Source organism: Salminus brasiliensis, chromosome 20 (genome assembly GCF_030463535.1).
Source record: "Salminus brasiliensis chromosome 20, fSalBra1.hap2, whole genome shotgun sequence".
Lineage (NCBI taxonomy): Eukaryota > Metazoa > Chordata > Actinopteri > Characiformes > Bryconidae > Salminus > Salminus brasiliensis.
In genome coordinates, this window is record NC_132897.1 from 30316657 (window position 1) to 30460835 (window position 144179).

Genomic DNA, 144179 nt, shown 5'->3' on the forward strand with positions numbered 1-144179 from the left:
TATTGCTTTATTAATGTTGGTATAAGCAAGTTTATAATACCTAGTCTGATAGGCTTTAGTCATCTTTGGAGTCTAAGTTTACTGTTGTGCAATAAATAAAATAGGCTAACAAGAAGCATTCCTTAGGATGCAGGGGTGAATTGGTCAATAACTACTGTCCACAGAAGACTTCATAAACCGAATAGAAACAGAGGCTATGATCCAAGATGCAAACCACTAGTTAGCCACAAAAACAGGAAGACCAAGTCATAAGAAGTCTTAAAAGAGCAACGTTTTGGAAAAGGTCCTGTAAACATATGAGAGTAAGACTCAGATGGAATCTGTAAAACATGATGGTGGGTGTTATAGCCTGACAGTAGCAAAATGTATTCTAAAGTTTAGAGAAACATACTTTCAGCTGAAGTATATGTGCAGTATTTGTTTTACATGCATGGTGATATATAAAAGAGTTACATTTAAGAACTAACAAATATTGAAGAGTTGTCAAAATGAGTCTCCCTATGGACTATGTCTGTATTCTATCTATATTTTCTGTTTCTGAAGGGCAAGCTGGCCACCCAGTAATTGAGATAAGGAGGAATGTAAGTGATCCAAAAAAAAAAAAAAACGTTTTGTAGCTTGCAATTACATCCTACTTGTGAGTTAGTACACCAACTAAAATAAAGTCCCAAACACTGTTTACATCTATTTAAAAACACTATCAACCCATTTCTGAGTGTTGTCTGTAATTACATATGCAGGACATATATGATCAAATAAATCCATTAATTAATAGGGATGCGGATGTTTTCTCTCATGCATTAATTACATCCTCATTAGCATATCAATTAGATGAATCAGAGATCATGTAATTAAAGCCCAAGAAGGAGCACCTGCTGCCTCTGTTGATGTGTGTGTGTGAGTTTGTGAGGATTTATATGTGCTAGCATGGTGGAGGCTCATCAATCTAACACTCCTTCACTCTGTTTATCTCTGCTGGAATTCACCATTTTCACATCCAGGGCCAAGATCTTTGATTATTGGCTGAGAGTTTTGTGAGTTAATTTTGGAGGTGGGGTGGATCTGAGCTTCAATGGTTCACTTCTTTATGAGATTCGTTGACACTATGACATTATGTTGCATTTTTAAAGTTTTTCTTTCTAAATCATGTTTTGAACAGGTGAAAAGGAAATGTTGAGTGTTTAATGCCCCCAGCTGTACAGACATGACATAGTCCAAAATATTTTTACTGAATCTGTGGATGGGTACATGTTCAATATTTTGTAAGCATCTCACTCGATGCTTTTTCCTAAATTGAAGTTAGTAAGGTAAAGAGTCTCCACTAAGACACAAGAGCGTCAGTGATGTTAGGTACTGATGTTAGATAATTAGTTTGTATTACAAAAGCCACTGGAATCATCTTAAAGGTATTCAGTGATGCTCTATCACATCAGAGAACGTGATTTCGATGCTGGGGGCTTTATCCAACTGTATTTGATGCTTGCCATTGGACAAGGAGGCATGTGGCTCATGTGTTACTGCTCCAGAGCATCCTGTTCTACTGAAAATGTTTTTAGTAGTTGAAATCACTAATATATCACTAACTATAGGGTCTACTTTTGGTGTAACAAGCAAAGCATAACTATTCATTAAACAAAAATTCAACATGTCCAGTGGCTATTACTGTCTGTCCCCAGAGTGATGTGCATCACTAGGAAAGTGAGGATACAGACACCAGTTCACTTCCACAATTTTCCTGAACAGACATTTAAATTACAGGCTGCATGGTAGACACCACAAGCTGGAAATTATTGGCTGCCTTCTAATTACCTTCGCCTGCCTTGTGGGCATTGATTACTTTTATCTATTTTAAAAGTGAAGCTTGGACATTTGATTCACCTGGCTTTTCCAGGCATAATATAAAATAAATAGCTTAAATGTCTAGCTAGTTTTCTAATGTTGTGCTCTCTTAATAGTCTGTATAGTCAGTGGGAAGTATTTTATGTGTTATCTTGCTGAACTAAGCCATGCCGTGAATGCTGCTTGTTTACTGCTGAAAGGAATCCATCTACTGGCCAAAAGACAAAATTACACGTTTTTTCAGTCTTTATTCATTAAATGTATTAGATTATAAGTTTGAGGTCTGAGGACGTTAAAACATTTAGCAGCTGAGATGGGAGAGATTCTGCATATGACAGATGCTGTATGAGTTCTTCACAAGTCAAAGCTTTATGGAAGAGCAGCAAAGAGCCATGTGGGAGACTCCAAGGTCAACTGAAAATAATGCTTTTTTGTCTGAAGAAACCAAAATGCTGATTTTTGTATGTTGGTAAGTTTGGCAGAAACCAAACTCTGCACATCACCACAAACACAACATCCTCACCATGAAGTATAGTGGTGGCAGCATCATTTTAACTCCTTCCGAACAGTCACCAAAGTCCTTCCAACCTTGGTGGCTTCCCCCACTTGTTCTCCTTGTTGCACAGTTATTTATTTTTCTTAGGAAGGAGTGCTCTACACAGATTTGTACATGTGCCATATTCCTTCCATTTCTTAATGGGGCATTTTTATGCAGTCACTTAGTATACTTTATAGATTGTTCATTTACTTGACATAACTGGACAAATCAGTTTTCCCTTTGATATTAGTGAGAAGAAATTTTCTTTTAAATTCTTATTTATAAAAGCAATAAAAGGGGAAAACAAAAGGAGATTAAAAGGGATTCTTTTCATAGGCACTGGATAAACAATAGACAATAATGTTACTTCAACAATGCTTTCCTTGTATACAATTTGTTTTGATATTTTGTGTTGATTGGCTCACGCACCAAGGTAGTTAGAATCATTGCCTCTTTTAATGACAGATCCTTTCAGGATAGTAATATTCAAATTGCAAACATTTAAAGAAACAGCATGATTTTTGTTTTTTATTTTAGTCGAAATGTCAAGGAACAGCAGATGGCGCTAACAGCATGTGCTATTTTAGATTTAGACCAACTACTGAAGAATTGTGATTTAAGTGCCTTCCTTCACTACCAAGTAAGCTCATAATTATTCTATGGCTGCCTCAAGCAAACTGTGATATCGTGTGATTAATGTCTATATATATATATATATATATATATATATATATATATATATATGTTGAGATCATTAGCATGTTTAGCTACAACAGTTCAGCAATAACTGAAACAAAAGCCATGTAAGGACTAATAAGATTGTTTTTGTAATATTTTCAATATATAAAACATATTCTCAGCCTTGACACCTTCTCAGCTACAGGCCATACTGTAGGATATCTGAAACGCTTAAATTACCACATATACATATACAAAAATGCACACACCCTGCTTAGTCAGTACTTATTATTAACGCATTATGCAGCCACCTAGGAGTCTTTCTATTCTTATTTTAGGACTTAATGCTTGCAGTTGTGCAATATTTCTGGACTAAACAGAACCCAGCCTTTATTCAGCTTCACATTTGAGACTGAGTGTCTCAAATATGCCCCTAAAATTCACTGAATCTATTTTTTTTTCATCTACACATACATTTCACTTCCATTGGCTGCCACACACTATGAACGCATGGCTGATTCTCTTCCATGCTTAACAGTTGGCAAGGTGTTCTTCTAATCAAATGCTGCTCCTTCTTATTCCAAACATACCTTTGTTGACTGTGGACAAAGGATTACCTTGATAATTTATCAGTCTACAGCACTTTCCAGAATACCTCTGGGTCATAGGCTGACTTTCCTGATGCAGATCATGTTTTTGCAAGCAAGGCTGTACAGTAGACTGATGCACCACTGCTCATTTGTAAACCTTCCTACAGGTCATATGTGGGTTTACTTTGCCTTTTTGAGCAGCATACCAAATTCAAAGCCGCACAATGTTTCTTATTGAGATTTAAACATTTCAGTAAAAATATTGAGAACTGTAAATGGGGAATTGGAAATTATAATGCCTTGGCATTGTAGTCAGCTGACTAATTCCTGTGACAGTTTGACACCTGTCAAACGAATCCATGGAGAATATATATTTTCAGAAAATATGTAATTTGACCATGTCTAAACTTTTGCAAGCAACTGTACATTCTGCATGATTAAAGGTGCTTGGTGACAAATTAATGTGACAGTTAATTTAGTATTTATTCCAAAAATATGTCAAAGCTCATTTGGTATTTCTCTCATATAAATGTTCATGTGCAGGACTAAATTAGCTCAGATAATGAGAATGATCCTCCAGGGCACTTTTTACCTGGTTGAGAGCAGATTAATTAGCATTGAATGATTGTTCAGTTTCCAAATCTGCCACAATATTAAGCTGAAAAAAGCAAAGCCAATAATCATCATTCACATCACACACTGCACTTGTAAGTTAACCGATTTCTTTTCGGGCATGTCACGTATATTGCGTAGATATTTGCTTTGTAATTTTCCAGTATTTATATTTGATTTCATTTAAAGACTTATCCTACATAGTAACTCCACTATCTAGAGTCAATCAGGAGTGGGCAATGCTCTTTAGGAGTCTCCATGCAGATTTCTGTGAAGCTGCTTTGCAATGATATCTATTGTAAAAGGCACTATAAACATAAAATCACACTAAATTGCAACATCTGTCTATAACATGATTAGAAACCAAACTTCACAATGCTAAACCTATGATGTGACCTCTTGACATCAAATAAAGAGTAGGAGCTGGTACAATAACCATGATTGACTGTAATTCACAAGTTAATAAGCTAGTAACTGTTGAACATTTATAAAAGTTAGTACTTTTAATCACAATGAAGTGTCAAGTATGTTATTAGTTTGCCTGCATGCTACCCAGGGAAACTGGTATAATGGAAAAATTAGCCTAAAGACTGCCACTAGAGGGCCTATGGATGCAATTATTATGCCTGTAAGTCAAACAAGATCAATGACCATTCATACCGCTTTTCATCCAGATGAATACTAGAATGGAATGCAGTGTCCTGCATTGGCTGCTGAAGTAAGTAATGAGGGATTTTAAATGGATGTTGGCAGCCATGACATGAGCTCTTTAAGTCATGTCATTCACAAAGATGGCCATAAAAATGCAAAACAATCTGTAAGGCGTAATGTATCACCTATGGTATTTGCAAAAACACTGTTAGAATTTATAGATTTAATCATATGCAACAGATGACAGTGACAGTGGCTATTATGACTACTGCTATTACTACTACTACTACTACTACTACTAATAATAATAATAATAATAATAGTTCTATTACTACCATTTATATTATTATTATTATTATTATCACTATATACTACTATATACCACATACCAATACTCATATTTCACACACACACACACACACACACATTAGCGAAACAAGTACATTAATACGTTTTTCCCCTGCCTTCTTCTTTATCTGGACGCACTCAGTCTGGCTCTTATTCATTCATCATTTACACTTCTTTCAACTCACCCCCCTTATTTTCTGTTTTTAAAGCAGACTGTGTGTATGTGTGTGTGTGTGTGTGTGTGTGTGTGTGTGAGAGAGAGAGAGAGAGAGAGAGAGAGAGAGAAAGAGAGAGAGAAAGATGTTATAGTGTTTTTGCCTGCATCAGCAGCATTGCAGAGGGAGGAGATTGTAACACAGAGAGACAGAGAGAGCCCTGGAGATATATGTAGCAATAAGACAGAAAAGGTGCAGGCTCTATTTGCTTCACACACACAGTGGACTCAGTCAGAGATGGAAAACAAAGGAAGCTAACTCTCTCTTAGCTGTCCTGAAAGAACCCTATGCAGAAGACAAGAGTGGTGCAAGAGTGCAGCATGTCTGATACAGTGATGGGCAATATGAGGATATGTTATCATTAGCTAGAAAAGTAACATCCCATTATGCTTGTCTGACATTGTTTTCCTAACCTTAACCTATTAATTGTTCACTTCTTAGCATTTACTATACAGCTAACCAGAGAACAACCATGAAATAACCAAAAGTCACTTTGTCATTGAGAATTTAAACAAGACTGAAGAAATACATAGTACCCTGTTTATGTAATAGGGTGCCATTTTGAACACAGCTTCCTACACAAGGGGTGGGCAATTCCAGTTCTGGAGGGTTTGATTCATAAACATGTGTGTGCTTTTCCTAATCATGCACACCTGTATCAACTTACCTTTTAAATATCAGGTTTAGTAGGTCTGTTAGAGCAGGGAAAATAGCATAGTGTGCTGGACTCTGGCTGCGTTGCACACCCTGTCCTAGAACACTGAACAATTGTGCTACATTTATTTGCTGCTCTTTCTTAACAACACTAGTTATGTTCATTGCAGCTCTTTCACAGCAATGTTTGCTAGCATGCTTTAAACAATGATACATATGATACACATCATGATACATATAATAAAATAAAAACATTTGTCAAAGTATCAACATTTGGAGTGTGTTATTATTGTTAAATTATGTTTATTTTTATATGCGTTGGAAAGGACGGACTGTCAGGATAGATATTGTGTATTCTCGTTGTTCTATGACTCAGCAAATCCTTTGGCAAATCCAACCTGTTAAGTTTTAATTAGCTGCAACAACACAGACTAGACCAGCAGCTTAGCATTTTAAACTTTGAAACTTAAATATATTAGACAAAATGTTTTAACAAAATTCGAGATGCATTTGTGAGTGGGGCATGGATAACTGTAGATTTACATTTAGATTTATGGCATTTAGAAGATGCTCCAACCAAGAGCTACAGAAGTACTTTGATGTCTACTCAGAAAGTACCCCTAGCTGATGTGAATAGACTACCTTTATGCTTATAATTCTACTTCTAAGCTTAGATACTGCAAAATACAAAAGCAAGCATGCCTAGAAACAAATGATGCACAATAGCTTGCATGCCTAAATGTTAAATGAATCAAAGACATTTAAGTGCAACTACAACCCTTCAAAACTGCAAAATTAGTGTTGAGTTAGGCACTCTTGAAAGGGATAAGCCTTCAAACAGTGAGCGACTCAGCTGTTTGAACTCCCAGGGGAAGCTTGTTCCACCACCTTGGTGCCAGGATGATTGATAGAGAGACAGATACAATGTGTAGCTGCTTGTCTATACATCTTCAAGGTTGGTGGGTCATACTTGAAGCTCAAAGGGATCTTGGGACTGATCATATATTGACCATTGTCATCAAGTGGGGCTGGTCCATTTTGGCTTTGTAAGAAGCCAGTAGAGAGAATGCAATAGAGGAGTGACTTAGGAAGACTGAAGATAGTTCTGGATATGCTATAAGGCACTGGATAAGAAGACGCATAGGGACACCAGCCGGGATAGAGTTGCAGTACACTTACGCATGTCTATTACAAACATGGTTCTTTGTGGAACCAAAGTGTTTTTTCTATGGCATGACTCAAAGAACCATTTGTAAATCGCTGTGAGGATTTGTAATTCCAGTGACCTACTGCAGCTCAATCTTACATGGATTAAACTTCAGGTGAAGGGCTGACATTCAAGCCAAAATACGAGTAGAAACCTAAGTGTCAGAAGATGGGAAAGAAAAGTGGGTTGGGTGTTATCAGCAAAGCACTGGTGGGACAACCCACGAAAAGGTTATTACTGCACCAAGAGAACAAAAGGGGAAACAGAACAGGGCCAAGCATAGAGCCTTGTGGACACTAGAGGTGAGTCTACATGGAGCAGATGTGGACACCCTACATATTACCTAGTATGAGTGCCCCTCCTGGTAGAATTCAAACCACTGCAAGGGCTGATGATTTCAAGACTTGTGAGGATGGACAAGAATCAAAAGCTGCAGTGAGATTTAGGGGAATGATGACTGATGACAGTTTGGCTGATCATGCAGTATTGCTTCTCTGTAAATGCTATGAAGGCAGTTTCTGTAGAGTGCACTGGTTTAAAGCCAGACTTGATGGGGTCCTGGAAGTCGTTCTGCGTGAGAAAGGGAAAAAGTTGATTGTAGAGAAGAAAGAAATGAGTGGTGCTGGTGTGTAGTTGTTGGTGTCAAATATGTCTAATGCTGGCTTCTTTAGAATGGGGGCTGCTACTTTTGAAGGCAGATTATATATGACCTGATGACAAAGAGCTGATTAGGTTGCAAAACCACCAATTGTGTTGAACAGTATGGATAGAATGGGGCCTAGTGGACAGGTGGTTGGATTATTAGATGCAAAAAGGCAAAAAGAGGATGGTGTCTGGAGGAGTGAAAACAAGTGGAACGGAATGGCAGATCTTGTTGACCTTCTCCTTAAAGAAAGTCACAACACATTCATCAGGATGGTGAAAAGAGAAGAGAAAATGATGAAAAGTTTGCAATAGAACATTTGTTGATGCTTCCAGTTTCTCTTTTGGATGCTTTTGCAGCAGTTACTTCCACTGAGAACATAGAAAGTGAATTATATAGTTATAGAGAGTTATTTGTTAACAACAAATAAAGCTAAAGAAGCATAGACACAAGTATCTAAATGGGTATTAAACCATTTTGCCAAATCTTATTTTATTACTTTATTTTTGGTAATTGATTGATTTTTCTAATTAGTTTATTTTTACAGACAATGAAAAAAGAAAAAAGAAATATATTAATGTGATACGAGTATTGTGTTTGTATATGTGGTCCCATCCCTTTTTTCCCTCAGAATATAAAATATTTAACAATAAAATATTGTTAAAATTTCTTCAAACATTGTGATGTTATGTTTTATCATTTCGCCCACTCTGAGTCAAACGTCCAGTAATTTTTTTTACTGTCTAGTCCATTTAAAAATCTGTATGACATACACATCCCCACCATTCCCTTCACATACATACACACACAACACCGTTATTGCATTCTACCACCCACTAGAAGCCGTGATATACCCCCCATAAGTACACGCGGCACGTACACTTCATGGGTTCTGATCACTGCGTCTGGGGTGGGTTTGGGGGGAATGAGAGAGAGAGAGAGAGAGAGAGAGAGCGTGTGTACTGGGCGGGGGGCTGGAGCAGTACAGCAGGTTTCAATGAGGCAGGACCACCTCACGTGTTTAATATTTTTTTCCGTTTGCTCAGAAAACTACCCTCTGCCTCCCCAAAGTATGGGGCGAACTGACCTTCGACATTGATAACAGGACATTTTACTATTCAAGCAGTAAACTGTTAACATTCATTTGCGCCTCGGCAAAGAGGTCTGGATGACGACAGTGAAGTGAGAGAGAGAGAGAGAGAGAGAGAGAGAGAGAGAGAGAGAGCGAGGGAACGCCTGCAGTGGCTGTCTCAAGCCTTTACCGCCGCCGATCCTTTGCGCAATATCGAAAGAGGCGAGAGAGAGAGGGAAAGAGAGAGAGAAAGAGTGTGTGTGTGTGTGTGTGTGTGTGTGTGTGTGTGTGTGTGTGTGTGTGAAAGAGAGAGAGTGCTATGCTGCCGCAGCATTCCGCTCACTAAACGGCTCGTGGATAGTGATGAGAAGTTCGATTCAGTTTACAGAATCGATTCTTCTATGTTGTCCGATTCAGTGAGTCGAACGTCTGATTCCTAAACATATAACGTGAAGGAATGAATTTTACGTGTGTGCTTTCACGTACTGTGTATCACAATCTAAATTATTATTACAATACGTTTATGACTCGATTGTAAAACGAATCAGATAAACCGGTGTGAACCGGTTCAATTGTTCATGAGTTGGACATCGTTACTCGTGGTCCTGCCTGCCTGAGAAATCCCTGCAGCGTAGCTTGCACAGGAGCACTGGAAAGAGCGAGCGAGCGAGAGAGAGAGAGAGAGAGAGAGAGAGAGAGAGCGCAGAGGGAAAAGGGTGAGCAGCCTCATTCCGGCGCTGCGTAAAAGCAACGCTGCTGCTTTCTCGGGTAGCAAAAAAAAGAACCTTCACCAGCATTAGATCCAGCACTCCACCGAGCCTTTCCCTGTAGCAGCAAGAGCAGGCACGAGCTGGCCAAAGCGGCGGCGCCATGGCACAAGCCGCGAAACACCTGCGCAAAAACAAGGATTTAGAGGCTCTAGCGGAGCAAGAGAGGAAGGAGAAGGAGGAAGAGAAGTCGAAGAAGAGGAGCCGCTCGCGGGACAAGAAGCGCAAGGTACGGAGGAGGTTAGAGAGAGGTGTAAAAGTGTGTGGGGGGGGGGGGGGGGGGGGGGAGACAAGGGAAGAGCAGTAGGAAAACGAGCAAATAGACCCTAACCCCCCTCAACACCACCCGCCTTTTTGTATTAAGTCAAGGTGTTGGGACAGTGGTGGCAGAAGGCAGGAGAAAAATCGTACCTGCTGCAAACATTCTGGCGCATGTGAGGCGCAAAGAGGAAAACTACAGTATAGCGCTGTGAGCACGAAGGCTTAGGTCACAAAGCTTTTACAGTGTCGTGCTTATAATCGTAGGTCACGAGCCAGGTTACAGGGCATTTGATCAAGTTCATCTTTTAATATAGGCTATATTTTACTGCATGGTTTCTGCTTCTGTTGAACGGTATAGGGTGATCCCACGTTTCCCCTGGAAAACACTGCAGAGTGCTCTATGACAGCAGCTCACCGTCGGGGTGGCCGAGTGTGTGTGTCTGCGGTGGGATAACCACCGATCTCTCTCTCTCGCTCTCTCTTTCACTCTCTCTCTCTGCCCTTGCCCTGCTCTCTTAGTTTCTCCGCTTTTGTTGCATTTGTTGGCTGAAACCAAATACAACAGGGTTATGTTGTTGATCTGAATTCTGTGTTTGTGTTAGACAAGACAAGAGCCTGAAATGTTGAGCTGCTTTAATGTCTGCATTCGTATCTCTTATTCACATATTCACATATTGTGCTTGGAACTTTATGAAAATTTGCTTTAAGTGTTGCATTATCTGATCATGCAAGCTAGTGTGTCTGCTTAACGGATCTTTCTGGTCCACCTGTCAGTCTCTCTGGACTGTCTGTCTGTCTGCTACTCTGGGTGTCTGTCTAGCCATCTGATGGACTATTAATTTGTATTTCCTTTGCATCTATCTATCTATCTATCTATCTATCTATCTATCTATCTATCTATCTGTGGATTGAGGTCTCAGTATTTCTGGTGATTAATTTCTCTGTCTTTTAGAATTCTACATATATGTTTGTATTTGTATTATTCACTCCTTTTCAGAATGTTGGCGATCCTTCAGCAGCTGAACTTCATGTTCTTTACTGCAACATGCAGCCTGGAATTCATGTTTTTTTTTTTATTTTAGTTCATAAAAGAAATTACAGACAAATATGTTATTAAGGCAGTTATTAGACGTGGAATTTTGATGGCAAGTTTTTTGTGCTGTGCTGTGCTGCCCGTATGAAGATTCTAAATGTTATACATATAAATGTTATGCACATGTCTAGTGGGTGCCATGACTCATGATGGCTCATATTGTATTAAATAAGAAGTATTTCCTTTTCTTTTTTTTCCACCATGTTTTACACATTTATTAGCCACTAGTGGATAGTTGAGGTAATGGATGGAATGGAAGTAGGCCAAGTCATATAGTCTCTATACATTCTGTATTTGAACCCAATTCACACCCATTAAAGAACAACTTTGACAGATTATTATGTTTCAGGAATGTCTTGTGTTTTAAGACAATCATGTAATTATGTACACTAGTTAAAGAATCCTTCTCACATGCACATTTCCTTTTTGGTTAATAAATGCTTAGAGGCTTGCACAAATACTTCATAATACTTGCTCTAATCTTCATAGCCTACTCTACACATATTTGAAAAAGGCGAATTCACAGCAAGGTATAATGAAGAGTATGTGATAGAAGATTAGAAGGCAGAATAGTAGACACATTTCATGTGTGTCTTTATGTAAAAGAAAATGGCTTACCTCTACAATTCTTTGGGTTGTGTGTCACATTTTTTGTGGTTGCATGCCTACTGGCTACTTTGAATTCCATTCTAGGGTAAACAGTACAGATATAGTAAAATTCAGCATTAAGCCAGCACAGGCTCTGTGCTTTATTTGGTCCCATTGGTCAGGTGCTGAGCCAGCAGTCAGCATGCTTCTCTTTCTCTCTTCCTGCCTCCTTAAGAGCATGATTTATATGCTGTGAGATAAGGAGTTATGGCTTTGTGTCTCCCTCGAGCAAATCCCCTTCACCATCTATTTCCCTCTTCTACTGTTGTCTCTAAAAGAGGTTCATGTCATTTTTACTTTGTGCTACATTAAATCCGGTGTGTAATTGTACTGGAAAAACACTCTATGCCTTACACTCTAGCACATTTGATCAAGGCATGCCAGTGTTTTGCATGTTGTGGAGAGTGCATTCCTGGATAGTGCACCAAGTCACCAGTTTATTATTCAATATTTTGTAACATCAACTGATTATTTGCAGATTTTTGCATTGTGGATGTTTTGCATTGTAGTTGACACTATGGTGTCAGACAGAACTATGAGATTGTTGGATAGGTTTTCCAGGTGTAAATTAGAATAATCCTGGCTAATTCAGAGTTAATTGGTTGCTGTTAATTCATTCACAGATTTGAATTTGCTTATCGGTCAAATGCACTTAGCATACTGACAATTAAGATTGCAGCTAGTTAACGTTGCAGCTAGTTAAGTGTTCCCTAATTGATTGCATCTTGATCTTTAAATCCCTTCTGTACTTTCAGAGTGATAGCAGTGTCATCATGCTTTGCACTTTTATTTGTGACATTTCATTCACACTGAACATATAGTATAAATCGCCATACACAAATACATGCACAAGGGAGTATTTTACAAAGCAGAAATTCTTGATATACCAAAGTCAGGTTTGTCCGATCAGAGGACATTCCAAATTTCCACTTGGTTGAAGGTTCAAATGAGCAATGTAAATCCTATACATCCCACAAAGTACAAAACAAAGCTGATGCCCAAAGTATAGTCTTCGGAACCACGCTATAAGGACAAAAGTTTTGAGTTTTTTCCTGCTGTCTGTACTGTTCAGTGCAGACTTTCTGCTATGCTAGTGGGGCATTGCTGTGAGGATTTGATTGCATTCAGTGAAAAAAACGATGCTCGATGCTGGTGCTTAGGCATGGTGCAGTAGGTTCATGTTTATCTGCTCCAGAGAGTCCTATTTTATGCCAATACGTCTCTACAGGGACTAGACAAGCTGTGTGTGTGCATGACACTGACACTTTTGCAAGTGTTCATTTGTGAGTGTGCTGCGGTGCTGCTGTGGCTTGATGTAGTGATTTAAGCTGGTTCATTTGTGTGGTTCTTATGTTCTGTGGGTAATATTCGTTTTGGCCATGGTTAAATAACAATTTAAGCACATTGGGATTGTGCTTCTCTCGGGCAGAATGAATATATGTTTCTGTCCACTCCTCTATAAATTAATGGTCTTCCCGGTTGTATTAGGTATAAACATTACACAGTGTGTCTGTATCGGCACTAGGTATCAACTAGCCTTTAGCCTACTGTTAAAATAACAAGTAAACAAATCAAATAACAAAACACATTATTGATGCACACACGCTGCTACTGCAAGTCTAAATGATGTCAATATCTTAGTTCTTTTGTTACCGTGATTGAACAACAGGAAAAGAAAGCGGATCACACAATTTTTTCAAAGAGTTTTCTTTTTCCCGCCTTTATACTCGGCCCACAATAAAATTCATTCAGAGTCCGCATGTTAAGACAAAAATGTACACACGTTTCACGTTTGCCACGTTGCACATTTTTAACTTAAAAATTAACTTTTAAAAATCAGAAACTGATACATTATTAAAGTTTCCCAGTAACATGTTCACCCTTGAGCTCTTCCAGTAATTTCTCAGGAACTGCACTAGGTTTCTTGCTGATCGATTGTTGTGTCAGTCTTAATGGGATTTTGACTCTGGCTTGTGTTCACATTTTTAATTAACCATTTATTTACCGGAAAATTCTTGTCTAAATAGGCTTGTGTGAAAGGGACCTTCAACCTGCTATGTGAAACTAGACTGGAAGGATTGGCGCTACTTCCAGAAAACCATTTCTGAAGACAAGAAAGATCCTGATTTATTATATTGGGTAGGTAATCACCTCTTGTCAGTGTTAATTTCGGTTTCTTGGGCCAGAAATTATTACTGATTAATAATAAATCATGTATCAGTACTGAATGCAATGCTTTTCCACAGAACTAACGCATATAGATATGATTTCTGAAGACACTTTAGAATAGAATGTTATGTAGCAGTCATGTCAGTCCTGTTCATGCTTTAGTGCAGAGAAACATTTTGAGAAAACTATTGTTTCTCTGATATCTTTTCCTTCATCACCTGTATTATTTTGATGCTAAACTTAGGGTACAATGTTGACCTACCACAATTTATTTTTACTTTAATGTTGAATTTGGCTTATTATACATACAGCTGAAAATGAAACTGCTTACAAAGCCTATTCCCTGCCAGCGGACCAAAAGTGGTATTACAAACTTCTATTACTGCTCCTGGGCATCCACTTTTTAACCACTATAAACTTCATTTGTAAAAATACACTACCTGCCAATTATTTTATATCAGCTGTATTGGCTTGCTTTGAGTAATGGGGAGAGGGAGGCCCATCCTTTTCACTCAGAGAAAGTAAGGACATTTATACTCTCTTGGGCTCCCTATGGCATCAGTGGGGATTGAACCCCTGAAGAAAGGTCCAACTCCTGGTGTCAGTTGTACCACTCGTGAGCTCAGTTTTTTAATTTGACTAAGATATTACTGCAGAATAGTTCTTGCTTCAGGAATATTAAGGTTATGCTGTGCTATCTGCATTTCATAAATTTTACTGCATTTGTAACCACTTTACAAACAAATGTCATGTTTCTTATGTAATGCAAATCTACGTAATCTTAGTTGGCATCAGTCCTTTCATTTTTTCTGGTCTGGGTCTGGCTAAATTAAGTTAGATTTCCACCTTACTTGTGCACCTATTTATTTTTCAGACTCTCTCTGCTCACTTGTCAGACAGGTCTCCTGTTTTGTTTCCTGAAATTGTTACTCTGTTACCCTGTTTGTGGCCCTGAAGGACCCCTGTGTATGAATGACTCAGCAGAACATGGACCCATAAAACTCACTCATATTTATAGCCTTATGTAGGGCTAGCTTGAACTCCGCAATTCAGAACTCATTTAGTTGAGTGAATGTGGGTGTGTGTGTGTGTTCATGTGCATCTGAGAGAAAAAGAGACAGAGAGAGAGAGAGAGAAAGAGAGAAGAATCTGAAAGAGAAAAATGTATAGTGTGAGATCTTAAAGGTTCTAAAAAAATATCAAGAAAATATTCAAGAAAAAATCAGCCCTTCTCAAGCATACATACACCATCTGAGCAATGTATTAGAAATCTGTAGACATACTCATTCAGCAGTTATCTAAGTAAATCATGTGGTAGCAGCGCAAGGCACAGAATGCAGCTATGAGCCAGCAACTTCAGGTAATGTTTACAACAACCATCAGAATGAGGCAAAGATGTGATCTCAGTGATTTTGAGCATGACATGATTGTTGGTGCCAGATGGGCGAGTTTGAGTATTTCTATAACTACTGTTCTGGGATAGTCAACAGCTTCTATACACAGTGGTGCACAATGGTGCAATAAAGAGAAAACATCAAGTGGGAAGACTTCTTCTGTCATTCAAGAACCGAAAGTTGAGGCAGCAGCGAGCTCAGCCTCACCAATATTAGACAGTTGAAGGCTGGTCTGGTGAATCTTGAATGTTGCTGAGAGATACAGATGATGGGGTCCATGAATCAAGCAAGCCTTTTTGACTGTTTTTGCTGACCATATGCATTTCTAACTATATATTTAATTAGTCAGAAAGACAGGCTGTCTATCTATTATATATATTTATGCCTAATAAATGTTTTTAATTGTTTTTATAATATTCTGTACACATTTTGAGCCAAGGTTAGCATGGCAATTTATGTTGAAGTTAGCAGCACAATTCAGCCTAGACTGCTCTCATGGCACAATCATATCGATAATATTGATATTAAAACCATAGTATCAAAAACAGTCTACTGGTTAGCGTTGATCTTACTAAGCATCTGTAGAAATACTGTGTTCTTTACAGTAGTAATAAATGAATTAAACTCTTAAGCAGCCCATTATTTGTCAGTTTTTTCAAAAAGCAAAATATATTACAACAAAATATAACAAAATATATTGCAAGCCTGTGTGTGACTGGACAACCTGGATCCTAACTATGTATTTAGGAGCCCTTTAATAAGTATCCTTGATGTAACATATTGAAGTTTAATGTATCATATAAAGAGCAGAGGGAACATAGGAATCTGGGAGCATAGGTGCACCGATGTTCCCACAGTGAATATGATTATGAGATTATGAAAACGTTTTTTTCAATGGCTGAATTCAAAACTGCAGGTTATGTATAAGGCGGTTGCAGCATGCAAACCCATTAGTATTTAACAAAATATTAGTGAACTGGAGGCCTTTGCGGAGGCTATGAGGAATGAGCTAAATTCCCCAGGAATGCTGTTCTAATCTAAGATTGGACATATGAGTGTGTCTTGTTATGTAATTTAAATCACATACTTTTACATTTTGTGTTAACTCTTATTTTTTTAGAGCAAGACCTACACCAAATAGAACCTACATTTGCAGTGCCCCACCTAATGTTAAAATCTTTGACAACATTTGAATCTGAAGCTGTTCTTTACATTGTATCAAAAATGTTCTTTCTCCTGTAATGTGGACATTTAGGAGATAAATTTAGCAACAGCAACAATTTGTACACAGATTTAGACAGTAGGTCTCAGGGTCTGCTTTGGCCCAAACATGCTAATCCCTTTTATTCTGATATCCCAACCATTTCATAATTCCTTCAGCCCAAACACAGAGATCAGATACAGTGGGGAAAAAGTATTTATTCAGTCACCAATTGTGTTTTTAAGTTTTCCCACTTAAAAAAATGAGAGAGGCCTGTAATTGACAAAGAGACAAAATGAGAAAACAAATTTCTGAAAATCACATTGTCTAATTTTTAAAGAATTTATTTGCAAATAATGGTGGAAAATAAGTATTTGGTCACCTACAAACAAGCAAGATTTCTGGCTGTCACAGACCTGTAACTTCTTTAAGAGGCTTCTCTGTCCTCCACTCATTACCTGTATTAATGGCACCTGTTTGAACTCGTTAACAGTATGAAAGACACCTGCCCACAACCTCAAACAGTCACACTCCAAACTCCACTGTGGTGAAGACCAAAGAGCTGTCGACAAAATTGTAGAGCTGCACCAGGCTGGGAAGACTGAATCTGCAATAGGCAAGCAGCTTGGTGTGAAGAAATCTACTGTGGGAGCAATAATGGATAAGAGCGTCTGCTAAATGCCGTAAATGTAAATGTAAATTTAATCAGAAAATGGGAGACCTACAAGACCACTGCTAATCTCCCTCGATCAAGAGCTCCACGCAAGATCTCAGCCTGTGGGGTCAAAATGATCAAAAGAACGGTGAGCAAAAATCCCAGAACCACACGGGGGGACCTAGTGAATGACCTGCAGAAAGCTGGGACCAATGTTACAAAGACTACCGTCAGTAACACACTACGCCGCCAGGGACTCAGATGCAGTGCCAGACGTGTTCCCCTGCTTAAGCCAGTACATATCTGGGCGCGTCTGAAGTTTGTTAGAGAGCATTTGGATGTTCCGGAAGAGTATTGGGAGAATGTCTTATGGTCAGATGAAACCAAAGTAGAACTGTTTGGTACAAACACAACTCGTTGTGTTTGGAGGAGAGTGAATGCTGAGTTGCATCCAAAGAACACCATACCAACTGTGAAGCATGGGGGTGACAACATCATGCTTTGGGGCTGTTTCTCTGCAAAGGGACTAGGATGACTGGTCCGTGTACATGAAAGAATGAATGGGGCCATGTATTGTGAGATTTTAAATGCAAACCTTCTTCCGTCAGCAAGGACATTGAAGATGAAACGTGGTTGGGTCTTTCAGCATGACAATGATCCCAAGCACACTGCCAGGGCAACAAAGGAGTGGCTTCGTAAGAAGCATTTCAAGGTCCTGGAGTGGCCTAGCCAGTCTCCAGATCTCAACCCCATAGAAAACCTTTGGAGGGAGTTGAAAGTCCGTGTTGCCCGCCGACAGCCCCAAAACATCACTGCTCTAGAGGAGATCTGCATGGAGGAATGGACCAACATACCAGCAACGGTGTGTGCCAACCTTGTGAAGACTTACAGAAAATGTTTGACCTCTGTCATTGCCAACAAAGGATATATAACAAAGTATTGAGATGAACTTTTGTTATTGACCAAATACTTATTTTTCACCATTATTTGCAAATAAATTCTTTAAAAATCAGACAATGTGATTTTCAGAATATTTTTTCTCATTTTGTCTCTCATGGTTGAGGTCTACATATGATGTCAATTACAGGCCTCTCTCATCTTTTTAAGTGGGAGAACTTGCATAATTGGTGACTGACTACATACTTTTTTTCCCCACTGTATCTGACTGAAATGTATCCACACTGACGTCAATCTAACAAAGCATTGTAAATGCATGTTTTTAACAACCTTTTAACTGTGTGGTTATTTGGTAAAGTTTTAGTAATTACATCCACTAATTATAATGGCTCTCTTTAACCCTAACCCTAACTTTATTCAGTTGTAAATAGTTATATAATTTTACAGTTTCAGGACTTGTTGCAGGCAACATGAAATATGCTGTAATTATTTCATAAATCAATTACAAGTATTCTCCTAGGACAGCCCCTGGAGGAATGCACTGTATTCTGCTTATAGACATGAACTTCATTTCTTCTGCTCTTGGAATAAAAGTGCTGACAGAGCTTGTTTTTGCTTGTCAAGGCATAATGAGGACAGTACTGTTCCTAGATCGGTCATTTTGTTCAGGAGACCATTGTTGATGTCCCACTTGAAATACGTCTGTCCCAATTTACCCCTACCAAAGAGGATCAGTAGCTGATCTGGTAGGGTTTGTTTATTTGTACTTAAGGAAAGGAAGGATTGGCGTACTAGAGATTAGAGATTATAAAACTGAATTTAAGTGCTTTCAGTAGCAAAGGAAAATCTTTATGTTAGAGTTGCTTAATGCCGCATCATTTAACTCAAGCAAATTAAGAGGAGGATTTCTTGCAGTTGCCATGGTAATAGATACCCTGTGGTTTGATGCCACCCAACCCCATTTGATCTGTTTTTAAGAGAGGCTTTCCACTCCAAATTTTACAATTATGCCTGTTCTAGTGGACATGTAGTTTATGCACATCAAAAATTTCTACACACCCTCCCTGTGCTTGTAGTTATACTAATAACAATGGAACTGAAAAAGATTATTTTTATTTCTAAGCTTTACTGCTTATACATTAATTTGTTTATATATATATTTTTTTTTACAATTGTGTTATAGAATATAATTTGGAAAAGAATGCAATTATTATTATACCATATCATTATTATTATATTTTTACAACAGATTTACAGTCGTTATTTACCTGACACTGGACATTAAATAGAGTCTCAGTTTTCAAATTCTAGATATGTGCCTAATTCTAAACAGAATGGCCACATTAAACTGTGTGTCATGACATCATACAATTCGTAGAAATTATTTGACTAGATCTTTATGGAGGTATTATTTAGCAGTGTGTACACAGACATGTTTGTCTTAGAAGGGGACATTATGTAGGTGATTTACCCGGTCCTGTAAAAGACCTGCTTGATGACTGCAACTGTCCTGTCCTCTTGATGCTGTGCCGCAGCAAAACATTATAGGAAATAAGCAGAGCCAAGTATTAAAGCAGAGAGCGGCTGTGGGATCCGGCCATCATAAATTTTTATAGCAAATGCAGCTTAATGTCACAGAAGAAGAGAGGCAGAGAGAGGGAGAGAGAGAGAGGTTGCATGTCAAATTTCTGCAGAACAGAAGCCAAATACCAAGGGTTAAATCATAATTAAAGTTCCAAAGATTTTTTTTGCAAAATGATATTAAAATGTAAAATGTGAGTTTAAAGGGTTATTTTTACCTACCTGCAGATGCATGATGACATAATCAAAACTCAGAAGACGTTTTAGAGGCACATGAAATTCATTACATTTTGATGGATACATGAAAAGAAAAACTGTTAATCATGACTTAAATAACATGGTATAAAGGTGAATTTTGTTTTTATGTTAACTAAAACAGGAGTGCCCAAAACTTTTGTCATGGAGGCCAATGTACACTGTTTATGGTAAATTTAGGGTCAAAAAGACAGAACAGCTCACTAATACATTTCCGTTGCATTTATATGTGAAAATGTTAGCACTACATACTTATGTAACCAAAGATACAAGGCACAAAGACTTTAAATTCAGTGATATTCTTTACTCTGGTGGCCTCCAAATTTCCTTACGGCCCAACATTACCCTTGCAGTCTTTTTTATGTCTGTCTGAAATAAAATAGAAGATACAACTAAAAGATCAGTTTCATGGCTACATGTGAACTGAGTATGTAAATGTAGTACTAGTAAGCTACTAATAATACTTTTGGTACAATTTATCATTATCATCATTACATAAATAAAATATCAAATTATAACATTTCTATAAAATTTAGTCATATCAAGTCTATTCTAGTCAAAATCTAACCAACTGGCTATATTTGCGCTGTCAACACTACGACCCCTGATTCCTATCACCACCATTGTGAAAAGACTAAAATAAAACTGAAATGCTTAATCAGTCCAAAGAACCTATTCTTATCTACATATCTCAAATTAGGAATTAAGTAATAACTATGATGTCTTAAGAGTAATGTTTGGAGAGTAACAAAATATACACTGAACTGTGAGTTTATTAGAAACTTGGCCATTTTATTAGGCACATATAGTTGCAGTAATTTGTTAGACAGCCTGTTAATTTTTTGAATGGAGGAGCTTCCACAGTACAACAGTGATACCAGCATCATCCCAAATAATATAGTCAGAGATGATCCAGTGGTGGTCCCTCTTGTAAATGAATGGTGTAGAGAGTGACCTACAAGAATGTGGTAGGTATTTCAGACAAAGTGGCTTCAAGGTATCCTGTCAACTGAGATGATGTATCTTAAAAAAAAAACAAAGAGACAGACATTGCCCCCTAGTGTTCATGTAAAAAAGGTTCAAATACTCAAAGTTCTCTTTACTTCCTTTTTCTTCCATCTCAACTACTGTTTTAAGACCATTTGTAATGTTGCGTTTCTAGCAGCTTAATCTGCTGCACCAGTAGTTGCAGCAGTTGCACCATGTTTGTCTGATACCTTGCAGTGTCCTTTCTGGATCTACTGGCTTTGGCATGAGAAGGCAAAGTCTAGCCAGAATGATTTCCCAGCTATGAAGATCTACCCTTCTTCATCTCGTTTTCTCTCTAAGAGATTTAACTGAAACACAAAACACTATCATGAATAGAATATCAACATATGTAAAAAAGTGTTAATAAAAACTGAAAGAAAATGAAAGATAATTAAAAAAAAAACTAACAAAACCTTAAGGGATACTGGGAAGCCCCTGTTATAAGTGTGATTCTGTGATAAGAAGCATGAGTAGGAGCATAAGAAGCTGTGTCTCCCAGAATGCACTATTTTCACAGCAATCTGCTATATTTATGGAATACAGTAGATTACTGCAAGAGTTCTGCTCTACATTTACAACTGAGTATAGTGCATGATGCAGTGTAAAAGATTCCTTTTAGGCAAACACAGCATTGTTTACAGCATCCGCTGTGTCTGCATTGAAACTGAAATGTCCTCATGAGGATGAGCCACTAAATTGGTCTGAATCTGCCGATTTGCATGTTAAAGTCTTTCATATGACAATCACCATACATTCATTATTTCTAATCAAAACTGTGTTTTTAGCAAAAATAGTTCTACATAGTACTGAAAAGGGATTATTTCGCTCGTAACAATAGTGGAACCCTTTTCTGTGTTGTTGTATATACAACTATTTTTCCACCAGGAAGACTATTACCAGCGCCTCTGGTTGGAACAGAGGTCAAGGTTGCCTGGTTAACTTCAGTATATAATATTATTATTATTAATATTAATATTAACTTTTTAATCTTTTTGAATATGGACAAACTATCATATTGCTTTTGTATTGTTATTGTACTGTGGTTCTAATTAGCCTTGCAATATATGGACAAACTGCAATGGGATTAGTCAAAATGATCATTGCACACCAAAAACATTCAATGATTTGTTAGAGACTATTTCTTGAGTTCTGAGGAATTAATTTTCAAATGCTAATATTTCAATGATTAGCAAATGATATTTTGTGCATATACTACAAGCTGCAGAAATAAACCGTAACTGCCACCCCTGTCGTCCGTTCACTGCAATATGCTTTTTCTGTTAACTTCCCCTGCTTAACATCTCTCTCTTGCTTGTTCACTCACCTATCTTCCAAAGGTAAATGAACCAGTTCTGTCCCTGCAAATCTACTGTGTCCATTTATAGGAGTGGGAGCTGCTCGGGCTCCAGATGGTCCTGGTGATAGCTCAGCACCTCACACTGCTTTTGATCAACGCTAGGCGCACAGTTACGTCAGACACACTGCTGCCTCACAGGGGGGAATCCTGCTGGAACTGGAGAGGAGATGCAACTTGATGAATATCTGTTTCGTTTTCTGTGAGTGCGTGTATGTGTGTCAAAAGCTGTGTCTTGTCTTCATGTAGTCTGTATCAGTGTGTTCTTTTGTGGGGGAAATTATACCAATCAAATATAGATATGGTTAATTGGAAATATCCCTGTATTTTATGTGGGCTATAGGAAAAGGTGCATGGAAAGGTACATGTCTGGGCCCCAATGCCCTTGTACTCTCTCAAGCTGGTAGGAGGTTGTCAGCTTACTCACTCAGGCTGAAGAGGCAACAGCTGGTACAGCAACAGCTATCATTAGCCTTTGTCTCTGTCTTCCTTGCATGCACACACACACACTGACACACAAACACAATGCCCAATGTGTGGTACACTGAATATAGAATTAGCTGCAGACGCTCTGCAAGCATAGAGGTACACAAACTATTTGATTTATGTTGTATATTGATCACTGCCTGTAAGTCATACCTCACTGATAAGTTTTTCTGCATTCATTCCACTAGATTTCAGATGAAAATATCATGCTCTTTACTTAACTACTTTCTGCAGCATGTCCCCCTAAATACAGATTTTCAAGTCATTGGCGTACCATTCTCTCGCCACAAATTTGATTTATCTGCTTATTCATGCAGTTATCTACTCAGTCAATTATATGACAGCAGTGCAATGCAAAGAATTATGCAGATATGGACAGGAAGCATCAACCATCAACAGTGGGTAAAATATAAAAATATTTTGACAGTGGTGTGATTGTTGGTACTATATGGGTATTTAAATAACTGCTGGAATTTTCATTCTCAACAGTCTCTAGTGTTTATTCAGTATAATTCGATAATTAATAATATAATTCAATAAAACCAAAATCAGTAATCTGATTATGGAAATCCCTTGTTGATGTGAGAGGTTGACAGAGAATGGACAGACTGGTTTGAGCTGACAGAAAGGCTATGGTAAAGAATTAGTGTTGAGAATTGTGTGAGAATTAGTTTCTTTAAACATTATTTATCATCACTTGATTATCTTCACACAATTTGCCCATTTTCTAATGGCTATTACCAAGATGATGATGCACCATGAGTTCAATGTTATTCAATGAGTTCACTGTTATTCAGTGTATATATTGTAATATAAGAGGAGATTTAATACATGAAAGTGCACCTAAAAATGGAGAATCTCAAAGAAAAGTGTGTAATGTCTGGTAATGATAGTTTTACTGTACCCGGATTTCAGATATCCAGTAAAGAGTACTTCAGCTGCTGCAGATTTGAATGAAACACAACTAGCTTAAAATGAAGCAATGAATAATCAGATAAGCTTCTGTCTATTACAGCCAGGACAGAACATATGAATTATAACTGTCAAAACAGTACAGGGTAACAACGATAAGACTTTTGTCATTTGTGCATTTTAAATGCTTCCCATAAGCAATAATTGTGTATTATGTGTAGTTTTTTTTAAAAAGGTGCACGTATTTGTCACTGTACAGCGAAATGTGTCTTCCGCATTTAACCCATCTGGTAGTGAACACACACTCACACACACACATGTGTTAGGAGCAGTGAGTACGTACACACACACACACACACACACACAGGTGGGCAGCCAACTCCAGCGCCCGGGGAGCAGAGAGGGTAAAGGGCCTTGCTCAAGGGCCCAACAGTGGCAGCTTGCCGAGCCCGGGAATCGAACCCACAACCCTGTTATCGATATCCCGGCGCTCTAACCGCTGAGCCACCACTGCCCCTTAGCCACCACTGCCCCTTAAAAAGATTGGACGCTTCACGATTTTGCGTGTCATCCTTACCACACATGCAAAACTGTATATACACACATGAGAATGTTTCAGAGTTTTACAGATGCATAATATTCTAAATATAACGTGTTATATTCTGCACTGAAAAATGCAGGGTTTGGGGAGAGAATGCATTGATTTGCTTTTGTATAATTTGCATCCCCAGACCGGCTGGGAAAATGCAGCCTCAGGCTTTTCTACCACCAGAGGTAATCCATACTGTGTATTACAGCTTCTTCCATCAAACTGATCTTTCACTTCCTGCCTCCCCCCTCTGAACCTCTGCCCTTGGCTGACTGAGACATGTTCAGTGTCCAAATGTTTTTTTGTTTTTTTTTAACTCTTTGCTTCTTAAATAAAGATGCTATAAAATGTTAATTAAGAGATGTTTTGCTTTCTTAAAGGACCATTTTTGGGTTCCATAAAGAATTTCCATATATTTTGCTATATTGCTGCATTTTGCTGCTCTGCCTTAACAAGCCTTCCAGGGCCTGCTGCCAAGAAACATCCTCTCAGCATGATACTCCCATCACCATGCCTCATGGTGAGGATGGTGGGTTTGTTGTACACCAAACACATCATCTAGTCTGATGGCCAAAAATCCACTCTCCCATAAAACCTTGTCTGGTAAAAAACCTAGGCAACAGCTGTACACAGAGTCTAATCCATCTCAGCTGCTGAAGCTTTTAACTCCTTCAGAGTAATCATACGTGTTCTAGTAGCCTCACTCAGTAGGTCTTCTTTTTGCACGATCACTTAGTTTCTAAGGATACCTGCTCGTGGCAGATTTACATATCCTTCCTTAATGAAGGATTTAACTTAAGGATGGATTTGATTAAACTCCAGGGGATGTTCAGTAACTAAAGAAATAGCTAAAGAGTGTAGCTAAGAGTAGCTAAAGGTGCTCACAATCCTCCTTGTAGATGAGTTTGCAGAATTAGAAATATAAATTAGAAATTATAATTAGATATAGCAGAAATGTACCCTGACAGCCCTGTGGACTTTGTCAGTAATGCACACATTTAAGCTGCATTTCAAAGCTTAGGCTGCAACCATGGTAGGGCAGTTCCTCAGTACTGTCTTTTGAAAACGTGGTCACAGAAATGGCATCAGTTGCATCCTCCAAATCGCTTTTCTGGACTGTATGTAAAGGGTCCTGTAAATTGGAACAGCCTTTTTTGAACACAGCAGCCAGGAAATGCAGCCCGTCTAGGCTCCAGCCTAGGCTTTGGAACACAGCTTTACTCTGTGATTTTGCAAGTCTGGGAAAGGCCAGAGATTTAGAGTGGTGTGTAGATAAGATAAGATAAGATAGTCCTTTATTAGTCCCACAGTGGGGAAATTCCCAGTGTAACAGCAGAAAAGGATAGCAAGACACTCAGTTACAAAAATTTGGATAAATAATTTACACTATATACACAATATAAATAAGAATTAAAAGAGCAATAACAATACTATTTACAGCAAAAGACTCTTAATTGCACATGGGGGGGGGGGGGATATTGCACATATTATTCCCTGAACATGAACATGTGTGTGTAGTTAAGTGTGTGTGTATGTGGTCCGCTGGGAGCAGTGCTGGTTGTGCAGTCTGACGGCAGCAGGAAGGAAGGACCTGCGATACCGCTCCTTCACACACTTGGGGTGAAGCAGCCTGTCGCTAAAGGAGCTGCCCAGTGCTGCCAGAGTCTCATGCATGGGGTGGGAGCTGTTCTCCAGCATGGATGCCAGCTTGGCTGTCATCCTCCTGTCTCCCACCACCTGCACTGGGTCTAAGAAGCACCCCAGGACAGAGCCGGCCCTCTTTATGAGTTTGTCCAGTCTCTTCTTATCTGCCGTCGAGATGCTACTGCCCCAGCAGACCACTCCATAAAAGATGGCAGATGCGACCACTGTGTCGAAGAACGTCCTCAGGAGAGCTCCCTGCACTCCAAAGGACCTCAATCTCCTCAGCAGGTAGAGTCTGCTCTGGCCTTTCTTGTAGAGTGCAGCAGTGTTGACTGACCAGTCCAGTTTGTTGTTCAGATGAACACCCAGGTATTTATAAGAGTCCACACTCTCGATGTTCATACCCTGAATGTTCACTGATGGAGGGGGGTGTCTGCACCTGCGGAAATCCACCACCATTATATCATATATCTTGCATGTGAACAACCTGGTCACATTACATTGACAGTGTGCTTATATTTCCCTTAAGCATAGCAGCCATTCTCTTGGCCAGCAGGTAGAAATTGTTAACTGGTCTGTGCCTGTGAGTGAAATCACAAAGGGATGTTTCGGTGGGTTATTATTATTACGAAATGACAAAAATGTGAAGGCTTCTTATTGATATCTGACAGGGACGTGCTAAGAATGTGATCTGAGGCACAGTTCTCATCTATTACTATTACTAAAGGCCAGGAATATGGAAAATGTCATAATCATGCACATATATTCTAGTGCAACAAACAAATATCTGGAGCATTGCAGTTTCTTGCATCTGCACTTTCTTTGTAATGCTACAGCATTGGGTGATGGAGGTTGAACAAAATTTGCAGACAGATTACAAGATACAGAATTCTCTCCAATCTACCATTGCTAAAACAATAAATAGCTGCAGCAAAAAGGCTCACCCATTACATTTTCCATTTCACACTGTGAGTGTCATCTATGACACTTAATCCAGTAACTTAACAAGAGTTAGAATTAACAAGAATTAATCTAGCTTTTTGTAATAGCACAAGTAGATGTTCAACATCATTATGTCCAAAACTGATGGTGCAGTAAGATCTTGAGCTATGTCTTCTTTTCCTGCACTGGTCTTTTATGTAGGACATGGTACCTTTTAGGAGAATTACTACCAGAATATGGATTTTTTCCACACTTCATGCACCATCCTCTCCCCCCATGTGCATACTCCTCATTTCTGCTGCTTCCTTATGATTCAGTGTTCTGCTGACTTGCTGAAATTTGATCTACTTGATCTACTATGTCTCAGACTGTCTTCTTTACTGTTTCCACTCTTCCATTTCTCAGTGAACGGGTCGGTGCCTTTTAAAGAGCATCAAGAGTTACAGAGTTGTAGCAGATTATTTTCCTTCTCATTACCTTCATGTTCAGTAAGCAAGTCATTTCATTCAATCTAAGCCAAAGCTTCTTTGCTGTATTTATTTCAAAGACACTCACTTTGAAATGCTAAACCTGGCTATCAACCCAAAGATCTAGTTGTGTGGGTGTGTTTTTCTATGTGTGTGTATTAGAGTGCTAATTTTATAGAGAAAAAACTCTCTGTCAGTGCCATCTCCAGTAATTAATCCTGGGAATGAATGTGCAACCCCCACCTATCTACTGTGTGTTTCTAAAAGTGTAAAACAGAGGGCAGGCAAAGACCATGAAGAGGCACAGTCAAAGCAAGCAGTATGTCCAGAGAGGGATAGCATAGTCAAGAGTGAACTGGAATGCAAAAGGATGCAAGATAACAGCAAAAAAACAGTGCCAGCCTCCACAGGATGGGACTGCAGCAGCTTAGCAGGACCTGGGGCAAGGAAGGACCAGGAACAGAGTCCAGGTCAGGGTGACTCCAGGAACAAAGTCTAGATTAGCAACTGGGCTTTCTTTGCTTTGAGGACCAAGTCAATGAGTTCTGTGTCACTGGTTCAGCAGTGAAAGCTGGGGCCAGTGTTTCAGCTGTGAAGTCTGACTGATCAAAGGAGCTGGCACTGGAGAAGCAGCTTATGGAGCCATCAGAGCAGCCCCCTGTGGAGTTAGCACTGGAGTGACCGGTAGAGTTGGCACTGGAAGAGCCAGTTGAACAGAGGAGACTGGACCGGACAATTGGGATGCCAGAATAAATGCTAATGTTCTCCCAGTGTAGAGAGAATTGAGTTCTACCAATCTCTTCCGAAGTAACAGTTATTTTATTATTATTTTTTAACACAAACAATATACAGAGAGCAGCATTAATCAAAACCCATTTATTACAATAACAGGCAAAATCTGCAAATGAAAAAAATTGCATACTAGTTCTAGTTAACATTATTTGGTACACATATGGTGTGATACACATGAATATACTACAGACTGTCAGAATATGACACTGTGCTGTCTGTCACAGCTATTATAAATGTACTGTTAATGTACAAATTGTAAATGTATGTATTGCTTTTTGGCATTAATATTGAGAAACATTTTTTTTCCATTTCAGAACTGAAAGAATGAACAAAGATAACATAAATTCTTGCCAGCAGACTAATAGTTGGACAGACACACACATATGCATGCATGCACAAACCCAACACCTTTATGCCCTTTACCCCTATCCAAGTCAGTGATCACAAAAACGGATCTGCAGTAGTCTTGTGCAGCATCTTCAATTATTCATGCAGTTATAGATTTCTTTACTCATTTGGTGTGAAAGGAGAGAAGGAGGGAGAGAGAGAAAAAGAAAGACACATCTGTGTCAAAGACAAAAAAGTGAAAGTGATCTATGTATTTGATTTAGTCATCATTATTTCTTGTAGGTCTGCAGCAAAGGCTAATGCAGGAGACTGACATCAGGGGGAAAAGGTTGGCTAAGTTGGCTTTCTCCTTTAGTCAGTTAGTGAGGTTAATCAGTATTAGGGACTGTGGTGTTTAAAAGAGCAGTACCTGTATGATTCAGACTAAATATCCAAAATTGTTCAAAGAGACACCTCCTTTAAAGAGCTACATCAGAGGAATCCATTTTTCGCAAAAGCTTTCCACTAGCTGTTTGAATGTGCCTGAAAGAAATTGATGTATTTACATTTTAGTTTTCACTTTTTGACATAGCAGATGTTCTTTATATTGTGGCATAATTCATGATGATTGGAAATAGAATGCTCCAAAATGACTTGGAATAAAATCTTTTCATGCTGACTTTTGGATATGAGGTTTTTGCATTACAGTGGTGACATTTATGTGGAAGTGTATTGCTGCATTGTAAAAAAAAGCTTATTCACTATAAAAAGCTTATTTACTGTAATGTCACTTTTATAGAGGGATTGAGTATTAAAGCTCTACTGGATTGATCATGAATCGTCCAAGTTTGGATATCTTGACTTTAGTGTGAAACTTGAGATTTCAAAATCCTTCACAGTGTTCAAAAACGTATGGAACTGCCATGTATGCCATCCAGTGTCAAATGCAATATTGAGTCGGGTCAGAAAGATGCTCTAGTGCATTTGGTAGCTGATTCATTTGATAAAAACAACATAATTTGACATAATTACAAGATATTTTAGGTCATAATTACATGTTGTTTTATTGACATAATATTTCATAACATTGAGATACTTTCCTATAATTATGAGATGGTGAATGTTATAATTTTTTTGACATAATGTATATATGTAGAATAGCATGATGCTTGTATGAGATGGTGTATAATTGCTAGCATCTTTATGATATAATATCTCATAATAACAAAATATATTCTCATAATATATAAGAGATAAGAGATCTTTCATAATTATGACACAAGATCTCATAATAACGGCATGCTGTTTTTTTTTTTTATTAAAACATGTCAGCAAAACGCTTCCTCTCAATACAAGAAAACTTTTCGATAAAATATCCTTACTGAATTCCTGAGAATGCTTCATTCAGAACATGGTGTGGATACCACCTCGCTGAGTGGTAAAAGAAAATCGATAATACTGTACAAACTGAAGGACACAAAGAGGTCATACACCACCCAGAAAGTACCCTTGCAGTATGTGCTAGAATGCATGTGGGCTTGACCACACACACACACGGCCATCCACCCCTGAAAATCATGGCATTACACACAGCTTATTTTCCCTGAGATTTATCTCAATGTCAGAATTTACACAATATATTTTTAGCTGCACATGTGTGTGAAGCTAAGCACTGCAGTGCAGAAGGGGCTGCAGTATTATGTCAGCATAAAGTGAGAGGAATGACTAACCTTTTTGAACCTGAGTAATATATCATGAAGGTCTGTATTTATGCATGATGCTTATCAGGATTAATGCCTCCGCTTACATAAACTTTTAAACATTTATCATCCATAGTGTCTGTATATATATTTATAGTAAGCTATGAATTTGGGGCATGCAAGTATGTTATATGTTGTCAGTCAGCCTGGTTCATCACATTAAATAGTTAAATAGCTCCACAAACATTTAAACAATTTCCAATCCATCAGATTACAGAACAGAAGCAATTTACCTTTATTTAATTTCAGCAAAAGTCATCTCAAAATCGCTCAGTGTTGTCTTTATTAGAGCATAGCACTGACGGTGCAAAAACCTTTTGCTTCAGAGGTTTTATAAACTTGGAAGGTTTGGAAGTTGTTCAGAGAAAAGAGGTTACAGACACATCCATGACAGGCTGCATGGCAAAGTTTTGAGAGCTACCCATGCGTCTTTCATGCTCCATTTGTGCAGAATGCTGTCCAGTCTGTTGCAGCTATTTTTAAAAGCTCCCCTTTACCCTTTAACTGCGTATTTATTTGATTATTTATCCATCCAGGTTTGTTTGTGAACTTGTTTAGAGGGTTCAGCACATTTCACTGCCCCTTTGTAGCAGATGTAATTCTAGTAAAAAAAACAACAACATTCTTTTATATTAAGGTACTATGTAAGAATTGTGGGTGGGTCTTTCTGGTGAAACCATCGATGGAAAAGTCTCAAAGTTTGTGCAGTTACACACATGTCACAATAGTGACATGATCCAATAGTGACAATGATAATATTGAAGAAAATGTATGTGATCTAATTATGTTTGTTGTTTGATTATGTGAATCATTCTGTGGTGTCAGATTGCAAAAGGCAATATCACCGTAACAGTTAAAAACAATATATTGGCTAGACCTAGCCAACGGAAATTACCTGGTGTTGCCTGACGCCTGTCCCATATTATAAGACACATTGATGTAAGGATTTGATTTGCATTCTGTGCAAGAGCATTAGTGAGGTCAGGATGTTGGATGATTATGACCCCACCTCATCTTCAACTCCCCTACTTCTCCCAAAAGTATTTAATTGAGCACCATCATTTCAGAGAACATAGTTCCACTGCTCCACAACCCGATGTTGCAGAGCTTATATGCCTCCCACCCACATCTGCCATTAGGCATGATGCCAATAGGTTTATGTTTATCTGCTCCAGAGAGTGGCAATATTTATCGGCAATACTTCCCTACAGGGACTACACAATCTGTGTGTGTGTGTGCATATGCACATCTGTGTCAGCAATGGGGGCAACTCAGAGTAGCTTAAATCATCCATTAAAAGTGTCTACACACATTTGGACATGTAGTGTACCACCAGAGGACAATGTAGAAACCTGCTTATCATGTCATGTGTAGTCAAAAGAAAGAAGCATAAAAAGTTGGCTATGGCCACCTAAAGGCTACTCAGCAAGTGAAACAACACAGAATAACAGGAAACCTATGTTAATTTTACACTCTTTAATACTCTAATCATTATTAAGACAAAGCCTTACACTTTAATGGACACGGAACTGGTTGTCCAAAATGTGCCGTGAGAAAATAAATAAATAAACAAAATAGCTCTTTTTAGTTTATGATAAAGTAACAGCAAGAAACTACAAAATACAAAAAAAGGGAACACAACCACAGGATTTGGCAGGTAGTACACATGGAATTTCATACACCTCTGAAGACGCAAGACATTACTGCCTCGGAAATGTTTCAATTACGAAAGACTCGAAGACTAACCCTAGGCCAGCAGTGCTACTGTGTTCAGCTGAATTAGACCTGGTCCCTGAAAATGCATAAGCCAAGACTTGACTGAAATAAATATTTCAGCGCATGTGCTTCTGAAAGAGAGGAGAGAAACCAGGTACTGCGTATTTGCACAGTGTTAGTTTATAATTAATTCACAGGGTCAACTGAGCTCACTGATCACATACGTCCTGGCCTGGACTTAAACCCAGTCAGCAGTTCCTACTCAAAAAGTCACAGCATGTGTCATCCGCAGAATATGGTCGGGAGTGGAGTTGGGTTTGGAACTCAAGTGGTACCTTGGAATGTTATGGTGATAATTGGGTTAAACCCTTATTGCTTTAAAATGCTGATGTGGGGTAAGAGTGATTCTTTATTTTCTTTATAAGTCTTTAAAAAATGTCTTTCAATGAATTATAATTTAAAATGATATAAAGCGAACTAACTCAGGGAAAAGGTAGATTTTGCAGATTCAAGTATAATATGCAATATTATGCATCATCTTGATATACAATATTCTTAAGGTAACGCCATATGTACATTTTGACAGTATTTGGACAGACATGTCTACAGATTGCAAACAGTTTGTAAATGTTCCTATATATTATATATAACTCCTATATTCATTCATTCATTTAAATTTGTTTAATTCTCTTTTGTATGATGGAAAATGGAAAGAAAAAAACACTCAAATAAATCATTGAAAGATACAGAGATAAGGTTCTTGGAACAATCGACTGACTTCCCCAGACCTCATCATCATAGAATGTGTTTAGGATTATTTTGTGTGAATGTGAATGTGAGACGATGAACTTGCAGTCAACATCTACAAACCTGAGCTTTGGGGTATGGTAAAATCTCCCTGCAGAAAAACTGAAAGCAAGTCTCTCAAAAGGAATGAAAGCTGTAATAAGGGTAAGGGATGGACACAAACATCCTGTAACGGTGCATTGTGGCACCTGTGTGATGTTTTGCTAAATAAATGAGCGGTCCTTGTGAGCGGTAAGAAGGATCTATACTAATATTGCAAGCTTTCTTAATATACTGGGGTGTGTGTGTCAGCCTTCTTCAGTCTAGTAGAGTCGTCACAGTAAGAGGAGAGGCTTAGTCAGTGAACAGCCAAGATCTTAAAGCTGTACACCATTTATACTATTGTACAGATGATGTGCAGATCGGTGTGAGCCACACAGGCATCCTAATGTTAACTGTCATCTCTGTTGACTGGCTGACATTGTGAGAAAGGCTGTTGTCCTTGCACTAGCCCTTCGGTTGTCTCACTTCTTCTCTGTAGGCTCTACCATCGTTGTTGGAAATGAGCCCCACAACTATGGTATTGTCAGCAGACTTAATAATTTGATTGCTGTGATGTTTTTGTGGTTACTGCAATGTCATCCGGGTGGAATTTTGTGGTAACAAACAGTTTGCAGAGAATTTGGTTTCAGCACTGTGGACAGCTCCCTTTGTCACTGCTCTTACATGGAAAATAGGGGGAGCCCTTTAACAAGAGGGAGCAATTTCTCATAAGCAATGCTGCCATATTGTTCAGTTGTCTCCAATAGACAATAAATGGCCTAAACACAAAGGGAAACCTTATGGACAATATTTACCGTTCGATTCAGGGTATAAATGCTTTTAAACTAACCTTTATCTACCTTTATTTAGTGCAGTAATAAATTTGTATGGCAGCATATAGTAAAAGGTGAGTATGAAAACAAAGAAGTTATAGGAGTTACCAGCATAATGGTGACTCTGTGAATACTGAATAAATGTTATTAACATTATCTCTATTGAACATTTTTAATGAAGGCATTAATAAAACTTTCCAAAAAAACGTTCTGAATTTGTATCAGTGGATTTATCAATACAAGCTAAAACTGCCATGTATAGACTTAATTTTTGAATGGCTTATTTGGAGCTGGTGTGTTAGAATTGGTAGCCCATGTATTGGCTAGCCAATAGCCACTAAAGGAGTCCTGATGTCTTATCTTTAGGTGTGGGTTTGTTAATGTGTTTACAGGGAATGGACTGCAAGAGTGTTCAGTGCTGTATGTGAGAGCAAACAGATAAAAGCTGCATGCAGTTTGCGCTGACTGCAGCACACCAAAATAGCTGCAGTATGGAGCCACAAACACGTCATCAACATAACCATGTATTGTATGTGTGTGTGTGTGTGTGTGTGTGTGTGTGTGTGTGTGTGTGTGTCTGTTTATGCATGCTCGCATGCGTGTGCACTTTAGTGTAATTGTTCTGGTGCTAGCACAAAAGAGCAGGTCTGAATACCGATTTATGATGCTCTTATATGAATAATATGCACGCTTCTGATGAAAAAAATAAAGGAAAGATGAAAATAGGCTTGGAAAATCTGTGCATTTGTCTCTTTGTGACTGTCTATTCTTTTGCCAGTGTTTTATTATGCTAATAACGTGGTGGCAGATAAAAATAGTCTGGCAGAGGCAGGTTTCCCTCCTCGAAAGGGGAGATTAAGGGAGTCGGGCAGGGATGAGGGTGCCTCTGTCTGTCATTGATAAACCCCTACAACTGACTGAGGAGCTTCCTCTTATCCCTGCTTGTCCCCTCCCTCTATCTTTTTGCATCCAATCTATTTTCCATGCACCAGTGACATATATTACATCTGGATTACAGTTGTATGTAAACACTTTTTTACTTTTACCCTGAAGATCAGTCAGTTTACACTTATAGTAATAATAATAAATACACATGGGTTACAGTGTTTTAAACAAACATGCATACATTGTCTTCTTGGCAGCATATTTTTACAGTAAGACAAAGTAATCCCTAGTTGAAAGCAGTCATCTCATTTTAGGCAAAATATTGATAGATAGATTATAGATAGATACAGTGGGGCATAAAAGTATTTAGTCAGCCACTGATTGTGCAAGTTCTCCTACTTAGAAAGATGAGAGAGGTCTGTAATTTTCATTATAGGTACACTTGTAAAGCGCAATGTAAAGAGCAAAGTAGCCTCTTATATACTGTATGTACAAATACATAACAGAAGAAAGATATAAGAATATAACAAAGTAGTTAAAGTGTAACACAGTACACTAGCACATTAGCTCATTTGCTACTTTGGACCTTGCCTTCAGCTTATGGTGATTTGGGAGAAGACTGTAAGAAAGGGTCCAACTTCAGGTGGCTTCTGCTTTGTTGTAGGATGTCAGTCCCCCCTCTGATATGTGGATCCAGGAAGACTGAGTTAAAAGGGAGGTTATGGAGTGGTGAAGGGTTGTCCAGGGTATTGTAGACATGTGAAGGAGCTCTGTCAGAGCTATAATATAACAATCCCAATAAATGGTTTCATGAACACTGTTACGTTCTCTAACTTCACTAGCTAAAATCTCTGTAGAATATAAGGTTCTACCTTTGTGAGGTAACAGAAATACCGTGAATGAAAGACCACATAATAAAAAACACAGACAGTGACCAAGTGTCTTTATAGTAGTTTGTGCCTTGCAGTAAAAACATTTATCGGATTAGTGAGGTAAGGCTCTTCTCTAACTGAATTAGAGCTCAGTAATTTCACTGTTTGAAAAAAAATCCTACCCCTCGACATATGGAGATTTTGATCGGTTTTGTGGCTGAGTTTGAGTCTGTTTCTGCCTACAGGTCAGTGCATTTTAGAAAGATTGGATTTTTAAAAAAGTGACGATTCAAAAAGTTGCAGTTGAGAACATGGATAACATGGCAATCCATGTTCCATGTGCAGGTCACATTAAAACCTCTATCAGGTCATATGTTTGCCACCCCTGGTGTAAAGTCATAAATAAGGGCACAAACAGTTGCATTTATACATTATATCAATTGTCTAGTCCAAGGGTACTCACATATGTGTCCATACTAAATTTCCACTACGTTGAACGTCCATACCGGACAAATGAGCAATAAAAATCCCATACATTTCACAAAGGACAAAACAAAGCTGATGACCAAAGTGTAGTCATCAAATAATTCTGAACTTAACTGTTTGAACAATAAAGGGTATTAAAAAGGGTTTTTTTGTTGTTGTAGTAACTGTCTCTGCTGTCCGGGGAAGACTTTCTACCAGATTTTGGGGCATTGCTGTGAGGATTTGATTGCATTCAGTGACAAGAGTGTTAGTGAGGTCAGGATGATCACTACCCCACCTCATCCCCGACTCATCCAAAGAGTACTGGATGAAGCACCATCATTCCAGAGAACACAGTTTCAGGTCAACTTAATTGGGGGAAATGACATCATGTTTCTATTAACAAGTCTTTTAAACTTGAAAAACAAAGGTTGAAATTCAGCAGCAAGTGTTCATTTGTGAGTGTGCTGTGATGCTACTGTGGTTTGATATGGTAATTTAAGATGGCTGATTTAATGACTCTTAATTCCGTGCTCTGTGGTTAATGGTAGTTTTGTTCAAAATGGCATGTTTGTTTTCATTACAGATTAAGCACATTTGCTTCATGCTTCTTTCAGGCAGAATGAAAGCATATGGTTATCTCATGTCACAACTGACATAGTTTTTTCCTCTCTCCGTGATGGGACTGCATTAAAGCAACATTATATTATATTTCTTGCTTGCCAGTTGGGAAGTGAAATTTGCACTTTAAAACACTCCTTAAGGATATGCTTTATATGGACACATGCATTTCTGGACAAGCTACAGAAGATACAGAAATGACATTTGAAGTGAAAGAAGCATTTGGAATTTCGTATGTAATCTGAGTATAAATGAGCCTTTACAGGATTCTGGAAAGTGATGTTTTAAAATCCAAATACAGTCAAATCAATATGCTCTATGTTTACTGGTAAAACCATTATTATCTACTGGAGGAAAGAACAGTAATCACTATTCGGAAGCAGGCAGTGGTGCAGACCTTTTGTGTGACAGTATAATTAGGGGCATGATACACAACTGCTTATTTGAATAATTAATTGTTAAAATATATAATTAACATTCTGTCAAAAGGTTATGTGCATACCACTGTAAAGTGCACGTAAAAGATTTAAACATTTATTGTACATGTTATTAAAAATGCTATTTTTACCTGACATTTATAGTTGCTAATTAACCAAATTGTATTTCCAAGTGATATACACACTAAATATTAATAAGGCGACCCTACTAAATTAAGGCAGAGCTTAGTGTTTAAAAAATGCAAATGTTAATGGTTAAGCAGCCTAATGAAGTTCTGGTTGTGCAGGTCATGCTGAAATGAAAGGATCATGGTGTGGTTGGATCAGAAGTGTAAATCAAATTCTGATTGTATTCGTTTTGTTTTCAAGACCCAATCAGACATTCAAGCGGACTGAACATTGCCTAAAATCCCTCAACATAAGGACTGTTCAAACCCTGAGGGAAAAGGGGACATTGGTCATGAATGTCCAAAGGGAATTAGGTCCCAGAACATCATTCCCATGTGACAAGTGCACTTTATATATATATATATATATATATATATATGTGTGTGTGTGTGTGTGTGTGTGTGTGTGTGCAGAATATATCTGCAAGCCTTAGTACTTAAGAATACAAATAGATTTAGGAGAATGTCATTTTGTTGGGTCCTTTATGTTGGGTAACATTTTAAACTATATAGCAGTCAAAAACACCTTCCCAAAATAGAAACTGGTCTGTCTCTCTTTCTCTCTCTTGTGCTTTCTTTCTCCACCTTAACCCAGCCTGTCCACCTGTGGGCCGGCAGAGCCTCTTTGCAGCTTGCTGATGCAGTGGTTTGCAAGGAGCTGGCAGTTACTGCTAATGAATTATTTATCATTGTTAGATCTGCAGAGGCACTGCACTCCTCAGTATTTCCTTTATTTTTACTTATCTATCAGTGTATCTTTTACTGACCAATCTGTAATCATATGGTCCTAATTTTTAACCTTTCAATTAAAGCCATATTATGTAGCATTTTCACAGTAAAATGGCATCATCATTAGTTTCTCCACTAATTTCTAATAGGCAGAATAGCGTCTCTGTCTTTCCCACTCCAGGTTATTGCACTGTGTAACTGTGGTGGAGAGGGCAGGACAACGTGTCAACTGTGTCATGCATGTTTTTTTTAACTTTCGGTATCTCTCAGCTTATAAAATGCACATTTACAAAACATGATTTGTAGGGAGTGGCGAAGAGGAGTAAAAGTGAAACTGTAGCACATGTAGGGGGATACCAGGAGAAAAAAAGCCAATTTTCCATAATGCTGCTTCAAACTAAAAAAATAATTATCTGATAATTTCAGTACTCTCTATCACACTATCCAAGGTCTCATTTATCAACATTGAAAGAAAGGAAGTGTTCTCTAGATCTTCTGCAAAAGGTGATATTCATCAAATGTGAATGGAAGAAAAAGATTGTGTTAAAGTTACACAGACAGTGTGCTGTGAGCTGCTGTTTTTTTGGAAATTCAGGCTTTCTTTCCTTATTCCATATCTGCATTTGTGTGAGTAATATTTAGAAAAGAGCAATTTCAAAGAATATATAGATGACTATAGTTATTCTATATATATTCTCGATATAAGTTATATTAATTCTTTATATATATAGGATGTCACATATATTAGAATAGGATGTCATTAAAGTGCCTTTAGGTGTCCCAGTACTTTTGTCCATATAGTGTAGGCTAATTCCCAAGTCACATAGGGGATGTAGGGGTAAAAAAACAGTTGGTTAACCCTAAACTCTGGTAGGCACTCATTCATGAGGAATGAAAGAATACATACTTAAATCAAACATATCTTAAGCATTAATTTGATGTTTTTGATGTGATCTGCACATAAAATAATAATGTTATAGATTTTGTGCTATAGATTTATAGGTAATGTAAGGTTTCCTGTGTTGCATATGTTTTTAATATTTAAACATCAGGCATAATTTATTTTTTGAAGGTCTAGTATGACATCATCGACAGGCACTAAGTTTGCTTTAGTATAACACTTTAGTCTAACCGATTATACATGTATTTTCCAGGTTTGGTTTCACTAATTTCACTCTTGTTTTGCATATGTGTTAATGTTTTTCCTCAACGAGTATTAATGTTTTTCCTCATTTTATCTATTTTGTCCATTGTACAATGAATTTCAACTATGAATGGAACTAGCATTTTTTTTTACTCATGACCACTACACACTTCAAAAAGACTTCTTTAAGGATTCAGCATAGAACCATAAAAACTCAAAGAGCCACTTGGATTTTTAAAGGCTTCTTTGCCTGGCTAAAGGGCCCTTTACATTGGTGGAACACCTTTTGTAAATAGTTCTATACAGCACCAAATAGGGTTCCACTGTTGTTGCAAGACAAAGAATAATTTGTAATTATATATAGAATCCTATATGCCCTGTAGCTGTTTAGTAAAATTATGTTTTGATCCTATCTGTAGTTTGACTCCTTGTGATGCCATAGCCATCTGGAAGTCCAAGAGAACATATTTGGCTGTATTTATTTGTGTTAATTTGTTTAGAGGGCCTATAATAAATCTTAACCCACTTCTGTACTGTGTGCTGAATGTTTGGCTGATGATAGGATCATATAGGCTCAATGTGTATTAGGCCGTGATAGCTTTACCTGATTTCCAAAATGCATTAAGATTAAATATTTAACCTTATGGGCCGAAGCAAAGGTTTGGACATACTGCATGGTCAGTATTTAATACACCACCTTTGGCAGGTATCACAGCTTGTAAACACTTTTTGATCCAGAGTCTTTCAGTTCTTGTTAGGGAGATTTTACTGCATGCTTCTAGGTCTCTGAGATTCTTGGGTTGTCTTGCTGCACTGCTCTTTTCAGGTCTTTAGACAGATTTAGGTAATGGAACTGGGAGGGCCATGGCAAAGCCTTCAGCTTGGAGGTAGTCCACTGTGGATTTTAGTATGTGGTTCAGATGATCACACAAGCCCAAACACAACAGAAGTAGAGCTTAGATTGGGCCCAAAAAATCCAGTCCGACCCTACCCGAGCCCATGCACATTCTGTCCAGGCCCATAAATTGTCATTATGAGCCAGAGCCCAATAAAAAAAAATTAGTAAGTAGACCGTTAAAACTGACCTTTTTAACTACAATTCCAAGTTGTTTGAATGACCGAAATTTGTTCAGAGTGATGTTAACGAACAGTGCACTGCAGGTAAAGTGTAATGCAAAAAAGTGGAGGAACTCACGTGTGCGCACTGTGCAGGCCAGCGCTGTATGATTGTAACATTCTACTGTGGAACTTTTTTTATGAATACAGTGTGATTTTACTCAGTGTGAGTTACTTTGCTATATTGTGATTATCATGCCAAAGCTTTATATAAAATAAAAAAAAACATAAAAAACGTAGGCCTATGTCACAGATCATTTTCTTGAGCACAATCTGACAGGGCCAGGGGAAAGTGGTGGGAAATCTCGGGCAGAGAATCTAAACTCTAAACAGAAGACAGCACAAGCCCAAAGCATGATCGCTTCACCCTCAAGCTGAACATGTTTTTTTTTCATGATATTCTTCACAATTTTTCTCCAAACATACATTTGTTTACTGCAAAAAGTGTTCATTTAAATGAATCGGTTGATAAGATTGCATCAGGTTTGTTTAGATAATAATTTATAATAATTTATTCTGGTGCTGTTGTTCTGTTGTGTGAACAGAGAAGGTTTTCTTCTAATGTTCAATAAAGGTCTTATTTGTGCAGGTGTCACTGAACAGTAGAACAGTGCACCACCATGACTGCTAAATCTTCCTGAAGATCCTTTTTAATTAAATTGATGTTTTCTTTGTAGCAATCTTACAAATCGCTCTCAGAGAACGTTTCTAACTGCTATTTCTTTATGTTTTGCAGTTGAGAAGAATTAAGAAGGTTGTTTAAATACTGTTTTAACACGGACTGAGTGTAGCCTCTTCCAAACTTTTGCCCATTGGTCAGCAGTTTATTTTGTTTGTTTGTTTGGTTTTTTTTGGATTTTGTTTTTCATAAAAGCCTTACCAGTGCATTTTTTGACTAATGCTACTACATAATTAATAAGTAACTACATAATTGTGAATTATACTGGCTAAATGTTGTTTCCTGAACTGGCAAATTAGTACACATCCGTTTTTCTAAACATTCAAGTAAGGGAGCCCTTAATGTAGTGCAGGGAGGTGCAAGAGCCAAGGTATTGCTATTGTCCTCTGCAGACACAGGTGCTGCTGACTATGTTTCTCTTTCTTTAAAGGTCCCTTAGGATAATTATGGAAAGTGGAGTCCTTGTTGTAGTCTAGACAAAACTTTGGGGTTATTTTTAGCTGTAACTTTTATCTAAGTCCAAAGACAAACACGTCAGCATTAAAGGACTACTCCACCAATTTTTGACTTCCAGTTCCAGAGAAGCAACTGCTTATGAAATGTGGAATCTTCAACAGACATGCCTATTGTAACTTAGACACTATAGTCTCATAAGCTCTCTTCTTGTGTGGGGAATTACATTTTATAAATATATCTTGAATGAATCATCTGTGTGTGTGTGTGTGTGTGTGTGTGTGTGTGTGTGTGTGTGTATTTGAGAGGTACAGAGAGAGAGAATGGGAAAGAGAGAGACAATGATTCTGCCATTTGGGTCTCTGGAGAGAGACCATTGGCATTCCCAAACCTCAGTGCTCCGCAGTTGCAATATTGCATATAATGATGGATGAGCAGTAGATTAATTAAATTCTGAAAAACCTAACTAGTTATGAACTGAATAGCTTTTGCATAGTTATACATTTTTGTTTTGTTCTCGATTTTACATTGAGGAATGTCAGTATTCATGGTTCCAGGCATTTTTTTATTGTATTAGTGTTGGCTATATGATAATAATAATTAAAATACGTTAGACATGTCTCAAAGCTGGGAACATTTTATGACGTCACTGAATGCAGCCTTCATTTCTGAGAATTCATAGGACTTAACCGGTGAGTCCAGGAATGGATTGACTGTAGCATTGAGCCCACAACAGCTGAATATGTCGCATGTGGTGTTGTTTTTTTTTCACAGACTGGAGAGCTCAGGGCTGGGTTTAGACAAACTAAAAGCAGGCTACTTGCACATAAAGAACTAACTCCAGCCCATCAGAATCTGTGCAGAACTTTTACTTGTTTCAGCTTGTGTTGTATTAACTGAGGTTTTGTGGCTTGTCTGTGACATAAAAGCAATTGCTTACTGACCAAAATATTATATGACTAGTGGTGAGGTATATGGGCACATGCCCAGTAGGCCTGGCTGGGAATCTGTCTCTGTGTTGAGAATAGTCCTTACCCTAGTACAAGACAGGTGTAGCTAATAAACTGGACCCTTAGCGGAGATCTTTGTATGCGCACCTTTCCGATATCCAAATGCTTGCACTGCCCTGGTTGTGTTCCAAAGCCAAGCAGCAAACCTCTCAAGGGATGCCGGAGAAAATGTGTGGGGCAAGTTGCAGCGCCTTTCACGCTAACACCTTTGTTGAGGTTATCAGTGGTTATAAAAGCAGCGCTAAAGACTTATGACAAGAGTGTTAATTCAGTTACCAAGAGTAATTATAGAAAATAGGCCCCATTTTTCTGCCTATTCAGGCTCTTGTGTGGGAGTATCCAGTCTTGCGTATCGAGTGCCTATTGCAGACTGTGTGATATTTGTGTTCATGTACACATTTTCCACACAAACGAAAAGTAATCAAGCCTTTCTTTCCTCTGCTGGATCAGCACCTGCGTGTAGTCCCTCGACCTCCTCCCCCCTACATGCACACACATCCCTACCGACCCCCTGCTTCTTTCACCCACAGCTTCTGCCTGGCTAATCTGTAATCCAGTTACATTCAAAATCTGACACGCTTTACAAATCATCCCAAACACCACAGCGGGATGCAATCTGTCCCTCTGTGGCTTTCTTTCGCTCTCTCTCGCTCTCTCTCGCTCGCTCTCCCTCTGTCATACACATAACATACTCCCTCTTAGTCTTGTTCTCCCTCTCTGCCTCTCTCTTTCTCTTTCTCCCTAGTCCTTTCTTGTCGTTTTGATTCTAATACTGTGCTCACAACAAAAAGAGCAGATGTCCTGTTGTCCTGGTTGACCGTCATTGTTCTTTGTGTTTGCATATGCAGTCAGCAGCATAGGCCACTCTATTGTGTGTAATATTAGTAGTTGAGTCATACCAAGAGTTTCCTGAGGACAGTGGTGTTGAATAAAGTTGAGTCTTTTTTGCTAAAGCATTGGATTCAATGAATTCTTTAGTATTGGCTAAAACAGTGAACTTGTTGCTTAGTGAGCCTGACCCAACATCAAACAAGGACCTGGGATTTGGTATTGATCGTATTAGTCTCAAAAGCGCTTCTCAAGCAATCTTTTCACACTCTCACCGTGATGACCGACCTTTGTTGCTGTGAGCAACCTAAAGACTAACGTTTCATCTCAATTGCAGCATGGAGGAGGAAGACAGCGTCTGGAATGCGAAAGGGATGCTTCCTCCCTCCCTTTTTCTCTGCTACAGTTCTTCACTTTCCCTTTCATTGTGACCCTGTTTCTCATGTTTATGCTTTTCTTCCTTCTTCCTCTACTTTTCCCTTCTCTTCTGTTCTTGTCCTGACTGAAGAGTAAAGAGTAGGTTCCATGCTCTCTTCCTCACTACAAACCTAAAAGAGTCTCACAAGTGCAAATTCATATGAACACAACTTGCTACAGATGTGTTAAGATTCAGGGAGGTGAGGGTTAGCTGTTTGGAATCGTGATTTATATAAATGAATTTATCTTCATTTATTAGAAAGCCTGCTAATTGACCTGTCCATGCTCCGCCCACATATGTAAATTTTCATGGACAAGCTTTATATGGGAAAGATTTGTTTCAGTCTAATAAAAGAAAATGTTGAGCACAACTCAACTGTTTTGAGATATGTTTTTTAGAAGGCATTATTTATTATTTAGTAAAACTCAAACTGTAGATCAAGTATCTACAGAAAAACATCTGGGTAGTAGGCTAAACACAAAGCGTACTATTATTTTAATGTTGCTAGCCAACTTGGCTTCTGTTAAGTGTCCACAACAACTTAATATGATATGATAATTAATTAATAAATTAATTAATATGATGCTTAAGGCATATTGTCATGCTCTTTGTTTTAACTGATGATATACATATGTATATATGTACAACAGAGAGAATGTTGACAGCAAATATTGCAGGTAAACTTACTTACTTAGCTCATTAATCAGATATTTATTCCCTAAAACTCTGTGTAACTTTGTCCTGGCATACAAATTTAAAATAATTTGAAATAAATATCATGACTAAAAGTGAATGTCTCTAAGATATCTTATTGGGTAGAAGGGGATTTTTTGAAAAGCTTGACCTAACATAGCAACAGTACCGTTATTGATATGTACTGATATGAGAATTGTTGATGGTGATATCCAGTTAGCATTAAAGATATGAGCATGAGGTGTTTTGAGGTATCCGGGGGGCATGTTATCGGATGCTGTTGCAGGTCAGTTTCCTTGTTTCCAAATTTCTTTCCTCCTAGATATTCCACCTTTGAGTGGTATTATTCAAAAGTGAAAGTATTTAGGAACCAGAGCAACTCAGCCGCAAAGTGGCAGACCATGTAAAGTCATTACTGACTCAATAACTGTTCCAAACCTGCTGTTATAGCTACAAAGGGAATTCCAACTCCACAATTATTCAGATGGATTTAGAATTGGATGTCATAAAAGATCATGTAGGTGTAATGTGTAGGTGTCCCAATACTTTTGAAAATTAGCATTTTTTACTGTAGAGAAAAACGAAATCAGGTCGAAGCAAGGATAGGTCAATTTTTCATAAGACCAGCTTGAAGAACTAGACTTGCACAGCCCTGTGTTTTAGTATGTGACACATATTCAACAGTATCAGAAATTACTGGACAAAATGTGTTAGCCTTCCTTACAGACTGGCTGAACCAAATCACTCAAAATGAAAAGGTCAGAGGTAAGCTGGAACACTAAATTTTAGTCTTTCAGACAGGCCCTCTTCCTTCTTTCCCTCCTTCTTTTGTCCCTCTAACCTGTTAAGGTTTAACGGCCCTCCTGTTTTTATGTCGTGTGTCCTTTTTAGGCCCACGCCGTTCACCGCTGGCTAATCGATCAGGACAATAGTGTGAGCTCTGAGCTGCCGGATGGCCAGGGAGTGTGGCACTTTGATGAAACAGTAAATATCTGCAACACGTACATCTATTTTTCTCCTTCTCTGTATATTTCTCTCTCTCTATAAATATATATATCTATGCCCATTGTGTATCTGTCTCTAGATACGCTTTTTTTTTTTTTTTTTTTTTTTAGTTTTTTCATCTGCACTTTTTTCTGTTGCTTTTTGTAGTTTCTGTATGTAGCTGTGGTTTCCTTTAACAGTTCATTGTTGCTGTTGTGCTAGTGGGCTGGCTGATCTTACTAACCGTAGATGTGGTCATGGTTTTGAGCTAGGCACTTTAATTTTCTTGTCATTCCGTCAGTTTCACTTGGTGGTATTTTTCGGAACAAATTCAGTCGTCTGATTTTGTTTGCGGTTTCAGTTTTGGTTTTCGTGACGTGAGTGTTTCTTTTTTTATTTTGGATTTAAGAGAAGTGTACTCACACAGCATATAAAAAAAGAGTCCACGGGCAAAATATTACTCTTAACCTTAGTAGACGCCTTACTTACACTAAAGGGATGTCATATATAGTGTAAAACGAAGGAAGAATCATTAGAGCAAGGGTTTCTACACCTGTTCCTATTTTTCCTGTGGGTTCTTCATAATTCAAATGTACTCTCCCCTGATTACACTGACACATTGTAATGTACCGCTCATGCACACTGTTTTGTGCGAGTACATTTGATTCTATACACCAATGCATGCACTGATGTGTGTTGTTGTTCATCCACTATCCATATTCTTTCATGTTGTGTTTGTGCTTAGAGTGAGCTGAATCTGAGTGGTGAGTGGGGTTCAGTTTATTTTGGTGTTCCTCTTTGGTGTTTAGTTGTGTTTGTGATTCTGTCATTGTGGGTTTTCATTCCATATTGTTGGTGTGTGTGTGTGTGTGTGTGTGTGTGTGTGTGTTTGCTGTGTCTCTTTCATGTTTTGGTGTTTATCTTTAGTCTTCACCTTGTATTTGAATTTGTTGTGTTCTGTCAGTGAACAACTCTGGTAAGTGGAAATTTCTTATTAGGGTGTGCTATTCAGTACAGCTGAAAGAACTTTTATGAGACAGAACCAGGTTTCTGAAGTCATGAATGCATAGTCTAACAATCCTTGGCAAGTTCAGTGAAAAAAAGGTTTTTTCTTTAATGTAGTGAATCAGCTAAGGCATGTTTGTTGTCTAAAGGTATTTCTTTACTGGTGCTATGAGATTTAGGGACAATTCCATGTTTTTTGAATGCAGAATGAAATGGGCCAGATGAGAACAAAGTCATTTCGAGTGATTTGATTAGAAATGCTCAGCCCTCAAATGCTCAGATATTTACCAAATCAAAATCATTTATAATTTTTGTTTAATGCCTTTAAAAGATATCTGACAGAAAGATATTACATGAAATGCAAATCTATGTAAAGTCTATTTTGATAGATAACAGCACTTTGTAGTATCAGAAACCATGTAAGCAAATTTACAACGTGGTGTGCTTTGAAGCCAATGAAACACTTTAGTCATGCACTTTGTAAATAACTGGTGAACTGGTGAGCTAAAGAAGCATATTTCAAACACTGAACATGTCTTGACTAACTTACCACATTTAGGTCAATTGTAAGTAAAACACTTTTTTTCATTTTTGGCCTAATCATTTCAGTCAGAAATCAAATAATGTCTCACTATGATGATTGTTCTTTTATATGATTTTAAAAAAGACAATAGTAAGCAAAGACCTGTCCGAATGCACTAAGCTCACTCCCTCTCTGTGTTTCCCATAATAAGCATTCATCGAAAAGGGGCATGAATAGGTGTTCTTATTATTCCATTCAGTTATTCAAGTGCATTGGGTTGAGGCAAAAGCCATCATCAGTTACAATGAGTGAAGACCTATGGAGTGGGTGTGGACGTGTGCCTGAGGGAATGAATGTCTCTAATGTCTTAGTTTATATGCTAAGAATATATTTTATAGGGATGGATGGATTTGACTATAAGGTAATAAGAAATATAAATGTAACAACTGTTAAAAAACAAATATATTTACAGAAACAAACTCTTTTTTGTAATTATTACTGTATTAACTTTGACACTATTAAAAACTAATTTAAATTTCACAACTTAATCTGGTTGCCTGTTATAGTAGCTTCATTCACTTCCACTTCTTACCATCTCTACAATCTGTGCAGGTGGACAAAACAAAGCTGCACAGATGTCCAGTGGAACTCTGCTTACTAGAAATCGTTTCTCAGCAGTTGTATATTTGACACTGTTTATTGTACTATCAAACTAATTTTAGTGCTTTCCAGACATCTGGTGCAGAGTGGTCTCCACAGGTAGTGTCAGTCATACCTGGTATTACGAAATAAAATATGTAAGGAGGTCTGATATGTACCAGTATACAAATTTGCTATTCATTTACAGGAATATGACCTAATGGCTAACTTTATAATTTATAATGTATTCAGAGACCATAATTGTTCCAAAAAGGCAAAAATACATTATATCATGATGGAAGTGAAAAGATACAGAGGCTTCTAAAGTGGCTAGACTTTCCAAATGCAACTCTAAGTACAGTGTAAAAAGAAATAGAAATTAGCAGTTATTTAATAATCATTAATAAACAAAAGTAACATTGACATTAACATTCATGATTTGAGTAGAAATATTTCAATGACAGAAAATACAAACTGAACACGGCAACAGTTCTGAAACTACAATAAAGAAATGCTTGTAAGTGGATAGTACTGAAATGTTACTCACACAAGTTACTTCATACTACAGTTGAAAAGTTGAAAAAAAAGCCAAAAAATAAAAAATAATAAAAAATTTACAAAAACATTATCACCAACAACATCCAGCAGTTAATGAATGATTATTTTAAGATAATAAATGCTTAAAAGATTGCAGTGGTCAAGAATATAATAAAAAGTGACCTGTAAGCATTGACACGAGGCAACTGTAAGGATTTAACTTCAGCCATGCTCTCATTAGTGAGGTTATTTTCTCATATCGTATGATTTGTTCTGGGTCACAAACGAGACAATCCAGCTCATCACAAAGGTATCCGATGGTGCTTTATCCCCCCAGACTTTAGATATAAACATGGTTTCCTGAAATAGAGCACTGTGTATTAAACCGAGTGTGGTACTTGATAAACCCAATACAAAGTAAGTATATACAATCGCATGTAGATAATTAAAGTGACATGTATACATTCCACAACTTAATTAGCTTGTGCAGCTTCTGCAGCAAAATAATGATACTAAACACACCACAAAGTCCACAATGGACTACCTCAAGACACAAGCACACAGTGACCACAGAAAGTAAAGCTTAAGTTAAACTAATTTTTGAACATGCTGGGTGCCCAAATATTTGTTTACTTAACTATTTACATTAACTGAAATTTTGACCAGGGGTGCCTAAACTGCATGCCACAGTACACTAAACTGCATGCAGTGCCTAAACTGCATGTCACAGTACACTTGTATGACTTAAAGCTGGCATTTGTTGTGCTAATATCATAGCTAATAGTAGCCAGTAGCTAATAGCAAGCCAAGTATCATTCAACTTACAACATTACATTACATTACAATATACAAATTTACAAACAATTGTCACTGTCTAGTTGGCCATTTCATGCTGCACACAAAAATATGTTCTTGTATAGCAGCTGTTAAATAAACACAGGTAAATAAGCTTTCCCGAAAAAGAAAGTTTCCAGTCTCAAATGCTTTACCAAGATGGACTATGTTGTTGCAGCTAATTAAACTAGAAAATTAGACTGGAAATGAGTTGATGAATTTGCCGCCATGCTAATATCAGCCTGATTACATTAGAAAAGGACAGCCCATCTATTCTAACAGTGTGACCTTTTACACATATCCAAAATAAATAACACTTGAAATTGATAGCACACTCTAAATATAACTTGTCCAAACTAACAAAAGTTTATTTCTGGATAGAGCATGGATAGGTCAATTACTTACAGACTATGAAATATATGTTGTAGGGAATATCTTTACATCAATGTAGCAATGTAGCAATTTCAGCTTCCGAAAGTACAGCATCTGCCTGAAATCTAGACCTACAACTTCACCATCATCTAGAGGAGTGAACACATGGTTTAGAAATAGATTTGCCCAGAATCAATGCTGGTCCTTTAATACAATAACGATTGTAATTTATTGTGATTGTTTTTTATCTAGTTTAGGTACAAATTTGTACATATTGTCAGTCTCACTTTAAAGTTGTAATGTAGACAAATCAACATTCAGCATTTCAGTTTTATAAAAATTTTATTCATACTTTATCATAATTGTATCCACCTCTAACAGGTTTGGTCTCACCTCAAACAGGGGTGCACAACAGCAGGGCATTGTGATGCACAATTTATATGTTTAGGAATAAGCAGGAATAGTTCACATAAAAATATTTTAGAATGATTAGAGTGATTGCATGGCCCTCATCACTGAGATGTAAACAAATTCAAAGTTGGAATGGTAGAGAATCATACTCAGATTTTCTTTATATTAATATCTTTAAATTAGCCGTTTTATTTATTACCCAAAATGACCGTTAAATTTACAGTTTCTATATGTAAAAAATATCATTACTAATCAGTGGCAAATATGAAACAAAATATGTTTTTTGGGTACAGTTGTGTCTTACAATGTACCTCTTCAACTTACAATATTACAATATTTTTGGATGCAAAGCACCTCATGGACCTGGCTTGTAACTCGCCTTCGTTTAGCAGCCTACTCCATTAGGGGGTACTGTTATTCAAATTGCTTTTGATGCTTTGCATCAGTGAAACTATGTGTCCCATGTTAAAACACATTTATGCAAAAAAACACATTTAAACATTCATGGGCCAAAATGTTATCCCTATTGTAAAACAGTGTCAGGCATCAGATGTAATAGCTTTCATTTATATAACTTATAGGGGTTATAACATTTTTCAGATGTCTGGTTTCTTTCACTATCATTTACATTTAGCAGATGCAGACGCTTCCCTGTTTACTCAGTAAATATTCTTAGCTAGTTTGTATAGGCAAAAATTCAAAGGAATACTCACACTAGACACTGCTAAATAACAGTCAGTGTGGATACCTAGATACACAATACTTAACATACACTATTTCTGTCTGATTATCAAGGGAAAAAGGCACCATCACTGTGAACATTTCTCTAAAGCAATGCATGTCACATCAAACCATATTTGTTTATCAGTTAACATAGTTTTGCAGAAATTCTATACAATTGGTGCAATTCCTTTTAGTGCTTGGGTATGCAGAGAGAAACAGAGAGAGAAAGAGAGAGAGAGAGAGAGAGAGAGAGAGAGAGAGAGAGAGAGAGAGACAAACAGAGCACAAGAGACAGAGAGATCAGATATATCAGATTAACAGATTTGTTCTATTCCTTTTCATCCAAGGTCATTGGCATAAAGATAAGAGTGCACAGAGAAAATAACATCCCAGTATTTCCCCATGATTGCTCATTTTCCAAAAGTAGGGGGCGAGGGAGGGTGTCACTGTTGCAGCACAACTCACGTGGATGGCCCACACCATGGCTGCACTTATACATATACTGCACTACACAGAGGGGCCACCAGGAGGTGCTGTGAAATACTGGCTGAGTTAGCTGCAGCAGGGTAAACTCTTCTCAGAGGCTGAAGGTTTAGTGTTTGGGTGTCCATAATATCAGAGATTAAGTGATTGTTAGGACCAAATATACTCAGTTTGAGTAACAGTTTGAGGCTCCAAGCAGGTAAAGGCCCCCAGGACTGGCCAAAGACAGCAAAAGTATTTTCTTATGTTTTTATTTTTTAACTCACTATTTTTCTTTACAGATTTAATTTGAAAACTTTTAGTACTACACATGTTCCAAAGTACAAATATGTAATAAATAATAAAATAAATGAAATTAACTAACATAACATGTGAGTAAACATAGTTTACACAGTTTACATGCATCATGGATGTCATGCCAATATTGTGCCTTTAGTGGCTTCTCTAAACCGTTCTTTTTCTAAGTGACAGCATATATAGTTTATAGGAAAAAACAAGAATATGTTGTACACTGCAATTTTTTTCAGAAATTATATTTTTCTCAAAATTTTACACACTGAGTAAAAATATATATAAACTCACTTAAATTATTTATTCTGTTGTGCCAAAATGTTCCAAAATGTTTTTGCCTTGCCAAGAACTAATGTTTCTTATATTGCTGTAAGTGATTATGATTGACTACAACTGGTAGTTTGGTATCCACATAAACAGGGTTTGTTTAGCAACATTCACTGGATTGACCGAAACATAATACAATTGGAAAGTACAGATCTGAGAAGGTTGATCATAGTTACACACAAGTCAAGAAAATCTCTTGGAGTGTTTTCTAAATAACTGCAGATTCTTAGATCATTAGTTTAAACTTACGTTTTTGCAAGTTATTGGGAGGTGTAGCCACATTACCAAAGTCTGGATGAAGACCCTGTCACCCTCAGCTGAGGGCTGAATTTTTGGTCAGGAACAACTCAAGAACTAGGCACAGGCACAGGCTCATCATGAACTAGAAGGTCAAGGAACAAAGGTCTTACTTTCTGTAGTCAACATGGACTAAGAGGCTGCCTTCCAAGAAAGAAGACCCTATTTTAAAAAAGACACTTTCAAGCTCAACAAAAGTTTGCAACTGACCACACAGATAGAGATAAAGAAAGTTATATGGTCAGATGGAACAAAGATGTTTTGAGGAGCAAAGCTGAGGCATCTAACCCCTGGAACACTGCTAACACTGAACTGTAATCGATTGAATTATGAAAGAGGTGGAAATTGTGGTGGAATTGTTCGACATAACCTCAAATCAGTGGGATTTGGACACAACTAGGTGTTCTTACAGGACATTGATTCCAAAACACACATCAGAGGTGGTGGTGGAATGGGTAAGGCTAACATTAAGCTTTTGGAATTTCCTTTCCTAAAGTACTGACCTCAAGAATGTGGATTATGCATAAAGGTCTGTGCCAGGAAACCAGTGAAAACCAGGAAACCAGAGAAGTAAACAAATATCCAGCCAGAATTCTACCAGTAGCTTCTTGATGGCTACCAAAGATGACAGGTCACGGTTCAACTTGCTAAGGTATATTTAACCAACACTACATGCATGTTGTTGTGTTAATTATAGAAAACCTACAAAGAAACAATGAAAAGCCCAGTATTACCATAATCATTGTAAGTAAACATCTGATCGCAACTCTATCGCTCCTTATGGAATTAAACATATAACACTGGTTTGCTAGCTAGCTCACTATCTGCTCACTGCCTTCTTCACCAGAAGTGTGAAACATTACACTTTGTCCTCCTTTTGGCACTTTGGCCAACAAATTGAACAGTAATGCCACATGGCTGGAGGCTCAAAAGCATGCTGCGGCAGACAATGGCTTGGCAGCTTGGCATGTTTCAAAAAGAGCTGCACTCGTCTGCTGGTAAAGAATGTGGACATCTATATTATTTTTCTTTCCTAATGCTAGTTTTGATGTTAAAATCAATTAATAAATTTCACACTGGGGAAAAAAATCCTCCTTGCTTTATTTCTGTCTAAGAAATGAAGATGTTCAAGTTTTTGAAAATGACTTCAACATTAATCAAAGAATGATTGAAGATTAATAATATGAATAATAATACATATCCAAGGGAATTCTGAAAGCTTTATGCTCAGTAAACTTCAGTTTTAGGTGGTTCATGACTCATTGTGTTCTCTACAGTAGAAATGAATGGGATCACCATGGCGATTCCCAGCTTTTCACCAAGGACTTTATACTGCCCCTCAATGACCTTCATCATGACTGCTTCTGATGCTTCCCCAACTGAAACCTCTCCCCTTTCGATTTCTTTGTGGAAACGCTTTCATTCTTTCTACAATGTAGCCTCACTGAGCTGAAGTCCTCCACTTTTTTGCTGCTCTGCTCATCTAAAACACGTTTATTTGGGCACATGCCTTTGGCAGGGATGTGCTTTTCCCAGCGTTGGCCAGGAGAGGAGAAAGCAAGGGGGCCTTTTCAACCAGGGAGTGACGGATCTTTTATTAAAAGAGGTTGGCCCCCCCTCGCACACACAGACACACACAGACACACTAGCACACCCACACACGCTCAAACACACCCTCCCTCTCTATCCTCGTCTGGTCCATTGTCATCAGGCTTGGTATGGCTGAAGCCCCCCCGAAACCCTCCCTGCTGTGAGCTTTGTCACTGTAAGTCCCAGTTCAGACTGAAAGCGTGCAGAACCCTCAGTTCGCGCACACACACATACACACGCACACACACTACTTTCCCTTTTTTTCCCACAGACACTTTCTCCACGGCATTCAAAGTAGGTCCTTTGCTTGTCAGAATGCATAGAGTAGGGCTGTGGAGATTTTGGGAGACATTAGGGAATAGGCAACAGAGCGAGGGAGAAAAAAAGAAGGAGAGACAGGGAGCAAGAGTGAGAGAGCAAGAAAAGGAATGAGATGAGAAGGAAAAAGAAGGCGACGCTAGCCATTATCACGATTTGGGCAAAAAATGTGTTTGTGTTGATACCCACAGCATTCCGCTGGAGATAAACTCCTTGGCCTCATCACCCTCAGCCCCACCCACCCGCCCCCTTACAAGTGCTGCTTACTCAAGTGTATGTGTGTGTATGGGGGGACCCACAGCCCTGTACCTAGTTCCTTGCACCCAGTCAGTATATCACAGCAACGGTGTAAGAAAGAAGCGAAGAGCCAGTAAGTGTACATGTTGCAGGAGGCAGGTGAACAGTCATGCCGTCCAAGATGGTTACTTGGAGAGTAAGTAGAAAGTTTTTCCTTTCTTTTCTGTTTTCACTAAATTAGAACTATATTTTTTTGTATTCTTTACATCATGCATTAGTTCGTCTGGCCGACACTTTTCACAAACGTGACTTACAACTCAAAGGGCCAAACTCAGTGCAGTTAATTTCAGAAATACAGAACATATACCATTAATTGGTACAAATGCATTTACAATATGTGAAGAACATCACCTTCAGTGCAAGGAAACCCGCTCAAAGCTAGGGTATATGCCAGTGAGTAAATGCAAGTGTAATTCAACAGTATTTAATAAGATACAGTTAAACAATACACTTCAACAAGAAAAGAATCTGCAACAGCTGAAAAAGTAGCTGAAGTTTTTAATAATGCCATATAATAATCAATTTTTTAAAAATTTAATGAAAAGATTATTTGTTTGCATTGTTCTTTCTTTATTGTTGTCTTTATGTCTGGCTGCAGTTATGAAAGTATCTCCATTTCTCTTTTAATTGACCTATGTACAACTGTGCACTTTATGATTAATAGACCAATAGAAATGTTTTGAAAAAGAAGCTAATATTTTTCTAAATACATCCCTATATACATTACCTTACCACCTATATTATATATAAATTAAGTTACTATTTTATAGAAAGAATTCCTTATAAAGGTGACAGTGTGTAGCCTGCAGTACATTGCCCATATTATATGTTATAATTATATTCTCTTTAGATTATGGAATATAGCATTACCTTTTTAATTCTGTTCCATTTCCCATTATGTAATTGAATGAAAAATGTCAAATGAAGCAGGGGAAATAGGCTTTTGAATGAAGTCGTTTGCTGCACATACACAGGCACAAAGGAAGTGTAGCTTTCTATGGCCTTGTGGACAACGCACATTATACTTGTTAGAGTACTTGTGCTTTGGATGCTTCGGGGTTGCCGTGGAAAGTGAGTGTTTTGGCTAGAAGCTCTTTTAGAAATGCTGCACTTACACCAGCTTCTCATGATCCTTAACCTTATAAGACTAAGTTAAAACAAAATTGCCCCAGGTCAGTTAGCAAGGCCTATGGAATTTTGAAATGTGAGTTGAAATAAGTTTTCCTTAAAATGTAAATCTGAATTATTCCATTGATGTATTTTCTTTGTTCTTCTCTTCTTTTAATTACTATTACTAGTATTAAGAAAAATACTGTAGTGGGATGAACAAGTCATTAGTCAATTTTTTATTGAATGATTATAATGTTGTATACCTCTTCCCAGCTAGAATGTTTATAAGGTTTTTGTTTAGATGGTGTCAAAAGCATGTTTTAATGATGTATTACCAGTTTATAATTTCTTCATTCAGTCTCACTGAGGACTTCTTTTTCAAATCATCTGGTTGGAGAACAGGAACAAAGGCACAATAGCAAAGCTCAGAGTGAGCAAAGCAACCCACAGCAATCAATCTGGGACAACTTCACATTTTATGTATGAGCCCAGGTGCAACTAAACTTGCAAATCTCTGCTTACTAGTTGGACACCTTAACCAAGCTGTCACCACACAAATGTAACATGGCAGGCTCAGCAGGCTGTTGCTGCAGTGTTCCCAGGCATTAAAGTCAAACGATTGAATGCTAAAGATTCAAAATCAGAGCTAGTTTCATGTTGATCTTCTATTAAGCATGTGGCTTATTCTTTGTTCTTGCCTATTTGCAGCACCTTTCGTACATATTCCAAACGACAAAGCAGATCTAAGTAGACAGGTCTCCTCTGCAGAGCTCCACCCAGTGAGAGAAGAGATGGAAATGAGTGGGGAAGAGTGGGCTAAGAGAAAGGCCTGCAGGAAAGGGAGGGGAGCAGAGAATTCGTTTTCATTGCAGTCAGTAAAAATACATAGATGCACCCCAGTTTTCTGCAAGGAAAACAAAGAGATTTTTAAAGGAATACTCCAGCAACGTTCAGCCTAATATCTACCTGCCGTATGGCATATGGTTAAATACAGTGGATAATAATTTCCCTGTACATGTATATGGAAATTGCTGTCTGTAGAAATTGACCATACTATACAGATACAGCAGACTCAGATAAAAAAATTAATACTAGCTAGTCAGAGTTAACTGATACTGTTGGTTTATGTGGATTCAATAGGATGCATTTATGCACATGTTTTTGTGTGCTCTATATGGCAAGCTGCTGTTCTATGCATTTCAGGACAGTCAATGCATGTCAGCATTACACACATGTCTGCAGGGATATGGTGGAAGTCAAGATCAATAGCTGCTGTGGCGTTTTCCTGTAGGGTTTTTACTGTCGTTCGTTCTCAACGGGCATTTGTTCTCAACGGGCATTGGTTCTCAAGCATGGTGCATCTTTTCATGTCAAACTAGGAACTGATTTTGTCAAAGATATAGCATTTTAAAATGGTTTGCTGCTTCATCTGGTTCTCTTTTCCTTTCCATGCTCCTGTCTTCTACTTCTGCATGTTCACATGTTCCTTGGTCCTGGTATATTACACTCAGACACATTTGTTTTCTGTTTTGCCTCTATAATTTGAACAGACAGGAATCTCCCGGGTTTTAAATTTGGAACTACGTATCTGTCTTGTTGTCTTTCTTCTTCTCTGTCTCTCTGTTATTGTGCCTTTGTCCCTCTTGCCCTCCATCTTTTTTTTCATGTACACATACCTACATAGATATACAGTATGTACACATTGTACATATACATGCATGCCCACAACCCCACACATACAAGCTCTCACACACATTAAAATACATACACTCACACTGAACACACAAACACACTGCAGTGTACCTCCTTAGCGGTGATGTCATCCTGTCTGCCGCAGCACTGGTGCACTGAGAGATGGGAGGAGAGAGAGAGTGACAGAGAGAGAAAGAGAAAGAGAAAGAGAGAGAGAGGGAATAAGAGGAAAAGAGAGTGAGAAGAGAGTGAACGTGGCTGAATAAGAAGGATTAGTTAGAGTAATATGATCTGTAGAAGGGGATTCTGAGAAGACTTAGTAAGATTAAGACGGGAAGCAAATGTTAAGAATTTCCTCAGATCAGTATTTTTATAACATTAAAAAGTCATGATTTGCTACATAGTATATCAAGCACAAGTCTCACCACTCAGGGTCTACTCTAATTACACTGGATTATTGTGCTGATTACTAATGTCTTGTATCTTGAACAAGACAGCTGGCACACAATATAAGATGCATTAAGCATGTATACCAGCAAAGATCCCACAATATTCTAACTCTGTAACAAGCCTTTTATGGTGCTACGAGTGGCATAGCGGTCTAAGGTGCTGCTACTGTGGCCCAGGGTTTAAATCCCAAGCCGTGCAGTTTTGCCGTCAGGGACATCAACCCCTCTCCAGGAGGGTAGATGGCGCTCTCTCCCCTCATCATTCTTAAAGCGTTATTGGCCTGCATATGTGTCGATTGGTTAGTAAGATGGAGCTGGGGACCCGGTGCTTTTCTCTGAGCGTGTCGGCTGCCTATCATGCACATGTGTTAGAAGAGAGATGTTAAACCCTCACCCTTGATCTACCGTTGTTATGGCAAAGTTATTGCCATTTATTAAACTGTCTAAATTCCATTGTCGTCTACAATGCAGTCCCACCAAGCATAGCTTTCTGAACTGCAACCTCAATGCTATGTATGAATTCAGGACTGCCAGCTTTTGCTAATTTTCTTTTGGTTTCGGGCAGGTCCAGCCCTGAATGATTGGGGTGGGAGGAGGTGTGTGGGTTTATTGTTTTCTTTTTGTTTTTGTATTACTTTTTGGTTCATTAGAATTACTAGAAGGCCATTAGCAATAGAAAACCCCCATCACCAGTCCAGAGTGTGCTTAATAAGCAAAATCTGAAGCTGTAGCTATAGGTAACTTTATCAGTAGTTTACTTTTTTCAGGGTTTGTTTTGGGGGGGGTAGTTAAAAATGTGTGGTAAATGGCAAATGTGGCCTGAAAACATGACATTATAGCTAATTCTGTGAGTCTTACAACCTTACAAATGTGTGAGAGTAGACAGCACTGTAAACTTTAAACTAAAGTTAATCAGATGAATTTGCACCATCCTTGAAAGTATAGAAAAATAAGAAAAGAGTCTTACATCAGGCAAAAACAGGTAGCCAATATTGAAATGCCATCATGATAATACTTTCTACTTTTTTCTGTCTTTAGTTTTTTTTTAGGTACCTCCCCTATGTACTGTAAGTATGTTACATTAATCCAATGAGAAAAATTAAAGTCAACATTTTAAACATTTGAACTGTGAATCTGAAGAGAAATCTCCTAATGCACTGGATATGATATAAATGAAAGGTTTTAGGCCCAGAATTAGGTGCGGTCTAATAGATGGCTTATGCCGCCTTATCTTGTGCAGCCACATGCCCTCATGCTCTGACGTAAACAAACACATGAAGGCTTCTTTTCCAAATAAGCGTCTTCAAAACCATGTTTTAGCAAACATGTTAATCTGTGTTTACCTTTCAAACTGTTGGACTCCTAATGAGTAAGGCTTATGACATAAGATATGTATATGTTGCTCTTCATGCAAGTTTGATTCAACCACACATGTACTTTATACATATACATAGCCATATTTCCTTTCTTACACTATATGATATAATGTTATTTTAAAAATAACATTAAAATACACATTTCAACAGACACAAGCCACTAGTTAACATACTTTGTTTATTTGTTTTGGGGTCTTTAAGTAGACAAGAAAAAAGGCCTAAAATGTTTAATAAGAGGACATAAAGAGATTGGTTAAAGGTATTGTTAAAGAATGAGAGAGAGCACAGAGGTTTGACTAGGTTTCCATTAAATATGGCCCCAGCAGCCTACCATGCAAGCTCTTGTAAAATGGCCATTCATTTGTATGTTTACATGCTCTTGGGTGTGCCCGTGTACCATCACCATGGTTTATATTATTCATTTTGTATTGCTTAAAAAGTTGTAAGAAAGTTGTTGCAATGTATCATGCGTATGGGAGCAATTCTTTCAGACCTAAAAAAAAGAGTAAATGATAAAAAAAAGATAAAACTTGCAATTTTAAATATCAGCTTTTCTCCAACGAGTTCTCTTATGACAGTATAATCTCCAATATTGTCCTGGTCTAAGTATTCAATTTCATGATAATTTCATTTCTTATGGTACCTGCCAGATTTGAAAACTGCAGAGCATCGATTTTTATATTGAGGTATTCAGTAGCATATTTCAGTACTCAGTAGCACATGAGTACTCAGCATCCGTGAGACATTTAGAATGATTGCGGGTGATTGAAAGGCCCTCTTTGTGTTTGCATTTTGAATGAATGTATAAAGAACTCTTTTGTAATCAAGGCATTGGCATTCCCATCATTATGTAAATGTGAATGAGAACTGTACAGATGGAGTTTGTATTCCATACATCATTGTACATTTGTAGAAAACACAACTTCCTTTTTGGAATATATGTATCAAACTCACATAAAACCATAGAGATTCTAGAGATATTTGTCTAAACTAACCTCTAAGCACAAGGTGTTATGCTATGTGATATGCGAGCCATTGGCAGGCAAACATACAGATTTGGCACATCCAAATGAGAAAGGGCAGATGAGTGGCCTCAAATACGTACAGTTGCATAATTGGAAACGGCCGTGGTGTGAAATTGAAGTAAGCTGCGATAAGCTGGCTTGTTTGTACTAAGAAAAATTTGCATCTACATAATCCTGTGCACAGAGGCCTTAGAGCTGTGGGGCCTTCATACAGAATCTCCAGAAAAGGGCAGTGGTGAGCACATGCAGCTGATTTGCCAGTGATACAGTACTCATGGCCCTTTATTCTCACCATTCATGCATATTCCAATAGGTCATGCAGTGTTGGTTACAAGTGCCCCCCTTACCCTTCAAAAATACACACGCACACACAAACACACACAAAGCCAGGGTTTTAGCTCTTCTCTTTGATCTTCAGAATGTAAACGTGTGTGTGTGCACACATGTGTTTGTGTGAAGCTGTGCTGGTGTGTGGTGCTTCTTGCTGTGGGGCGTGCATGGCAAATGTTCACTTCCCCAAGCCTGCAGGAGTCCTTAAAGCTGTCCCAGGGAAACCTCTCCACAAGATTTGCTGCTTCAGGCTCATGCAAATAGCTCCTTTTTAATCCTCTTGCTTGCACTCTTTCTCTCTCTTTCTTATCCTCTCTCTCTCTCTCTCTCTCTCTCTCTCTCTCTGTCTTTCTCTCTCTCTCTCTCTTGCGTGCATGTTCACAGTCTCTCTGCCAGTTTCAGCAGCTCTCCTCCCTTCTCTCCACTGTGTTACACCAGTTTGGTACATGCCTGCTAATTTTCTTATTCTTTCTCTCTGTGTGTTTATTTGAGTGATAATGCAGTCAATTTTGACCTGGAGAGAAAACAACAGTTCGAGAGAAATTCAATGTTTAAAGTTTAAACAAAGTCATTCAGAGTGGTTTGGTGGGAATGCTCTGTCCTAGAAAGACGTAATGTATTTGCGTTGCAGACATCGCAATCCCTGGTTACTATCACCACCTCTGTAAAAAAAAATTAAATGTACAAATAAAATGACCACTCTGAATGAATCTCAACAATGAAACAAATTGGTGGGTGTTAAATAGAGGATTGACTGTTTAGATCCAATGGATCCAAACAAGGCAGATGAACACATTACTTAGATAAGAGAAAACATTTAATGTTTACACATATTACACATTGTATTGCTTTTTCAGAATGTTTTCTATTCTGTTTTCGATTCCAACTTCCAAATGTTTGTTTTGTTTTTGCCAATGTTCCATTTTAACAGGTCCTGACTCAGTTTTCACTCTTGTATGACCACCTGAGCTCACAGTGTAGGCTACTAATGTAACTTTTCTTTCAGAATGCAGCGACATGTCACTATTATTATTGTGCTTGCTAAAAAGTTATTTGTCAATTTTACATAGAAAATGGTGGTTGATTCGAAGAATGGATACTAGAAAGGATACTATTGTATTTACTTGCTTGACTAAAAGTGAACATTTAAAATGCGTTATGTGTTATATTTACATTTACCATAAACAAACAGGCCAAATGGGCCTCAGACATGCTGTTGCTCCGAATCAGTATGGGACACTATGGATACTGTAAGTAGCACCCAGACCTTTCCAGTGTGGTGAAGTCTGTTTACTGGCTGTAACGTCTTTAATTTATATGATTTTCTGTGTGGTGTCTTTGCCATAGTCTTTCAGAAAAGCCTCAAGTCATTCTGAAAGCGTCTTGTGTTGTGTTGGTGCACCGCTGTCATGTTTAACACGTTGTCCTAATGTGATAAATGGAGATGATCACATGTCTTAACTGCAGCATTCAATTCTAATTTATTATTTATTTGTATTTGTTTCTTTGCTTGTATATTGTTATGTCTTATTTTTCAGTTTTGTGTAATTTCAGTGAACACTAAATGTTATGTAATGGGACACCACGTCATAAATGTTCTACCACAGAATATGTCAAATGACTAGATGGTCTGCGCATATGAGTTGTCCTTTTGGATGTGTGTGTGTTTGCCATTTCGGAGGCTAAAATGTGATCCCTTAATTATCACATTAGTTATACAAGTAATCTCACTCTCTTTCCTCCCACCTCTCTGTATGTCTTTATATCTTATCTTAGGCTGATGCTGCCACCAGTTTCCTACGTGCTGCCCGCTCAGGTAACCTGGACAAGGCTCTGGACCACATAAAAAATGGCATAGACATCAACACAGCCAATCAGGTGAGCTACAGCCATCCTCCTCTGTCCAAGTGTAACCCTTAGACGACAATATTTTTTGATTCAATAAATCCTTTCACTGAAGCACACAACCCAACCTGTTAATCATTAAGGCAGGCAAAATGGCAAAAATATAGCATTATATTGCAATACATGTTTTACAATATTTACTTCACAGTGGCATAATACTTATAGACTATCATACACCTGTTGCTTGTTTCTGTTTAATACATGTACTTGTTTAGTGTTCTGCAAGTACTAATAATACCCATGACATGCTCAGAAAAACTGCATCATGACTTTGTCCATCATAATCTTAATAACATATCAACATATTGCTTATCCTTATCTAAAAAAAAGCACACTCAACATTCTCAGGTTTATAATATTCATCAGTTCTAGACATTTCTCCACAGGCTTGTACATTTCACTCTATTTGCTGCTAAATATTTCAGTGTGTTGCATCGCTGAATAAGTGCAGTGGTGGAATACTGAAATCCAGTGAGTGAATTAAAGTAGTGAGGAGTGCAGCAGCATAAATCAGTGCTGAGTCACGAGCATGTGAATGGATATGACTGTTACTGCCGAGACATAAAGCTACTCTGATATTCAAGCTCCATTTTGCAAATGGGATATCCAGTGTTGGCCAGGTCTGAGTCATACTCAACTTCAGTGAACCATCTGTCTCAAGTGCTCTGGAGCTCCAGACAAAATTCATACCAGCTATTCGTTTTCAGTGGCAGGTTGTTTGAGGTGGAGTTTGACTTACAGCAGACAACATCTGCTGTAAAATGATCAGTGCATTCTTAATAAATACTGCAGTGCATTTGTAATGTGGGATGGAAATACGCCAGACATACAACACATACACGTAGCTATATGCATATTTTGAGTTCTTAATGATTGTGTAATTCATAGGAATCCAGTGAAATTCAGTGGGTAAACATACAGTTTAACAAGATGCATTTTTGGACACTGTATGTACACTGTATCTTCTCGTGGTCATGTTGTTTCAGTTGTTTACTTCCTTGCCAGAAGATTGGCTCTACACAAAACGATCTGTAATTGGTTGGATGCTTGTCAGATGAATGTCTCTGTCTAGAGTCAAAGTAGGTGGCTTTAGGCCACACTGAATGACAAAAAAACAAATTCTATGGATATAGCCTGATAGCCATAAGTGTAGTTGGTGTTGATGGAGACAAGCACTGAGCTGTATTATTAACAGGCTGATACCTCTCATGCACCCACTCAGCTGGTGAACAGGGAGTTTCCTTCTTTTTTTGCGTCATCAGGAGCCTTTTGAAACTTGTGTGTGATAACATGAAAACAGGGTGTGAGGGCATGTTTTATCACTGCTGTCCAGATACGCACCATCATTGAGACGTGCCAGGGGAAATGAGGGCGAGTGTGTGTGTGTGTTAGGGAGAAACAGAAAGAAAGAGAGAGAGAGATGCAATGCAAGTAGTGTGCACAATGCACTGTAATGTACAGTAGAATTTACAATAGCAGTGCAGTGATATTCATTATACCACCGTTTGTAATAGAGCTGATAAGGCTGATTAGCTAAACAACAATTATGTGGACATTGGGCAGTTATATAGAAACTGGCAGTGCATTATCGGTTCCCAAAAAGTTTCTAGAAGACAAGTGATTTAATTTCATAATCCAAATGAAAATGGAGAAAAAAACTGAAATTGAATGCATTGTCTGTAAGTAGATGAATTCCCGTACACTGGTGTGTGTGTGTGACTGTATTTATGAGTACGTATGTGGCCTTTTGCCTTCTTCCTCACTGTGACTTGTAAATGTCTTTGGTGGATCAGCACAAATCTGAAGAGCTTAGAAAGTGGGATGAAAATATACAGTCTCCTAATGAATCAAATGCTAAGCTGTAAGTACAGTGAGGTGCACAGCCAGACAGCTCCATGACAAGGCCCACAAGGATGCCTACTATAAATATGCTGATGAAGATGAAGCATTTGGACAGGCATAGATTTTATATTGTGACATGTTCGATCAAATGCCGCTTTGGTTAACAATACATGAAAGACAATGCTTGTTGTCAAAATGTCATCCACATCAACATTATTTGATTGACTGATCACTTCAGCCTTGTGTGTATCAAGTACTGTATGTGAATGAGTAAGTGAAGCACATGTACTTTGCAGAGTGTCTGTACCATTTGCTCCACTATGCAGCATTTACAGTAGGCTGCATTAGTATGCAGCTCACAGCTTGTAGCAGCACATGTGCTCAATGCAGCACCATAGTGAGTCTATCAAAGAATAAACTTTGCAGCCTCTTAAAACAACTGTTAGAATGGGAATTGCACGACTAATAAATACACATTGTACAATGAGTATATCAACAAGAACAGCCTAAGAATCAAATGAACTACATAGTCAAATCTGAAAAATAGAGGTAGATGATCATAGAAATACTGGTCATTAGTGATGATAATGATGAAAAATAAAAATTATGATGTTGGAAGTAATTCTGTTGGCAGTAATTGTGACATTATTTAAATGTTGTTAAAATAGTTAAAATTGTGTTCTACTAAAATAACTCTTGCCATTAAGAGACCCCTTCTGGTTGCATGCTTCCACTACAGCTGCTGAAAGTCAAGGCTGTGCAACATATCTCCGAAGAGGAAAAGGGAGTTTGATGTTAGGGCTGGGTAATATTTCAAAAGTCATATTACAGTTTTTTTTTCATGTCATCCTATAATGAAAATTATACTTTATATTATATTATATTATATTTTAATGGATTTCTTGCTGTTGAATACTACATCAGAATCCTGAAGGAAACAAAATGCTTATTCTGAAATACAAAATAAGTGGTTATCAAAATGTGATATTAGTAAAAAAATTATTACAATTACACAAATTTTTGTTGATTTTTTATTTTCAACATTTGACACATTTTAAAGGTTGTCCTCAATCAGTCAGCAGAAATAAAAAGATAAATGGCTCTTGGTTTTCCTCAAACTTTTTAACTTTTTACTTTTATGAAAAAACTGATTGCTACTCTTACAAATGAATGACAAAACTTATTCCTCTTCTTAGTGAGCACACTGCACCTAATGTCAGAAGTACCAATTGTTCAATCCGTTATTGCTAATGCCAAATTGAGAAACAGAATGTTATACACTTTGTAAAAAAAACTCTAGATTTTGGAGGGAAAAGGTTAGTTGGTCTTTTCTTGGGTATATGCCCATTCTATTCCAGTGTTTGTCATGTATAATTGTTACTGTAACTCATGTCTTTTCTTTCTCTATCCATCTTTTCCATGCTTGACCTTTTTCTGGTCTTTTTTTTTTTTTTTTTTTCTGTCTACTTCTTTTCTAACTTTTTTTTCTGATGGGGTGAGTGGTCTCCAGACTCAGAGAGGGGGATAATATTAGCGATGTGAGAAAGGTCCAACCTCACATGTCCTGTGTGGATGAAGGAAGGCTGTGTGAGGTTAGACCTATCCCACACGGCTTGTATTCTTCCCAGCGGAGAGACCACCGGCCTGCCATCCCAGTTCCATCCTAATTGCCATCGCCATCACTCTCTCAACATCATTGTCATTTCTTGATATTTTATATGACCTTGGCTGAAATATGCAGTTGAGAACCCGAGGTTGCTTTTCTTTTTGAATTCCAAGTGCGCCAGATTCTTGGGAATCTAGTTTTTTAGGAAACCTGACAGCACATAACAGAGCCTCCAGTGTGAGGTCTACTTTGTTCTCTCTCCCTTTCACAGAATGGACTCAATGGGCTACATCTGGCCTCAAAAGAAGGCCATGTTAAAATGGTGCTGGAACTACTGCACAATGGCATCGTACTTGAGACCACCACAAAGGTAAAGAAGCTTTGATTGATTAATGTTGAGTGGCGCTACAAGTACAAGTACTGAATGAAAATCACTCTCACTTTAAATGTGTGATTGTTTCTCTCACATTCTCCTTTTTAAAAACATTCTGTCTCTCTTCCTGTACAGAAAGGCAACACTGCCCTCCACATTGCTGCACTGGCCGGACAAGAGCAAGTGGTCACTGAGCTGGTTAACTATGGCGCTAATGTCAATGCCCAGTCCCAGGTTAGAGTTTCACAGACCCACATTAGTCTTAAGCCAACATTACAAAGGCTTTTCAGTGGTGAATAACTAATAACATGTCTAGCTTTTAGTTTTGTTCATTTTCATATGTGTTTGTCCACAACAGAAGGGCTTCACTCCCCTCTACATGGCAGCACAAGAGAATCACTTAGAGGTTGTGAAGTTCCTCTTAGAGAACGGAGCCAATCAGAGCATTCCAACCGAGGTAAAGCAGGTCTGATGTTGGCCTGTTGTAGGTAAAGTGTCCAACAGTGCTATGAGGAATAATTAACTCCCATTGCCGATCTTCACTGATTGTGCTTTATTCTGTACTTTCATTAACAATGAGCAGATAATAAAAATAGTAATAAAAAATAATAACCAGATGTGGGGTTTTTTTTGTCTTTTTTACCCGCCAACTTTTAGGACGGCTTTACCCCACTAGCCGTGGCTCTTCAGCAGGGTCATGAAAATGTGGTTGCCCTGCTCATTAACTATGGCACCAAGGGAAAGGTCCGTCTCCCCGCGCTGCACATAGCAGCGCGCAACGATGACACCCGCACTGCCGCTGTGCTTCTACAAAACGATCCGAATCCTGATGTACTCAGCAAGGTTTGTGTGTGTGTGCCTGTGTGCATCTCTTCTAGGGCGCTGGGCTAACTGTTACAACTCCCCTATCAACTCGCCTACATTGAATACATGAAAATAAAAAAATAAGACACCCTAAATTTGCAGTTCTGCCAACCAGTTATTTGCATTTCATTGTTCTACATTTATGAGACTAACTTACTTACTTTTTTCTTTGACATTGTACAGAGGTTTGACTAGCTTTTCATTTCCCATATCTCTTTGCAGACAGGGTTCACACCGCTTCATATTGCAGCACACTATGAGAACCTAAATGTCGCCCAACTGCTGCTGAACAGAGGAGCTAATGTGAACTTCACTCCCAAGGTATTTTCCTACAATGCATCCATAAACGTCCCACTGTATTCCAGTCTGTCTTTTGCACAGTACTGAAAGGTGTTTTTGTTTCAGAACGGGATTACACCTCTGCACATCGCATCCAGGAGAGGAAACGTGATAATGGTCAGACTTCTGCTGGACCGAGGAGCAACAATTGATGCTAAGACTAAGGTATTCTATAAATATATGCAAAAATAAAATAAAACAAATAATATATGCAGAATTGCAGTGTGAACCATGTATTTCCAAGTCTTTGTTGTATTTGCGACAATATATATGTAACTTATTAATTTTAGTAAAATAGATTTCAATTTTGGAAGTAGAATTAAATTTTCATGTCTTCTTATGTTATTCCTTTTTTTCTATCTTTTACTAACTATGTAAAGCTGCTTTGGGACAACAACAGTTGTAAAAAGCGCTATACAAATAAATTTTACTTTGACTTTGATTTAGAAATGTTGGTCTTTTAACCTAGTTTTTACACATTGCTTGTAGGATGAGTTGACCCCACTTCACTGTGCTGCCAGAAACGGGCATGTTAGGATTATTGAGATCCTGCTGGACCAAGGAGCCCCCATACAAGCCAAGACTAAAGTAAACATACAAATGTGTACAATCAAACTTATTTTTTGCCATTTTTTGCCTTGATCTTATGTGTTCTATCTTTATTACTGCCATATTGTTTCACAGCATTTCACTGCTAGTTGTAGACTTTTTATGTCACATATATAAAACCATACCATAAAACCATACCATAAAAATTGTTATATATCTTCAACATGTTCATGTGCAAAACCACCCAAAGAATAGTTTATACAATTAAAGTAGGAATGCGGAGAATGTATATATTTTTTGAAGAGATGTTTTGAAAAATTGTGTTACATAGAAGCTACACTGAGTAGACTAGTAATGCTGATGGAGGGCACAGTAGTGTAGTGTTGGGTGAAAGGACAGAGTACCACAAATGGGAGTTTGTACAGTGGTGAATATATTTACATTTGTCTAATGTAGTCATTATGTAAGGTTTTATTTAGCAAACTGTGCATGCCTTCATGTATGTCTGAAACTTTAAATGTTCTTTTTACAGAATGGTCTCTCCCCGATCCACATGGCGGCTCAGGGGGACCACATGGACTGTGTGCGACAGCTCTTGCAGTATAATGCTGAGATTGATGACATAACCCTAGACCACCTGACACCACTGCATGTGGCAGCGCACTGTGGGCACCACCGCATGGCCAAAGTTCTGCTGGACAAAGGAGCCAAACCCAACACCCGTGCACTGGTCAGTTTACATACACTTGCTTACACTGCAAATATGAATGTGTTTATTTTATGTCAATAAGAACTGTTCTGCAGGATTGTACATGGTTTACTTGTCACATCTAACCATGCTCTTGTGGTACATTTAGAATGGCTTCACGCCCCTACACATAGCCTGTAAGAAGAATCACCTCCGTGTGATGGACCTTCTTTTAAAACACTCAGCATCCTTGGAAGCTGTAACAGAGGTAACAGAAATATTGTCCTCATTAGAGATAAAACTGTGACATATTTTCACAGTAGGAAAATATAGTGCTGAATGTATTATAGAGTACAAGTACAATTTCTTTCTTTTAAATTCTATGTATGTTTGCATGCAAGTATTGAATATGTGTTTTGCTTTTTATCATCTTTATCCAGCAACATTATTGATTAAAATTTAATTTCCACAAAGTTTGCATTAATTAAAATGTATGTAATATTGTGCATTATGTATGTTCCACCATTAGGCCTATTACTGATACTAGCATTGGCATTGGCAACTCATAGTCTTTAGGTGTTACCTTACCCATGTGCCTATATCTATTTACAAAAACAAAAAACAAGTCATATTATTTAGCCTTAAGGTACACCTACCTGCACCTATATGCAACATGGTATCATACTTATCTCTACTAAACAGACAATCATTTTCTGTGAATGTATTTGTAGTCGGGGCTCACCCCACTTCATGTAGCCTCTTTCATGGGCCATCTCAACATAGTGAAGATCTTATTGCAGAAGGGAGCTTCCCCAAATGCCTCAAATGTGGTGAGTCAGATCAGATCATGACCTATGGTAAAACAAACGATCCATAGTGCACAAATTCAGCTGCTTATAATATGTATGTTTCAGCAGATAATCTCATCGAAAGCAGTAACAGTGCTGCAGGGAACTACAGTTTATTCCAGCTTACATTTAAAATCGAACCTTGCATTGCCTTTTAAAGCATTTTTAGAGTGATAAACTGATATTACCAATAAGATATTTCACATTTGATCAATTTATTTCAGATAACACACCTCAGCAGACCATTCTTGTTCTGTACTTTAGCTTCAGGGAGTTGAAAATGCAGTTGTAAAGGGACATGCCAAGTTAGCAGCCTAAGTGTTAGGCCTTTGGATAGTGAGGCCATCACTTGCTTGTCCATTAGGATGATGGATGAAACAGTGCAGTTAAAATGCATTGACAATATCCTACGCTTCACCAGAACTAGTGAATGGACGACATAGGACAGCCCACTCAGGGGAGCATTGCACAGTCTCAATCTCTGAGAAACACTCATAGCAGGAGTAGGAACAGTGTAGCCAACATTATGGAGCTTTAATGTTTTTGATGAAGGGATAAAAACTGTTAATCATATAGTTTTAAGTATGTGGACAACTTCACAGCATGGATGGGTTTTTTGTGTAACTGCAGCAAAAGCTAATTTACACTTTAGCACGTAGGGCTGTAAGAATGCAGGAATATTAATTATAGACATGGTTGTTGATTGTGGTTATTCAAGAAACAAAGATGGTTCGAATCCATTTTTGAAGGTCCGCTGTGGTGTCGTTAATAGATCATTGACTTTGAGCTGATAAGCACTTCCACACTTTTCCAGTTACCTGTATTGTCATGTTACTATAAATGTATGTTGTTAATTAATTAAGTGGAAGGTTCATTTGTTTATGTGTTTGTAGAAAGTGGAAACACCTCTGCACATGGCATCTCGAGCAGGTCACTGTGAAGTTGCAGAGTTTCTGCTACAAAATGCAGCTCCAGTAGATGCCAAAGCCAAGGTAAGTATGTCTATTTTGTATGTCCAGATTGCAGCATTTGCTAAACATTTCCTGATTTTCAAAGACAGTAAATTAATTTATGAAAAGTATTGATATTCATTCATTTACATTATTTTACATGCTATGAGCAATGAATGCTGAGCATACCTATATGCCTCTCTTAGGATGACCAGACATCATTGCACTGCGCTGCCCGCATGGGCCACAAAGAGCTAGTGAAGCTGCTGCTGGAGCACAAGGCCAATCCTAACTCCACCACCACGGCTGGGCATACCCCACTGCACATTGCTGCCAGGGAAGGACATACACAGACTGTCCGTATCCTACTTGATATGAATGCCCAGCAGACCAAGATGACCAAGGTAGACTTTGCCTTCAGTGTGTTTTTTAGAAGACTCAAGATTAATCGCTAACTACAGTGAACACCACTAGTCTACTAAGCATGGTGTTATTTGTGACTTTAAGAGAGATTCAACTGTTCAGATTACCGCACAACAAGACATTGCCACTGTCATAACAAGACCTCTTTAATGTACATTAATGGAGGGAGATTTTATTTCACACCATATTGGACCATTTAAACAGGTCCATTCATTATAAAATTTATACATACAAAGACAAGAACAACTGACATTTAAAAAAAAAAGGTCAAAAAAAAAAGAAAAAGAGGTTTTGATATGACAGTGACCATATGGTACTGTGCTAATGCTAACCCGACTACTGGAAACTTGATGCCAATTCACATAATCTTAAAATGATATTCAAATGCCTTTAAGGCCTGAATAATTTGACTTGAATTCTATGTTGCAAATGTTTTCTTTGCAGAAAGGCTTCACTCCCCTCCATGTAGCAGCAAAATATGGGAAGGTGGATGTCGCAGAGTTGCTTCTTGAAAGAGGGGCAAACCCAAATGCTGCAGGCAAGGTTTGTATTCACACACATACTTTCAGGAATCAAGGGATAAAGAAATGTTACTGGGCACATGGCTAAACTGTTTTTCATTCTGTTGACTTGATGTGTGTATTTCCTGTTTAGTAAATTGTTCATAATCACATTATTAAACCTTAAAATTGGAACAGAAATAACAATAATAACAACAACTCTTGTTATACATTGTACGTAGCAATGTATATCCACTATTTATTAGGAAAGCATAAAGATGCTATCTATTTCACCTTGTTTGGAAAACTTTCCTTGCCAAGTGTGTATTTAGGCAGTTTGACAGTTCCAATTTGAAACTGTCTCAGTCTGCCAACCTTTACTCCAGCAGTTCCTCAAAGAAACCAGTCCACGTGCCAGATAGCCTTTCACTGAAAGGGCAGCAGTAGCTGCTGGCTCAATCATGGTGACCAGCAGACTAAGCAAACACAAGGAACAAGAAGCATATGAAGAAGCATACTTGTGCATGACATGATCCATGCTTCAGTGAGAGCAAAAGAACTATATCTACTTATTGTTATGAAGCTTTGGTTGCATTCAGACATATGTGCATTAATGAGATTAGTTAGAGAGTATTGATGTTAGTTTACAAGTCCCACTCTGACTTACCCCAAAGGTATTCAGTGGAGCTCCATCACACCACAGAATGCAGCTCCATAGCTCCATAGCCCAATTCTAACATTGGGCATGGTGACCTTAGGCTCATGTGTGGCTGCTTCAGAGTGTCTCATTCTACTATCTCATTTTACTATCTTATCTGGATACTTTTGGACATATACTGGACATATAGTAACACATTAATGTTGTGAACTGACCCTAATGCTTGCTTATTGTTTTTTGCGTGCTTATTTTTTCTCTCATATAGAATGGCCTAACACCATTGCATGTTGCTGTCCATCACAACAACCTGGACGTTGTCAACTTACTGGTTAGCAAGGGCGGATCACCACATAGTGCAGCAAGAGTAAGTAGATCCTTTAGTGAAAGCCTTTAGTTTAACAGCTTACATGGAATTAGTACTTTGTCAGCATGGCTTATAATTAATGAAATACACTCTGTCGAGTAAATGGTGATAAAACCATGAGCCTGTTTAAATGGTTCTTTGCATTAGTGGAAATACTTTTGTATACGATTCTATATAAAACCTGTAATATAATGGTTCTATATAGCACAAAAAGGACTACATTCTAATCAAACAAATCAAAGAACCTTTAAGAACATCCAGTATGCAAACTGTAAGCCTACATTATCACATACACTTGCTTCAAGAATTGTTTACTATTAAGCTATGGAATATACATTATTTTCTCCATTTTACAGACCATAATATGTCATCCAACGTCTGAAATCACTGAAGAATGTTTTATTTGAGATTACATTACAACTTTAAGCAGTTTAAGTCAAGGGTGTGATGAGTTTTCATAATGCCAACTGGTGGATATCCATTATATGTTAGCTATATTAGCCTCATAGCTCCAAAGCAAACTTAACCTTAGCTGATCATTTATATTTGGCATGAAAGACAATTGTTTTTACCTTGGAGAATAACTTTAAATAGTGGGAAACATTAAAGAAATTGATGCCTAAGGGGAGTGCTTTGTCATTAAAGTGGCCACCTATTTCCATTTTTTATAAAAAAATTTTTTTTTTACAATTTTTATCACATCACATTGAATTGACACACTTAAATAATAACTAGTGTTGGTTTCTGCTCCCCCAGAATGGCTACACACCTCTACACATTGCTTCCAAGCAGAACCAGGTGGAAGTTGCCAGTAGCCTGCTGCAGTATGGTGCCTCCGCCAACGCTGAGTCATTGCAAGGGATCACGCCCCTGCACTTGGCCTCTCAGGAGGGTCGAGCAGACATGGTCTCTTTGCTCATTTCCAAGCAGGCCAATGTCAACCTGGGTAACAAGGCAAGTAATTTTTTCTCTGAATTTTCTATAATAATGTATATCTGATTGTGTCAAATAAAAACAGTATGTTTCCCTATGCTCTAATTGATGTGGTGGCTCAGTGGTTAGAGCACCGGGATATTGATAACAGGGTTGTGGGTTCGATTCCCGGGCTCGGCAAGCTGCCACTGTTGGGCCCTTGAGCAAGGCCCTTTACCCTCTCTGCTCCCCGGGCGCTGGAGTTGGCTGCCCACCGCTCTGGGTGTGTGTGTGTACTCACTGCCCCTAACACATGTGTGTGTGTGAGTGTGTGTTCACTACCAGATGGGTTAAATGCGGAGGACACATTTCGCTGTACAGTGTACACTGTAGTAGTTAACATAACTAGCCAAGCATTTGCATTTGCCACCAATTTTCATTTTTCTTTAAAACCCAATAATAACAATGAAATATTTTGCCAACCGTTTGCTTATGTAGCTAACTTGGCCATATACCTTGGACTGTTTATGGGTTTAATACATGATGTGGTCTTACATTTCTGTGACATTGCCTCCCTGTGGCAGGGAAATGTTCCTAAAGTTTATTTTCAGGGACTTTCCAGCATTTTAATTCACATACCCATACCCTTTAATTCACAATTTTCTTTGTTTGGCAAGTATGTGCAAAGTATGTGCAAAGTACCTTGTCAGGCCTCGTTATCGGGTCGCCGCCCACAGGCCCTAATAAGGACTTCTGCCTTGTTTGTGTTAATTTTGTGGTCTCCCCCGCCCCTTGTCCTTATTCCAGCATATCATGGAATAAGGACAATACAATGATGCACATCTAAGACTTAATCACCCATTAAAAAACTGTTTCATTTTCACTGTCTGTATCAGTGAGTAAAGACAAAAAAGTCAATATTTCTGTATTCTCTCTTCAGAGTGGCCTGACCCCACTTCACCTTGTTGCCCAGGAGGGTCATGTGGGCATTGCTGACATTTTGGTGAAGCAAGGCGCATCAGTATATGCCGCCACTCGGGTAAGATCTCACACTAGCTATGCCAAGGACTTTGGCAGCCATATAATTTGATTCAGTGGCTTGGCAAGAGGATAAATCTAGGGTGTGATCCAGTTCCTTTTCCTGCAGCAGTTGTAGAAGTCTGCCCACTCTTTATTTATTGGAGGAAAGGTTTATTAGTTGTAAATAAATTGTAAATATATGGTGCACTTTGGTCATTGTGGGTAAATACCAGAAAGCATACACCTATAGAATGATGCATAGATACTGAAATATGAGAAAAAACATCTCTTTTATGTGCTTTAATCTTGTCTCCTTTCAGATGGGCTACACTCCACTTCATGTGGCTTGTCATTATGGCAATATTAAGATGGTCAAGTTCCTTTTACAGCAGCAGGCCAATGTTAATAGCAAGACAAGGGTAAGCAGAAATATTTGGCGTTGTTATAATGTCAGTAATCATTTTAATGCAACATTAAATATTAACTTTCTTTCACACATAGGCGGGATATACCCCTCTTCACCAGGCAGCCCAGCAGGGTCACACTGACATTGTGACGCTGCTTCTGAAACACGGTGCACAACCTAACGAAATTACTACTGTAAGACCATAAACTTTTTAATTTATGTCAACTCTTTACTTTATTGTTCAAGTGGCCAATCATATTAAAAATATTAGCTCTTTAAAGAAGTCAGCGTCTTTAGTTACTTGTTTTGTTAAAATAAATAAAGATTACCATAGGACCTTGGTGATGTTTAGTACATGATATGTCAGATGGATAATAATTTAAAATTATGATATTTATATTAAGAAATGTAAAATTTTCTTGTCCTCCAGAATGGCACCTCTGCATTGGCGATTGCAAAGCGACTTGGATATATCTCTGTCATTGATGTCCTCAAGCTGGTTACCGAAGAAACAGTTACCATGGTGAGAAGAAGAAGCAGCTCAGTTTACACTGGTGTTTCCCAGGCCTATGCCTTGAGTAATCCTGCATTGTGCAGTTACAGAGTTCAGTAGTAGCCTTGGGACACCTCTGTCACATTTTATTCTGAATAATTTAATTCGTTATCACATTATGAAAATGGTCTTACTTTATTTAAAAGTGCATCATTTTATTATAATAGGCACATGCTATGTTCAAACCAAAATTTAAACCAATATTCAACTTTTCGAAAAGCATCTACCACACCTAGCATAACATTTCAGTAGCGTTCTGAAAGATATTGCTTTACGAAAATCTCTTTAACAAAACGCCTGTGAGAACAATTAAAGATAAGTTTAAAATTTTGGTATTAAGTGTGGAAAATTATACTGAAGCAATGGGAAGACCTAGGGAGTGTTTAAAACCTGCCAAATCTGGCCATTGAGAAATAAGAACTCAACCATACTCATGTACTCCAAGCTGTCATCCAAAAGAAGAGATATGCAACAAAATAGTCACCTAAATTTTGTTGATAAATACTTCAGAATGGAAAGAGACACTAATGTTTGTTCCATTAACATCTGAGTATATTTACTTGTCTGTCTTCCATTGTACTTTTTCTGATGTATACAAATGAACAAATCGCTTAGGTTTTTTATTAATATAACAATTAACAGAATTATTTTTATATAGAAGATGTAATACTGCTAAACCGTTTTTTTTTTATTTGAGAAATTGTCACTCAGGTTTGAAAGAGGTGGCAGGGAACCTGCTGGTAAATGTTAACCTGATGCCTGGTGTTTAAACTGTTATTAAGCCAAAAATAACTATTTTAAGAAACCTATAATCATATTTTTTGTTGTTGCACTAAACCATAACCAGTGTTGATGCTTTATTATGTATATGTAAGTATGACATTCTAAATATGTGCTTCTTAGACCACCACTGAAAAACATCGAATGAGTTTCCCTGAGACAGTTGATGAGATCCTGGATGTTTCTGAGGATGAAGGTAAACGTGTGCTTTTATTTATTTTTTATTAATACTTCATTAATGATCATCAGGATGTGTTACATTTGTATATATTTTTTGTATTCTTTGTAAAGAAAGGGCAAAAAAACAACTAAAGGACAGTTTTTAAAGAACTTAAATTGTGCTCCTCTTGCTTTTCCTAGGAGTTGCACAGCTAACTCTAGGTATGGATGTCTATCCTCTCTATCTTCTGTGTGTAGTGACCATTAATTGTTATGCCATTTTGAGCACAAAATCAGACATAACAAACTTGTTCTCACTCACATTCTCACTCTTGTGATAGTGATGATGGGTGTACCACCAGCATGTATCCATCAATAGTCATGTCAATAACTTCTCTTTCCTTGCACATGTCTAACGTTTATCCCTAACCTGACCTCTACTACTAATCTAATCTACTCTTCCACTAATCTACTCTCTTCCTTCAGCCTTGCAGTTTTTTCACCTTTGTCACTATTAATAGTTTTCAGGAATTTACCAACGTTTCTTTCTGTGGGTAATTTTGAATTTTTGGAGTCTCATCTTGTTAACTTAACAGAAGGTGAATTGTAATGAACTTGAAGAAACTCATATTTACACCCCAAATCAGTGATGCAAAACAAGTTAACATAACATAAACCAATAAATTGATTTATGAAAAAGTATCGTACTGAATATATGAATTTAAAAGTATGAACATTTGTTGTGTTAAAATTAATGTCTCAGATCTGCTTCAGTCTTACATTTTCATTAATCATTCTGTACCACGTCGCTACTGATCAGTCATCTATGTCCACAAGAAATAGACCTGGTAACTTGGAGAGGGAATATGATGCGTGGTGTGTAAAACGAGCTGTAGGGTGCACGACAGTCATAATATATTTAGTTCCTGGTGTAGTTAACCGACAGCTTATCACCACTGATGTAAATTTAGAAGATGTCATCGACTGATGAACAGAATGTTGAACAGACATTTCCCTGTTTTATATTATCATGGCATATGCAGTCCCATATTCTCAGCTCAGCACAAAACAAAAAGCCCACTTATGTAAAAACTATTTTTACAAGGCAGAAATGAAGCTTCTTCATGGATTTGTTATGTACAAACAACAATGGATTCCATTTAACTAACTTGGGTCGAGCTCAGGTAAGTGGGTTTGCAGCCGTCTCCAAATGCAATTTTAGAAATGCACCATTTGGTTTGATTTAAACTGTCCGATTTAAAATAACTGGAGTTAATAACATCGGTAGATACTGTTTATGGATTTCCTCTTTGGACTGTTTTGGAGATTGTAAATGTTTTATTCATTTTCAAAAGTGAATTTGCGTGTGAATGTATCTGTGTGACTGCCACACAACTCCCATCCACATGGAAATGGTGCACTCTGTTACACTGTGTGATGTGTGCTTCTTTTTAAAAAGAGGCTCTTATAAAAATCTAAATAAACATTTTCATGTAGATAATTATCTGAATGATTTTCTTTCTTTGAATCTTTTCACATACTGTATCTGTAACTACACATTGGTGTTGTATTCGAGTGACACAATCACTGCAGATTTTCCATTTAACTTTTCCATGAAATTCTTTTTTTTTTTTTTGGGAGATACAATCATATGCAGCAGTTTGAACACCCTGGTGACATTGCATAATCACCCTCTACAGACAAGATTGTAGATTGTTAGGTGTAATTACAGTTTATTTGCTTAAATGTAACATGGGGGGGGGGGGTTAATATAACTAAAGATAAGGATGATAGTTGTGTTTTTACAAAAATACAAGTTTGTTCTGGGGCTTTTTAAAATTATTCCTGGACCTTAGCACGCACCACACCTATTCAGAACTGTCTGTGCTGCACTGTTCTGTCTGTTTAATGTTTCATAATTTGCACTTAATGTTGTCTTTTGTATTGTATTGGTGTGCTGTTTTATTCTGCACCATGGTCCTGGAAGAACAGGATTTTGCTTCACTGTTACTCTGTTACTTTTTGGTTGTAACAACAATAAAGCCTCAGTATAATGGTCCGTTATAGATGCCTTGTAGATGACATTCAACTAACACACTGAATATCTATTAAACCTATCTCTATGCTGAATGATTGTCTGTTGAACGTAACCCTGCACCTAATCAAAACCCTAATCTTCACCTTAACATTGAATCAACCCCAAAACCTAACCATAACCCTAACCTTAACTTACACCTTAAAATGTAACCCTAAACCTAACCATAAATGGGTATGGTTAGGTTAGGGTTAGGTATATGGTTACTTTTAACAGACAATTATTTGCATTCAACTTAGAGTTCAGTTGCATTTAAGAGGCATGTAGTTGAATGTTAGCTGAGCATCTACAACCCACCCACAATGGACCATCCAGGTAATGCCTCTTTTACTGCAATTTGAAAACCTACAGAATGTGTAATTGGAACATGGGTGTGAAAACTTTTGCATATGACTGAGACAAACAGAGGATGGAAGGAAAACATTGTTATTGCGAAGATAATATCTGCAGTTAAATTCATTTTAGTGTGAAGTTTGTTCCACTAGTTATATGGCTATAATATTTAGCATCAATAGTAGTAATTACATGAGGACAAGTGACCTTGAATTCAACATTTATGCAGAATGAACTGTAGTACATCCGTTGTCGGGACTGACTGAGATAATAGTTTTGCAAAACATTTAGTCATTTTCTTGCATTCAGGCCTCATTTATGAGAATGTGGGCAGAACATAATTATTATAAAGCTTACTTAAGTGGAGTTGAGTGCACTACAACTTGTGAAGACCTCTCAAACTATCAAACTATCACCTGAAAGTTGTCAGAACAGCTTAGTCAGAACCTATTGATGCTTTCACTAATGAGGCTGACTGTATTTATAATGTGGTCACTGTGTCATGAACTCACTAACACTTGTTTCCCCACCTTTACAATTTCTCCCAAGATCAACATGTGTACCATTCTCACCTCACTTTCATGTCTAAAGCCTTATTGAAGCTGGATTCGTTTTGCATAATTATGTTTACATGATGAGACATTATTTTAATCCAGTATGAATTTACAATGTCCATAACTGTTGCAAGACATGACGTAACTGTGGAGTGAATAGTCTTCTGTAAATGGCTATACCCACTGTCCAGTAACATTAGTCCTGTGGTGTGTTGTTTGCAGCTATTATGTTTTAATCCATATTTGGTTATTTGTGGATATTACATATATGCTTTGTCCTGTGTGAAAGCCACAATTCTTAGAGATTACATTATTGAACATCCACTGTTAAAACTAATCCAGCTCAAGCAGGGCAAAGATAAATCATCTCTGTCATTTCTCAGTCCACTTTAAATTCTCTAACTATATTTTTGTCTCCCTTTTCTTTTCCTCACTCCCCTTGCGGCAGGCGAGGAGCTTCTGGGGACAGAAGGTGCCAGGTACTTGAGGATGGACGACATGAAGGACCATGATGAGGATTTCCTTTCCCACAAGCCAGTGCTAGAGTATGAGAGAGGGCCGCAGTAATGTTATTGGACATGCACATGTTGGACATGTTATTGGAAAAAAAGGCAGAGAACTAATACAGCAGAAGATAAGAATAAGAGTTACATATCCTGAAATCACAGGACTTCATTGACAATACTCCTGATTCACAATAGTGCTTGAATACAAGTCAAGCTGGAAAGCCAAGTGGTAAAATTAATAACCCCAGTTTAAATAATTTATTATAGTTTTACTTACTAGTTCTGTCTGCTTCCCTCAACAGAAACTACTCACCTGTTATTCCAAGGATTCCTTGTGTCTCCCCAGAAACTGTTATGCTGAAAGAGCATGAAATGGAACAGGTATTTATAAAAAATCTTTTAAAAAAATGTTTAGAAAATGATTACATTTCAAATTTGTTTGGTATTTTTTTTAAATACCTGAACTACACCAAGGAACAGTTAAAAATAATAATAATAATAATAATAAAATAACAAGAGTGTAAAATCCCCCCCCCCCCCCCCCCACCCACATTTTCTGTAGAAGTCCAGGGTTGACATATGACATTATGTGGCAACAAATGGGACTTGGTTTATATATCATCAAATAGAGTACTGGAAATGTACTTTATTTTAAGTCATACATGTCAGATTTTCCTTTACTTTTATTTTTTCAACATTTACCAATAACTTTGTAATCAGAGTGTCAAATTAGACAGAAAGCACACATCATTAGATTTAATTATCCTTTTTCCTCAAACTCCATTGTTACTTCATTGGAATGAGAGTAGTCATTCATAGTTTTCTGCAAAATAATTTACACTATAAAAAGCTTATGTGATGTATTTCTATTTAGTGTTGCAAAACAACAATACTAGTGTTAATTAAAAGTGTCAGAGGTGTATAAATATGTGGTGCACTTTGTACGGTTGTCTTAGTACTCTTCATCTTCTCATTTACATACACAGCAGCACACACCTATTCCAATGCCCAAAGAGTATGATGAAGACTCTTTGATCCCCAGCAGTCCAGCCACAGAGACTTCTGATAATGTCAGCCCAGTGGCCAGCCCAATCCACACTGGGTAAGTGAAGTGCGGATTATACAATACTGTACAGTATTGAATGTTGGATTACTTCAATGTTTTTTTTTTACCAGATCCAGCACAAAGACCTTTAGTGGCAGATAATTGCACTGACCATACCTGCTCCCATAACTGCAAATAAATCCTCCCAGTAATTAGCTGATTTCTCTTTGTAGCTTCTTGGTTAGTTTTATGGTGGATGCTAGGGGTGGCTCAATGAGAGGCAGCAGACACAATGGTCTGCGCGTCATCATCCCACCACGGACATGTGCTGCCCCCACTCGCATCACATGCCGCCTGGTCAAGCCTCAGAAGCTGTCCACTCCACCTCCTCTGGTGGAGGGTGAGGGGTTGGCCAGCAGAATCATCTCCCTGGGTCCAGCTGGCATGCAGTTCTTGGGGTAAGTGTTGAGTCTTAGCCAGTCCTCATGAAGCATCTTCCTGAAAGCAACCCTTGAAACTAAAACAAATGAAATCCTTGAGCCTTGAAGAAACCCTTGATCACTGGTTTCTCAACAGGCCAGTGATTGTGGAGATCCCTCATTTTGCCGCACTAGGTCGGGGAGACAGAGAGCTAGTGGTATTAAGAAGTGAAAATGGTTCTGTCTGGAAAGAGCATCGCAATCGTTATGGTGATGAGGTGCTGGAGACAATTCTGAATGGCATGGATGAAGGTGCGTGATTACGTATAGTACTCATCTAAATGGAATGATTACTAATTTACTGGTTACTAACCTAGTAAGTAAGCCAGTCTCTGGTTAAATTTAGCATTAATTTATCATCCAAGTGACCTTAATCCATGCATCACAAAGCATTTTTCCTTCCTTTTGGTTTCTGTGGAGAAACTGTTCAGCAAATATTGTTTTAACATTCCATCTATGCTCTCTTACTCAGACTTAGAAAGTCAGGAGGAGCTTGGGAAAAAGCGCATCAGACGCATCATCTCCACTGACTTTCCCCTATACTTTGCCGTGGTCTCACGCATCCAGCAGGAGAGTGAACTCATTGGCCCAGAAGGGGGCCATCTGACCAGCAAAATTCTGCCCATGGTTCAGGCCAATTTTCCTGAGACGGCCGTCACCAAGCGGGTTCGTCTGGGACTGCAGGTGAGCTGGGAGGATGAGAAGGAGGAAGAGGGAGGACGATGGTCGCCTTAACAGGCAGTGCCTGCCTTGTTTTACATCTTCCCAGATTTTAATGCTACCGCTCCAGTTGTACCATGTTACAGTGCTGTCAATCTTTCCTTGTAAATAAAATGATATTTGAGTCAAACAACTATCCCATAATATCATATTAACCTTTGAAACTTTCCTGTGAAACTGAAGGAACCCCATTGTCATTTCATCAGACTGGTTTTGTGCAGGGCTTTACACCAGTGTTTCAGGTGTGCTTACTGTATTTGAAAATATTGTATTGTGAGAAAGAAAGTGCACTGGATTGGTTAAAAAAGAATGTTAGAGGATATTTACGGAATGAAGTGCAACATTTTTGTTGGTGTTTAATTGTGTATTTATAAATGGAGGAATGGTAAGAGTTGCCATTCCATGATTTGACATGGCTTTAACTGCAAATCCTGCTCGAGGCTAGCATTTGTATGTCAGATATTTACTATCTGAATGGGATCACTTGAAATGATGAGTAGGCATTTGGATGCAGATACATACTAAATTGATAACACTTCAGTGACTGTTTAAATGAGCTCAAATATTAATGAGCCACCTGTATGTGTAAACTATGCTATATTGGACCGGCAGAGAGGATTTTTATCTGCATATTAACGTGTCTTTATAGGTTTTGTCGAAAGTTGATGAAAGTAAGAGTAAGTGCAGGGTGACTGAACCAGGCTGCATGATGAACAATGGGAATGTGCCTTTCTTGTAACTACATATAAGTAAGCTCTTGAATGACTGATAAGAAATGACTGATGCTTCAAAAACATAAATACTATGCGTTTGAAAGTGATTGACACTAACGTAATTTCAGTCATTTGTTTCAGTCAAGCTTATAAACATAATTACACTGGGTTAAAAATCATGCATTCTGTTTTTATCCTACTGTAACCACAGGCTCATACCAAAGTTTAGACTTTTTACTAACAGTATTTCATCTGTGCACTTTTAAAGTTAGTTTTCCTTTATTTTTTAACCCTGCTGAACATTCCTATTCAAAAGACAGAAATATAATTGACTTTAAAGGTGAATATAGTTTATATTGTACTTTGAAAATACATACAATAATTTCATATATACTATAAAGCTTTATACTAATACAGGGTCTTAACACTTTTCTATTGTGTTTCTGTTAAATAAACTATTTCAGATACTTTTAATGAGATTTGATTCAATGGAAGCTTTTGTAACACTTTTTTTTACAATAATAAATATTCCTGTCTGACCAGATCATTTGTGTCCAGCTTGCTATTCTGTTTTGATCTTGATTGCCATCTTTGCTGATAACATTAACATATTGATGTCTTCTCTTTTGTCCCTCTGCTTCATCCTATTTTTTCCTTTGACCTTTCACCTTCATTTCTTTTGCTGTATCTATTTTTCATTTCACAATCAAATTTCACATATTTTGTCCTACCATTTCCTCCCTTTTATTCATTCCTTCCTTCCGACATGCTTAAACTAATTTATGCCTGCCTTTCCTCTTTAAATGTTATACTCCTTTGCTACATATGTCCTGCTTTTTTCTGCATTTGCATTGCTCTTCCTGTCATTTCATTTTAAACTGCCCCAATATTACTCCATTTTCATTTTCCAAAAATGCCATGCTGCTACACCCTCTTCCCTTTGCCTCCATTCCTGGTGCCCAGGCCCAGCCAGTCCCTGATGAGCTAGTGGCTAAGCTGCTGGGTAACCAGGCCACCTTTAGCCCCGTGGTGACTGTGGAGCCGAGACGCCGCAAGTTCCACCGACCCATTGGCCTGCGCATGCCACTGCCCCCATCCTGGAGGGAAAGCCCACGGGACGCTGGCGAGGGTGACACCACCAGCCTTCGCCTGCTCTGCAGTGTCATCGGTACAAGGCTGCCCTGAGAGGAGCACTGGGTTCTGAAAGCAGAGAAATTAATTTTATTTCAAATATTTTATATTTAGAGGCATATTTAATTTTGCTGTTATGTAATAGGTATATTAGAGTGTAATCAAGATGTTATTAATCAAGATGAGTTATTATCATTGCAGCATGTATATGTAATGACCATTAGTGTGATCATAATGACAGTTTTCACTTTTTAGAGAAAAAATCTTGGACACAAACCAAGGTGTACAGCTACTATGCATTGCACACAGAATATATGTAAACAAATAAAAAGTACAGCTACAGTACATATATGTAATTAATAAGGTACAGCAGAATGGTTGAGCTACTACTGTTTGAAAAAACTGCTGTCTTTTTTGGAAAGGGAAAACAGATAATTTCCCCTAATTTAAAAATCAACTCAGCAAGGTGGATCAATTCACCTATTAGAGATGCTTATGCTTTTAGAATTGACCCCCAAACGTTTGCATGGTCAGAATTTTTGTTACTGTGAGAGGCTAGATAAATAAAAGGTGACTTGATTTCCAAAGAGAAAAAGGTTAAATATTAAAAACTGTAACATACTTTAATACAGAAAAAAAACTTTATGGGCAGTACTTAGTAACCCCTTTATGTCTTTCAATTCTTGTTTAAGGGATTTTCACCTATTCTTTCTTGAAATGGACTTTAGTTCCATGAGATTCTTGTCTGTCTTGTCTGCACTGCTCTTTTGAGTTTGTGCCCCTTTCTTCCAGAATTTGCTGGTATTTAATTAAATAAATGTTTCCCTTTAATTAAATAAATGTTTCATTTTCCACTGGCTGCAACACAAGCACAAAGCATGATTAATTCACACCTGTGCTTTAACAGTTGAAGAGGTGTTCTTTTCAGGAAATTCTGCACTTCTGCTCAATGCTTCCAATAAGCTCTATTTTAACTTCATTAGTACACAGGACTTATTTCCAAATCAGACGTCTTAAGATGTTTCTATGGAAAGGTTTTCTTCTAATCACTCTTTCTTCCTTCTGGGGAATCAATTATTTTGGAGTGCTAGAAACCTGGGAGTAGCACATGGCTAACAAGCTAATTAAGATCTATGACCCTAGTAAGAGTTTTCTGAGAGCTTAAATGCCTTATTTTAGTTCATCTTATACAACATCTTCAACTATTCACAGTAATAAAAATGTTTACCACGGGTGCCCAAACTTCTGCATGCCATTGTATGAGTTAAGATTTTTCAGTTAACATTATTGAATACATTCACAGAATATATTGCTGCATTACATCAGTTAACTTCAGCCACATCTACTTTTTTAGGTGGTACTGCCCCAGCCCAGTGGGAAGACATAACTGGCACCACCAAGCTTATATATGCCAATGACTGTGCCAACTTCACCACCAATGTGTCTGCACGGTATGTACATGAGGATCAAATCTTTGTAATCTTTGTAAAACTACTGTCAATGCTTTTATGCAGTTATGCAATTTCGACTTCTCACACTTTTCACATGCTTCTTTGCTTATTACCTTTTTTGCAGTTTCTGGCTAGCAGATTGCCCTCGAACTGCTGAAGCGGTTTCCTTTGCCAACCTACTGTATCGTGAACTGTCAGCAGTGCCATACATGGCCAAATTTGTGGTGTTCGCCAAGATGAATGAGGTGCGGGAAGGCCGTTTACGCTGCTACTGCATGACTGACGACAAGATGGACAAGACCCTAGAGCAGCATGAGAACTTCACTGAAGTGGCCCGCAGCAGAGACATTGAGGTCAGAGACTTTCATCCAGTATGTTACGATTAACCAGAGGGCTTGAACTGAATTAAAAGTGTTGCTGTTTACAAAGCTGTAACTGATCAAATGCAAAAGGATGCAATGGACACAGTGAGTCTTCAATAAAGACATAGAGAATACAGTAACACATTTTTAAACATTCATTTATCCCCATATATGGACCTGAAGCACTGCATAGACATTGTGTTTCCAGTTTATTCCAGTTAATGTACACATTAAAATTATGATGTTTTCAGCATCATGTCATTTTTATTATTTATGCATTCCTTTGCCTTAACAACAGTGCCAATCTTGCCAGGTAAAGATTGCACTAATCGTTGAAGTCTCTGTCCATGTTAGCCCACTCTTCCACAAACTTGGAGTTTCTTTCTGCTCATTTGAATATTTTCACTGCTATTTTAAATTAAGAATAGGAAATTCTGTGTGTTATGATGTGGTACATTATCATGCTTGAAATGGCTATTCAAATGTAAATGTACTGTATCCATGAAAGGATGAACCTGACTGGAAACAGTGTACCGATACTAAGTGACGTGTTTCATCCATGTTCCACACTGTATCACATTGCAACCACTGGCCTATTCATACAAGATGACTCCATGGTCTCATGTCCATCATGCCTAATTTTGATCCCTTTATCAGCATGATGCAGGATAATCCTGGATTTGTCTGACCACCCTTGTGAAAAGAAAGTATACTTAAGAACACTGAAAGTGTATTCAAAATAGGCAAAGAATACTAAAAGTACATTTTCTATTTCATACACTTTCTCTGTATTTACATAAAATGTATTTTAAGGAATACATTTTAAATTATACTTGTGTGTTTATTAGGAAAATATATACAGTGGAGGAAATAAGTATTTGATCCCTCACTGATTTTGAAAGTTTGTACTCTGACAAATAATTAAACAGTCTATGATTTTTATGGTAGCTTAATTTTAACAGTGAGAATTGGAATATCAAAAAGAAAATCTAGAAAATTAAATAATATTTAAATAAAAAATAATTTGCATTTCATTGAGGGAACTAAGTACTTGATCCCCTAAAAACCATGACTAATGTTGGCTCCCACAGACCACTGACACACCCTAATCTCAGTGAAGTCGTTAACTGCATGAGAGACACCTGTCCCAAATTGTCACCTGTGTAAAAGGCCACCTGCCAAGAGACTCAGTGACACGCCAACATCTCCACTATGGGCAAGACTAAAGAGTTGTCCAAAGATGTCAGGGACAAAATTGTTGACCTACACAAGGCTGGAATGGGCTACAATGCCATATGTAAGAAGCTGGATAAGAAGGTGACAACTGTTGGTGCAATTATTCGTAAGTGAAAGAAGTACAACATTACTGTCAATCGACCTAGGCCTGGAGCTCCATGAAGGCTCATGTCCAGGCCCACCTCAAGTTCGCCAATGAACATATTAATGACTCCGAGAGAGACTGGGAGAAGGTGCTGTGGTCAGATGAGACCAAAATTAAGCTCTTTGGCCTCAACTCAACTCAACGTGTTTGGAGGAAGAAATATACAAAATATGACCCTAAGAACACCATCCCCACCGTCAAGCATGGTGGTGAAAGTATTATGTTTTGGGGGTGTTTTTCTTTTAAGGGCACAGGCCAACATTGACGGGAAGACGAACGGGGCCATGTATCGCAAAATCCTTGGTTGACAACCTCCTTGCCTCTGCAAGGGCACTGAAAATGGGTCGTGGATGGGTCTCCCAGCACAACAACGACCCAAAACATACAGCCAAGGAAACAAAGAAGTGGCTCCATAAGAAGCATATGAAGGTCATGGAATGGCCTAGTCAGTCTCTTGGCCTCAATCCCATAGAAAATCTATGGAGAGAGCTGAAGCTTCGCGTTTCCAAATGCACGCCTAAAAACCTTAAGGATTTGGAGATGATCTGGAGAGAGGAGTGGGCCAAAATTACTCCTGAAGTGTGTGCAAACCCTATAAAAAAACTACAAGAAACATCTGACGGCTGTGCTTGCCAACAAGGGTTTTGCCACCAAGTATTAAATGATGTTTTACGAGGGGGTCAAATACTTATTTTCTTTAATTAAATTCAAGTTAATTTTTATTTCTCATTTCATGTTTTTTTTTGATATTCTATGTGTCAAAATAAAGCTGGTATAAAATTATGAGACGTTTCATTTATTTATTTATTTATTTTTAAGTCAGTGGGGGATCAAATACTTATTTCCTCCACTGTACTGCTGAACATACTAAAACATGCAAAAGTACATTAAACTACCATGTCAACTGAAGTGCATTGTTTAAAAAATATATTTTAAATAAAATGCTTTTAAAATGCATTAGTACAACAAATGTATTTAATTGCCATATCATTTAAGTGTATGGCTTAAGCTTGCTATGTTTTAATGCAGCTTTATAAAAATGTATTTATGTCTTACCATATTTAGGCACTAGCATGTATTTTATTATCATGTAATCTGTGCCTTCTATTTGGGCAGTGCAACCTTGATGAGTAAAATTCCTTTCCCATTTGGCTTGGCACAGTATGTAGTCATCCCCCTGATGATACCCCCATACATGTTCATATAATCTATGTTGTGGTATATTTGCCTGGTCTTAGTGTTGACGGCTGTAAAAGCAAGTTACCACTTTATTTCCTGCTGTGTAGCTTTATGTTGGCTAAGTTGACCCCTCATGCACATCAATTATGGCAATTATGACATCTGTTTTTTGTGAAGATAGTAATTGTTTATATGTCAGTTATTAAAAATAAGCTAATTAAATTTATAAACACCACAAATTTATATTAATAATAAATAGGTATATATAGTGAAAATTAAATATGATTTAAAGCGCACTTAAGTATAGTTGCAGTATATCTTAAAGTAGCATGGAAGTACACGCAATATGTGCATCAGTACACAAAGTAGTATATTTATCATTTTAAGTGTAATAACAATACTGTTTTAAAAATACATGTTTAAATCTACTTAAGCACTCAAAAGCACATCATAATGCTTTTAAGGTGTATGTAAACTTTGCTTAATTACAATATACGTTGACATACTAAGTTGAAATACATTTAGAATATATTTAAATATGTCTAAAGTTTTAATGCTAAAAGTATGCACTTTTAAAATTAAGCCTACTTTTAAAATATATATACTAAAAAAACTGTCATTATCCCCTTGAGACAAAAAAAATGCAGTGTTTCACATCTTTCTGCTTTGATCCCTCTGATTTACAATTTTTTTTTCTTTTCACACTACTAGTAATCCTTCAAAATGGATACAAAAAGCCTAAAGGGACATCCATATGGGGAAGGTTACCTGTCTTTGAACTGTCACACCACATTCAAAGTCACTTTTTTATCACCTTTCAGCACTCAAATACTGTTGGTAGTACTGCTGGTCTGCCTGATTCATGCCAAGATTGTAGTAACAATGATTTGCTGAGAACATAGGACATAGTGACCTTGGCTCAGCAGCTGTAGTGCTTCCCATTCTACTTTTCTAATGAGAAACAAACTGTGTGTGCACAACTGACTGCCTGTGTCAGCAATGGCTACAACATAAAGTAGCTGAACTACAACCCATGAATTTGAACTTTTTTCACCTTTCAGATGCTTTCCCAGGCCTTTACTTAATTGATAAATTTTTATATTTTTTCTTCCATGATTTTGTCCACAACAAATGTACAGCCTTGGTGTTCCTGTTAAAAAATAACTAGACATTAGAAATGAATGGGTGACATATGCATGCAGTGTATAGCACGTTTGAGGTGTGGATCGGGGTGAAACCAGGCAAGGGAATTTCTTTAGGATGGAGACTATTCTTAGAAAAATAACCTCGTTCTGCAGTTTTTTAAGATAGTGGCAACCACAGCTACAACTACTGAGCAACTACTTGAGACACCATAGCAACCATCAGGGAAACCATAGCCATTGCCTTACAATCATCAAGCAACTCTAACATGTTTTTCTTTCAGGAAATGTATTTTTCTTGTTGTTACAAAATCATAATGTTAATTTTGTTCAGGAACATAAAATGTTATTTTTTGCCATAAATAAACAAATTAAACTGCTTGTTAAACTTTGACACAAAGTAGTCTAGCACAACATACATAGCACAATATGCTTTGCACAATATGAATTAAAGCTGAAAGTGTAGGCTATCACCACACTACTTCATTTCAAATCCACTGTAGGCATTTACAGAGGCTAAATTGCAAAAAACATGTCACTGTCAAAAATACTCTTTGACCTAAGAACTAGAACCTAGAACCTAGCTACTGAAATTGCATGCCTGAAGTTGTCTAAATTTCTAAAAGTCTTAAAAGCCTTCGAATAAAATATGCAAAGAACAAATGTGTTAGTTGTTAGTAATACTTTTTGTATCATCTTACAAATGATCACAGATGTTACAGTGATTCTGTTGAAATGCATTAAATTGTATTATCCTGATGGCACCGTTTGACCATACTGTTACATTGCTCTTAGGTGATGGAGGGCATGCCTTTACACTTGGAGTGTTCTGGTAACTTGGTTCCCATGCGGAAAGCCACGCAGCAGCCCAGATGTTTTAGCTTTCAGGCCTTTAGAGACAATAGACTTCCTGTCTCTGTGAAGGTACGTGTGCATTTGCCTAATTACCTTGACAATGGTTTCTAATCTCTTAATTATTCATTTCAAACAGGTCCTGATCTTGAATTCTTGGAACATTGATTGTTTTTGTCTTTTCCAGGTCAGAGACAGCAGTAAAGACCCATCTGGTTTCTTGTCCTTTTTGCGCAAGTCTACAAAGTATGAAGATAGCCAACAAGTACTCTGCAACCTTAATATAACCATGCCACCATGCATTAAGGTAACCAAATAGATCCACCAACACTGTTATGCACTCCCATTACCCATTCAAGCAATGAGGTACATACACTTGCTTGAACACTATATAAGCACCATTCTCTCATATCAGATCGTAGGGGGTGAAGACCGAAGGAGAACACTTACCCCTTTGGCCCTTAGAGAGAGATACAGTGCTCTTAATGAACCAAGTATGGGTAAGAGCATTCCTGCATATAGCTCTCATGCATGTCTCACATCCATAACTCACACTAGGGATGGGCGTGGTTATTTAAACATAGATATCCAAACTTTTAGTACTTTATTTATTTGGGTTTTGTAATTAATTATCATTTTTAAATACATTTTGATCAAATGTGTGATATAGAACCACAAAGAATATCTGATTACAGGATATTGTGTCATATGTTAAAAGTGGTGAAGAATGTAGTTGTTTTCTTTGCTTCTATTGAGGGCCCATTTCAAAACACATACATTCAGTTTTTATTGGCCTGTTTATGGCACTATGATGGCTTCACACAAGCAACATATTATAGTGTAGTATTAACATGGTAACAAAAACATTCCTTGTCTTACAGAATAATATTGCTGTCCTCATAAGTTTAGCAAGTTAGCATCGTATAAGCCAACACACTGGATTTCCTTTTTTACTCATTTGTGTGTCTGCCATATTTGTTCAGAATAGTATTAGCAGTACAGTATAGTATTTTTATTGTATTGATTTTCTTGATGAAATATCTGAGTACTATGAAAATGCAGATATTCAAATAGTGGAAATGGTTAAATGCCCATCCCTAAATCATATTGCCTTTGCTTGATTAAGCTTTGAAAATGATTTTGAGTTTTAGCATTATACAGTGCAGAAAGCCTGAGCCAATGATGGTCTGATTTCTGCAGCATCAATGAGCGCCATGGAAAGGACGGAGTTAAAGATGGCTTTAATAGCTGAACAGCTGGGACTGAGCTGGGCTGGTGAGTGAATGTGTGTGAGTCTGTATGTGTGAATGCTTATCAAGGTATGTCTTATCAAAACATATCTGGAGGTCCATTACTCCTTTATGTATTTATCACAGAACTGTATCTAACAAATCATATTGTCTAAAACATTTTTGGTCCAAAACCGGTCATTAATAGTAATTGTTAGTAACACAAAACTTGATTACACTACAAGCATCATAACTAGACATGTAAAAGTTTACAAGCTTCATTCCTCTCCAATCCCTACACAGAGCTGGCTCGAGAACTTCAATTCAGTGTGGATGACATTAACAAGATTCGCGTGGAAAATCCCAATTCACTCCTGGAGCAAAGCTCGGTACTGCTCAACTTATGGGCTAGTCGAGAGGGCAAGAGAGCCAAGAGTAAGTTCTCAGTCAACTGTAAAAGCACACCTAAATTTGACTTTTTTTCTCTTCAAAACCAAAATTCCATGCCACTGAGCAAATGTTTACACTAAATAGGCAAAATATGAACTTTAATAGGATTTAATTGTTTAATTTGAATAAACATTCACTATGTTTTGGGAATTTTCTTACAATTCCCATATATTTAAGCCACAGTTTGTCACATAAGATAAGAGATAAGATAAGATAATCCTTTATTAGTCCCACAGTGGGGAAATTCTCAGTGTCACAGCAGAATATAGCAAGACACAGCAGGGATAGCAAGACACTCAGTTACAAAAAATGTAGATAAATAATTTACACTATATACACAATATAAATAAGAATTTAAAAAAGCAATAGCAATATTATTTACAGGTTATTGCAAATGACTCTTAAGTGCACATGTGGGAGGGGGGTATTGCACATAGTATAGTATAGTATTTCTAGTAATATATATATATATTTACACAGTTTTCCTTAGATAAGCTGTTCAAAGTTTGCTTCTTTAGTTAGCATACGCTGTCTCAAAACACATTAAGCTGTTAAATAATCATGAAACATAAACTGATCTAACACAGATCTATAACACTAGAAAACAAGCTGGAATAGTAGCAGCAATCCCAAAGTAATTTTTTAGAGAACAGCTTATTCATACTGCAGAGATTGCAACTCAAAGTGGTTTTGGACAAGTGGGATTATTCAGACCAGCTACATGCAACAAATACTTGTTAGCTATGTTAGCTTTGTAGCTCTAGTACAACACAAAAAGAAGCAGAATTTGCATACCAAATGTGTCCTGTTTGGATACTAACTCCTTTTGGCCTAGGTGAACAATTTGGTCATTTTTACCTGTTTATGTGTTGCTTTGCTAATTCAACCAGGTTTAAAAAGGTAATTCAGAGTGATTTGATCTGACACTATTAAACTCAGATTTGTTAACAATAGTGGTGATAAGAACCAGAGGTCGCAATGTATAGTGCAAATATAGGCAATTTAGTTGCTAACTACCAGTATATGGCCTCTGGTTATATGCATTTATAAATGGGATAATAGTATTAAGTATTATGAATTGAGACAGGTGTTTGTGACAGGTGTTTGTTTTTTTGTATTTGATGTCCGTATGTATTCTGTCATGCAATTCTATCTCTCTTGCTCTCTGTTTCTCTGTGTTATCTATACGTACTTTCAACTGCTGCAGTGGAGAGCCTGTTCATGGCTCTGAAGAGCATTGATAGAATGGATATTGTAAACATGCTGGAAGGGCAGGGCCAGCAGGCAGGTCAGCAAGGAGGCCATGAAACATCAAGGCGTAGACACAATGACAGAGACCACCTATCTCCTGGCATGACAAATGGTAAGAGATTCTTCAGTCCCTTGTCCCTCCATAATGCCCATTTTCCTTGTCCTTCGTGAGCCCTTTCCCCCCAAGACTAGGCTTCTCTTCTCCTCCAGCTAACAGCTGCTCCATTCCCCCTCTCTGTTCTAACTGCTGATGCCTGACAACCTAGTTGAGAACTTTCACTTTTAATTAGTTCTGCTGTCACCAGGACCAGGACCAAGGACATCCCTATAGCCCGCTTATCAGTTTGATGCTGATCAACTTCCATTGTCATTATGTTTGTATGACTTTGATTTGTGAAATAAGCAAAGAAATGAAAGCTGTTCAAAGGTGATCCACTCCCAGTAAATTAAAATACATGACCAGAGGTTCTAGTTCTGTATTAATTCATAGTTATATGTGATATAGCAGTTGTGCCAACACTGAAGGTTCTCTCGTTGTGCCAACATGACAAATATGATTAGGCTCTAATACAAATTGTTATGGCTATTAAGGTACTGTATGCAGCTTATTACTGTAATGTAATGTATCAGTAACTTTCATCTATCTCTTCAACCAAAAAATATATGAAATATAACATAAATCATAAAACAGAGGCTTGGTGTGTATTTTAAAAATAGTTTTGTCAAGAAATTAAATCCGCATTTTTCCCATTACCGGATGTAGTTCATCAGCCAAGATGTTTGATGTCCAAAGTTTGCTTTAGCCTCACAATGTAGTGACATAATATAAGCATCCCCTTATACCTGCTTACATTATGCTAGTTGTTGAAGTATAAGCCTCAATTACATGTTAGCTACATTAACTACAGAAGCAAACTGCTAAACATGTCTTTGCTAATTAAATCCATTTGGGGTCACTGGAAAATATGGGTACACCATTTCACCATATTATTCCATAAAAACTATTCCTTTAAAAGAAATACACATCCTTTTCCTCATGACGCCTCCTGATGCCTGTATGAAGGTCATTACAATTACCTGTGAGTTCACCGTTACATCCTAAATGGGTCATTCTGCATAAACCTGTCACAATCTGGTCTGCCTCATGTTTGTCAGGGCCAGATGTGGGACAGTCTTGTTCAAAAGGAGAACAGGTAGTAGCAGGAAGTAAATCTCCAGTACAGGCTGTGTTACGATGTTGGAAAAGGTCAGTTGTAAGAAGCATCCATTTGGTGTCATGACTTTTTGTCTTCTTATGAATTTCTGGTGGTCAATTTAGGAGAAAGCTAATTGTAACTTAAGGTGATTTTCAAATTTTCAAGTTCTTCTCAAAGCCATTTGCCATTACTCTAAGTGGTATGTACTACAACACTGAAAGTAAAAAAATAACTATTCTGACTAAAAATAATTAGTCCATGAATACATGTCCCATTGCCATAGTAACAGTGCCAAACTTGTCACTTGTTACACAGTGTTACACCAGCCTCTTGAGACTGGTCCTTTTTAACCCACTCTTGCACTCTAATTGGGTGAGAGTTGTGCGCCTTGTTTACTTTTCATTTTCTTTTTCAGATTGAGAACTGAGATTAAGGTCTGGTAAATTTGCTAGTCAGTCAAAGTGTCCCAGTGTTCTATCATGTCTGTTGAACCTGTCTCACAAAGATTTTAACCTCTGCTCCCTACAGCTGTTATTCTGGAATGTGGGAGTGTTAATGTTGCGTTGAACATTAAACACAAAGTTGGTGATAGTGGACAGGAACCATCTCCTTACCTGATATCCCTGAGCCTGTTATTATAGCAAAAGAACAATTAGCATAGTATTAGAGTGGAAATCAGGTATATGGCTATTTTATTTGTCCAAGATTTGTCCAAGCTTATGTACATGACAGGCTTCTTCAGTTCTTGTCCTGAAGAGCCAAGTACACCTACTAAACCAGACACTTAAGAGATGAATCAGGTGTGTGTGTGACAGGGGAAATGTGCTGGATAATGCCCCTGCATGGCCTGATTTTTAGAACCCTGGTGTGACTTACAAGGTAATTAAATAGGGGAAAAAAGGGTTCAACACCCATTGACATCTGTGCTACTTAATTTGGAAGTTTGTCTGGACAAATTCTTCCACATATGTAGATTAGAGAGTCTTTTTTACATTTACATTTGTGGTATTTGGCTACACTCGGATCCAGAGTATAATAGTACTAGTGTTGCCCTGGACCATTAATGTAGTGTGGTGGGCTTAAGAATCGAAACCTGGTCTGACACTGGGAAGGCTCCTCACTACACTACACCAACCAGTGTCTTTTAGATTTAGACTTGTTAGACTTATAAATTACATAAATAATTAACCTTAATTCACCTTAGCACAAGTAACAAATTAAATCCTCAACTCACATAACCTGAATGCATTTATCCAGAAGATTTAAGAACACATACAATTTAGACCAGTTAAATGTTTACTGCCAGTCTAGACGAAGTGCCATCCCTCTTCCCTTTGACCCCTGTCTTTGTGTTCTCTGCACATGTCTTCTACAGCCCAGCCTCTTCCTCCTACTACTCCTCCTTCTTCTCCACACCTCTCCAACCTTTGACCTCATACAGACATCATGTTGACCTCTGGCCCTCATCTCTTTATCTTTAGACCTGTTAGGTCTACATTTTTACCTCTTCCCTTTTCCCCCCACAAAACACACCACCTTTCTTACTGGTCTCTTTTGTGATAAAAAAAAAACAAAACAATTCCCTCTTCACTAGCTGTATATGCAGTGCCCCCTGCAGGAGGGAGGTGTTTCTGACTCACCCTGTCACCTTCTGTCTTTGTCTTCTATTTCCTCTTTCTGTCTCTTATTTCCCTGTCCTCTCTCCTTCTATCTTTCTATTCTGTCTCTTTTTCAATATCTTTCTAATATAAACCCCTGCTCTCTCCTGTCTTCCTACCCTGATGCCTGTATGCATGCACATGAGGCTTGCTGCTGTTGTGACTTTTCGCTAACCCTGAATGTGCATGGGGAAAAGAGACACTAGTGGATGAATTCTAATCAGGACATTTGAATATCATTTTGCTTGAAGGGCTTTAACCGAAGGGCACATTTACAGCATCTGACATCATAAGTCTGCTGAATGCTTATGTAAACAGTGTATGCTGACATATTGTACACTAGTTGCCAGTTTGTCAGGTATATTTCACTTTTCTGCACATAGTTTTTCTATAAGTGTATCAGGCCCAGCAAGATTACTGGGTAATTGTGTGTATTACTGTATATCCCCAAGTGCACCTAAATTCTTAAAACCATTTGTTTCTCCTAATAACCATGTTTGTACATGAGTATGAATACCCTTTAAAGATTTAAAGATCATTCACTTGTAAAGGTTTTTTAAAAAGTATTTAAAAATCTTCACACTCCCAGATCTCACAAAAATGGTTCTTTATAAAATCCAAAGTGGTTCTCTTATGGCATTGCTCAAAGAACCATTTGTTGCACCTTTTTGTGGTTTATGTTTATGGCAGATAAATCAGGGCCAGGGCCAGGGGATGAAGTTAATGTAGTATATGTAGAGTACTGGTCATGTAAAACTACAGACATGTACACACCATTTTTTTGGTTCTATCTTAGTTAAGACTGTTCTTTGTGCCTTTGTCATGTGTGTAGGTTGCAAAATTCACATGGGAATGCCCTTCAAATAAACTGCAAACTTGCATGCTGTACGTTTTGCATGTGAGGCTGAGCTTGCCCAGCATGGTATGTAGTGTATTCACTAAAAGCTTTACGAGTGCTCCTGTTAGGGTGAAAAAAGGTGTTGTTCATTACTATGAAGCTTTTTGGTCATTGTATCACCCTGAAGTGAATGTTGTAAAAGCCCCTTTCTTCATATCTGCCTTTTATCTGTGACTGATGCATCACCAGTCAGTCTTGCTATTCCTTGTTATAGAACTTTAATACTTTTTATCACAACTACTCCATTAGCTAGTGTGTTTTTTGTGCTAGTGTCTGTTCTATATGTTTGTTTATGTCAAGTCTCTTTTGTGAGTTTGTTGTTCAGTTACTTAATGCTTTTCAATGCATTTATATATGGATTTTGTGTTTTTTTTATATCTCTGTGTGTGTTTCTCTATATGTGTGTGCATGCGTCCCACCAGACAACAGGGCCCATCTGTCCTACATATAGCATCACAGATGTAACCATACAGAGAAATTAATCAGAACGGACAGAGAATACATTGTAAACACACTCGCAAAATTAAATGCTGCATAAACAGAAACCTTAAATTTAGGCCACGCCCATGTTCAGATATTTTGAACAATAAACAAATGCAGATAATGGCAATTATCCTACACCCCTAGCATCTATGTGTATACACACACAAACCATCCATGAATGTACATACTTTCAATGATTCACATGCAGACATGCTGTATCCACAAATTAATACAAGTTAAATGCGTGAGACTCACATCTATGACACAGAACTATAGAACATTGAGTTCAGAGAACTCTGCAACTAACACTAGCACCTTGATGAACACTGCAACCTCTGCCCTTTTTTTGTAAGGCAGATATCAGTGGTGTCACATCTTTTGATGCTGAGTTGCGACCAGCTGGTGTCACTAATATCCCTTGCGCACTCAGCGTATTCCAAGCCTGTGATATATTGTGTTACACTCATGGCCTGCTTTCAGATACACAGTGGCACAAACATTATAACTGTCCTTCATAAATAAAATATTTGTAGGCAACCCTTTAGCAACAATCTCTGTTTGAGTGTGTGGGTGTGTGTGGGTGTGGGTGGGGGGTGGTGGGGATAAAGAGAAAGACGGCATATGGAAGGGTTGAATATCCAATGCACAAAACCCAATGTTAAGTAGTACCTTCATTGCTATTTATTTATATTCATTTATATTTCAAATGTATATTATATTTGCTCAAATTCTAATCCAGCATTTTAAACATTTCTACAAATTCTAGACTTTTAAGGATTCATGTAATCAATACTGATTTACTATATGAACATACTGTAGGTTACCTGTAATAAAACATTTTGTAATATGTTTTATTACGTTAAAAACAGCTCAAAAATGTCATGTGATTCTGTTGTTGCCACGTTGTCATAGCATGCTATAGGCGTTTTTACAACATGTACCATACTGTGAAATACCAGCAACTTTGCAAAGTCATGCAATTATGAAGGGAAGCCAATCCTTTCACTGAACTCACATTCCAGGGCCATGTGGTAAACAAAACCTTCTGGTGTGTAGTGGGAAGAGCCTTATCACCACAGGGCTGTAAAACAGGTCAAGGGATATAGCCAAAAAGGTCCTTTGCTTTTGTCAGGATAAGTGTTGTGTCACACAATACACAAAATGCCTATCTTGCACTTGTCTACCTGATTAAGGGAAAACCTCACCAGTCTTTCATTGTTTTATATACTGGCCAATAAAAAGAGTGTAAGGGGGTGTAAAAATATTTCTTAACAGCTACTCAGCCATATCCCTGAAGTTGCATTAATTTGAATCCATATGGACAACACTGAGGTCTTTGCTGCAATTTGCTGCCATGTCTTGGGGATGTTAACATAGCAGAAGATTGTAGGCCAAACTACTGCCTTTATTTTAGCTCTGTGCTCTGAGCTAAAATAAAACAAAGGTGTCCACATTCCTCAGGTTAAAACAACAATAGACATGATTGAATCACCCCAGTGGGTAATCATCCCATCTGGGTAAGAATATCCTGGTGAAACTGGTCAACATTTAATATGATATGGGTTTGTAATTTTCTCATCCCATGCTTTTTCACGTGTATGCATTTCTAGTAGTGTAGTGACTATCTAAAGGTATTTCAGAAAACAGCTTGCTTATTTCAAAACCTTAAACTCTCTGAATCTCATTAAATCTGAATGTTATTAAATGCTTCACCATCATGAATTCATTGTTAAATCTAGCTAGATAGGTTCTCTTTTATTCATTCATTAATTCTTTCACTCATTCATTGGTGTCAGTGGAAAAGAATTAGAGCCATCCTTTATTAAACCATTAGTGCCTGACTAAAAGTTTGCTTGATTTTTCCCTGGGAGTCGGAACAACTTCGCTTTCAGTTGCAAATAATACAAAAAGCAATAAAAAACAAATAAACATTGTTCTCAATAAGGACCAACAGGTGTCCAAGATACTTTATAGAGTGAAAAAATAAGGACTGAATGTAAGTATATGGTTGCCTGCATGCATGCTCTCTAGCCTGACATTAACAACAAATGATATGACTCTGAGAATGGACGCATGAAAGCGTATGCACGAATGTGTGTGAGTGGGTGGTGAGACTTTAAAGGTCAGTAGGGATGTCTTTGCTTCCTGGTTGGTAACTGACAAGAACTATTCCTCTTTCATTTACACTGATAGGGCAGTATGTTCTTCTACCTGTAAGGGTCAGCCAGCGGAGCAGTGCCGGAATTTTATAGGCCATTATGTTGTGTATTCGCCACTGCCCCCGCTGCCTGCACTCCTGCTGCTGGCTGCTCTGGCTTGCAAGAACCTTACCACCCCTCCCTTTTCCCATCTTCTCCCGTGACCCCAGGTCATCCTTGCTTACCTTGTGATCCCTTCCCTTCCCTTGTCCAGAGCACATCCCTCCCAGGGCTGTAAGGAGGGGATGGAATGGGTGGTGGCGGGGTGGGGCGCAGCGGGGGGGGCCTGTGTCAGTGTGCCTCTCTCTGTGTCGCTCCAGGTTATGGGCTGGTGGTGCAGGAGGAGCTGCTCTCGCCGGCCTCCATGCAGTATAGTCTGCCCTCACCGCTGGGCCACGAGCCCTATTGGCAAGAAGTGTCGAGCATGGAGTGCGCGCCCATCGCCACCACGGAGGAGGACACCCTCATGGAGATGTCTGAGGTGCAGGTGTGGCCCTCGGGCAACAGCCCCTCACTGGTGACTGTGGAGGACTCCTCACTCGAGTGCAGCAATGCGGATGACTCAGAGGGCCTGCTCTACGGAAGCCTGGGGAGGCCAGGGTGTGTGACGCCAGGCGGAGGACGTGTACCCGGGGAGTTGGGAGGCACTGGGGGACTCAGCGGCTCCATCGAGCTGCTGGAGGACCAGTCCATTGGGGCAGACTCCGAGCACAGCACTGCTGCCACCCCCAGTACAAGCGGAGGGGTCAACATCAATGGGCTGGACAGAGGTCAAAGGTTGGAGACGGACGAGAAGGCAGAGGGGCCTGCAGTTGATGCAGGCAGGAGCATTTCTGGAGGAGCCAATGGGGGGTTGGGAGGAGGAGGAGATGGCACAGGCTTAGAGGAAGGCTTGTCTCTCGTTACAGGGCAGCAGAGGGTTTATGCTCGAATGAGTGAGTCACCTGGGCTTAGCCGAGTGGCTGATCGCAATGGTGACAGGTAAGCTCACAAGGTTATAATTTTTTCTAAGTTTCTAAACTTATATTTGAATTTTACTTTTTTATCTTTAATTTGTATCGTTTTTATTTTGATTTATTTTGGCAGGCTCTGTGCTTACAGTGGGCCAACATCTTAGTTGGGAACTGACAATCTTACTAAAATTACTTCATGTGGTAACATGCAATTGAACTGGGTTTATTCAACTCAATGAAATTGTTTAAATTAACCACTATTTAATTCAGACAGACAGTAAAAGGTATTATGTATTATTTACAAGTAAAAAAGGCAGGCCCAAGTACACCATTACACACATTACTTAATAGATGCTTACCATCACAGTTTTCCTTTCTCCAGTTTGCTCAGCATCAAAAATATTATAAGACTACAAAAGCTTTAAAGTTCAACTTAACTTATTCACATGAACATTTCTGAACAGAAGTCCTTTCAACATTTCATGTTTCCTCTTTAAGGTCAAGTGGAGGTTCCTTCCTTTCCTACCTCCAGGACCAGGCTGGCCCAGGATGGCACTCTGTCCCAGATCCCATGCAGAACTGGGTTGGAAACTCTCAGTCCCCAAGTCCAAGGCAGGCTATGGAGTCCATGATGTCATCAGTGCGGGCAACAGTGGATGGAGATCCAAATCAATCCCACTTGTCCCAGGAAGCCTTGCTCCAGCCAGTGCGGGATATGGGGCACTCAGAAATCCTGAGGGGGCATTTTCGAGGAACCCAACCTTTCGAGAAGGGCTTAGGCTTCCCCCACAGAGTACCTGAACTTCGAGGATGGGAAGAAATGCGTCTTAGAGGACAGGTAAGAACCCGGCATTGATTCAGGAGAGGCTACACACATTCAAAGTTTGATTCATAATGAACTCAACCCTCTCTGTACATCATCACTTTCTGCACTTTTTTGTGTACAGGAAATGTAGGTTTTTTATTGAGTCTTATTCTGGGATCGAACTGGTGACCTTCCAGCCACAAGGCTGCTATTTTTTTGACCCTCAATCGTATGAACATTGACCCTCTTGTTGAAAATTAAAATGTTGGCTTTATGCTGATAAGCCATGTGCAAGTTAGCAGCACACGTTCCAAAAAGTTTACTCCCACTAAAATCAGACTGAAACACGTCCACATTATTTTTTGGTTGGGAGCAATAATCATTCTTTTTTTTTAAAGGCACAGACTCAGTTACACACATATACAGTGGGGAAAAAAGTATTTAGTCAGTCACTAATTGTGCAAGTTCTCCCACTTAAAAAAAGAGAGAGGCCTGTAATTGACATCATAGGTAGACCTCAACTATGAGAGACAAAATGAGTAAGAAAATATCTGAAAATCACATTGTCTGATTTTTAAAGAATTTATAAGCAAATAATGGTGGAAAATAAGTATTTGGTCACCTACAAACAAGCAAGATTTCTGGCTGTCACAGACCTGTAACTTCTTCTTTAAGAGGCTTCTCTGTCCTCCACTCATTACCATGTATTATCATGTATTAATGGCACCTGTTTGAACTCGTTAACAGTATAAAAGACACCTGCCCACAACCTCAAACAGTCACACTCCAAACTCCACTATGGACACCAGAAACAAAAGGACACGAAGGACACCAGAAACAAAATTGTAGACCTGCACCAGGCTGGGAAGACTGAATCTGCAATAGGCAAGCAGCTTGGTGTGAAGAGGGAGCAATAATCAGAAAATGGGAGACCTACAAGACCACTGCTAATCTCCCCCGATCAGGGGCCCCACGCAAGATCTCAGCCCGTGGGGTCAAAATGATCACAAGAACGGTGAGCAAAAATCCCAGAACCACATGGGGGGACCTAGTGAATGACCTGCAGAAAGCTGGGACCAATGTTACAAAGGCCACCGTGAGTAACACACTACGTCGCCAGGGACTCAGATCTTGCAGTGCCAGACGTGTTCCCCTGCTTAAACCAGTACATTTCCGGGCGCGTATGAAGTTTGCGAGGGAGCATTTGGATGTTCCGGAAGAGTATTGGGTCTTATGGTCAGATGAAACGAAAGTAGAACTGTTTGGTACAAACACAACTCGTTGTGTTTGGAGGAGAGTGAATGCTGAGTTGCATCCAAAGAACACCATACCAACTGTGAAGCATGTGGGTGGCAACATCATGCTTTGATGGGCTGTTTCTCTGCAAAGGGACTAGGACGACTGGTCCGTGTACATGAAAGAATGAATGGGGCCATGTATTGTGAGATTTTGAGTGCAAACCTCCTTCCATCAGCAAGGGCATTGAAGATGAAACGTGGCTGGGTCTTTCAGCATGACAATGATCCCAAGCACACTGCCAGGGCAACAAAGGAGTGGCTTCGTAAGAAGCATTTCAAGGTCCTGGAGTGGCCTAGCCAGTCTCCAGATCTCAACCCCATAGAAAACCTTTGGAGGGAGTTGAAAGTCCGTGTTGCCCGCCAACAGCCCCAAAACATCACTGCTCCAGAGGAGATCTGCATGGAGGAATGGGCCAACATACCAGCAACGGTGTGTGCCAACCTTCTGAAGACTTACAGAAAACATTTGACCTCTGTCATTGCCAACAAAGGATATATAAAAAAGTATTGAGATGAACTTTTGTTATTGACCAAATACTTATTTTCCACCATTATTTGCAAATAAATTCTTTAAAAATCAGACAATATGTGATTTTCTGATTTTTTTTTCTCATTTTGTCTCTCATAGTTGAGGTCTACCTATGATGTCAATTCCAGGCCTCTCTCATCTTTTTAAGTGGGAAATTGTACAACTGGTGACTGACTAAATACTTTTTTCCCCACTGTAAGTGTTCGTAGATGATCACTACTCACCAACACTGACATACACACACAACCCAAGAAGGACACAAGAACCAGCTGGTACCAGATATAGCACCTGTCTCTCTCCCTCGCTCTCTCCCTCCCAGTGGCTGCTGCTTCTAATTTTTGCCATTGGGGGAGGGACTGTATAAGTTATATTTGGATAAGAAATGCATGAACAGTATGAACAGTAAGGTCATTGGCTACAATGCCCCTAAGCCTAAGTGGATATTTCTCCTAGTATCCTAATGATACATGTCAGTAGAAATAGTTTAAATCAACATTGTGTTATTATGAACAAATTTGCATAAACAAGTTAGGCACGCTTGTGCTCAGGTATACACACTATGGGATAAGCATTGTGGATTGCATTTAGAATTGTCTGAATTGGAGAATTGGAGATATGCTAAATGTTGCCCCAGAATGTTTCTGCTACTAGTTTTTCTGGAAGAAGGCCACCAATCCTTAATAGCAAATATTCTAATACTGGCATGATTCATTTGGTTTCAGTCATGTACAGTATGTTACGCCACTAAAACCGATGTTGAACAGAGATTCACATTTATTTTAGCTTGTGTCTTCCACACACTTCATAGAACTGTCCAGCCAAAAGCATTTAAAGCGTGCAGATTGCAGGGGTGACATCAGACAGGGAGAGGGGGTATTTTTGGGAGCAGCCAAAGAGAGAGCGACAGAGAGAAGAAAAAAGAGACAGAAAGAGAGAGAGAGCCAACCAGAGGAACATGTGTTTGGTGACATTTGGTCAGTTACTTCCCACACCCAGCTGAGCTCAGAAAGACAGAGAGGACAGTGAGACCATCGGGTGGGAGAGGGGGAATGGGGGCTAACTGAGGACTGACTCTTGCTCATGCTCTTTGCGCTGCTCACAAGATCTGGGATGAGAAATCGGAAAAGATAACGGATAACTTTGGCTGCTTGTGGAGTTGCATAAAACCTGTGTGATTTGAGGAGCTGCATGTGTATATGTGCCTGTGAGTGTGAGTGAGAGGGCAGTCGTGACACAATGTGGGCCCTAGTCACAGAGTTGCTCTTCAGTTTTGTGTTGTTGGCATTTCTGGTGATCAGTTGCCAGAATGTGCTGCACATTGCTAGTGGCTCTGTGCGATCTGCACTAACTTACATTCATGCACAACTGGACCGGGAACTTGGGGAGGACGAGAGTGTGCCAGATGAAGAGGAAAACGTCACTACTCGTGTAGTGCGACGCAGAGTTATTCTGAAGGTACCCCTGTTGTAGTGCGGGGGTTGGGAGGTGGGGGGCAAATAAATAAAGCAGCAAGGGAGAAAATTGATTTGGCGATGTGTTGTATTTATATGCTGTTTTTAAGGGGTTACTTTATACAAAAAAGCTAACATGGCTACTAAAATCTTGGCCATGCTTGCTTAATGTGTGGACATTATCAATCGTAGTTTATTTTGGTTAGGAATGCCTTTAATGGTCTGCTATGGCAAGGAAATAGAACAGGAAGACATATAATAGGATTGCTAAATATGGAATGTCTAGAGTTGTCAAGGACTTACTGTACTTTAGAGTACTCATACTGTATGTACAAGTGGGTGTGATTAACATTATCCTGATAAACTGATGTTTTATTGTTATTTAATCTGTAACATAGTAACATATGTAAAAATATATTTTTAAGTTTTTAAAAGTACTAAAAAATACTAAAAATACTATGCGAGTAAAATGACATATAGGAAATATCATATCTTAGATGTCAAAAATAAAAGTAGATGAGATTCTGACATTTGGACATTTAGACAGAATAGACTATTTAGGTGTAGTACAGTTAGATGCAGCTGACCTTTCAGATTATCTACTGGTTATTTTAGTAGCTAGTAAGATACTTAATGTTATTTTATACATATCAAATATTTGACTGACAGAATTTGAGTATTTGACTAATTTACCAGCTTGCTATCTAAGACTCACCTAACGCTACCTAGCTGGTAAATTAGTCAAAATGTAAAATATTTTCAGTCAAATATTTGATATGTATTAAATAACATTAACTAGTTTAAAAACAAGCTGTTCATGTAAAATGTGAATGATTGATCAGTTGACAGAGATGTTAATGTTAACAACAAGTTACACTAAGTATGCTAGTTCCTACAAATAAGTTAAGTCACAACTATTTTGTTAGCTACTTAAAAACATCTAACCAACATGACAGCTGCCTGGTCAGATGTCAGATGTCATGGAGCATAGCAAATTACATTAAAAGGCCTAGTTTTAGGAAACAGCTATAGCTTCTTCAGAGCCATTGGCAAGTTTTTGAGTGTTGCTGCTGGCATATACATTATGAATCCTTTCCACTCTGTAAACTAATAATTCTCTCTTTCAATATCTTTACCAAACAAAGAAGTCTTTTTAGTTTTTTTTCCTAAGGCCATTATATCTCATTTATATTGATGATAGTTTACCCTGAACTCAGTAAAGTCTAAGAGTTGTTTGTGGTATGGTCATAGTCAGTGGGTAGAAAGGTGAGGAGAGAGGGTTGTGGCTGGTCTATTTTATTTCTGCTGATGTCAATTTATGTTTTTTGGTGATTTGCTAAAACTGTAGTGGGTGAAAACAATGTAAACTCATTAGCAACACATACCTAGGTCATTCCTATAATGTGGGGATCAGGTGTGCTAAAGCATTTAAGCACTCTTATGTAAATTCCTTATGTGGTTCCTTACGTGCTTGCCTTATACTTCAGTGGTACATTTCTTTGAGTAAATGGCTGCATTTACCCATTTCATTTTCCTGCACCATTTCCTTGTTGTTTTTCTCCTTAACTTGCATTATCTAGAAATTGTTGCTCAAACATAATGGAGCCAATAATGATTTTTAAAATTCCAGACATTTCTTGTTTTTCTCCCCTGTTGTTAGCCATAAAGGCATTTCTGGCGGTTGGATCTTTACTTAGCCGTGATTCATGCCTTACATGTCATCTACCAGTTGTTCAAGGACTGATTTATCACCTATGCCAGTGGCTGATCAGTTGGGTAACCAGACAAACATGTTAAATAGAAACATAAACATGCTGTTATTAATGTATGGGTACAAAATTTATAAAGATTCAGTAATCTTCAAAACATTCAGCCTTTTGCATGTTCATGGTGTTCATCAGCTAAGCTGGGTTTTTCCACATGCGCTGCTTTTAGCAGCTTTTCTGTCTGTTCTTGCTTCCAAAAGCCTTTGGTTTTCTTAGGCTTTGTACACTGCCTTTACATTGTCATATATTACATAGGGCGATGAGGCCAAGGATCTTCCTGGAGAGCAAGTGAGGGAGGAGCAATTTACAGATGAGCATGGCAACATCGTCACCAAAAAGGTCAGCTTCCTCATGCTTTGTACTGCTTTTTGCTTGCAGCAAAGTCACCCCACCACTCATTATCTAGTCAAATGGGATAGCAACCCTTGGGCTCAGGAAAAATGATTATTGCAGCAATAATCATTTTGATCACTGGTGATGGGGTGACAGTTTCACAGCATACAGATGCACAGTGAAAGTGCATCAAATGTCTCCTTACTCTACATAGGTAATTAGACATATCATGTTTGATGTAATGTGCAATGCAGTTCTCATGTTTGTAACATTCTGTTGTATTTGCCTCTTTCTCTTTGCAAGTACATGTCCAATCAAATATTGCAAAGATCAAAGATTGCAAAAACAATCATGAAATTATGCTGGCAGTAATATTGTCATTCAGCGATCTGACACTAAACTAGCCTTTTTACTTCCACTTGCCCTCTGTGACCTTCATGGTTCAGGCATGTAAGGAACAAGAACAAGATTCAGAAATGAGATTGAGAGCAAGTAGGCTTGTCCTGAGTGCTTTGAAAGTTGGTGAAAGGGGGAATGAAGCACAGGTGCTTTTGTTAGAATCCTTTTTAAAAATTCACTTGCCCACTATTCCACCATCTTTTATACACACTCTCTCTTACGCTCACATTTCTCTCACCACATCCTTTTTTTCCATTTCTGTTATATGGAACATCCCACTCAACGTGTCAAAATTTATTTCATTCTCTTACTTTAAATTCTCGTGTCTCTCACATCATTCTACTTTCACATTTTTTAATTCTCCATTCTTCTCATTTGCTCCCTCTTTCTCAACTCCTGACCCCATGGCCTTGCCATTCTCTGTGCGTCGGGTGACACTGTAGATCGTGCGGAAGGTGGTTCGGAGGGGAAAGGATGAGGAGGGGGGTCAGGAGATCATTATTGAGGGATTGCCTCAGGAAGTCGATGAGCTGGAAGCTGACGCTGAGCAGTACATGAGCTACGCTGTCCTGGGGCGAGAAAGCATGGTGGGTCTCCGAGCACGCCCTGGATCTGGGCTGTCCAGTACGGACTAAGCTTGAGTGTTGTGTGCAGATTTTTAGATGGAGTACACTTACATGCCTATGTAAAAAAATTACTGCACTGGCTGTAGATTTTATTTGACTTGCAAGAGAGTTTAGTAGTTCCTTCTCTCAGTGAACCACCTCCAAGTCACTTTATGCCTGAGGAACTCTACTATTTTTGAATTGTATATTAAACTCTCCTCTCAGTTATAACCAGTTTACTACCACAAAGGATCATCTAAAATAAAAAGATGCTTAATATAAGAACCTGCTTAATATAAGACAGGTGCACTGATAGAAAAAAAGGTTAGTCAGCTTAACTGACAAAAAAAAATTAAACAGTTTTATTTAAAAAATGAATACAATTAAATGAAACTATGCAGTAACACTAGTTTAGATGAAGAGAAGGATTCCACTTTACCGCATGAAAAGCAATGATCTTTCAAATGTGTTGTGTCCTTTCAGCATTAATACTGCATTTACACATTACACATTAAAATATTAACATGAACTTTCTGATGTTGTTGTACCTCTGATATTACTGTGGAAATAACAGCTTAAATTACTTGTCCTTAAAGCATGTAATAATCAGCAACAATGTTCAGTTCATCTACTTCTAGTGATGTTCCTTATGACACTAATTGCTTGTGCATTACATAACAACATTGAAATCAATACCTATAATGTAAGGAAAATATAATAAAATATAATAATATTATAATAAACCTTCTCAACAACTACCGTTAATTAACAGCATTAGACTAAATAAGAGCCTTATTTACAGCTGCAGAGTTAACTTTGAGTTAAGGGCTTTTGAAAGGACTCAAAAACGCATTTAAGTTGTTTTTTTGGTGAGTTTGATTACCTTGATCTTCCCAACCTCCGCTAGTGCATCATGGTTATTTTCCCCAGCATGCACCTTGCTTCATCTTTACATTTCCACAATTTCATTTTGTTCCAAAAGGAGGAACCATGTACAGCCATTTGGTCAGGATGTTATTGCTATTGTGAGTTCAAATTTGACAGCAGCAGAATACACAGAATACAGTGCTTGTGGTCATCATTCAGGATGTATTAGAATGATGCATTTTTAGCACACCCAAAACTGTTACTGAAGCACAGTGCCTGTGAGATAATGATCATATACACCCACTGACTTTATACATCATGTTCCCACCTGTTGTGTATCAAGGACTAAGCTATTCTGATGTGTGCTGTGTGACTTTATAGTGGTTTTGAGTCAGTCTGTTCTGGTTCCTCCTTGTGTGCATTTATTTTATGGCCCTCATTAACCCTTGTTGATACCTCCTGTCCATGATTCTGTCCTTTGTTTTGTGATGTTTCCCTGTATGCACTCTATTTCATTAAAACTCTATTTGCTCTGAACTGTGAATGTGGTTGTCTTTCTATGTGCAATACTGCTCTTCTTAACATGCAGACATTTCTGATGCTTCTCCTTTCTGTCTCTCCCATATTTTCCATTCCTCCTGTCCTCACACACCCCATTCATCTAACTCTGGACTGCAACTCCCAACCTCCATTTTTTTTCCATCTCTAACTTGCCTCCCCTGGCCTTTTGTGTCATTGTGTCACTCTTTTGCTGTGCCTCACCTTTTCCTGACACTTCTCTCTCTCTTTCTCTTTCTTTCCACCTCTCACCCTTCTTCCACCCCACATTTATCCCCTTTTCCCTGCCCCCCTCACTTCTGGACTGTTCCATCTGCTGCTCTACTGCTCCTCCCCACACCTCCTCCTTGCTCCTCGCTGCTGTAGCCGGAGGTTGTGGATGTGAAGAAGGGTGGGGCTCAGATAGTGAAATGTGCCACTCTGCGGAGAGTAAAGCAGTGAGCAAGGTACAGGCTAAAGGCCTGCTGTGTGCTCATTTAATCCTGCTAACCATGGGGATTAAATAGCAATTTGAACACAGCCTTACAGTACGTTTTCAGAAGTATTTGTGTTCTAAGTTCCTGCTTTATAGGAGTAAGTCTCCAGCAGAGCTCTGATTATTGACAGATTATATATTACTGAATGTTCTTAAGGTATAATAAAAGTCAAGTAAAGGTATAATATTAATCCAAGCCTCCAAGCCGTATTGCACACTAAGGCACATTACTGATTTCTATAGAAACTGGTGGGACTATTCTCTGGTAATGGAAGTTTGTAATAACACTTTTGGCCCATCGGGATATAGGCTTTTTAAAAGGGTTAATTGAGGTGCTTGAAAGACACTTTATTGAGCTTAATATAGAGACAATAGAACACACATGTTTCTTACCCTTACAAACATATGCCTTTTTAAAAGCAAAAGATATGAAACCTATTTTTAAAGGAGAATTACACAGATCAAAAATGACTTTTGAACAATTCAATGCATAAGATGTAAACACCTTAAAAAGTAATTTAGAATGGTTTGGTGTGAAATTATTCATTCTAGAGAAGTGTACAGTTTGTTCACAGTGGTGGTGAAAGGAATCAGACATCAGTTAAATGCATCTAAAGAAATATATATTTTAGAATGTTTAGGGATTTGTTTTATGGTAGTTTTGAGAAAAGATTTTAGATATTAGATAATCTATTCATGGCATTGAGATACATACATGGTGTTGTTTGTCAAAAGTTTATATATATATATATATACAGTGAGTCCAAGAAGTATTTGATCCCTTGCTGATTTTCTTTGTTTGCCCACTAATAAAGACACTATCCTTCTGCACTTTTAATGGTAGATATATTCTAACATGGAGAGACAGAATATCAAGACAAAAATCCAGAATATAATTTTAAAGAATATATTTTAATTAATTTGTATTTCAATGAGGAAAATAAGTATTTGATCCCTCTTGCCAAACACACTCAATACTTAGTGGCAAAGCCTTTGTTTGCAAGCACAGCGGTGAGACGTTTGTTGTAGTTAACCACAAGTTTAGCACACACACCAGGGGGAATTTTGGCCCACTCTTCTTTGCAGATCCTCTCTAAATCATGAAGGTTGGTGGGCTGTCGCTTGGCAACTCTGACCTTCAGCTCCCTCCATAGATTTTCGATCGGATTGAGGTCTGGCGACTGGCTGGGCCACTCCATGACCTTAATGTGATTTTTCTTGAGCCAATCCTTTGTTGCCTTTGCTGTATGTTTAGGGTCGTTATCATGTTGGAAGACCCAACCACGGCCCATTTTCAGATCCCTGGCAGAGGGGAGGAGGTTGTCCCTCAGGATTGTGCGGTACATGGCTCCATCCATCTTCCCAGTGATGCGGTGAAGTAGCCCTGTACCCTTGGCAGAGAAACACCCCCAAAACATTATGCTTCCACCTCCATGCTTGACGGTGGGCACAGTGTTCTTGGGGTCATAGGCAGCATTTTTCTTCCTCCACACATGGCGGGTGGAGTTGAGGCCAAAAAGTTCAATTTTGGTCTCGTCTGACCACAAAACCTTCTCCCAATAACTTGGTTCATCTTTCAAATGATCATTGGCATACTTGAGGCGCGCCTCCACATGTGCTCTCTTCAGCAGGGGTACCTTTCGGGCACTGCAGGATGTGAATCCATTGTTGCGCAAAGTGTTGCCAATTGTTTCCTTGCAAACTGTGGTCCCAGCTGCCTTCAGGTCATTTGCTAACTCCTGCCGAGTGGTTGCAGGACGATTTCTGACTGTTCTCAGCATCATTGCCACCCCACGAGGCGAAATCTTCTTTGGAGCACCGGGCCGAGGTCTGTTGATTGTCATGTTATACTCTTTAAACTTTCTGATAATTGCACCAATAGTTGTTACTTTCACATCCAACACCTTACTAATCTTTTTGTAGCCCATTCCAGCTTTGTGAAGGTCAACAATTCTGACTCTGAGGTCCTGTGACAGCTCTTTGGTTTTACCCATGTTGGAGACTTGAAATCTGTGTGATCTGTCTGATTCTGTGGACAGGTGTTTTTCACACAAGTGATTAGTGAGAACAGGTGGCTTCAGGTCAGGTAACAAGTTGATTGGGAGTGTCTAACTGGTCTGTAAAAGCCAGAACTGCTAATGAATACTAAGGGATCAAATACTTATTTCACTCCATGAAATACAAATCAATTAATATATATTCCTTAGATTTATTTTCTGGATTTTCTTTTTAATATTCTGTCTCTCCATGTAAGAATACATCTACCATTAAAAGTATAGAATGATCATGTCTTTATTAGTGGGCCAACGAAGAAAATCAGCAAGGGATCAAATACTTCTTGGACTCACTGTATATATATATATATATATATATATATATATAAATCTCATTTTATAAAACATTATATAAATGTCATGTCATGTTCTCATAAAAGACACATGTCAGGTTCACAGATGGGTTTGGATTGTAAGTCATTTCAACTGGTTGTCAACTCTTCGATTATAGGAATATATAGGTGTAGGTATAAAGATTTGTGCAAATGCAAAATTTAAAGCCTACCTTTGCCAGTTCCTATCACTGAGGTTTTGGGTTATTTTTTTTGTTTTTGTTTTTTTTTTGCATCATCTGTTGACTTAGTTTATGCTTGTGCCTCATCTGTTGTTTCTCTCTGTACTCTAGGACTTGTCTCCCACACCCAACCCTTCTCTCATAGACACATGATGGGCCGCAGGTGCCGAAGGAAAGCAGAAACCTGAAAGAGTCCGAAAGCAGGCAGTGGACACCAGTACCAATAGACGGCTTTTATGACTTCTTTTTAAAACAAACCTAAAACAAGAACTAGGCTAGAGGCATGATTTCATATAAAACCAAAACTGAACCTAGAAAAAAAAGCATCCAAAAAGTGCTTCCTGTAATCTTCTGTATCAGCATGCGAGAGTGCTGTCGCATGGCCTGCCTTTACCTACACCACAGACAGCAAAGGATTATGGGACTCCTGATGGCGTAAGGGCGTGAACGGAGATGAGAGTTACTCCCCCCCTCCCTGCAGTGGGTCAGGGATCTATTGGGGGCCAACAGAAGCAGGATGCCAGCCCAGAATGTTGCATTTCAGAAAGAACCAAGGTTCACAAGGGATATGCAAAAGCTAGCACACATACATACACACACACAAACACAACCACGCACATAGTCAGAGCAAGCAGCAGTTCTCCCTTCAGCTCTCACGAATTTGAGTCTTCCAATAAATGTGCGTTGTAGCTCATTCTAATCTAGAATGCTCAACTTGTGACTATTATCACACTTGTGAAGAATTTCCCTTCTAGCACTTGGTACTGTACATAATGCAGTATATGCACTCAAGTACTACATGAATGTTCGTTGTGTCTGTGGGTGTGGTTTATGTTAATGCAAAAAAATATAGAAAAAAGCTAAATGAATCCTAAAGAAATGCGATGAGGATGCTGCTGATATCCTGATACCTTCTCTACCCATGTTCCTGTTTGGTTCAAAAGCAGACATATAATATCAGAATCAAAATCAGTTGGCAGACTTTGTGAATGATGTCCTGCTCATGTGTTTTTAAATGTCCATGCAATGCACATGAGGTTTCTTTGTTGTTATTTCGCTTTTAATTTTACTTTCCCCCATTTTGATTTCACTGTTTGATTTCCCATTGCTGTCAAGGATAAAGAGTAGAGGGGATTGCTTGCATTAGATATATCTTTTTGAAAGGAGTGCTGCTTACTATAACTGTTTTCTGTAGCCTTTCTTGGAAATCTATACTGGATATGTTATGAGTATTGTAAAGGCATTGTTTATAGCAAATGGCCTAGAGTGTGTGAAACAATGTCAGCCACTCACCTACTGACCTCTAGACACGAGTGAGCACATACACACACACATATATATATATATATATATATATATATATATATATATACATACATATAGCACATATATATATATATACACACACACATGCATACACAGTTTCAAACTAACGAACACTTCTGTTCGTTGCATATGTAGCAACCAAGTCTTCCATTGTACAAGATATCAGTAGCTCAGGTTTTTTTGTTGTCCTATAAAAGATGTTGCGTCCTATAAGATGAAGGCAATATGAATGAGATATGTCATAAGATACGGCCACTGGCCAGGAGGCTGTTTTCATCTTTCATACTTCATATTTTTATATTTAACATTGGCAATACGCAGATGTGACATGAGTTACCCCCCCCCCCAAGTTATATGGAATGCATTGGATTAAATTGGATAAGAACTTAGACATTAGTGTACAGGTGTTTATACACATCTATTCACATTGTGGTTACTCATGTGCATGGAGGGATGTTATACTGAGATCTAATTATGATAGATGTATGTTATTTTAGCATTTTATGTTAGAACATGGAGGTGTAATTGAGTAACAGAGTGGTAAGTGCACAAAAAGATGGAAAACACATAAAGAAAACTCTACGTTAACATCTGACTTTACTCGTACCAATCACATAATTTGCATTTGTTAATTCTTCATATATATTTTTATCAGAATGTTTTGTTGCATCAAAAGATCAATAATAAGCCAATTTAATTAGACCCATTGATTTTGCACCAGTGAGACATAGAAAAATATCAAGCATGCCAGTTATTCTCACTGGGCATTTTTCTGTGTTGGAATATACAGTATGTTTAGTAGCAAATCTAAAGTTAAGTGTATCTTGTGACAAAACTGAGCAGCAATTCTTTCAGTAGTGTTCAAGTTGATGTGTGCAATGTAACTCCTTTCATTGCCATTTCTTTTATTTTCTGAGCTAGGCAAAGACACTTAGCCACTAAACACTGTGACTAGACTGTAGCACTGTCCCAGCAAAGGCACACTGAAGTCCCCCACACAGTAAACTTCCTTCCATATCTTTTAGGTTTAAGAGATATGGTAACCTCAGTTGTTTAAAACAGATGTGTAGACCAAAACTTGAGATGGCCTTTTTACTTTACAGATATACAGACCTCAGATCCCCCCATAGTGAGGTAGTTCATACTACCTCAATATTTAATGTGTCATTTGAAATGTAGCTATATTATTTTCACTTGCCAGTGGGGTTATTCCATTCCAACTTGTCTATTCAACTTCCAATCCAACTTCTAATTTAAGCACTCTGTAAACTTGGTATTTATTATGCATTATTTACCTCTAAAATGCTAAATTCTGCTAGTTCCTCAAATTTGATTAGTATGTTCATAAATGTCACCAAGCAAGGTGATCATTATATGTAAAAATATATTCCTGAGATTCCCACATTGATTGATACTACAGGTATACAGGCAGAAAGGAGCAGTCCTACATGCTGAAGCTTTGTGAACACATTCAGTGATAGGAAGGTCTGATGTAGGACTAAAGTGGCCTGGAATATACAAATCAAGGACCATCCACAGGGGTATTTCAATATTAATTAGGGGTTCACAGTGAAACTCATAAAGTATTATATGTCAAAATGGTTTGCCATTTAACAAGGTTTGCCATATAAGCATGTTTTATCATAAAAACCTAAAACAATTGTCATGACTCATAACCACACCATAAACCATACAACCCTAGTGCCGAAACAGTGTCCTGACTTTGTAGGGAAGAAATGTAAGACACATATCAGGGTGGACAGCTCAAATTACAGCAGTCCTCTGAGAATTATGCAAACAACCCAGTATTGTGTGGTACTTGGAAATGTAGCATTACCCACCAATAGACATGATGTCAGAACACATTACCTATCCTTTGCCTATAGCACTGTACCTTGCGCCTTAGTTGTATGGAACAGAATTGGACTCCTTATGAGCATATTTAGCATATTTGTAGTTATATAACATTGGAGGAGTGTGAGCCTATGCATAATGGTATAAAATGGTATAATTATAAGTCTGGTTATCACAAAACCTTCTATGCATCACAAACCCTCCTAAAAATAGTTATGTGAACTTAAACCAAACTGACATTAAATGTCATTTCAATAGCAAAGTTATGTTTATATGAGTATTGAGAGTATTATATGCATTATAGCAATGCCAATATTGCAAGGAGTTTAAAAGACCCAAGTTAGAGGACAAACGGTAGGAGACCATGTATTAAATGATACCAAGGATATTCAAAAACAAAGCTTCTTCCCAGTTTTCTTACCAAACAATACCAGACAATTTGTCTGAATCCTGAGCAATCTATAATATCAATGCAATATGTATGTAGACTTTATTTGCTAAATTTCAGGAATACCAGAATTTCACTTTGGAATGAGGCATTAAAAAACCAAATTCCAAACTTAAATATATATATATACTACATAATAAATTCAGTTTATTAAAATGACTGCTCTAAATGGTGTCCAATCAAAAATTGTCCCCAAAATCAATCCCCTATACAAATAAAACTTAACTGAGGAGAATGCTAGAGATATCTTCACAACACTACTCCAAAACATCTTTTACATCTTTTTTTGTGGAGTATTATTATTTTTTTAAACTATTTTTATGTTCATGCGCATGGCCATGAACCAGCAATGTGCACAATTATATGTGCCATTTTTGGGCTTTAATGGACACATTACTCTATTTGTCTCTTATGCACAGGGTATGCTGTTTGAATGTTAAATTGGCAGTACAGTAACACTATATTGATGAAGGCCAAAACTATTCTAGGTCACCAAATGCAACTTCAAGTGCTATTTGTTTAATGACAACATATTTTATGCTCATGCGCTTTTCTTTTATTTATTTATTTTTGAATGATGCTATTTTTGCTGCAAACACAAATGGACATGTCTTTGTAAATGGATTTGGAAAAACGACTTGGGGTTTCAAACTTGGACTAGTTAGAAATGTGGTCATTCTAATTAGGTCCTCATTCTAGCCCTACATGACTTCTTCCTAAAAACCAGGCCCAAGGTGTTCAGTGATCATTAAATAAGGCCAATGTAAAGAGAGAGGGGGTTCTAAATAAACCGCACAGTGGGTTGATGTCAGTGCAGTGATTAAACTGATTACATGCAAAAAGGTAAACCATTGCAAAAACTAGAGAGAACACTTATACTCCTAACTTCTAGAGAATGGATTGAAACCAGTAATGCAATAGCATATTATTCATGAAAAGGAATGCAAAATGCGCACATGCACAGAAAAAAAAAGTTTTTAATATATACAGAGAAATATATATATAAAAATCTAAAAATATATCCATATATATTTACTTAGAATGCTTTGCAATTGCTAATGGGGATTTATTACCTATTACTGGGGATTAGAGTTCTGTTATGGATGTACCTATAGCATCTTAGCAACTGAAACTTCTGGGGTATGCCTGCAACCTGGGAAGTAAAAGAGGGCTTGAGGGTCTTTCAATTTATTTCATTTTATTTTTTATTGCTATGGAAAGGGGAAAACAATGAAACTGAATGAACCTATACACAGTTCTGGTTCAGACATGATCTGACCTGAGATATATGTATAGATGATCTTACCCTGTACACCAGCTGAAAAATATGATCATTTACAGGATTAATAAAGAAATGAATACTCACAAACCTTGAGTTGTCATTGCTATTCCTTTTTTCTATTTTAGTTAGTCAGACACAATCTACCTGCAATGAACACATAAAATATTTGAGCAATTTAGTAGAATAATTTGTCTCAAATTCTGTTTTGTAACCATCAGAAATTGAAGTAACTTCAAAGAATCCCAAGCGAGGTTTTCAAGATTAAACAGCAGACATACCACTGTGCCACTCTAGAGTTGTGAAACTACACTACACATAATACATAGTTCTGATTACATTTACATTCCTGTTCTTTGTTGGACACTGATATGTATGTTGCTTCACAGAGTGGGGCAACTGTCTAACTGCCTGCTTGTCAACAGGCAGGAGATTGTAAGTTTAAATCCCATCAATGCCACAGCCTTCCATGGTCAGGAGTCTGAGAATAGGAAGATCTCCCCGTGTTTGGAGGAGTCCTAAACCTGCAAATGGGAATAAACCATCAGCAAAGTGGAGGGAGATTATAGGGCTAAACATTATTTAGCTGAAGTATTTCATCTGAAGGCTAAACATAATTCAGCTGAAGTTGAGTCAATTTGAATTGGTTCAATTCAACATGTGTTGACCAAACTGAGATGCATAACTAACAAACTAGTCATCATAACACAGTAAATAACATTGATTTTCTCATTGCAGTTCCACCTTTCACTATATTAGGCAGTAAGTAAACAGTGTTGGAATCAGAATCTGAATCTGAGCCACTTTGACAAGAGCCAAACACTGTAATGATTAGACCACTCAGTCTAGGCATCTCCAAATTAACAGGTCTTGTGGGGTGTTCCCAGTGTGCAGTAGTAAGTACAACAAGGTATAAGGAAGGACCACCAGTAAACTAGCAACAGGATCATGGGCACCCAAGGCTCATTTATGCACATAGGGAGGGAAGCAAAGGCCATCAACTTGCTGCTAACATCTTGGTGCGAGATACCACAGACACTTTTATAGATCTTGTGGGGCCATGCCTTGGGCCATGGATCAGAGCTGGCTGGGGACCTACAGAACTTAAGATGTTCATATTATCATTATTCAATATTGCTTACTTATTTAAATAGATTTTTACACAAACAGCAGAGGGTGGCACTGCAGGTATTATGTGTGTTGCACAGATACAGGGGTCTGGGGGTCTTTGTCTGTGTGGGTTTCCTCTGGGTACTCTGGTTTCCTTCTGCTTTTCAAAAATGCCCTTGGTAGGTGAATTAGCTATTGTCTGTGTGAGAGAGAATGGGTGTTTGTCGTACCCTGCGATGACCTGGTGTTCTGCCAAGGTGGTTTTCTGACCTTATGCCCAATTATTTCGGGTACACTCTTAAAAACAAAGGTGCGCCAAATGGTTCATTGAGCGATGTCATAGAATAACCACTTTTGGTTCCATAAAGAACCATGTTTGTAGTAAAGATGAACATTTTAAAGTTAAACCTTCAATTAAGGGTCAAAAGTCTGATACATGGAATCAACCGTGGGTCTTCTATGGCATCACTCAAAGAACCAATTGAGGCATCTTTTTTTTTCAGAGTGTTGGCTCCAGTACCACCGCGACCCTGACCAGAACGAAGCGGATAACAAGATGGATGGATGGACAAACAGCAGGACATAGCGCCACATGTGGTGCGTACAATTCACAAAGTGGCTGCTGTTTGTCACCGTCTACAACAACCAAACCAAACTAGACCACCCAACTCAAGTAATAATACCTTTCTACAATGTGACAACTTGCACACTTCCAGATACCACACATCCTTCAAATACAAGAAACACCTCAATCCTGCCCCCACTCTAAACACACACCTACCCACCCACCCACAAATTAACAAATGTCTTCTTGGTCCTCTTTGGTCTTGATGTCTTCAGTCATTTTGTCTGCACTCTGTCATTCATTTAGACACTGAAGGTAACTGTTAAATAAGACTACTTCCTTTTTAATTGCAATGTCTTTCTGGAAACATTTTGTAATGATTCTGTAAATTTCATAGGTACAGTATTTGGACACTTTAACTCTATGACCACTTGCAAACTTGAAAAATTGGAAGTTCTTTGGGTGACTTCATAAAACACTGAACAAAACAACACTTTTAGCTCAACATCAAACCAAAGTAAACTAGGGGTACTGTATACACAGAAATGTCAAAGGCTGGGCTGTTTTTCTTACAGTAGAGCTGGGTGAGCTTGTGCTCAATAACAGGTCAGGAAGTCAGAAGTGTACAATAGCATTGATGGTGTAGACCTACAAAAAAACATTCTCCAAACGACAACAATCTAAAACACACCAGCTTCTTTTTGGAAGCATACAGAATAGAAGAATGTACAGTCTTGAAATGTTTATGCATGAACAAATGCCAGATTTGATATTTTGTTCCTTCATACAGTGAACATAAAACATTTTAAAGTATGCCACTGATGTGCAAATATTTCTTGGACAGATAGCTTCCGTGGCCTTTCATCACATCTGTTCTGAGACTCTGTTTCTAATTGCAAGGTGAACTGAAAGGTACATTGTACTGACCTGGGCTCAGACCACTGCTTAGGTCTAATCCACATGTGTCAACCAGTCATGCTTGACAGATGAACTGCTAGAGAACAGCCAGGCACTGGTGTCTTGTTTCTATGGGTACATTTTAAGAATCCTTATGCTCATTTTTGTATGAATCACTAAAAAACATTCTCAATGTGGTTTCAGACTTTTACACCATGTTGTATGTTATTTGTGTATTATAATAAAAAAACATAATGATTAAAGATTTCCTAAGTCAAAGTTGTCTGAAATGATTTACATAAACAATGGAAGATAAACACTTCAAAAGTTTTAATATTGTGTCTCATGCATACCAGATATAAATTCTTGCTGGTGCTGTGTGGGAGGGGCAGACACAGTCCTTTGTGAATTACAGGGTGTGCATATTTTTGTTTTCCATTCTTTCAAATGGTATCAAATAAAACATAAAAATACAGATTGCCATTGCCATATTGCCTTATGGTATCTCTTCAGGGTTTTTAGGATTTATTTATATCTATAATCTACATAGTAAGAAATCAGTGTAGGATGGCTTCGCCATTTGAAATAAAGACTAGCCATATGATGCTGTAAACTAGGAATTCTTTATAGCCAAATCCATTCTTTTCTGTGTGAAATATAGGCATTAACTGGTCAACAGAATCTGCTGCAAAAAAAATTGAAAAAGGAAAGAACACCAGTCAGTCACTGAGGTTGGCTGCTAAGGATATTTCTGGTGTCAGAACAGCTGGAATGATGTTTTGTGAGGGGCCTGCCTAATACTCTGTGACCAAATATCACTGGTGTTTCTTATGCCTTGTGAAAAATAATGAGGATGACACTATACCAGAGCATGTCCCACACAACTGGAAAAAAACATCACAAAAAATATTTGTATCTTTTTTTTATTTCTTTTTACACACTTCATACAAAATATAAAACGTATTTTAATAAAACACAAATGCTTTGAAACATTTCATGAATTGCAAATATACACATTCTGTATTAAAATACATCTTTTTTGAAAACCTTCTATATACATTTTGTGCACTCATTACACAATATTTGAAAAATCGCATAGTAAACCATGTTTACCATTATATGTTACATTTAAATATTAAATATTTCAGTTCTGTCCGTAGACACGTGGTGGCTTGGCATATCAGCATTGTCACAGCATTGTTTCCTAACACGTACAGCGATATGATGGCGATGAAGCCTATGAACCCAGGATAATAAGCAGAAGCTTCATTCAGACAAGCCCCGCCTCTTGTGCTACAATTGGCTGGTATCCCGCTTCCTGCACTGCGGTTGGCAAACTGTGTATGACCATGATCTATTTGCCGGTGAAGGTTTATTCCAGTAGCTCCCTTCAGTGACAGCCACACTCTTCTACAATCATGTCCTCATGGTGGCGCAGAACCACATCGTCGCCCTCGTAATAGAGCATGGAGAGCGAGCTGAGACGAGTCGGCACGCAGGACGGACAGGTGACCCTCTCTGGATGATAGAGCTTCAGCAGACTCTGTAATAAACATCAAATATCACACAATTTAAATTAAAGAGGAATTAGACCCATTTTTCACAATTTCCACATAAAGCAGACACTGAGATATAGACACAGCAAACACATCTAATCTTTACTATCCAGAACCACCTAGAAACTACACATCTTCTGAGATTTAATAAATATTTTATTATTATTATTTTGTCCTGTATGTATCTCTCCACCATGGATCTACAATTATGGACCAAAGACATTTAGGCTAGATCCTCTTAACTACCCCGCAGCAATAAAGCATTTGCAACTATTCCATGTAAAAACTTTCCGGAAGATAGAGGCTTTTAGAGGCATTAAACGTCAGATTCTTAAATCCCCACTACAACTGCAAACAATTCTGACTTGTTAAAGCAACTTTTTCCCCAAAAAATAATAATAATAATAATAATAATAGCTTTTAGTTATATTATATAATTATTATAAATATATATATATATATATAAAATTATACTAATATCTCTTTTACTGCCAAACGTGTTCACGGGGAGCTTGTATTAGGTGTGCTAGATTAGGGCCAATGCTGTAAACGCACCCATTAATTACTTGAAAGACTGCAAGTGCCTTACCTGCATGTAGGCGTGATTGGTGGGCTTGAAGGATTCGTCCAGTGGAATAGGACACTCGCCTTCGCAGCGGAACGCGTTGTAGCGTTTGGGGTGCACGATCCATTCGTTCCAGCCGATTTGGTCAAAGTCCACCCACATGTCCACTCGCCTGCACAGCGGTCTCTGAGCAGACTCTGCAGGAGAGCTAGTCACGCCCTGCCCCAGCACAGGCCGAAAATGGTCCACCTCGAGTCGGTTCCGCTTGTGCCGACGGTTCTGGCTGACGTCACCGGCGCGCTGTAGGACGACGTATTTGGAGTGTTCCACTGTGCGGATGAGAGTATGCGCACGCAGCTGACCTCTAGCCTGTGTTCTCTTCGAAAACACTACTACAATGACCCTGTTTGCGGTAGGATGGCGTACCTTGCGCATCCTTGCAAGTACAGGCTCGGAGGCGTCTTCTCCGCTGCCCTCTGTAGTTTCCGCCACTTTCACGACCGCCTCTTCGTCTTGTCCGAACGGTGAGTCCTCACTGGGAAGAGAGTGGTCATCCCCGCTTTCTTGGCGCAGCCAGTGTGTAAGCAGAGTGGTCACGTTGAAAACACGCCAGGAGGAGGAGGACACAATAGCGCCGGCTGAGGGCTTGATGCTGCCGAGAAAGAGGCGCCGCTCACGGCAAAGCTTGACGCCCGGTTCGCAGGCGTCTTCTCGGGAGTGATAGAGATCCACCACGGCCCGCTTGGACGCGGCGAACGCGGGCAGGCGGAGGCGAAGCTCACAGAGTTGAATGTCTTCATTGGCCAAAAGAGATGACATGTCGAAAGTGACTGTCCATCTCTCCCCAATCTGGTGGCAGTCTGGTGAACAAGAGAACGAAACGGCCGTTAGGGACAGAGAAACAGTAGCCTTATTCACCCGGCCCACAAATACTATGCTCGTTTCAATAAAATAAACTGATAGCGAGGTTCATCCAGCTAACAGAAAAGTGGGCGATACACAATGTTTGTTTAGAGGATACTGGGCATACTGGGCTATCCCGTTAAAGCGTGGACCTTCAAATAAATGGCAGAATATTTGATTTCTTTAAACCAGGAGTGTTTAAATACCTTCTTACCAATTATTTTAAAAAATATAATTAAACATAATTGTTTAATTGTGTTTTGTTTATTTGTTCTGGTGCATGCAGTGCACGGGTATTCCACCAGGGAGCAGAAACGTTTCTAAACATATTGTCTTATTTATGAATTGAATGTTATTATTAATTATATAAATTAATAATAACAATTATTATTATTATATTTATTCGTGAATTATTATAAAATTATTTAAATGCATTTATTATTTATATATGTTTTTATATCATTATTAAGAATAAGTAGTGATCACACTAATGTTGCAGACGTCTCAAAAACTGCCAAGCTACACTATGGCTGAAACTCATATTTGTCCCTACTTCATTTGCTGCAGAAGCTGTGTAAGACGTAAAACAATGCCTTTTACATTCCAAGTACATATATACCTAAAACAAAGCTCAAAGTTCATATATTAAACTTCCTCTTTAAACGTTGTGCACTGCTTCCTTACCCATTATGTGAGTTTCGGGGGGAAGAATAGTAGGCCATATGAGATTCTGCCCTACTTTCATGAGGTATGCAGTGCACTATATAGGGAGTGGCTATGTTGTCTTGAACACAATAATAAATTAGCTCAGTAAAAACACAAACGTATCTAACCTAAATGTTGTCTTTAGCCTGTATACAGAATAGATATAATCTGGAAATTAACTAAATGTGTTGATAGTCCGCTATAATTTGTCATTAATGCAATTCTCCAGTCTCGTTTAATCTTGGAACAGTAGCCACGACGGAGCACGTTGGTGGGCGGGGCTTGGACAGGTCAATTAAACCATTAAGATGAACGAAGGTGGCCACAGCAGAAACCGAGATCGCGCAATAAACATACACTTAATGGTTTACAGGTTTTGCCAGAGTGAAGCCAAATGCCAACAGACCAAGGCCTCCGTGGGGAAAGTGGGAGGAGGGGTATGTGTATTGAACCTACCATTGTAACAGACGTCTGATGGGCTAATACACACACTCGCGCACATAAAACGGAGAAACTCTTTAAAGTCGAATAAGCACTGACACTGCTGAGTTGTAAAAGGGGAGGATCAGACAGCAGGCGATAACACGAGACCGATAATGAAGCCTAAAGTGATACGGCCCGCGAGTGCCTCCTGTGTCAGGGCACCAGCCTAAACCTCTACACATCATCCAGTTTCTATCCATCACAAAAAAAAAGGTTTTAACGGGATACATTTTAGCTGACCATACCCATGTGGGGGAGAGCTCAACGTTTGTCATTTTTGCAAATTTAAAGTAGTTCAATTAAATATCTTGGTGTATTAAATTAGTATTATTATTTTATGATTATCAGACCTATATTTTACACATCATATACATATAGAAAATTGTAAGTACATTTAATAGGCTAATAAGATGATCAGTCTGATTCGCGCTGGCGTTACACCGTGACATGTGTACACTTGGCTGTTGTTACATCATTAAACTAATAATGAAATCTCGTTCCTACCTTTAGCGACCAGACTGAGCACGGAGTCAGACTCGTGGAGAGTTGGTGTGGCATCTCTTAGGGCGCTTTTCTTCCCTGCGTCCACAGACTTGTAGTCTCGATAGAGTTGCATCATGTACAGTGGGTACCTGCTGGCTGGGTGCACTGCAGAGCTGTAGCCTTCACTTGTAGCTTTAGGAGGCCGTACGTGCGGTCTTATCGTGTGCTGGATCCCCATGCAGCCAATGTTCGCCAGACTCAATACCAGAGCGTAAAACAATGCCATTGGTGCCATCGTTACAGGCCCTATCACTTTTCTATAAGTTATATGTTAAAAGGTTTACGCTGTCTAGGAAGACGTAGATGGAGCTCTTCTCGGTTCTTCTGCTCGGTGCTTTGCTGTGTAGTCCTGGCACTGGACAAGGCTTTTAAAGCATCCAGCTGGCCTTTGATGACCCCTGTCATCCTGCAGCCTCTGAAGAATCCCTCTGATCCTTGAGGCACATCTGAGAAGGAACAAGAGCAGAGCTGTCAAGTTCAGTGTCTCTCGAAACCGCACAGGCTTTTATATGCACGAGGCGCGAAGCTCCTAATGGTATTGTACAACATGCACTTCCTTTGATTCGAGGCCACCCAAAGACAAAACGGCGCAAATAATGCAACAAACTGTGCCATCGATCATTCAGTGACCTAACGGCACAAATGAAGAGATTTTGTCGTATGGCTCTACATGTCAGATCAGTTTATAAAAAGGAAGCAATAAACAGGCGTAATATGTAAACAAAACGACTATCTACCACATTTCAAGTATACTGAATAGCGTAACACTACTACTACTTCTACTACTCTTATTAACTCATTGTTATTATTGTCCTTATTCTGATTATTATTATTATTATTATTATTATTATTATTGTTATTATTATTGTAGATACGCATGTGCGCATATGCATACATCCATGACTGCAATTAGAAACACTCTTAAGGCTATCTGGAACCTCAGAATTTCGTTTGGCTTTTTAACATAAAGTCCTGCACCACTCTCCAGCTTCTTGTCTTTTTAGTCCATCAAAGCTGGCTCTGTGCTGGTGAAGTGCTGCACTTGACACCAGAGGCACTATTACGTTCTTTCAAAAGGCCATAAACGTTGTACTGTCTTTAATGAATTCTCAGATTGTACAAAGGGAAAGTATCATGTCCCACAAGTAAACAAATATTCAGTCAGACATGTTCTTAGTTGGCATGAAAAAACAGAACCATGGTATTTGGTTTACCTCTACATGGTACCCGTTTACTAGATATCCTATATATGCACTAACAATGAAAGTAGCTTTACCAACATTTACCATGGTTTACCATGGTGAGCTTATATTGTATATAAACATTGCTTTGTGTGATTTCGCCTTTATTGTCTGTACATTTAAAAGCTAGAGGGATGGTGTAATTGTGTTTGTGAATGGGAGAGCTAAAACAACTAGCTGTCAAACATGGTGGTGTGAGGATGTGATGTAAATGTGATGGTGTGAGGATGGGCAATTGCCCACGCCCTTATCACCAAAATGGATGAAACCATGAATTCTGTTCTCTCCGAAAATCCTGCAGCAGAGAATATCTAGTCATCGGTCTGTAATATGAAACTCAAAAACAGCAAGACTAGGATCTGCTGCATAAGGGCAAGTCTACCACTGAATGGCTCAATAGAAAACAATCATGGTTTTGGAGGTGTCTAATAATAAGAAATGTGGTTCTGCAAAAAATGCCATATTTCAGTTTGTTAATTGTAGAGTAGTCAGACAGTAGTAGTTATTCTATATCTGCTTTCATCAAAGGTTTTAAAAGCATAAGCAAAAACGATTTATCAGTAGCCAATCCCAGCGCAGTGGGCGGGGCTTGTCCACACAGAAGTACTTGACGCTGCAGGCTAGCAATGGCGGTTAGTATAATGAGCAAAGCTGAATCCGACTGGCTGAAAGCGAAACTATCCCGCCCTCTGTCGATCCCCCGTCATTGCTACCTCTAATTTGGGCGTGTAGTGCTGCATGTAACTGCAGTGCACTTCAATCCGTGCTCAAATCAGCCCAAAACACTGACCGTTTAGCATTAACTGACACCATGTTTGTGGTAACTGCTGCATTTTGTCTGCTCGCCTTTGCGAGTCTCCTGCCGGCAGGTAAGTAGAGAACATCGACCTTCGCTTCCAGCTCGTCCGTGTTTGTTGTTATCCCGTAATCACTGACAGAATGGAATAACGAAATCTGGCCATTTCCGTGTTGGCGGTACTGATAAATAACCTACACGTGATTCCAATAACGAGCCAGATTTCTGCCCCGTAAAAATAGTGGGACAGGGCAGAAGGTTTTAAGATTTGAGTAGACATATATATTTATGTAACGTTGCTTTGTTTCTTTTCATTTTTAGCTAAATTAAAACGTTTAAATTAAATACATCTTGTTTGTTTAAATATGAATCGACAAACCATTTTACAGTGTAAATCTAAAAGCTGTCTTAACATTATCTGGGTGGGTTTGATTTGTACGCGATTTGATGTGTTAATATTTTTTCGCCCCAAAATTAACCCTTTTTTTACTCTGCTTTAAAACCATGGTATGTAGGGCTCTTTAAATCTCAAGTGGATTTTAAAATCTGAAAAGGCCAGAGCGTCATTAAATATTAAGTATGCTTTTGCAGAAAATGTACTCAAGCTGCATTCCTCCAGTTAGCCACATGCAGCAATTGATGTGAATAAGAAATCCTGTTGAGTAAAATTTCATTGTTCAGGTTTGGTGTAAAATAGTGCATTCTTTGGGGGATATATTTTTGCCATACAACAGCCTGTATGTTCTGTCCTTCCATGAATAGATTTTTTAAAACATATTGTAAAACAATATTGTAAAACACTCCAACATCAGCGTATTTGTTACCATATCATATTAACACACTTTAGATGGTGTTAGAGGCCTTTAACTCTTCAGATGTCTAATTCAATCCCATTACTGTGAACAGTTCTTATTCTGGCAGGTGTTTCTTGAATTTACATTTCATATCAATTCAATCTTAAAGACTATGTTTATATAATGATAATTTTATAATCAGTTAACTACTGACAATGAAAACAGCCTTTTCTGCAGCAGGAATTGTTATACATTGATGTATTTTAAGTTGTCTTGTATACATTTTAACTCCAGTAGTCCACCTGTTCTTTGTCCTCCTGTTTTTTCCACAAACATATAACATTGATCATCTCATGGATGTTGCTTTTCTTGTTTGACCCAAAGTGCTTCTGTTCAATTTCAGTTGTAAACTTGCACTGTGCTACATGTATCATAACTGATAAGGCTGTCCAGTGTGGCCCAGGGGAGAATGAGTTCCCCTTTCAAGTTTTGCTTCCTCTTAGTGCTTCTTTCTCATGCTCTTAAAAAGTCTCCCTGCCCCAAACTCATCTGTTCCTTTATATAATTTCTGCACTAAAATCAGCTAAAATAAATTACTTCACGTCTTATCATTTACAGGAAAGACAAAAACCATAGGACCGTACTCCCCGCCTCTGAAAACATCCAGCCTTTCAATGGTAACTGGTTTGTATTATTTTATTTGCCTGACTAAATTAAGAACATATTTAGCTTTTAAATGTACTTACACCACGAAGATGTGATGTAGTATGGCTTATGGTACATCATAATAATTGGCCTCTAGTAAGTTTGAACACTTATTTGCAGTGGGTAAAACATTGGTAAGGCTTTTCAGAGTAGTAATGTGATCCATGTGTTTATAGACCTGTAACAATTCATCTGAACATTGCGGTATCCTTAAGGAAACCGAGAAAAGGCATTCAGTTAATCATTGTATGAACTATTTGAACCAAAGTTTGCAAACAGCCAGTGCCAATCAACAAACCACTCGAGCACATTTACATCAGGATCCCCAATTTTCTTGCCCTTCGGTCTGATTACTAGATGGATACATTCATAATTTTTCTTAATTCAAATGTTCAAATGGTCAGGAAAGTGTCAAATCATGAACCATGTACAGCTGTTGAGTGTTGTGCTGCACCCCTATGAATGTTCCCACTTTTTCATGGTATGATAGGAATCAGTATATTTTAACATCATCCTATATCATGGAGCTGCCCACCAAGCAGTGTTGTCCACATCCAACACCAGCATATTTGCACATTTTGGTAGGCAGCTGTACAGTTATTCATTCATATGAGGAAATATTTCAACTGACTTTAAAAATAGGAACCAGTTTTTAACACAAAGCAAGCAAGTCTATAAAAAGATCTTAAAACATAGAAAGTGGTAGGGTAAAGGGGTAGGACGTTTCACTTCTTCTTTTGCTTAAACAGGATTACTTTTAAACATATACAAGATGTATAAACTGATACATTATTAAAAACAAACAAACAAAATGACCAATGTCAGTTTAAAATGAGGACCTGAAAATGTTGTAGTTGCTAAAGGCCGCACTTCTACATTATTTGTCTGTTCTGAACCTGAAAGGGGTTGTGAAAGTTGTTTTTATACCTTTGTAATGTCACATGCTGCTGGTGTTTTTTTGCTGTATATCAGGTGAAGCAGTATGTTTTAGTTTCTATGCGCTCATCATCCCATAAAATAGCACAGTGGAGGACAAGACAACACAAGACAAGCAGTTAACTTTGGACTGAATGTGTAGATGTGTGTTTGTTACCTGTAGGTGCTGTACAGATGCATCAGAATATACTGCAATATATGGATATTGCAATGCAAAAACATGACCGTGCATCATGAATAATAGGTTCATTCTGTGTATTCTGATCTCGCTTAGTGTAGCATAGTGGAAAATATTGTAACAGTATGTCCCATCTTGTGGCAGACTGCAGTTCGGCAAGACTCCTAACATCTACCTATGATTAAAATGTGAGTTGCTTTGGACAAGAGCGTGAATCAAATACCATGAATGTAAATGTAAACACCTAATGCAACTGCAACGTTTGAACACCAAAGTCTGAAAATATTTTTGGGTAAATATCATTCAGCAATATCTTCTCAAATTTGTTCTTGAGAGAAGTCCTAACAAAAAGTCTATCAGATTTGTGATGTGTATTTAAACCACGGAATTGTTCTCAGCTCTGCTCTTCTAATGATAAAGTAATTCTTAAAAATGTATGTGTGGGACCAACTAATAATGAACTCTCCTCTTTAGACTAAAAACATGTGTGCCGACTGTACCGAGATCATAGAGCTTTTTTTGGACATGCTCTCCAAACAAAACGCACAGGTGAGTATGAATAGATGTGTGCCTGTGACTTGTGAGGGTTTGCCAAGGGTGGTCATTCAAGGTATTGTAAGACAGCATAGGGAAATTTCATTGAACTCTCATTGAACCCTCAAATACTTATTTAATGCACAAAGAACATAGCTTCTCTTCCATGTGGAAATCTGCAGAGAAGCACACTTCCAGAATACAGAACTGAAAATGGCAGTTTAATATATTTGAAGCTGTAGGGAAGTGTAGAAATTGTGGTGTGACTTTCACATGTTGTTCAAAACAGGGCAGTGGTTTGTAGGGCTAGGCCATAAAGAATGAACAATTAACAATGATTTGTCCACAGTGGATTAGTCCACAAAATTTTACACACCAATGATATCATGCTGTTGTAAGCTAACCCTGCTTTGACACACAAATATCAACTCCGTATACATTTGCTGATAATTTGATTGTTTGGATCAGGTGTGCTTTGAGCAGAGAAAACACTAGAATGTGCAGAGCAGTGGGTCTCTGGAACATTTGTGAACCTAGAGCATAGCTATAGTCTTACAGCACCCTTTCTCTATTTAAATTTTTAATTTTATTTTATAGGAACTGATCCAGGAGTCTCTTAATGAGCTTTGTCGACGTCTTCCAGAGGTCTCAGTTGTTAATGACTGTATGCAAAAAGTGGAAACCTACCTGCCAGTTGTCATTAAAGGTTTCCTTTCCTTCACCGTAAGTCATAAAAAGTGCACATATAATTGTATAGTATTTATATATCAGTTATTTCATTTATATTTCATTATATAAGGCATTACAACATCTAATATAGCCTATCTTGGACACAGACGCACAAGGAGGGTGACATTTGCATGGTGCTTGGACTGTGTGCTACCCAGCCAGAAAACAAAGCTCCAGAAATTCTCCATGTTAGCATGGAGGCAGATGGGTTAATCCAAGCACAGCCTTCAACGGGGACTGGTCATAAGGTATGACAATGTATTTATGAATACTTATGTTTCATGATTTAAAAATAAATTTGTACATCCCTAAGGCTTGTTTTATGATGTTCTGATAAGCATTCGAATTACACTACTTTGAACTTCACCTTTTAGATTTTCAACCCATTTTCTTCTTTAATCGCAGGTACAAATAAGTCCCCAGTGCACATTCTGTCTTTTTATTATCAAAAAACTGGAAGACATGTTGCCAAAAGAGAGAACTGAAGTAAGAGTTGCACATCACAATATAGAAAATAGTTGCTGAAAAAAAAAAATTTTCTATTTTGAAAGGGACCACATCAAGCACACACACAAACACATTTTTTGTTATGGCTACCAGAATTATTTCAATATATTGGTACCATTAATATTAGGGGCAAAAACAGCCTGTTAAATTATGAAGGACTAAGAGATTGAATAAGTACATTAAGGCAGTTCTTGGTGCATAAAACCACATTATAAGTAGCAAAGTATGTTTACAAATATATATATATCTTAGTCTATGAATCCCGCCGCACACTACACATGTACTTTTAGCCCGATCATCTTCATGCAATGCAATCTGCAGGAGCTTAAAGTTACTACCACATTGACTGATTTTTGATAAAACAAAAAGACACCATTACTGAAAGCTGTTCATCTTAACTATATCACAGGAAAGTGTAGTGAAGGCCCTGGAGAAAATCTGTGATCACTTGCCTGATCACTACAAAGAGCAGTGCAACAACTTCCTGGAAACGTATGGCAAGCAGATCCTTGACTTCCTGCTCACCTCTGCCACTCCACATACGATTTGCACTCTGCTGCATTTGTGTCTCATCCAGGAGAGATCTGCTATGGGTAATTTGAGAAGTGCATTTCTAGGCATTTCATTCAGAACTCAAGATGATCATTGTTCTGTTGTGTAAAACTGGTACTATAAAGGTTTCAGTTCATACTCACTCTTATCTTTATCGGTCCTGTTCCTTTCTCAGTGCCCTACATACCATCTGAATGTCAGTCCTGCAGAACCCTAGTGATACTGACACAGATCCGCATAGGCCAGAATGCTACTAAGCTTCAGACATCCTCTGCACTGTGGAAGACCTGCCATCTCCACCCCAATGCTCTTCCTGGGGTAACAGTCATAACACTGGCATTGCATCTTTATTACTTACAGCAGTTATTGTACTTGTCTGCTGAACTGGAGCTACAAGAATATATTATATAGCCTTTGCTGTTTTCTGTTTGTAATAGCAAGTAATGAAAGCTTATATCCCAATTGGCATCATGCAAATTGCTTACCTTAAACTTGGATCACCAAGCCAACAAAAATAAGGGTCTACATTGCATTCTCAGTCATTAATGTGCTGTAATGAGTAACAGAATTAAATACATAATTAACTGTTGGGCAAAAACGGTCATAAAACAAGTACAAATGTAATCACATGGCCACATGAGTTGGCCTGATACCCACTATAAAATAAGGTGATGGATCATTGATTCTTTGGGGCTGTTTCAACAACAGTTAGTTCCACTAAATACCATTTTGTCCAAAATCTCTGCCAGAAGGCAAACATTTGGCTGTGGGTTAAACTTTCAGACAAATAATGATCCAAAACGCACAGTCACTTCCACATAGAAATGTTTGCGAGAACACAAAATCAAAGTTTTGCAATGGCCTGGTCAGCCTTCAGATTGTAACCCAATGAAACACCTGTGGTGTGTGTATAGAAGAGGGGAGTCCACAAGAGAAAATGCAATAATAATCAGGAATCCGAGAATTGAAAAAGAAAAAGTCGCACAAGACCCTTCAACAAGTTTTCTTAAAACATTGTAAAATATAATTTAATATTAATTTTAGCTTATTTTTTAAGTTGACTTTCACTCTTCATATTTTTCCAGTGCGAGTTGTTCGTTCAGAAGCATGGCGTGTCACTCATGAGGATTATGGGCAAACAAGAAGAAGCCATAAATGCATGCCAGGTAATTTAATTCAACCAAAATCATTGTCATATTCTGATACAGTAATAAGGGTGTTGTACGGATAACACCAGTAGCAAAGCCTGTGCACTAATACTGTTGCCAAAAAGCTATAAAATTAGTATTAAACTTTTTTTAATTATTCAGCTGAAGAAATTACATTACTTGTATTTGCTTGTGCAATAGTCACTTATTTTTAAACATAAATGTCTTGGTGTTTGTACACACAGAAGTCATTTTTTAAGTCATTTTTCTTTAGAGGATAATTGAAATTGAATGTGTAAGATGACCTTATATTCACTCTCACTGAACTCCTTTAAGTCAGTTAGTCACTTTACGACTATATATATTTGCTAGTACAGCACATTTCAGCTTACTGGTGCAGAGGCTAAAGGACCTCACACAAAATATTTTTTTTTTCCAAGTTTCCAGAAGGTTTCACTTCTAATTTCCAAATAAATATGTCTTCCTTAATTTAGAAGTTCTTCTGTATGGGACAAGAATAGGAGGATGGAACTTCGAGAAAAGAAGCACTCAACAATTTGTATTTGTTCTTTTATTTGCAATCCAGGTAATGTTGAAACAGTGTACTGAGGAAATATGAAAACTTTATTATGCCAATCATGTCACAATTACTTTTTTTATATGCAGGAGATACTTTAAATTAAACCCTGATTACAGAACTTCCAAAGCAGTCTTGTTTTATTTACAACTTGTATAACATTTCACACTTTCAAACACCAGTGCCGTGTGCCCCTTAGGTTTTCACCTCAGGCCATAAAAGCTGCTCGTCTCCGGACAAATTAATGTTAATTGCATGCAGAACTGGCCAAACGTGAAAAAAAAAACATCAGCCTTCATCAGTCTCTTTGTCCTGGAATTGTAATGATATTCTGGTGATTTTGGTCCAAATGAAATGTAAATAAAACATCAAACAGCTCAGCTTCTACTGAAATACTTTCACACAATGAGTGTTCTTAAAATGTTTAATAAACAAAAAACTAATTTTGCTATCAAAACTTAACAATATTCACATACATTTTGGAACAAAATGGCATGAAGGTCAGAATTAACTAACAGATTTAAGGCTGTGAATAGTGGTCCACTGCCTTTGGTGTAGACAGTATGCTAATAGTTTGAAGACCTACAGAACCTCAGCATTTATCATGCTCCTGTGTGGCTGTTTCCCTTATCTTCAGTTTCCTTCCTCTTCCATATCTGGGGGGGGGGGGGGGGGGGGGGGGGATTAACATGTATAGTGAACTTTTTTACCAAATTTAACAAATTAAAACAACTCATTACAGTACATTGTATGTATACATAATGTATACAGTACACATCATTAGTAGTAGTAGTAATAGTATTATGTCTTTAGTTTAGAATTTAAAATGCCTGTTTATAAAATAAATACAGTGGGGAAAAAAAGCATTTAGTTAGCCACTGATTGCGCAAGTTCTCCAACTTAGAAAGAGGAGAGAGGTCTGTAACTGTGAGACAAAATGAGAAAAACAAATCCAGGAAAGCACATTGTAGGATTTTTAAGGATTTATTTGTAAATTATGGGGGAAAGAAATAAGTATTTGGTCACCCACAAACAAGGAAGATTTCTGTCTCTCACAGACCTGTAACAACTTATTTAAGAAGCTCTTCTGTCTTACACTCGTTACCTGTATTAATGGCACCTGTTTGACCTTGTTATCAGTATAAAAGACACCTGTCTACAGCCTCAAACAGTCAGACTCCAAACTCAATTATGGCCAAGACCAAAGAGCTGTCAAAGGACACTACAAAGAAAATTGTACACTTGCACCAGGCTGGGAAGAGTGAATCTACAATCTACAAGATCCCGTGAGGTCAAAATGATCATGAACAGGGAACAAAAATCCTAGAACTACCTGGAGGGACCTGATTAATGACCTGCAGAGAGCTGGGACCAAAGTAACAAAGGCTAACATCAGTAACACACTACGCCGAGAGGGACTCAAATCCTGCAGTGTCAGGTGTGTCCCCCTGCTTAAGCCAGTACATGTCCAGGCCCATCTGAAGTTTGCCAGAAAGCATATGGATGTTCCGGAAGAGTATTTGGAGAATATCATGTGGTCAGATGAAACCAAAATAAAACTTTTTGGTAAAAAAAAAGGAAGAATGCTGAGTTGCATCCCAAGAACACTATTCCTACTGTGAAACATGGGGATGGAAACATCATGCTTTGGGGCTGTTTTTCTGCAAAGGTAACAGGACGACTGAGCCGTGTTAAGGGAAGAATGAACAAGGCCATGTCTTGTGGGATTTTAAGCCAAAACCTCCTTCAATCAGTGAGAACACTGAAGATGGAACGTGGCTGGGTCTTCCAGCATGACAATGATCCCACAACGAAGGAGTGGCTCCGTAAAAAGCATTTCAAGGTCCTGTAGTGGCTTAGCCAGAAAATATGTGGAGGGAGTTGAAAGTCTGTGTTGCCCAGCGACAGCCCCAAAACATCACTGATCTAAAGGAGATCTGCATGGAGGAATTGGCAAAAATACCAGCTAGTGTGTGCAAACCTGGTGAAGACTTACAGGAAATGTTTGACCTTGGTCAATGCCAACAAAGGTTATGTTACAAAGTATTGAGTTGAACTTTTGTTGACCAAATACTTATTTTCCACCATAATTTACAAAAATTATTTTAAAATCCTACAATGTGATTTCCTGGATTTTCTTTTCTCATTTTGTCTCTTTTTTAAAGTGTACCTATGATGAAAATTACAGACCTCTCTCATCTTAGGAGTAGGATTGTGCATTTAGGAGAACTTGCACAATCAGTGGCTGACTAAATACGTTTTTGCCCCAATGTACATTGCTTTTTTTATTGTTATCCCTTTAAAGAGTTCAAAGAGAAATCCTCAAGGAAGTCACAAAGAACTAAACTTTTTAAGATGTCTGGAGGCATTGATATTTGCTTTCCAACAACCCCAGGAACAGTGACTGTTTGGAACAAATACACATACTGTTACATCCCTATGCTTTTAGGGCAAATAAAAAGTAAGGATCTGCAGACACTCGCCAAAGTTTCTGAAAGCATCTGAATAATTTTCAGACTAACCTGTATATATGCTTCTGACAGTGTAATCATCTGTGGCAAGATGTCAATCACCTGCAGGTCTTGAAGCTCATACCACTTTCCTGTACCCTGTGAAATGTTCAAACACACACAGCTGTCTAGTAAATATGTGCTGCATCTAAATACATGCTGCAGCTATGAACATGAACCTTGTGACGCAGAGATTAACAATCACTCACATGGTGCAGGACATGAATTCTGTATGCTCCTTCTGAAGGTTTGCCATCATGCACCACATTGGCCACTAAGTCATAGGTTGTGCTCTTCTCCGTAGCCTGGGCCTCCTCTGTGAGATACTCGCGTAGGTCAACATTCCTGCAAAGGGTTGGTATAAAATAAGAGTATAGTAAGACTATTAAATGACACAACAAGCAATCGCCCTCACACACGCCAAAACAGAATGCTCACGTAATAGGAAAGTTGACGATGGTGGGATTCTTTTCAACAAAGAAGTTATTCTTGGTGAATCTTTTGATGCAGAAGATGAGGTATGGAGGAAGTTTGGTTAACTGGAACCTTTTGAGGAAGTTTTCTTTGTATGTTTTGTACTCCTGTGGCAGAAAATGAGAGAAGAAGGTTCCACATGAGCAAAGGCCATATTTCATTTCCACTCACATGGCAACTGAATGTATTAGATTGGGATGATTTATTTTAACTAATCATCTTAATTGTTTTTAGTCTAATTAAGTCATTCAGAGTGGTTTGATGTCAGATGCATTGCAGACATTGTAGTCACATTTCTTCGTAGGAGTCGCAGGGACACAATGTCAACAAATGATAGCAATTTAATTTTCTATGCAAACTGATAAGTGGGGGACTTCCAGTTTGGGTAGTAGAGAGTATAAGAAGGGCATATGAGTAAGGAGCTTCAAGCCAAAACTTGTTTTTCAGTACAAATTTGGCACATACAAAATTAAAAAGTAAACCTGCAATTCATTTCCACATTTCATTTTGGATGATTTTACCACATAACTCCCTAGGCTAGCTTTCCCTAAATGTCTAATGACATTAACTATTTACTTATGCAGAAATAAAAAAGAAAAAAATAAATAACTTGATGCGTTCCCTTTAATAGTTTGGTGCTGATCCACTATGAGACATTATAGATGGTACCTTCTCTGTGTTGCCATTGAACTTTGCCAGGATGTTGAAGAGAGGGACTTGGGGAATGATCAGCTGTTCTTTCTCATCTTTATACAGGGGTGCAGTAGGGAGGTCAAGGGTGAGGTAGAGAAAAGTGGACTCAAACATCTCTTCCTGATACTCCTCCTTCTGCAGCAGAGCCTCTTTCTCCTCAGCAGGCTGCAACGGAGAGGACAGATGGACAGTTTTAACTAGAGTGGACTAAAGTATGGAACAAATAACAGTAAACAGTGTGATCAACTACACTACAACTACACCAAAAGGGAACATTTCTAACATTCTACATTTAGGCTCATTTAGAATCTTAATCAGAATTAGTATATCCATTCTGAAAGATAAGGTAAGTAACAATAATGAGCCTGCTATCTAAAATATAACTTATATAACACATTAAAATACACAGTATCTCTCATTTTTATGGGGTTGGTAGAGAAGTTGAAAAAGTTTAAAAGTTTGTTGTAAGAAATTCCCCCCAAAATCCTGCATTACAGTAGTAACTATGGGCAATGTTGCACTGTTAATGTCATGATATGCCAAAATATCCAAACTCTATTTGCAGTACTTCTACAGAACAGAGTTTGCTAACGCTATACATTGCGCTGGGTGATAGGACCTTAAATCAAGATTACAATTAATTGTTGCTCAGTTGCTCAGTGTTACATCCATGTCGCAGGCTGGATGTAAGCGGAGTCATGGGACAACACAAATTTTAAATAATCGCCATGGGCAAGATTGTGACGTTTAGAGGTTCTGAATGTCTGTTTCAATTAATTTTATACATCATACATGTTCCAGAATTTAGTAGAAAGCTTTCACTGGACAGTAGAGACAGGTACTCCAATAAGCAGGATAAACTCTATTAATATCCTTGATTTTAGAAGAGAACATACCTCTGCACCTATCATTTAATATTTTATTAATTATGTTAAATTCCACTGACATAGAAATAGGGCTCCCCTGTTCTCACCTTGCCAATATATTTTTGAAAGTGCATAAAAGGCCTCTTAACAGTGAAACCATATTTTGGCAAAACAAACAATTATTGTATGAAAGTGAAATTATTCAACTCAAAAATCATGTGTTTGACATACCAAATCTGGGTGAGGAAGCTTCTTTGAGAAGATACGCATAGATCCCTGGAATGCTTTTGTAACAATAGCTGCAAAATACGAATCAGCACAGCATATTAACAAATATGGTCTGTTGATTAACACTTTTTGATTATTAAATAAGTGCAATCTTATAGATAATAAAATAATAAACAAGATATGCAATGATGAACATTTTATAGAATGTACAATTTTTTTTTTTTAATAATTCATACATATATGCACACACACACAAAGGTATCCCAACATTGCACAAAACTGCTAGTGAACAGAAGCTGAAACTCACAAGGTTTTTTCTTAGTTCCACCTAAGGCTCCATGCAGTGCGTTTAGGAACCAAGAAAGAAAGTCCACAGCATCTCCTACAGGGCAAAGAGAGCATGACATCTAGTTCATTAAACAGCGATGCACTTGGATCTCCATCTATGTGGCATCAATACAAAATCTGAAATTTTTCACTGCAGAATGACTACATAACTATTCCATTAGACGTTAGTCATGTTAAAGACTTTACAGTGAAGATCTTTAGCCCAGATGTAGTCAATCAAGCAATGTTTGGCAGAATGAGTTGGCTTAATTTTGCACTGGAGCTACAAGGCACATAAAGTCATGGAAGCTTATACCCCACCAAGTGGCAGCATACAAACTTAATGACTACATACTGCATATTTGGTCAAATTCATATGTGCAAAAATGTCTTGGCTGACTGACTGCATTTGGTGTAATATGGGGAGGGTAATGTAATGTGTTCATTATTTTTCTTTGTTGGTGAATTATCCTTTAAAGCCTGGGATCAAACGCCTAGCTTAAATGTTAGTCTGCTCTTATAATACCTTGCTTGGTGATCTGGAAAGTTTTCTTGCTGCAAAGCACCACCGCCTGCAGCATTTCATGCGGAGAAACGTGAGCTTTGAAGTTGCGTGGGTTCCACAGCTTGCGCATGAGCTCCCCAAAGCGCTGCACTAGCAGAAACATGATGTCGCCAGGCGGCCGCCGGATTCCATGATAGTTCTCCTCCTCCAAAAAGTAGTTTCGCAAGGGGGGCACGTTGGACAGGGCCTTTGACAAACAGCAGTATGAAGGTGACAAGCGTAAAGATAAACTTGTGCTCCTGGACAAGGCTCACAAATCTTTACTGATAATGTAACTTATGATAGTATAGGCAGCATGAATTTTACAGTAAGAAACATCGCCTACCATTTTTCAAAAAAATACAACCAATATAGCCTTAAGGAACTTCATCAGTCAGAAAGACTATGATCCAAAAAAAAAAAAAAAAAAAAAAAAAATACCAGCACATAGGACTTCACCAAAGGGGAAAAAAGGTTTTAGACTTTAAAGTTTTCAGACTGGCCAATTCAACCACTCGAGCTGAATTAAATAGAGGAGACGGGTGAGAGAAACCCACCACCACACCCAACAACCAAGCTGAGGTAAGCCCAGAAAAGCATCCCAACAGAAGAATGAACCAGTTTGGTTCATTGCAGTTATTTTAAGTAAGGGATATTCAATCAATTTTCTGCTCATGTGGATATATTTGCAAACCAAAAAAAAATGAGGTGGTTTGCCACCAAAGGTGCCATTTTCCAAATAGCCTAACACAACAAGATAAATAAAAGTTTCAGAGCAGACTGCACTCAATTCAAGTCAAACAACGCAACATGATCATTATTAGCCCAAGATGTCTGGTACCAGGTACAGCAGATTACAGCTGTTTTGACTACAAGTGGGTCGCTACCCACAAGTGGAGGTAAGGTAATGCACGTTACATAAAGCTCTAATCCTCACAACAGATGTATTAACAGAGTAAACAAATACACAAGAGGACTGGACACAATAGTTTTTCATAATTTTTTTGGATCATTGGATAGTCATACCTGTAGAACTACGTTGGCATAGTCATTGGCCTTGATGTTATTAAGCCCCACAATACCAGGCAGGTATGTTGTGCCATCATAAGCCCTGTACAGCTTGCCCTGCTTATCCAAATTGGAGATGTGCTGTTTGGTGAACGTTGGCTTCAGAACATACTACAGACAGAAACAATGCATTAATACCTGAATACAAATAACACAAAATAATAATATATACATGAAAACATGAGTAATTAAAGAGCAGAATTATCCTGAAAGCAGGCACACCCACAGTACAGTTAATAACATGAACCTTCCATTTCATTGCCGGGGTTATTTACTCCCCAAACTCAGTCACTAGGGGTTGAATTCCAAGACAGGCACTATGCTTACTCCTGGACTACACAGCATTTTAAGTGGGGATACTTAAGTAAAATGTAAATATACTCCAGAACTAGACTCATTCACTGGCCTAGTGTCTTGGTAATATATACTGTATAAAAGTATATCAGAGCCAACACAGTCTACAGGACCATATTTCACAAAGGAGGATTTCAGTTATCTTAAAAACCAAAGCATAAAATTTACTCAAGTCTGCTCAATAAAAGGAAAGATATACAACAATGCCTGTTGGACAGTATTGACTCTGAGAAATACATGAGGTGCAAACTCTGGGACAGCATCTGTACTGCCACTAAGTATATTACAAATGATGAAAGTTTTGCTCCAGTGGCGTTCCAGACTCCGGAACGAGGTGGCTTGTAGTGGCCTTAGTAAAACAAATGTAATTTCTGATTAACACTGCTACTAAGAAGGAGCAAAGAAACACAAACACTCATTAATCAATACTAAGATACAGTGCCACTAGAAAATTTGCAAACCCTTTACAATTTTCTACATTTCTGTAAATTAATCAATTTGATCTGAGATGTGATAACCCATTTCACTGTAATCCTGCTGTTACCCTTCTGCAAGCCCTTCATCAATGGCTTTTCCAATGCATGGCCAGGTTGATTACCAGTTACCAGAAAGGTTTGTTTGAAGTTATTGCTGCTTAAGGGGGGCACACCAGTTACTGAAAGTGATCTAGTTTTTTGTTTGTTTGTTTGTTTTACTTTAAGATCTGATTCATGCAGAAACACAGAAAATTGTGATGGTTCACACACTTTCTATTACCACTGTAATTGATGGTTAATGGTTGATGGTATTCCAATACATAATCATTACTGGGTCATTCTTTTAATATTTATTACATGTAATACCCCACCCAAATCATGAGATTAGTCATTGATATGTTTTTATGCATTTCATTTACTAATTAAACCAATTACATAAGGTACTCTTCATTCATGCTTTCCTCTCAACTTACCGTGATGTCCTCAAGGGATGAATCAATGATCTCATAGTTGTCTGGTAGACAGTAGAACTTGAGTGTGTGAAGATTTAGGAAGACATGATGTGTGAACTGAACACTATGGGTGTACGCATGGGACTTCAGGCCTCTACCTATAATATGCACACAAAATATCATGCATCAGATCATTCAATATTAGCACCAGTGTAAGTGCTGCTGTTGTTGTTATTCTTCTTGTATTCATAAAAATTTTGGTACTTTAAAGTAGCTCACACAAAAGTATTTACCTTGGAAATATTTTCCACAGATGAGACAGGCGTAGACATTAATGTGAGACAGAGAGATTGAGCACAGTTTTTCAAAGTCAAAGTCCAAAACACTCCTAAATAAAAGAAACAAACAAAACAGCTTATGACAGAACTCAAATTTGACTTCAAATAGAGTTTCACACTATTTATGTCATTCAATCATTATTTAACATCGTATATCCCAACCTGTTGATCGTGTCAAGGTACGGACAGTGCCGGCTTCTTTTGTCTTCAGTGTCATGAGAACGTGGCACTTTCCCTCGCACCTCTGGGAGTCACAGGTGAAATTTGTGATTTAAAAAAAAAAAACATATACCACACAAATTACCATAGTATGTGTATAAACTGTGTACAAACTGTGTGTCTAAATTATCACAATTTTCTTTTTTTGCTGTTAAATTCTCTCAAATACACTTTTTAGGTGGTTTCAGTTATTATTATAGAAACTTAGATAATGCAAATTGATGTATACGTTCATCATGCCAGCATATTAGCTATATACTTAACTAAACAATTTATAATTTTTATACCATAACGTCATTACCAGTGTTCTGGGTCTACCAAGCTTTATTGCTAGTAGTTAAAATCTAAGAATAAAGCCACCGGACCTCCCAATTTGGTGCCTCGACATAACTATACTGAGAGGGTCAAAAGGAGATTTCTATACTACAAATTAATCCATTCATTCGGGGTTTCGTGGTCATATTAAACGAACCAGATGTTCGTAGCCAGCATCTGTAGCTAGATAGTTTAGTAGCTAGATTCTTTAGTTTAGGGTCATAGTTGTTCAGCAACTATCTAATCTGGTTAAATGTTAAGTCATAGCTAGAGATGATAAAGAGCAGATAACTAGCTAAGTTAGCTGAATAAAAAAATGAAACATCAGAACATGTCAGGCTGTTTATTTATCGGCCGTTCGGTGATTCGGTAAAAAAACACCCTATCATGTTATCTGATCAGTCTGAAATGGATTCAAAGCTACACACTCGCATCCATTTAGCAGATCAGGGCTACAAACTGAAACGTGCACTCATGTTAGCTACAATAGCTTGTTAGCTGCCCGGCTAGCACCTACCACGTTTATTTGGCTTGATGGCAAAGTAAAAGCAGCTTGCATTTAGAAAACATAACTCCACATTACCTTCTTCTTCGTCGTCATCGATATCCCGCTCCCGCTTTAAATTCGCCATACCTGTCTGTTTTATTCTGCAGAACTTTGAAGCTTTTGGATTTCCAACATTCACTGTTCAAACGAAACACAAACTCCCGGCAACACCCGCGAGCCCAAAACAGGAAGGACGAAATCACCCATCCTAGCGGAAAAATCTAATTTAATAAATTGTAATTGATCCAGGATTTTAAAAAAGGTAGCTATCACAAATAAGTCTCGTTTTCCTGGCCAAAGTACATACACCCGACGCAGTACCGCAGTAGTTATTTATTTATTTATAATGAATAGTAATGAACAGTTCGTGAGAAACCTTTCAGCAGAGCAAAGGCAGGATTGCCGTTCCATATGTATAAAAGGCAATATATTTCCTTCATCTTTGATTATTCTTTATTTAACTCCAACAAGTTATAGAAACTTAATTATAGAAATAGTTAATTTCTATATATGTTTGAGAAGGATATGCATACGTGTCCATTTTGTCCACACTATGTATATGCAAATAAAACAAACAAAGTAGTAAATCTATTGCTTTAATAAGGTTTGCAGCATGATGAATAATTCAGACTAGATGACGGTTTCTCTTTTAATTTTGTTTTCTTTTTTTTGTCTTTGTTTCATATGACAGTCACTTTAGCTCTGGTATAGGGGAGAAATGCTCTAGCGTGCTGTATCAGCGAGCTGAAGCACTCATTGGCTGTTCGCACGCACGTTTTACATTTACATTTACATTTATGGCATTTAGCTGACCCTCTTATCCAGAGCGACTTACAAGGTTACTCGTATTACAGAGGTGGGCCAATGCAGTGTTAGGAGTCTTGCCCAAGGACTCTTATTGGAGTAGCACAGCACCACAGTCACCCAGACCGGGAATCTGGGAATGCTGTGGAAGCTCAGGAGCAGATAGTGGTGTTATCTGTTGCGCCACACCAACCATGTTTTGAAGGAACATCAAAAGTCAATTCCTATAGCTGAAGTTTAAAGGCGTAAAATATATGATAGAGATAAATTGATTTTTGTTCTGTGTTCTCTAGCGTCTGAACTAACCTGAATACATTATTAAGTGGTGCTGGAGCTGGGCGGTATACTGCCTCACTCGGTATACCGTTAAAAACTGTCTGGGTTTTCTACATATATAATATATACATCTACATAATACTGTTATGCAAGAAAAAAATAACTCTTAACACTGTAATTTAACTTCTAGGGTAAAACTGCACTTTAAGTGTATGGTTTATGGTTTATGTAATGGTTTATCGATTTATTGTATATAAAATAAACGTGCATAAAATAAGATACTGTTAACTTACAAATATTACTACACATTCATATTATTAATCATTAATTATAATTATTTCCTGTTCTACATATACTGTGTACTTTTGTGGGGCCAAGTAAGCCCTATAACCTTAATTATATACATGCTGTTTTTATATTCGACTTACTCTTGAAAACAGAATAAGCCACAAAGCTATATAACTTCCTAGTCATGCTAACAAACAAACAAACAAATAAATAAATAAATAAATAATACCGCCACGCTAGTACTCTACAAGTTCTCAGGTAGTGGCTACAATTACGTGATCTGTACCCTATGGCGTCAGAGAACTGATTATGGGATGTGATCCACATGGCTAACAGATTATGCAAAATTAAGGCACGCAAATACGAAAAGACGGAAGCTGAAAGTCAATTCACTATACACAAGTTTAGCCAACCAAACAACCAACACAAAGCTATAGTAAATAATTGAGACCAGTTTTGTTACTAAATTTATTTAGTGCAACATTAAAAGTCAAGAAATAAGTAATAAAATAATGAAAAAAAAGAAAGAAAGAATAAAAATAAGTATAAGAAAAAACTACACAGAACAAATACACATTTATTAATTAATGAATTATTCATTTATCATTTGTTTTTTTGTTTGCTTGTTTAGTTTTTTTTTTTAGGTAGCTAGCTAGCGCAAAAGAAAGTTGGGCGGAAGCTTTTGACATCTTCGTCTGTAGGTGGCAGCAAACGCTTTAAAATGATCAGTCCGCCTTAAAAGTAAAGGAAGAAGAAGATGCAGTCAGTTAGAGGTTTCTGTGTATTACAAACTGGCTTGTTTTCTCGGCTCTAGCTCTGAAACATGGAGGTTTTGCAGAACGCCGAGGGCGAAACTCTCAAATATAAGCCCGGGGGTCGTTTGGATATGAATCATGGTTTCCTGCACCACATTCGGAGAAATCAGATTGCCAGGTGAGAGCTAGCAATGCTAACAGTTCGCTAGCGCAGCGCACTGAAGCGGACGCTGGAACTGGAACTTATGTGTCATTTCATGCTGAGTGCTTAAATTAGTAGCTGGA

General features: G+C 38.1%; 5 protein-coding genes across 13 annotated transcripts in view; 3 read left to right on the top strand and 2 right to left on the bottom strand.

Annotated features, from left to right (window-relative positions):
• Positions 1-9734: 9734 nt before the first annotated feature.
• LOC140542395 (ankyrin-1-like) lies at positions 9735-116426 on the top strand. Of its 9 annotated transcripts, none has more exons than XM_072665336.1 (44): positions 9735-10043; positions 45056-45148; positions 61554-61655; positions 65402-65500; positions 65639-65737; positions 65862-65960; positions 66161-66346; positions 66590-66688; positions 66773-66871; positions 67196-67294; positions 67788-67985; positions 68113-68211; positions 68675-68773; positions 69685-69783; positions 69948-70145; positions 70609-70707; positions 71588-71686; positions 72443-72640; positions 73539-73637; positions 73939-74037; positions 74120-74218; positions 74455-74547; positions 75481-75553; positions 75718-75738; positions 78947-79043; positions 79307-79385; positions 79991-80106; positions 80283-80507; positions 80626-80780; positions 81001-81212; positions 82925-83129; positions 84447-84543; positions 84668-84896; positions 89403-89531; positions 89647-89766; positions 89875-89959; positions 90660-90734; positions 90992-91123; positions 92346-92501; positions 99143-99803; positions 100274-100613; positions 105880-105963; positions 106800-106943; positions 111541-116426. In XM_072665336.1, the coding sequence occupies exons 1-44, from the start codon at positions 9918-9920 to the stop codon at positions 111580-111582; spliced, it is 6057 nt and encodes a 2018-aa protein (XP_072521437.1). In that variant the 5' UTR covers positions 9735-9917; the 3' UTR covers positions 111583-116426. The 9 variants fall into 9 exon arrangements, with proteins under 9 accessions (XP_072521437.1, XP_072521438.1, XP_072521440.1 ...); XM_072665337.1 differs by having other exon boundaries at positions 89875-89953; XM_072665339.1 differs by having other exon boundaries at positions 78947-78977.
• A 3509-nt stretch (positions 116427-119935) lies between these two features.
• Positions 119936-123898, bottom strand: spaw (southpaw). Its single transcript, XM_072664656.1, has 3 exons — positions 123625-123898; positions 121054-121961; positions 119936-120451 (listed from the first exon to the last, which is right to left on the bottom strand). Exons 1-3 carry the CDS (start codon positions 123896-123898, stop codon positions 120299-120301), a joined length of 1335 nt encoding a protein of 444 aa, XP_072520757.1. The 3' UTR covers positions 119936-120298.
• Positions 123899-125600: 1702 nt separating this feature from the next.
• sftpbb (surfactant protein Bb) lies at positions 125601-132489 on the top strand. The gene is made up of 10 exons (XM_072664752.1): positions 125601-125773; positions 127113-127171; positions 128788-128862; positions 129445-129570; positions 129684-129824; positions 129982-130062; positions 130493-130676; positions 130811-130953; positions 131721-131801; positions 132278-132489. Exons 1-10 carry the CDS (start codon positions 125716-125718, stop codon positions 132302-132304), a joined length of 975 nt encoding a protein of 324 aa, XP_072520853.1. The 5' UTR covers positions 125601-125715; the 3' UTR covers positions 132305-132489.
• usp39 (ubiquitin specific peptidase 39) lies at positions 132346-141930 on the bottom strand. Its single transcript, XM_072664751.1, has 13 exons — positions 141808-141930; positions 140853-140934; positions 140646-140740; positions 140374-140510; positions 139029-139181; positions 137985-138210; positions 137439-137513; positions 137135-137202; positions 136014-136202; positions 135309-135451; positions 135080-135215; positions 134883-134969; positions 132346-133016 (listed from the first exon to the last, which is right to left on the bottom strand). Exons 1-13 carry the CDS (start codon positions 141854-141856, stop codon positions 132963-132965), a joined length of 1494 nt encoding a protein of 497 aa, XP_072520852.1. The 5' UTR covers positions 141857-141930; the 3' UTR covers positions 132346-132962.
• A 1944-nt stretch (positions 141931-143874) lies between these two features.
• c20h2orf68 (chromosome 20 C2orf68 homolog) overlaps positions 143875-144179 on the top strand; it is a 5657-nt gene continuing 5352 nt past the window's right edge. The window contains exon 1 of the mRNA XM_072665050.1: positions 143875-144072. Within this exon, the coding sequence (XP_072521151.1) occupies positions 143963-144072 (110 nt within the window). The 5' untranslated portion in view covers positions 143875-143962. The remainder of the gene's footprint in view (positions 144073-144179) is intronic.

Coding starts and splice junctions, on each gene's coding strand:
- spaw (XM_072664656.1), bottom strand. CDS start 123,898: ATGGCACCAATGGCATTGTTTTACGCTCTGGTATTGAGTCTGGCGAAC. Junction 121,962..123,624: donor GCTCAGTCTGGTCGCTAAAG/GTAGGAACGAGA, acceptor AAACGAGCATAG/TATTTGTGGGCCGGGTGAAT. Junction 120,452..121,053: donor CCAATCACGCCTACATGCAG/GTAAGGCACTTG, acceptor TGTTTATTACAG/AGTCTGCTGAAGCTCTATCA.
- LOC140542395 (XM_072665336.1), top strand. CDS start 9,918: ATGGCACAAGCCGCGAAACACCTGCGCAAAAACAAGGATTTAGAGGCT. Junction 66,347..66,589: donor ATCCTGATGTACTCAGCAAG/GTTTGTGTGTGT, acceptor ATCTCTTTGCAG/ACAGGGTTCACACCGCTTCA. Junction 105,964..106,799: donor GCAACATCGTCACCAAAAAG/GTCAGCTTCCTC, acceptor GTGACACTGTAG/ATCGTGCGGAAGGTGGTTCG.
- sftpbb (XM_072664752.1), top strand. CDS start 125,716: ATGTTTGTGGTAACTGCTGCATTTTGTCTGCTCGCCTTTGCGAGTCTC. Junction 130,677..130,810: donor CCAGGAGAGATCTGCTATGG/GTAATTTGAGAA, acceptor TTCCTTTCTCAG/TGCCCTACATACCATCTGAA. Junction 131,802..132,277: donor AAGCCATAAATGCATGCCAG/GTAATTTAATTC, acceptor TCCTTAATTTAG/AAGTTCTTCTGTATGGGACA.
- usp39 (XM_072664751.1), bottom strand. CDS start 141,856: ATGGCGAATTTAAAGCGGGAGCGGGATATCGATGACGACGAAGAAGAA. Junction 140,741..140,852: donor TACCTTGACACGATCAACAG/GTTGGGATATAC, acceptor TCTTTTATTTAG/GAGTGTTTTGGACTTTGACT. Junction 133,017..134,882: donor TGTCAGAAGCATATATACAG/GTTAGTCTGAAA, acceptor CCCCCCCCCCAG/ATATGGAAGAGGAAGGAAAC.